Source organism: Mus caroli, unplaced genomic scaffold (assembly GCF_978045245.1).
Source record: "Mus caroli unplaced genomic scaffold, Mus_caroli_1 scaffold_6, whole genome shotgun sequence".
Taxonomy (NCBI): Eukaryota; Metazoa; Chordata; class Mammalia; order Rodentia; family Muridae; genus Mus; species Mus caroli.
Genome location: NW_028227261.1, coordinates 11,497,581 through 11,610,759, shown reverse-complemented (window position 1 = coordinate 11,610,759; position 113,179 = coordinate 11,497,581). Strand labels below are relative to the sequence as shown.

Here is a 113,179-nt window from a genome sequence, read left to right as displayed (position 1 = left end):
ATTTCAGAGGCTGAAAACACACTAGGCCTAGATAATACTGTATGGAGACTAGAAGCTTACATGACTGGGCCTAGGTTAATACATATAGGCAGGAATCCTCCCAAATTACAGTGACAGTAGGAGAATGAAACTTACTTATACAGCCCTGTGGTAAAAAGTAGACACTGCTCAGTATGAAAGCTCTCAAGGATAGAAGAGAAGAAACATACCTCAGAAATAAGGGAAGCAGACTCAAAACTAAAGCAATCAGTACAGAGAAGGTCAAAAATAATTATTCCACTCTAATGGGGATTAATGCAACACAGAACATCAATAAGAACACAGGTCAAGGACAGAAAAACATTTAGAGTGGACAGAATAGGTGATTCAGAAAGCAAGTAGACCTTCTGGAGAAAACCACCTCATATCAGACCATTCACTCTCAGCAGACATCTTACACACCCTGGTGGTAATTTCCATAGTGACAAAAACTGCGAGGGAAATTGGGGCAGGAAGCAGAGTTATCAATGTCTTACTCAGGTTTGCAACCTGCTTGCTACAATCTGAATCTGCCAGACAAGGCATGGAATTTTTTTTTTTTTTTTTAAGATTTTTATTTATTTATTATATGTAAGTACACTGTAGCTGTCTTCAGACACTCCAGAAGAGGGCGCCAGATCTCGTTACGGATGGTTGTTAGCCACCATGTGGTTGCTGGGATTTGAACTCTGGACCTTTGGAAGAGCAGTCGGGTGCTCTTACCCACTCAGCCATCTCACCAGCCCCAGAAATTTTTATGATACTGGCAAGACTATCTGTGGGTAACAGGTTTTCTGTTTCAAGCTCCACAGGAAAAAAAATCCATAGATTACAGTGAAAATCTGCCTAAAAATCCGGTAAGGAAGGTCACAGGCCCTAGGAGGGAATCTACTGATGATATTTGCTTTGTGTATAAATTGCCCTTGTCACACCCATAGCCTGATGCTGCTTTCAATCTGGATAAAAGAAACTTTGATTCCAATGGGCAGCAGCAATTTCCCACGATCAAAATTAATTAAATATTGACATCAAGTGACAGCTGACAGCACTGCCTTCCATGGTAAATCCATATCATCACATCTAATATTATTCTTTTCCAGAATCATTAAGGAAATAGAATTTGGCAAAATCAAATTCATGTCCTCTTTGTACTGGCAGGTGAGCCCCACTCCACCCCTTGTTCAATACCTCTAACATACCTGGATCCTTTGTGAGAGTCTCCTTGACCTTAACTATCCAGTGCTCTTAGTGTTGATTTACAGTTATGGAGATTTGACTGAGCATATGGAGACCTGAAAATGAGAAAATATAGTTTAGAATGAACATGGAACTGTTCATGGAACAAAAATGAAAGACGTCAATGCCCGAGAAAAGGATAAATATGAAGGAAAGAGAAGATATCATGAGAATACCTATTTTTCTCCGAGTATTCCAGTTTACCCTAAAGATGTGAGAGTCAGCCACAGTTAACACACATACAGCATCTTTTTCCAAGCAATACAGAAGAGGAAGAGGGAAGACTGGAAGAAAATTATTCTGACCCAGAATCCAGACAGTAATCCAGTAAGTAAGTGATCAAAATTATTCAAAAGATGTTGTCTAATTTTGTCTTAATCCATAGTAAAAGCCTGGTGGTGGCACGCCTTTAATCCCAGCACTTGGGAGGCAGAGGCAGGCAGATTTCTGAGTTCGAGGCCAGCCTGGTCTACAAAGTGAGTTCCAGGACAGCCAGGGCTACACAGAGAAATCCTGTCTCGAAAAAAACAAAAACCAAAAAAAAAAAAAAAAAAGAAAAGAAAAGAAAAAAATCCATAGTAAATTTTCCACTTATTAAAATATCTACTCCTGAAATCATCACCGCACAGCACAATGGGCAGAACCTTGGAAAAATGAAAGGAATTCAGGAAGAATGGCTACCTGGGGTATCTGTTAACATATCAATTAAGTCATAGTTTGATAGGTGCTTTCTTGGCTGCTGGTTATCTCTAGTCCTGCCCCTCTATCCTCCAACACATCCTCAATTCCCCTTCCCACACCTGATGGCCTGGTTCAGTCTGGACCCAACCAGATATCTCTGAATGCTTTCTCCCTCACACTGAAACCTCAAAAATAACCTCACCACCAGCACAAGAACCAGGTATCTTCTTGAAGTGCTGCGGGTTGCATGTCTTAGGAAAATAATAAAGCCTCATAGGAAACTACAGTTGCCTATAAAATGCCTGTAGCATGTGACCAAAGTCTATCTCTTGGTCACGATGTATTATTTGATAAAGCTGGCCCACATGGTGGAATTGGATTTTCTCTGGTGACACTCAGGGTTAACAGAACCTACTATATATCTTCAAGTCTGATAATCTGTCTAACACACATTCTCTATGAATGATTATTATTCACCTTACTGCATTTTCTTTTCAGGGTCTTCTTTCTTTTCTTTTCTTTTGTATTTATAACCACCTATTGAATTCAATTTTCATATCCTATGTTCTCCTCATTTCCTTAAGGAAATTTCTCATCACAAGTACCTTGCTGCAATCCTGTCTTCATGTTTTATTCAAACCTAAGGTATGACATTAATAACAAAGCATATGTAGACACATTTCTCAATGATGTATTTACATCAAACTATGCGTATACCTCTGTGTTCAGCTAACGGAGACTATAACTTTGCTTCGTTAATGTTAATATTTACAGCCATATGATGGTGCTTTATAAGGTATATTTTCTAATTCAATCAAATCTGTACTGGTCCCCATATGACAAATATCTACAAAGCTCTCTCGGGATGCCTACTAAGTTCCTTGGAGAAAGGGAAATTAAATGGCAAATGGAGGAACAGGGGAGTTAAGAAAGCATGAACGAATTTGAATCCGAGGAGCTTTATTAAGGCCTTTACAAAGACAACCCTCCCAGTATACAAAGTACAGAAAGGGCCAAGGATCTACAGGGTTGTTTTAGAAAAATATTCTGGCAACCATAAAATTAATTAAAACATCACCATAAACTCAATTCACAGTAACTCAAACTTCCTGATAATGGTAAGATATCCACAACAGAATTGTAAGGGGGGCAACAGAAAATGCACCCCTGATCCACAGGCCTGTCCCGCTCCTACCCATTTCCCAGCCCAACAGCACCTCTGATCTGGCAGGTGACAGGACCAGCTGCTGAATATCCTAGGAGGCCAGCACAGCAACTGCAGATTAAGGAAGTTTTCAGGTTCCGCACACACTAGGCACTAGTCTCCCTCCATGACTTCCTGACCACGAGGCAGCCAAGATACATTGAGAATGCTGGAATGGCGGAAATTCCAGTCACTTCCTCTGGGTTCCTCAGAGCCACTCCTTCTGGACCCGCCCAATACTCAGCAGCTTCCTGCTGTTCTTCTAAGCCCACCTCCTTCAGGACTTTTTAATTAATTAGCTTCCCAGTTCTTCAGAGCAATTTTTGTTGGTTTAGATTTTTGCCTCCTTGCTTGCTTATTTAATTCATTGACTGATTTTTTGATTGATTGATTCTTTGTTTTTATTTTGTCTTTTTCTAAAACTTATCTATTCATGCAGGAGGCCCACCCTCCCCAGCAGGAACCACTCCTCCAACTCTGTTGCAGGCTGCCTTTCACACAACTTCTCTGGACCTACTCTGCACAGCTTCCCCACAATGTTGCTGCCAGACTAGACCAGAGCTGGATGTACTAGGACACTGCACGTGAGTTCTGAGAGTTTTACAGAATCAGGCTGAAGAGAGAACATGCTAGGAACAGGTAAAGACAGAATGAGCAGGAGAAAGAGAAGGAGCCAGAAGATGAGAAAGATTTCTACAGTTCATTTAAGGCCAAGTGGAACAATCCAGTGTCTGAGAGAAGAACTCAGCTTGGAGAGGAGTTTGAGCTGGAAAAACCGAGTTGAATCAGCTAGTTAAGCATTGAGAAGGAATAAGAAAGGGGGAGCTTGCCAGGCTTGGTGGCGCACGCCTTTAATCCCAGCACTTGGGAGGCAGAGGCAGATAGATTTCTGAGTTCGAGGCCAGCCTGGTCTACAGAGTGAGTTCCAGGACAGCCAGGGCTACACTGAGAAACCCTGTCTCGAAAAACCAAAAAAAAAAAACCAAAAAAAAAAAGAAAGAAAGAAAGAGAGAGAGAGAAAGGGGGAGCTTATTCAGCAGCAAATTTCAGAGGCTGAAAACACACTAGGCCTCGATAATACTGTATGGAGACTAGAAGCTTACATGACTAGGCCTAGGTTAATAGATGTAGGCAGGAATCCTCCCAAATTACACTGACAATAGGAGAATGAAACTTACTTATACAGCCCTGTGGTAAAAAGTAGACACTGCTCAGTATGAAAGCTCTCAAGGATAGAAGAGAAGAAACATACCTCAGAAATAAGGGAAGCAGACTCAAAACTAAAGCAACCAGTACAGAGAAGGTCAAAAATAATTATTCCACTCTAATGGGGATTAATGCAACACAGAACATCAATAAGAACACAAGTCAAGGACAGGAAAACATTTAGAGTGGACAGAATAGGTGATTCAGAAAGCAAGTAGGAGCCGGGCGTGGTGGCGCACGCCTTTAATCCCAGCACTCGGGAGGCAGAGGCAGGCGGATTTCTGAGTTCGAGGCCAGCCTGGTCTACAAAGTGAGTGCCAGGACAGCCAGGGCTACACAGAGAAACCCTGTCTCGAAAAACCAAAAAAAAAAAAAAAAAAAAAACCAAAAAAAAAAAAAGAAAGCAAGTAGACCTTCTGGAGAAAACCACCTCATATCAGACACTGTCAACAGACATCTTAGACACCCTGGTGGTATCAAAGAATCAATCAATCAAAAAATCAGTCGGGCTGGTGAGATGGCTGAGTGGGTAAGAGCACCCGACTGCTCTTCCAAAGGTCCAGAGTTCAAATCCCAGCAACCACATGGTGGCTAACAACCATCCGTAACGAGATCTGGCGCCCTCTTCTGGAGTGTCTGAAGACAGCTACAGTGTAATTACATATAATAAATAAATAAATCTTTTAAAAAAAAAAATCAGTCAATGAATTAAATAAGCAAACAAGGAGGCAAAAATCCAAACCAACAAAAATTGCTCTGAAGAACTGGGAAGCTAATTAATTAAAAAGTCCTGAAGGAGGTGGGCTTAGAACAGCAGGAAACTGCTGACTATTGGGCTGGTCCAGAAGGAGTAGCTCTGAGGAACCCAGAGGAAGTGACTGGAATTTCTGCCATTCCAGCATTCTCAATGTATCTTGGCTGCCTCGTGGTCAGGAAGTCATGGAGGGAGACTAGTGCCTAGTGTGTGAGGAACCTGAAATTGCACTAAAAAGAAAAAAATGAGACTTTGACAATTAGTTGGAATGGACCCACCTGAAATAGTGGTACCTTTTACTATTGCAGTGATTGCCTCCTTAGGGGTACAAGGTGAATCTTGGTAAGGAACATGCAGTAACTTCTTGGAGAGATTAACAACAGATACCATAAAAGCAAATGATTTCATTTCATAAAAAGAACTACTTGGATTCTCCCTCATAAAATAAAGGAAATTCCATTATCTGGAGCCCCTACAAGTTACGTTGAGGCTAATAAATCAGGAAAGGCAGGATATAAATCAGAAGATGTAGGTCACTGAATGTCCTTATAAATCCGCTCAAATATCTGAATTATGTGCAATAGTCATGGTGTTGTCAGATTCTCAAGAGTCTCTTAATATAGTAACTGATTCTCAATATGCAGAAAGGGTTGTTTTTCCAATATAGACTGTTGATCTTATTCAGGATGAATCTGAATTGACTTCACTATTTCTTCAGCTACCACAATTGATAAGAAATAGGAGTCATTCACTATATAAAACACACATAAGATTGCATACGGGGCTGGCGAGATGGCTCAACGGGTAAGAGCACTGAATGCTCTTCTTAAGGTCCAGAGTTCAAATCCCAGAAACCACATGGTGGCTCACAACCAACCGTAATGAGATCTGATGCCCTCTTCTGGTGTGTCTGAAGACAGCTACAGTGAACTTACATATAATAAATAAATAAATCTTTAAAAAAAAAAAAAAGATTGCATACAGGTTTGCCAGGCCCTCTGGCACAAGGTAATAATGAAATTGACCAGCTATTGATAGAAAGAATAAAAGAGGCTTTAGAATTCCATAAAAAAATCATGTTAACAGCAAAGTCCTAAAGAAAGAGCCAAGGGAAATGTCCTACTTGCTCATTATACAATCAAATTCAATTACCTTCAGGAACTAAGCGTAAGGGTACGAAAAGAAATGTCATTTGCCAAATGGATGTATTCCATTTTACAAAGTTTGGTAAACTGAAATGTGTGCATCATACTATAGACACTTATTAAGGATTTCAATGGGAAACTTCCTAAGCATCAGAAAAGGCTGATTCTGTAACTACCCATTTGTTAGATGTTATGGCCATTCTGGGAATACCCATACAAATCAAAACACACAATGGTCCAGCACATATCTCTAGTATGATGAAGCAGCTCTTTAAAATGTTATTATATATAAAATACATAACAAGAATATTGTATAACCCTACATGACAATCGATTGTGGAGATGTCTAAAAAAACTCTAAAGGGGATACTTAACAGGGAAAAGGGGGCAACAAAAATCCCCAAAATTGATTGTACAATGCTTTATTAACTTTAAAATTTTTAAATGCTAATGAAGAAACAGATGCTGAAAGATATTCGATTGTGGAAAGAACTACTAAGCTAAACCAGCCTGTTTATATTAAGGATATTATGAAATCAGAATGGAAAATAACAAATGTGTTATACTAGTGGAGGGGTTATGCTTATATTTCCACAGGAAAAGAAAAGCTATGGGTTCCTTACAAGTTGATAAAAATGAGACATGACAAAGGAAGACCTCCTGAATACCTCGGCTATGGAGAAAGAAAGGGAGACTAACACAATCAACAAGCTAGATGCTATATACATGGTGATGTTTATGTCTCTGTATATAGAGACAGCTCTGGAACTGGCTTTGACTAAAATGTCTATACACACCCAATAACCCTTATTGGGTACAAAATTCTCATGACTTTTTACATACCATCCTTTGAGATGGCATGAATGGAAATGTATATTGTAGTTTTACTATGTGATCAAACTAATCTCTGAAGAAAGGCAGTTGTCTTCCTTTATTGATCTTAACTAATCAGTCTGTGCACCCTGCATGCTCCATATGAACGTCTTTCCAGAATTATATGTTGCTTGTAAGTTTTGTATAGTGCAGGATGAAAAAAGAGAAAGACAGCACTGATAAGATTCACACTCCAGGATGTTGAGATTAGGCGACCTTCCATTCTGTCTCCTTGTTTGATTCTACCTCAAGTACATTGAAGCTGTTTCTTCTAAATAGTTGTTTCCAAAACTTTTCAAGAATATCTAGATCACCTATTCAGCCTTTCAGAATGCCATAGTCAAGATTTCATCTAAGCAATGAACTTTCTCAGCACATAATGCCTGGAAGGCAAATGACACTAGCTAGTCCTCCTTTGACCATACCAATTTTCCTGTTTTGTCCCTTCAGCCCACAGAAGGGATTTTTTCACCTCAATTCAGCTATAAGCAGACAAAAGAAAATCATCGTATCAGTATCTTATGTTGTGGTTGATGGTTCTGGTTATTTTATGAATCATAGATATGTTATCATTTTAAGGAATATTTTACAAATATTGTAGATTTAGACAGGGAGGGAGCTAGAGAGCTTAGACTCAGGGACTTCTACCTTTCCTTTCCCCTTCTCTATCTTTCCTTCTTTGTAAATAAAAGTGGTAGGGAAGATAAAGATGGGATATAGTAATATAGAAATTAGATTACTAGACAAATAAGAATAGGTTGTCAACTTTACTCTTAAAAAATTGCATGGCCATATCTTACAGTGATAGAAATCTTTATAATTGATGTAGTATTGAATTTATAATTTCTACAGAATTTATTTCAATACAGTTAAGTTTTCAATGGTATGAAATTCATAGATTAATGTAAAAATTGGGAGTAATATTATTGTTATTAGATAGGATTTGTACCCATGCAACACGTTTAAGAATACAAAGCTTAGACTGGGTCCTTCTATGTCTGCTATTACTAAACATTTTTAGATGATTGAGAATACAAGTTAAGGGTCAGGTAACAGAATCATAGTCCTGAGTTAATTATAAAGGGATTTTTTTTGAGATAGTTCAATCAGAAATGGTTGAGAGTAGTCAAGCTAAACAGTTCAGATATACTTTGCATAGATAAATAGTTTTCAAGTCATCAGAATCCCACAGAATACGACAATAAGGCAATTTCATTTTAAAATATCATTTGACTAGAGACATGTCTGCTCCTGACAACATCCCATTCTTTGTATAAACATGAAATGCACAACTGTGGAGTTGCTCCAGTTGTGGTGAGATAGCCACCAGAGAAGAATTGCCTCACTTCATCTACAGACAGAAGTCCCATCCGGGAAAAGGACATACTATGTTGAAGAGCAACTAATAAATCTGCCAAGACAGGATAAGCAGTCCTTCAAAATTCTGCTTTACAAAGTTCTGACAGATGATCCTGGCCAGAAGGCTGAAGACTGATGCTCCACCATTTTGAGGAATGAGGGACTGTCCAGGTTGTCAACTGTGTCCACAGTTTGGTTGGGTTTTGGAAGCTATGTTTTATGCTTCCTATATTTTCAGGTAATATTTAGGACATGCTTGGATTTCTTTCTTACAGGTGCTGAAGACTTGTTGTACACTCATAGCTAACTCAAGATGTTTAGCATTGACTGACATGATATATATTTGAGAGGATGGTTTTCAGATACAAGTTAAAACCAGGAAATAATTCAGGTATAGAATTGTAAGCCTTTTAAGTTAGGATAGATGGTAGAGCTTTATCTAAATGGAGAAGATGGATGGTCTGGGTGTTTAGGGTACTTTTACTTTTAAAATTTCATAATTAAAGAGTTGTGCTCAATTTATATGTGAGAGAAAAGATCCTTTTAGTTGAACAAAAGGGATTGAACACAATGTGGATTGCCCTGGTGCTATTTTTACTTTAATGCTTATTCTGCTTCCTCAAGAGGGGCTGCCCCAATGAACAGTAGAATATACTCATGTAATTTCATGTGAACCTTCACTCCATTTGAATTGATTGCATAAAGGCCAGAGTTTGTGATTGGGCAATAGAAGGGGAATGTGGGGCTGGAGATTTTAGAGAGGGAAAGACAGAAAAAGAAGGGGCAGACAAGGAGATGAAGGAGGCAGGGGAAGTTAGAGGAAGAAAGGGTGGAAGAAAGATGGAGAAGAACACATGGACCTGAGAAGCCACAGATAGCAAGGGGTCTAAAAGCTGGAGAATACAATAGTGTAGTGGAATATCTGCCCAAGTCATGCAGGTTTTAAATATTGTAACTGAGTTCTGTGTTATTTGCTGGGCTATTGGTGTTGGAGTTTTACTGAAACAAGTCCTTAGTACCATCTCCGGAATGGTCAGTCCTAATGGGGAGATGCCAGGAGGAATGAAAATAAAACAGAATGTATGAGACAAATGACATTAAGAAATAAGAAGGAGGGTTCCATACTTGATGCCCCAGTGATGTAGCATGCTAGTAGTATGAGGTAGGAGTGGGTGGATCGGTGGGTGAGCACTCTCAGATGCAAAGGCTAGGGTTTATGTAGTGTAGAATTCATGGAATGGGGTCTAAGAAGAGGGGCCAATATTTGGAATGTAAATACATGAAATAGTTAATTAATAAAATGAATGAAAGCAAAAAAAAAAAAAACAGTAGCGAAAAAGAAACAAAGAACAACAGAAAGAATCAAGGAAACCACGAGCTGGTTCTTTGGAAAAAAAAAAAAAATCAACAACTTACACAAACCCTTAGCCAAACTAACTAAAAGTCAGAGAGACAGTATCCAATTTAAGACAATTGGAAATTGAAAAACAGACATAACTATGGACAGTGAGGAAGTTCAAAAAATAATTATGTCTTTCTTGAAAAACCTATATTCCACAAAATTGGGAAGGAAATGGATGACTTTCTAGACATATAACAATTACCAAAGCTTAATCAAGAAAAGGTAAAATACCTGAATTAACTTATAACCCCTAATGCAATAGAAGAAGTCATAAATAGTCTCCGAACCAAAAGAGAAATGTCCTGGGCTAGATGATTTTAGTGCACAATTATAACCGACTGTCAAAGAAGAACTAATACCAATATTTCCAGGAATGCAGGGGTGGATCAATATATAAAAATCCACAGGGCTCGAGAGATAGCTCAGAGGGTTAAGAGAACTGACTGCTCTCCCAGAGATCCTCAGTTCAATTCCCAGGAAACAATGGGTCATAACCATCTATAATGTGATCTGGCACCCTCTTGTGGTATGCAGGCATATATGCAGACAGAAAACTATACACAATAAATAAGTTAATCTTTTTAGAAAATATACCAACATAATTGTATTACTCATGGTTTTCTGTAGTCACAGAACTTATGGAATATCTCTATATATCAAGAGAGTTTATACTAATAACTTGCAGTCTACAGTCCAACAAGCCCTACAATGGAAATCAGTGAACAAGAAGTACAAGAATTTAGCAGAGTCCCATGATGCTATATGTCTTGCCTGGTCTTCTGAATAACCAGGATTCCTGAAGAAGTAAGTTCCAACAGATGTGCTGGCAAGTAAGTGCAAGCAGGTGAAGAAGAGTGAGACATCCTTCTTTCATCAGCTTTATGCAGGCCTCCAGCAGAAGGTATGCTCTACATTAATGGTGTATACAACCATGACTTGCTTTGTAATTTAATCTGTGCCAGGTTGGCCTTGATCTCAGAGTTCTCCTTGCCTTAATCTCCTGAAATTAAAGACATATAAAATGTTATCTAAGCCTAACCATCTCATGGCCTCTATGGCCTCAAAGTCCAAATAAAAGTGTTTTCATCCCATTTCACGATGGAAGGCAGAAGCCTGTTTTTTAAAGCCACAGATCTTGATCACAGGTATTCCCTCTATTTATCGATGGTAGTGCATTCCAGGTTGAGTCAAGTTGACAACCAGGATAAGCAATCACAATAATGCATCATAGGAAAAAAAAAAGTGAAAGAAAAACACCACATAAATATCTCACCAGACGCCAAAAATGTGTCTGGAAAATTCAACACCCCTTTATGATAAGTTTGGAGGGACAGAACGCAACAGGTATACCTAGACAAAATATAGGCAATGTTTAGCAATCTAATACCCAAAATCAAACTAAATAGAGAGAAATTTCAAGCATTTCTATTAAAATCAGGGACAAGAAAAGGCTGTCCACTCTCCCCTCATCTCTTCAGTAGAGTACTAGAAATATTAGCTCAAGCAATAAAGCAGCTTAAGAGATCAAGGGGATACAATTTGGAAAAGAAGAAATTCAGATGATATGATAGCGTATATAAGTGAGCCAAAAAATTCTACCAGAAAATTACAGTTGATAAACATTTTAGCGAAGTGTCTGCATACACAATTAACTTAAAGAAAGCCTTAGCCCTCCTATTCACAATTGATGAAAAGGGTTGAAAAAGAAGTTATGGAAACAGAACCCTCCACTTTAGCCACAAACAAAAGAAAATATCTTCAGTTACCTCTAAACAAGCAAGTGAAAACCTGTATGAGAAGAACTTAAAGTATCTTAAGAAAGAAACAGGAGCCGGGCGTGGTGGCGCACACCTTTAATCCCAGCACTCGGGAGGCAGAGGCAGAGGCAGGCGGATTTCTGAGTTCAAGGCCAGCCTGGTCTACAAAGTGAGTGCCAGGACAGCCAAGGCTACAACAGAGAAACCCTGTCTCGAAAAACCAAAAAAAAAAAGAAACAGGAAGATATCAGAACGTGGAAAGATCTCCTTGTTCATGTATCAATAGGATTAACATAATGAATATGTCCATCTTACCAAAAAGCAATCTAGACATTCAGTACAATTCTCATCAAAATTTTAGCACAAATCTTCACATATCTTGAAAGAAATATTCTCAAAGTTGTATGGCACAACAAAGAAAACAAAAACAAAAACAAAACAAAACAAAAAAACCCCACAGGATAGATAAAATATTCTTGAAGAACAAAAAAGAAATTCTGGAGCTTTCAATTTCTGTAACTTAAAGCTGTATGGCAGAAAAATAGTAATAAAATTTGTATGGTACTGGTATAGAAATAAGTAGGTGGATTAGTGGAATTCAATAGGAGACCCAAAAATAGATCCACACACCTACGGACACTTAAATTTTGGCAAAGAAGCTAAAACTATACAACGGAAAAGGGAGAACATCTTCTATGAATGATGCTGGTCTACCTGGATGTCAGCAAGTAGAAAAAAGCATATAGATCCGTATTTATCACTCTGCATAATACTCAAGTCCAAGTGAAGCAAAGACCTCATTATAAATCCAGAAATACTTAATCTAATGGAACAAAAAGGGGAGAATAGCTTTGAACTTGTTGGATCAGGAAACAACTTCCTAAACTGAATGGTTGAGAAGCACCTGAAAAAATGTTCAACATCCTTAATCCTCAGGCAAATGCAAATCAAAACAACCCTGAGACTCCACCTCACACCAGTCAGAATGGCTAAGATCAAAAATTCAGGTGAAAGCAGATGCTGGCAAGAATGTAGAGAAAGAGGAACACTCCTCCATTGACGGTGAAATTGCAAGTTTGTACAACCACTCTGGAAATTAGTCTGGTGGTTCCTCAGAAAATTGTACACAGTACTACCAGAAGATCCAGCAATACCTCTCCTGGGCATATACCCACAAGATAGTCCAACTGGTAAAGAGGACCCATGTTCCACTATGTTCATAGCAGCCTATGACATGTTCCACTATGTTTAATAGCCATAAGCTGAAAGGACCCAGATGTCCCTCAACAGAGGAATGGATACAGAAAATGTGGTACATTTACAAGATGGAGTGCTACTCACCTATTAAAAACAATGAATTTATGAAATTCTTAGGTAAATGGATGTATCAGAAAGATATCATCCTGGGTGAGGTAACCCCATCACAAAAGAACTCACTTGAGGTGCTGGTGAGATGGCTTAGTGGGTAAGAGCACTGACTGCTCTTCGGAAGGTCCTGAGTTCAAATCCCAGCAACCACATGGTGGCTCACAACCATTTGTAATGAGATCTGACGCCCTCTTCTGGTATGTCTGAAGACAACAACAGTGTACTTAATTATAATAATTAAATCTCTTTTTTAAAAAGTTATTGCCGGACGTGGTGGCGCACACCTTTAATCCCAGCACTCGGGAGGCAGAGGCAGGTGGATTTCTGAGTTCGAGGCCAGCCTGGTCTACAAAGTGAGTGCCAGGACAGCCAGGGCTACACAGAGAAACCCTGTCTCAACCCCCCACCCCCCAAAAAAAAGTTATTAAACTATCTCAAGATGATTTTTTTTTTTTTTTTGGTTTTTCGAGACAGGGTTTCTCTGTATAGCCCTGGCTGTCCTGGAGCTCACTTTGTAGACCAGGCTGGCCTCGAACTCAGAAATCCGCCTGCCTCTGCCTCCCAAGTGCTGGGATTAAAGGCGTGCGCCACCACGCCCGGCTCAAGATGATTTAAAAAAAAAACAACAACTCACTTGATATGCACTCACTGATAAGTCAATATTAGCCCAGAAACTTAGAATACCCAAGATACAATTTGCAAAACACAAGAAAATCAAGAAAAAGAAAGACTAACACGTGGATACTTCATTCCTTCTTAGAATAAGAAAGAAAATACCCGTGGAAGGAGTTAAAGAGAAAGAGTTTGGAGCTGAGACAAAAGGATGGACCATTCAGAGATTGCCCCATCTGGGGATCCATCCCATAATCAGCCACCAAACAAAGACACTATTGCATATGCCAGCAAGATTTTGCTGAAAGAACCCTGATATAGCTGTCTCTTGTGAGGCTATGGCAGTGCCTGGCAAATACAGAAGTGCTTGCTCACAGTCATCTATTGGATGGAACACAGGGCCCCCCATGGAGGAGGTAGAGAAAGTACCCAAGGAGCTGAAGGGGTCTGCAACCCTATAGGTGGAACAACAACATGAACTAACCAGTAACCCCAGAGCTTGTGCCTCTAGCTGCATATGTAGCAGAAGATGGCCTAGTCGGCCATCATTGGCAATCGAGGCACCTTGATTGGTCTTGCAAACTTTATATGCCCCAGTACAGGGAAATACCAGGGCCAAGAACACCAGGGAATGGGTGAGTAGGGGAGAAGGGGGGCGGGAGGGTATAAGGGACTTTCGGGATTGCATTTGAAATGTAAATGAAGAAAATATCTAATAAAAATTGAAAAAGAAAAGAATGCAGACAGTTGATCTTCTCCAACAAGAGGTCTCTGAAAAAGACCCTGAGTGCAGGGTCTAAGCATTCCCACATCTGCAAGAAGTCCACATTGCAGAACTCAACAAAACATGAATGTGCATAGGCAGAGTGCTTTTCATGAACTAAGGAGCCATTTTTCTCATGTAACTGAGCAATCAAAATTATTTTAAAATGCTATCTAATTCTGTCTTAACCTACAGGAAGTTGTCTACATGTAAAAATATTTTAGCCTGATATCATTCTCTCAAAGCATGCTGGGCTGAACTTTGGAAGTATTCAAAGAAATTCAGGAAGAAAAGCTATCTGGGGTGCCTGTTCACATATCAATGCAGACATTGTTGCCGAGGTGCTTTCTTGGCTCCTGATTCTCCTTTGGCCAGCCCCTCTATCCTCCTTTCTTATTGTCAATACCCCTCACTCACATACCATGGCCTGGTTCAGTCTGGATCCAACCAGAGAACTTAGACTGCTTTCTCCCTCAGACTGAAATGCCAAAAATTAACCTCTAAGCACCACCAGCCTAAGAAACAGGAAAGTTCTTGGAATGCTGCATATTGCAAGTCTTAGGAAAATAATAAAGCCTTGAAAAAGTAAAACGGAAAAACAAAATTCTAGGCCTTTAGGCCCAGGCTTGGGAATGTGACCTTTGTGACTCAATGCTCCAAGGTATGCTAATCATAAAACAGATAGCGACATTCCTCCACCCACCCACTTCCTGGGTTCAAAGAGTGTTCATTCGAAGAATGTGCTATTGTTAGGGGCTCTTAGAAACTGTCTTAAAAGTTAACCTGAACAATTACCAGGTATTCCTTGTGACACTTGTGACTTTGCACTTCCTTTTGACTCTTAACTAGTATCTTTGGTATCTTCCAACAACGGCCCTCCCCACTTCCTTGAGTTGTGGTTTCTTCCTTTAAATACCCCCTTATCCAGCTACTCGGGGTGCCACAGTCCTCTACCCCTGCGTGGCGTATGACTGTGAACCCGAGAGAGCTCTTGAATAAAAATCCTCTTGCAGTTTGCAGCAAGACCATTTCTTGTGGGTGATTTTGGGGTGTCGCCTCTCCTGAGTCAGAACGTGGGGGAGTCCTCACGTTGTGGGCCTTTCAGCCTCATAGGAAATTACAACGCCCTATACAACCCCCTGTAGCCTGTGATGAAAGTCCATATCTTAGTCACAATATAAATATTAATGAAGTTTGTCACATGGTGGAATTGGTTTTGCTCTGGTGATACTCTGGGTTAACAGAATATACAATATATGTTCTTCTCAGTCATAATTTGCAGCAATCTTGTTTTCATTTTCATTCAAACCTAAGATGTAACATTAATATCTAAATCTGTGAAGACATATTCTGAATGGTGTATTTACATCAAGGCCTGCGTATACCTCAGTGTAAAATTAATGGAGAGTGTAACTTTATTCAGTAAATGTTAATATTTACAGTCATATGATGGTACTTTATAACCTACATGTTCTAATTCAATCAAATCTGCAATGGTCCCTCATATGACTAATATCTAAAAAGCTCTCTTGGGATGCCTATTCAGTCCCCTGGAGAAAAGGAAATGAAATAGCAAAAGGAGAAACAGGGGAGTTAAGAAAGATGGGAGAATTTGAGTTCAAGGAGCTTTATTAAGGCTTTAGCAAAGAGAACTCCTGTGTACAAAATACAGATACTGCCAAGGATCTAAGAGGTTATTTTAGAAAAATATTCTGGAAATTATAAAATTAATTAAAACATCACCCAAAACCCCAGGTTCATAGTATCTCAAACTTCCCAAAAATGGTAAGATATCCTCAACAGAATTGTGAGAGTAGTAGCAGAAAATGCACCCCTGACCACACCCCTGTTCTGCTTCTGCCCATTTCCCAGCCCAACAGCTGCTCTGACCTTGAAGTTGAAAGGACCAGCTGCTGAATGTTCTGTGAGTAAGGCACAGCAACTGCAGCTTAAGGAGGTACCACAAATACTCCAGACTACTCTTCCACTACCACTTCCTGACCATGATGCAGCTGAGATACATTGTCTTTTATATATGAAGGACAAACCCCCTTTAAAAAAACTGTATAAGGGGCTGGTGAGATGGCTCAGTGGGTAAGAGCACCCAACTGCTCTTCCGAAGGTCCAGAGTTCAAATCCCAGCAACCACATGGTGGCTCACAACCATCCGTAACGAGATCTGGTGCCCTCTTCTGGAGTGTCTGAAGACAGCTACAGTGTACTTACATATAATAAATAAATAAACCTTTAAAAAAAAAAACAAAAAAATTTATAACAGGTATTTTACAACTTTAGCCCCACCTTTCAGAATTACAAGCCTTGCTTCAATTTAGAAATTGCCTTTCCTCTAATGGACATGTTCAAGTTCATTCTATGCTTCTTGGTCACATACATGAAGGTAAGGATTAGTTTAATTTTTTAACAACAGCTTGTTGCTTTTCCTATGAAGGTAACTTAGCAAGATCTTACATTACAAATCACCATTGCACTCAGAAAACTGCTCCTGCATTCCTGCAAAGCTGTTAGCTCAGCTTGGGTAGTTAACCCCTGATGAGCCTATATCCCTGTGATTTAAAACAGACAAATGTTACACATGTCCTGTCTTTGGAAAGTTTGCTTTTATTCCTGTATGGATGTACACTGAATTCTCATTGTTATTTATGTCTTTGCCTAACCTGGGGAAACTTTCAAAGATATGATACAGTATTTGTTTCATTAGTTTATAATGCCAAGGGCTCAAATCACAAAATACCATTGTTTAAACTTAAAAGGTGTATTAAAATTGGTGTTCGACTCTTAGTTTCTCATATTCCACTGACATCCCCTATAATTCACAGGAACAGACTATTGTAGAATGAGCTCATCAAACCTTAACAGATATAGACATCAAATTACAAAATAAAATTATAATTATTGATCTCCTTATAATACTTCATATAACAATAAATGAGTACATTTTTTAAACTATTCAAGCCCCTAATATAATAAAGACCTGGATAATAAAAATGACTAGATATTTTTCTGGGAGAAGCTCTGTTCATATACTTACAGGACTCTGCAAAGAATTTGTGTGTACATGAGGAAAAACCAGTCCCCAAGGAGATTAAAAAAATCACAACTTAATATGCAGCGATAATCTATACATCAAAATTATGATAAAGTACAGTTTAAAGTATTAAATAGAAATACAGGCTGGGCAGTGGTGACACACGCCTTTAATCCCAGCACTTGGGAGGCAGAGGTAGGCAGATTTCTGAGTTCGAGGCCAGCCTGGTCTACAGAGTGAATTCCACGACAGCCAGGGCTATACAGAGAAACCTTGTCTTGAAAAATCAAAAACCAAAAAATGGAAAATAGAAATAAAAATATGAGGAGGAAAAACGTCTCACATGCTTGCCCAATCTTATATCCATCCATATAGGATGCACTCGCCTTGCAGAGCCATGGCTGAGATACTGTGTGTTAGAGCTCCATCCAGTCGGATGAGCTCATTTTTCCCTCCCACCCTCAGTGTGGCAAAGAGGTACAGGCTCCAGACTGAGTACCTACTGGCTTCATCTCTCTCCTGATTTGAGTCTGGCCCAAGTAGAACTCACAGAGAGTCCAACCTGTGCAACAAAGCAGGTTCTGAGTGTCCTCTCTAACCTCTGGGCTAATTGTCCCCCTTTTTTTGTGTCTACACAGCTTCCTTCCTCTGTGGTGGCTAGCAGGTAGCCATAGGCTCCTGGTCCAATTGCTCATGCAATGGCTGACACCACAGATCGCCTGCAAAGGCGTCTGCTGTGTGATTGATGGGGTTGCTCTGATTCTCGGTCTCAGAGAGCACCTCTGAATAATAAGTTGGCAACATCATTCTCTTTCTGCTTCCTTATTTCTGACTCATTGGCTCCTTGTCAGTCATCCATCTCTTTTGAGTTGAAAGGAGAACAGAGAAACATGAGGAAGAGGAGGAAGAGGAGGAGGAGGAGAAGGCTGTAACCCAGGAGCAGGGACCCTGAGTACCACCTTCTCATTTTCCAGAGAGGGAGTTAGAGTAGCTGTCACCAGCATTTCCAGTCTGGGGACACTAAGGTGGAGAGCACCTCTACAAGCAGGTCAGATTTGCAAATGGAACCAGAACTCTTGCTCTGGAACCAAAGTGACTGTAGGAGGTCACCGAGGTGTGGGAGGTGAAGGTGTGCGTGGTAGAAACATGGGATATACAGGAGTGGAAGTTGTGGGAGGTTTTGATGTTGGAGGTGTAGGTATGGGAGCTGTGGGAAGTAGAGGTGTGTTCTTTCTGGGGTAGCTGAAATTGCATCTTAAAGGGCAGCTACCTACTCTGTCATGTAATACTGTCTTGTCTGGATAAAGAAACTTTGATTACAATGGGCAACAGCAATTTCCCAGCATCAAAATTAATTAAATATTGACATCAAGTGACGACTGACAGCACTGCCAACCATGGGAAATCCATATCATCACATCTAACTTTATTCTTTTCCAGAATCAATAAGGAAATAGAATCTGGAAAAATCAAATTCATATCCTCTTTCTACTAACAGGTGAGCCCCACTCCACCCCATTCAATACCTCTAACATACCTGGATCCTTTGTGAGAGTCTCCTTGACCTTAACCATCCGGTGCTCTTAGTGTTGATTTACAGTTATGCACATTTGGATGACCATATGAATACCTGAAAATGGGAAAATATTATTCAGAATGAACCTGCAACGTTTCTTGGAACACAAAAGAGAGATGTCAATACCAGATAAAAGGATAAACGTGAGGGAAAGAGGAGAAATTATGAAAATGTCTCTTTTTCTCTGAGTATTTCAGTTTACCCTAGAGATGTGCAAGTCAGTCACACAGTTAACACACATGCAGAGTCCTTTTCCAAGCAACAAGGAAGAAGAGCAGGGAAGACTGGAAGAAAATTATTCTGATCCACACAATCCAGACAGTTGGACTTCACCAACAAGAGGTCTGTGAAAAAAAGCCCTGAGTGCAGGGTCTAAGCATTCCCATACCTGCAAGAAGCCCACAGTGCAGAACTCAACAGACCAAGAATGTGCATGGGCTTTTCATGAAGCAAGGAGTCATTTTTCTTATATAAGTGAGCAACCATAATTACTCAAAAGGTGCTGTCTAATTTTGTTTTACACCATAGTAAGTTTTCTACTTATTAAAATATCTTTACCTGAAATCATTTTCTCACAGCATGCTGGTCTGAACCTTGAAAGGATTCAAAGAAATTCAGGAGGAATGGCTGACTGGGGTGCCTGTTAACATATCAATGAAGTCAGAGTTGGGTAGGTGTTTTCTTTTTTTTTTTTTTTTTTTTTTTGGTTTTTCGAGACAGGGTTTCTCTGTGTAGCCCTGGCTGTCCTGGAACTCAGGAACTCACTCTGTAGACCAGGCTGGCCTCGAACTCAGAAATCTGCCTGCCTCTGCCTCCCGAGTGCTGGGATTAAAGGCATGCGCCACCACGCCCGGCGGGTAGGTGTTTTCTTGGCTCCTGGTTATCTCTTGGCCTGCCCCTCTATCCTCCATCTCACCCTCAATTCCCCTCCCCCACCTGATGGCCTTGTTCAGTTTGGAACCAGCCAGATATCTCTGAATGCTTTCTCCCTTAGACTGAAATGCCAAAAATTAACCCAACCACCAGCACAAGAACCAGGTATCTTCTTGCATTACTGCAGGTTGCATGTCTTAGGAAAATAATAAAGCCTCATAGGAAACTACAGTGGCCTATAAAACTGCCTGTAGCATGTGACCAAATCCATCTCTTGGTCAGGATGTATTATTTTATAAAACTTGCCCACATGGTACAAATTAGTTTTTCTCTGCGGACACTCAGGGTTGACAGAACCTACTATGTATCTTCTCCTCAGCTGTACCTTGCTGCAATCCTGTCTTCATGTTTTATTCAAACCTAAGGTGTAACATTAATAACTAAGCCTATGAAGACACATTTCTCAATGCTGTATTTACATCAAAGACTACATATACCTCAGTGTTAAAAACTAACGGAGATTATAACTTTCCTATGTTAATATTAATATTTACAGCCACATGATGGTTAAAAAGTGAAACATAAAAACAAAAACTAGGCCTTTAGGCCCAGGCTTAAGAATAAGGCCTTTGTGACTCAATGCCCCCAAGGTATGCTAATCATTAAACAGATAGTGACATTCCTCTACCCACCTGCTTCCTGGGTGTTCATACAAAGAAAGTCACAGTGACCCACCCTGACCACTCCTGGAACCCACTATGCAAACGTGCTATTGTTACTGATGCTCATAGACAGCAGTCTTGACTTTCCCCTTAACTGGTACTTTTGGTATTTTCCAACAATACCCTCCCCACACCCTTGACTTGTGGTTTCTTCCTTTAAATACCCCCTTACCCAGCTACTCTGCACACCACAGTCCTCTAGCCCTGCATGGTGTATGAATGTGGGCCTGAGAGCTCTCTTGAAATAAAAGTCCTCCTGCAATTTGCATCAATACCGTTTCTCACGAGTGATTTGGGGTGTTGCCTCTCCTGAGTCAGAACGTGGGAGAGTCCTCACGTTTTGGGTCTTTCAACGGTACTTTATAGCGAATATTTTCTAATTCAATCAAATCTGCACTGTTCCCCATATGACCAATATCTACAATGGTCTCTCAGGATGCCTACTCAATTCCCTGGAGAAAGGGAAATGAAATGGCAAATGGAGGAACAGGGGAGTTAAGAAATCATGAATGAATTTGAATTCGAGGAGCTTTATTAAGGCTTTTGCAAAGACAACCATCCCGGTAGACAAACTCCAGAGACGGCCAAGGATCTACGGGGTTATTTTTAAAAAAAAGAAAAAGAAAAAGAAAAAAAAAGAGAAAAAAAGATTCTGACAACCATAAAATTAATTTAAACATCACCATGAAACCAAGTCACAGAATCTCAAACTTCCTGATAACGGTAAGATACCACAACAAAATTTTGAGAGTGGAGTCTGAAAATGCACCCCTGCTCCACACGCCTGCCCTACTCTTGCTCATTTCCCAGTACAGCAGCTCCTCTGACCTGGAAGGTGACAGGACCAGCAGATAAATGTCCTAGGAGGCCAGTACAGCAACTGCAGCTTAAGGAAGTTTTCAGGTTCCACAAACACTGAATTGTGAGAATGTCGACAGAAAATGCACCCCTGCTCCACACGCCTGCCCATTAACCAGTACAACAGCTCCTCTGACCTGGAAGGTGAAAGGACCAGCTGCTCAATGTTCTAGGAGGCCAACATAACCACTGCTGCATAAGAACGTTTTCAGGTGCCGGGCGTGGTGGCGCATGCCTTTAATCCCAGCACTCGGGAGGCAGAGGCAGGCGGATTTCTGAGTTCGAGGCCAGCCTGGTCTACAGAGTGAGTTCCAGGACAGCCAGAGCTATACAGAGAAACCCCGTCTCGAAAAACCAAAAAAAAAAAAAGAAAGTTTTCAGGTTCCGCAAATACTAGGCACTAGTTTCCTCCATGACTTCCTGACCACAAGGCAGCCTAGATCCAAGGAGAATGATGAAACCGCGGAATTTCCCTTCACTTCTGCCTAGCCCCGCCTTCTGGACCCGCCCAATATTCAGCAGCTTCCTGCAGTTCTTCTAAGCCCGCCTACTTCGGCACCTTTTAATTAGTTAGCTTCCCAATTCTTCACAGCAATGTGAAGGTTTGGATTTTTGCTTGCTTGCTTGCCTCCTTGCTTGCTTGCTTGCTTGCTTGCTTGCTTGCTTGCTTGCTTGCTTGCTTGCTTGTTCCTCTGCTTTTAATTTGTCTTTTTCTGAAACTCATCTAATCATGCAGGAATCACACATTTCCCATCAGAAACCACTCCTCCAACTCTGTTGCAAGCTGCCTTCCACAAAACTTCCCAGGACCTACTCTGCACAGTTTCCCCACTAGGTTGCTGCCAGACTAGACCAGAACTGGATGTAGTAAGACACTGCACCTGGGTTATTAACCCTTCAGATACAATGGATCCTGTCTAACTTCTCATATTGTGAGTCCAGTCCTCTGGGCTAAAAATGCACACAATTAAGCAATCCCTCTGAATTCTGATGCTCAGAACAGATACCGAAAACAAACAGAAACTTAGATAAAATGTCCTTGGCTCAAACCGCAAACCATATAGGTATCCTATAAGGAGCACAATTTATGTGATATCCAAGACAAAGAATTGAAAACCCACAGTCATGATCAAGGACATTAAAGTTTGTAAACTATGTAAATCCACTCAGACAGGAACAAAATAAATCATGGGCAAGAAAATAATACCAGATGCCTAAGGAAATAAGGACAATATAAAATATTAAAATTGAGTTCAATAGGTGCTTAGAAATGCAAAAAAAAAAAATCCTGAAGAGAAAAATAAAGTAAGAATGAAAGAGGAAAATTACTGACCACCAGAACTCTCACCCCAGAGTACATTCTGAACTCTCACACCAGAGTCAGACCCCCTCTCAAATGAAAACTGTTCCGGGGACATTTCTGAGATAAGGGTTTCCTGGAACGAACCCAGTCCTACCCCTCCCAACTAAGGACTGTGCCAGGGACATTTTTGAGATAAGGGTGTGAGTAAAAACCTCAGTTCTAATGAATCAAGTACATGGCCAAAGTGTGGGACGCGGTTGCAAAAGCACTTTGGAAAAACCCTTGGTTGAATCACTTAGTGACGTAAAAACTGTATTTTCCCTGCCCTGCTCCCCCCCTTGCCTCCTATAAAAGCTTGTGAAAATTTGGGCTAGGGGCCGGATCTCCTCTGCACCTTGCAGGCTGCATGAGGTCCGACCCCAGATATCTGGTATATGTGTTTTTTGTTTGTTTTGTTTGCTTTCTTGTCGTTGCTGTATTAAATCTTGCTCTATACATCTTAAGTACCGGTCTCAGTGTCTTCTTGGGTGCGCGGCTGACCCGAGGCTTGAGTAAGTGCCTCCCTTTGGGAGTTCTGGAGTCTTTCAAGGCAAATAAAAATGATACATAGAGAACCTGTGGGAGACAGATTATCAGACATAAAGAAAAAGTAGAGGAGGTGGATGCCTCAATCAAAGAAAATGATGAATTAAAATGATGTTAGGTCAAGACACAATATTATTTACTGCTTGAAGGGTGAGGCAATAAAGAGAAACTCCTTTGGAAAACTGTCTTGATCTTTGTCAAAAAAAAAAAAAAAGGAAGGAAAGGAAGTAAGAAGGAGAGAAAGAAAGAAAGAAAGAAAGAAAGAAAGAAAGAAAGAAAGAAAGAAAGAAAGAAAGAAAAAAAGAAAGAAAGAAAGAAAGAAAGGAAGGAAGGAAGGAAGGAAGGAAGAAAGGATGAAAGAAAGGATGAAAGAAAGAAAACTAGAATAAAATTACAATACATACTGCACTGTTTGTTCATAAATGGTTTCCTGATTGTTCACTGTAACACTCTATGTACACCCATGCATATCAGCATAAGCTGGGGAAAGGAGACCCAATATGTACCCAAGTCTCATTAGACTATTGCTAGGACTAAGTCAACTCTTTTCATGATTGTAATGAGTTCCAGGATTCTCATGTGACCTCTGAGGTTCAAAACCAGTTGTGATGATTATGAGAGGTTAAAATGGATTCTAGCTCAGCGTGGAGGTCAGAGCTTAGAAGCACAAGCCCAGACCTGGGGGTCTCTCTTTAAAGAACAGGGTTCAGTGCCTATTGGACATCTTTCAGATGGCAGGGCTACTTGTTTCCCATTGTAGTAAGTTTTAGTTTTCCCCATATTGTACTTATGCAAAAAAAAAAAAAAAAAAAAAAAAAAAAAAAAAAAAAAAAAAACTACGTCACAAGTTAATTGAATCTACATATGTGAATAGATTAAGCATACTCGTGATTAATAATGCATCTGAGCTGAGTTAAGGAAAGAAATGCAAGCCTTTCCCTCAGAGCATTTAATTCAGTGTGAGTCCAAAGTTGAATTCTCTACTTCATGTTCCCTGTGCCTTCCATCCTCTGTGTGTCTGTTCAGTTAGTTTAAATCTGTAACTTCCTGAAGGCTGCTTGTATAGCTCTCCCTTTCTGTCTGCCTTTTGTTTCCATGTTTGTGTTTATCTGTGTAATCTGTTGTCTATTTGTATCTCTCTGACTGGCCTTAAGAGAGAGCTTTGGAGTGTTTCTAAATCATCAAGGGAAACATCACATGGCGAAAGAATGGGATAGTGAAAGGATTAGGTAACTGGCTTCAAGGGGCCAAGTGGTCAAGACAACAAACATTTTTTTTTGTTTGTTTGTTTTTGTTTTTTTGGTTTTTCGAGACAGGGTTTCTCTGTGTAGCCTTGGCTGTCCTGGAACTCACTTTGTAGACCAGGCTGGCCTCGAACTCAGAAATCCGCCTGCCTCTGCCTCCCGAGTGCTGGGACTAAAGGCATGCGCCACCACCCCCGGCACATTTATAATCATGACTTTTATCAACCAATACCCATAACTGTATATGCATTTTTGAACTATGCTTTAAACCCCTGCATTTCATGCTTTCATCAAATGACACTCATGCACTTTCTGGGCAGGACTTGAAAAAGTACATAAATTACCATTGTATCTATGCATCAAGTTAGGTTTTAAAAGTTGATATCATGAGAAGTCCCAGGAAAATAATCTAAGTTTTTATACTGTTCTTTGAAAAGTGTGCTAAACCCTCAATTGAGTAAACAGGATCACAGCGCTAAATCTTAAATTTCTTCAAGTCACATTAATTCTGGTTGTGAGGTCCAGGAAAATTCCCCATCTATTAGAAGGTAAGATTTTTTTATATAATACATTGTCACACGTATGGTTTTGCCAATGCATAGGAAAGCACCATGGAGCAAGACTCCATGGAGTTATGCTGGATGTAGTCTTAGTAATATATCCCCCCCAAATTTTTTTTAATGTACCAGCTTATAAGTGTATGAAGGTTTTTCAAATGAAATCTCTGAATTCTGAAAGAGATGGAGTTCCAGTTGATCTTGTCTTTTCCACTGTGTTACATCAAGAAAGTTGCTAGCCAAAGTGGTTTCATAAAAATACCCAAAGAATGCTGGCCACTGACAACAAAAGGGGTTGCTTTTCACAAACTGACATTAAGTCTTCATTGCTAAAGACAGGGCTGACACAAAACACCGTATATGAAAAGGTCAAACTGGTGCCTGCAAGAACATTGACTCTTATGTTCCAGTGTCCTCCTTATGGAAGGTGCTTTGAAAGGTACACAAAATGAAATATATACACAGAACCAACCAAAAAGATGTTGATCTATAATTTTTTTCTTCCCCCAAAATATGCTAAGGGCAGTGATGTCATGAATTTACTGGGAATAACCAATATATGTCTAATTTGACTTAAATACCAAAAGCACTCTGGTTAAATGTTATATATCTATATACACAAGTGTGTGTGGACATGAGTATACTGGGAGTGTTTGTGGACACACCAGTGTTATAAATAATGAAAAGGAGGTTTCTATATAGTGTAAAGCATAAAACTTTCATTGTAGCAGTCTCCCAGCTATCATTTAGATTTAAGACAATTCAAGCCTATGACCTCATACATAGATACCCCTTAACCTCTCTCCTGCTCCGTTCTCATCTATCTGTTCTCTTCTCTGTCTCCCACTAAATCTCCTACATCTGCATTCTCCTCTCTACATATCTTTTAATATCCAGAAATTCCACCCTCCTATTCTTGTCCCAGGAATTGGTTGTCAGGTTTTTTCTTACAAGCAATCAGGTGTGAGACATCAGGAGAACTTCTCTAGATTGCCTTTAGGCATAGAGAGCTGCTTGCCATTCAAGCATCTCAGCAGGGGTGAGAGGAGTATTTACAAATGTAAAGCTCATGATGGGCCATAGAAATGTCAATATCAATATTCTGCTAGCAGCCAGGCTTGGTGGTGCACGCCTTTAATCCCAGCCTTTAATCCCAGGCTGGCCTCGAACTCAGAGATCCGACTGCCTCTGCCTCCCAAGTGCTGGGATTAAAGACATGTGCCACCAGTGCACGGCACTACCTGAGTTTTATTGAATTGAGTTGTTGGCTAAGTGTGTCCCTTGGATCCCTAAGCAACCTAGGCACTTGCTAAAATAACTCTTTGTTCTGTTAAAATTGAGAGCAGCTAGCCGGGTGTGGTGGCGAACGCCTTTAATCCCAGCACTTGGGAGGCAGAGGCTGGCGGATTTCTGAGTTCGAGGCCAGCCTGGTCTAAAAAGTGAGTTCCAGGACAGCCAGGGCTACACAGAAAAACCCTGTCTCTAAAAACCAAAAAAAAAAAAAAAAAAAAAAAAATGAGAGCAGTTCTCCATTACCAAGCATATCATCCAGAGAACTCAGTGGAAATGGAGAAGTTGAACCTTCCTCCCTATATAATATTGTCTTTGTTATGTGAAGTTACCAAACAGGCTAACAAAGAGAAACGTGAAAAGCAACCTAGCCTCAAAACCTTTGGCTAAAATCTTGTCTGCCTACCAGATATGCTAGGGGAATGATGGCACAAACCACATAAGAAAAGCTAACCAATGTCTCTTTTGACTTAAATCCTACTCTGCAAGCTGAAACTCATACCCAATTCTGTATGAGTAGCTAGGAACCACACAGTAGATAAAATAAAGACCCAGGGGAAAAACACACATTACCACTCAAGGAAAAATATCAATAATGTGATCGCTGATGATATTATGTTATACTCAAGACCAGTGTCTTAATCTGTCACCATCCAAGACGCTTCCTCCTGCGTCAGGCAGGAAGAGATGCAGACACCTACCCACAGATGTTAAGTAAAGACAAGAGTCATTAGAACACAGACCTTTAAATCAGACATCCCCAAAAATAGGTCAGGCAACTGCATGTGAGAAAGAATGAAATAGCCACATGGCATAAGAGACCCAAGGAGAAAAGGCTATCTGAATCAAATGAACCAGGTTCATGTGAACTTACAGAGAATAAAGCAATAAGCATAGGGTCTGTATAGGTTTGAGCCTTGTCCTCTGGCATATATTATAACTTTTACCTTAGTTTTTTGGAGCAGATTTGTCAATGAGTGGGTCTCTGAGGTTTTCCTCCTGAGAGACAGAAAGGGCTTTGATGCAGAAAGGATGGAAAGTGGGGAGGAGCTGAGAGGAGTGGAGGGAATGGAAACTCTCTAAGATATATGGGATGAGAAAAAAGAATCATTATTTTGGATGGGTTTTTAGTGATTTTTTTGGACTCAGTACTTAGGTAATTTATTGATTATGTTTGTATCAATGTCCATAAGGGAAATTTTTCTGAAAGTGTCCACAATGACATGAACATACTTCAGCCTCTCAAAATAGGGTCATGAGTATTATCAATGCATCAAACATGATTTTGCAGCAATACTGCATGAATCACAATGGTCACAAATATTAAATTTTACACATGAAGGGCATTCCTCAGCTGCTAATCGAGTCTGTTTGTTATTATCAATGTTGTTGTTGTTACTGAAAAACATTTTATCAATACTGCATTTTAATTAAAGCTTACATGAAATTATTGTGGTTCCTTTAGGTTGATATTTTCTGGTAAAAGAGACTGTGTTAAACTGTATCTGCCTTTGCATCTCTCTCAGACAATTGTCCTAGAAGATTAGATTGTGACACAATATGGAAAAAATAAACTGGTCTCTAGAGTCTTCAAAAAGAAAACAATTCATGGGCTGGTGAGATGGCTCAGTGGGTAAGAGCACCCGACTGCTCTTCCGAAGGTCCAGAGTTCAAATCCCAGCAACCACATGGTGGCTCACAACCATCCGCAACGAGATCTGGCGCCCTCTTCTGGAGTGTCTGAAGACAGCTACAGTGTACTTACATATAATAAATAAATCTTTAAAAAAAAAAAAAAAGAAAACAATTCATACTGAAGACACACCCTATAAAAGTAATCAATGCAGTAAAACCTTTGCATGTCACTATGATCTAAATGTCAAAAAAGAATTTATACTGAAGAGAAATCCTACAAATGTAAACAATGTTGTTAGCACCAGGTGCATCTGTGGACATCTAGAAGTGTCTTTACATTCAGGTTTCTGACCCAGTGAAGAGGGTCCTCATCTGAATGCAACAGCATTGCTCCTGCATCTGTTGCCATGGCACCACTCCCCTTTCACATGCTTCCCATCCTCATGGACTGAATAAAAGAGTCTTCCCCTGTCCCAAAGCCCCTTCTCTTCTTCTCACCTCTCACCCCCTCTCAGAGGCTGCTTCTGCTAATAAAACCTCCCACATGAGACCTGAGGCTTGGTGTGATTTGTCTGGGATTTTGCCTGCCTGTTCTAACAAATACGAAGAAGCCTCTGCACAAAAATAACATCTCAGCATATATAAAAATGCATATTGGAGAGAAACCCTATGAATCAGCAATGTGATAAACCCTTCAAATGTTGTTAGAAATCATGAGAAAAGCAATACTGCAGAGAAATCCTGTTAATGTATTCAGTTTGGTAATGTATTGCACTTCCTGGTACCTTTATTCAAGAGTACAAACTTTAATGTGTAATGAATCTGTTAGAGATTTTGCATATCGCTGAAGTATGGAGGATCTGAAAAAATTCACACTGTAGCAAAGAAATGTCTATAAAAGATTTGGTAATATCTTAAGGTAACATAGTTACATCCAGTCACACAAAATTATTGATTCTGGAGAAAAAAATGTCTGATAAGTGTCAACAATCTATTCAAATATTATGATGTCACTCTAGATTTTGTTTGCACTTGCAAACTCATAGAAAAAAACACCCTAGGAATTTAAACAAGAAGGTAACACTTTTAGGTTTTACAATAGTCTTCAATTACATGAAATAACTCATCCACGTGTGAAGCTTTATGCATTTAGAGTATTTTCTGTTGCAGTGATAAGACTCAATGTCTAACGCAACATATAATAGTGTATGTCTTCTTGCTGAAATTCCTAGGGCGTTTTTCCAAATGAGTTTGCAGGTGCAAACAAAATCAAGAGTGAGATCATAATATTTGAATAGATTGCTGTCTCTTATAAACTTTTTTTTCTCCAGAATCAATAATTTTGTGTGACTGGATTTAACTATGTTACCTTAAGATATTACCAAATCCTTGGCTTAGTGTTGAGAGGAATATATAGTCACCAAGAAGGTCACATCACAACAAGTGTCATATAGCAGCTAATAGGATCGTCAGAGATGATATGCAAACCTAAAAAATGAAGCAGAGAGTGGGACCTAGAAATGGTGTATGGATATAAAACCTCAAGCCCACTCCAAGTGATATATTGCATCCAGCAAGACAGTATTTCCTAAATCTTACCAAATGATACTACCAACAATGAAGGATTGACTTTTCTGACTTGAAGCCCACTTGCTTGGTTTCTGTTACATGAACAAATTCATGATAAAGAAAAATTCTATAGGTAGACCCCTTGATGTCTTAACAAGAAAGAATGTATTCACCACAAGTAAATGTAGGAAAGAGCTCACACAAGAGAAAAACACTATTCATGTGACCTTTTGATACAGACTTTAAACATCACAGTTGTCTTTAATTTCCAGAAAAATATCTTGCTCCTTGTCTTTGTCAACATGGCTTTGAAGGAAGAATATGGTTTACCATGTTCACTCAGTGTAGTGATCACCATTTGTTGTGGGAGTTTGAACTTTGAAATATTTGAAGTAGATATTAAAGTTTAATGTATAGAAGATAATCTATTCACAAATCTTTATTAGTCCATTATATGCATTCTATGAATTTTGGTTATCTTCTTTTGTATTTTCACTTGGAGATCTGTATTTTTTGCTGCAATGTATAGCATGGATGCTGATCATCTATGTAGTCCATTGTTTATTTAAATATCAGACTGTATAAACTCATACTTTTCAAGTAAGGGTTTTTGTGAAGTCTGTTGTGTAGTTGTTCTTGAAAGTAAATTCTTTCTGTGGCTAGAGTTGGTTGCTGCTGAACCTGATGTCCTTAGCTCAGAATCGTTGAGACCCACATTACTCCTTCAAACTTTTCTCTTTTATTGACACTTGGGCTGTGGCATGTGGATACTCACACACCAGCACATAAAAAAAAAAAAAATTAACCCAAATATGGCCAAATGATTTCACTTGAAACAAAACATGCCATGGTTTTCATCTCTAGAACTCACATAGTATAGGCAGACAATAGACACCAATGAGTTTTTCCTCTCACTGCCACATACACAACATGGAACAGGTATATAAATAAACAGTTCAAACACTTTTAATTTTTGTTTTTTAATTATTTCATACATTTTTCATGTATACAACGTTCTGACTGCAGCAGGTACGAGTGCATGGACAGAAAAGGGCAGCAGAACTCAGTACAGATGATTATGAGCCATCATGTGGATAACTGTTTATCTTAGCTTCTATTAGAGAATGCTTGCTTCTGTGAGGACCCCACTTCAGCTGCCTGATGGGAAAAAGTGGTCCTCTGGACACCCATGGAGCCTGGCAGCTCAAGTCAGTTCTCCAGTATTTGGCTTGAAGAGCAAATTTAGGGTAGAGATACCGCGGTAAGGGTGTCTATATGTCAATCCTGATTTTTACCAGAAAACCAACTGACCAATTTGGGCCATATATAAAGTAATCATTTGTTATATATTAAATACAGACCAAGAGATGGAACTTCATCAGGAAAATTCCCGAGAATTTCCAGTTGGAAGGGGCCAGTCACATATGCAGGGGCATATATAAAAAATGAATTATGTCACCATATTTACCCATTAGGCTTTCTTATTTCCACAGAACTACAAATCTCAACATTCCCACCAGTAACCTGGTTCCCGGGGATCTGAACTATATAAGGTAATTTGGGGAATTACATATACAACTTCTCTGTTTTGATTTCAGGAGGAAGAAGCAGAAGTGCCTACTGAGTGCTGTCAGTAGAGCTCAGGCAATCTCAGAAGTAGCAAGCAACATGTTGAGCCCAGGGTGACTGCCCACAATAGGGAGGAGCAGGCAGCTTAAGAGCTGGAGGTTGTGTATTGGGTCCACCCTGGGTGTAGGTGGTAAGTGGAAGCCAGATGTGGTCTCCTAAGAGATATTTTGTTTTGTTTTGTTTTGATCATTCCCTGGAATCAAAGGTAGGCTCTGCAGGGCGGCATAGGCACAGAACATTTGGAGCAGGTGGTTTTATAGAAAATTCCTTGGTAGGATGCAAAATTTAGAGAACCGTGGTATTTCTAACTATCTTCTACAAGTTGTGCCCATAGTATTTTACATTTAGGAGTAAGATCCTTTTGTAGTTAATTTGGTGGAGGTTGCAAAAAGGTATCTCATGAGTTGGATAACACTCAAATAATAAGTGTGATGTCCAAGAGTACAATTGATTTGTAAAGGTTTTACAAATGCTTAGATAATAGTTGCTGGCTCCTTGTCAGCAGTTCCAGGGAGAGGAGAGAGGTCCTGCTTCTGCAGGGGCTGAAACCAGGGCCAAAATGGAATCCAACAGTGACAACACGTAGAATGTAGTAGAGGGAGGACTACCTATAAAACATCACACAGATAAGTAGTATGCTAATCAGGCCTGGTAGATATTAGAATGCTGAAATACACAGTGGTTCACCAGAATTCTCACAAAATTTGACTCCAACCAATAACAAATGAAACAGCCCTGATTTATATCCAGACACTAGAGCCATCACCATATCAAAAACCAGGCCTCTAAATAGCTGCTCAAGGGGGCAAAACAGGGTCACACCCAACATTAGGCCTGCTATGCCATAATGGTCCAATTTTCCTCTTAAGAAAATCATAGTCTGCCACAAGAGCGACTATATGCTGTTGTCAAGTATTTGCAAAGGAAAAGCACCATTCAGGTGAGGTCTAGCCTGATCAAACAAGGCTTTCCATGAGGCTCTCACACATGGAGCATGACTTAGCTCATTTTCAACCCAAGAATATGCTTGGCTGAGCCAGTAGCAGCATGGGGCCTAAGCCTTATGGGCACTCACTAAGGACCCAATGTATTGACAATAAAATAGAACTCAGTTGCAGGATATTTGATCACATAGGGAAACTAGCGATTATGATCTAGTGTGGCTCAGCCCTTAGCACATGCCTTCAATCCTGCCTGGATTATAGATTTGCCCTTTGTACACAAGGAATGTCAAGTTAGATTGGAAAAAGAAGCACCCAAGTTTGAAAGTGATGCTTAATTTAGTGGCAGATATAGTGACAAATCAGAGAGAGATTTTACAGAATTGGATATGCTCAACTGTCCAGAAAAGACAGAGGAAAGGAAAATTACTTCATGGAGAACAGTACAGAGAAAGGGGCAGTTTTCCCAGGAGAGTTTTACAGAGACAGGTAGAAGAGGGGACAAGCTAGACACAGGTGAAGACAGAACAAGCCAGAGAATGATAAGTCAATAGAAGATTGGAACATATTGCCAGAGTTCTTATGAGGCCAAGCAGAGTGATGGAAATCAAAGCTGAGAGAAGCCAATTTGAATTCCATCATTAGAGAGGAGTTTGAGCCTGAACAGCTGGGTTGAACCCTGGAAGGATTCAAAGAAATTCAGGAGGAATGGATAACTGGTGTGCCTATTAACATATCAATGTAGACATTGTTGTCTAGGTGCTTTCTTGGATCTTGATTCTCCTTTGGCCAGTCCTTCTATCCTCCCTTTTCATCCTCAATACCCCTCACCCACATCTCATGGCCTGGTTCAGTCTGGCCCCAACCAGAGAACTCTGACTGCTTTCTCCCTCAGACTGAAATGCCAAAAATTAACCTCTAGCACCACCAGCCCAAGAAACAGGTGTCTTCTTGGAATGCTGCATGTTGCAAGTCTTAGGAAAATGATAAATCCTCATAGCCTATACAACCCTCTGTAGCATGTGACCCAAGTCCATCTCTTAGTCAGAATGTAATATCTAATAAAGCTTGCCCACATGGTGGAATTCGTTTTTCTATGGCAATTCTCTGGTTAAACAGAACCGACAATATATCTTCTCCTCAGCCATACTGTGCAGCAATCTTGTCTTTGTTTTCCATTCAAACCTAAGGTGTAACATTAATACCTAAACCTACATTTTCTAATTCGGTGAAATCTGCAATGGTCCCTCATATAACTAATATCTACAAAGCTCTTTTGGAATGTCTATTCAGTCCCCTGTTAAAAGGGAAATGAAGTAGCAAACAGAGAAACAGGGGAGTTAAGAAACATGGGAGAATTTGAGTTCAAGGAGCTTTATTGAGGCTTTAGCAAAGAGAACTCCTGTGTACAAACTACAGATACTGCCAAGAATCTAAGAGGTTATTTAGAAAAATATTCTGGCAAGTATAAAATTAATTCAAGCATCAGCAAAGCCCCCAGGTTCATAGAATCTCAAACTTCCTAAAAATGGTAAGATACCCATAACAGAATTGTGAGTGTGGCAGGAGAAACTGCACCCCTGCTCCACACCCCTGCTCTGCTCCTGCCCATTTCCCATCCCAACAGCTCTACTGACCTTGAAAGTGAAAGGACCAGCTGCTGAATGCTCTGGGAGTAAGGCACAGCAGCTGCAGCTTAAGGAGGTACCTCAAATACTCTCCGAATACAACTTCCTGAACACTAGGCATCTGAGATACATTGTGTTTTAAATATGAAGGACAAGCCCCCTTTTAAAAACTGTGGAACAGATATTTTACAATTTTCAGAACCCCAACTTACAGAATTGCAAGTCTCACTTCAGATTAGAAATTGTCTTTTCTCTACTGGATATGTGCAAGGTCATTCTATGCTTCCTGATCAGATACATGAAGGTAAGGATTAGTTTAATTTCTTAACAAAAGCTTGTTGCTTTTCCTATGAAGGTAACTTAGCAAGATCTTACATTACAAATCACCATTGCACTCAGAAAACTGCTCCTGCATTCCTGCAAAGCTGTTAGCTCAGCTTGGGTAGTTAACCCCTGATGAGCCTATATCCCTGTGATTTAAAACAGACAAATGTTACACATGTCCTGTCTTTGGAAAGTTTGCTTTTATTCCTGTATGGATGTACACTGAATTCTCATTGTTATTTATGTCTTTGCCTAACCTGGGGAAACTTTCAAAGATATGATACAGTATTTGTTTTATTAGTTTATAATGCCAAGACCTCAAAATCAAAAAATACCATTGTTTAAACTTAAAAGGCATATTAATATTGGTGTTTGACTCTTAGTTTCCCAAATTCCACTGACATCCCGTATAATTCATAGGGACTGGCTATTGTAGAATGAGCTCATCAAACCTTAAAAGACATAGACATCTAAATTACAAAGTAAAATTATAATTATTGATCTCCCTATAATACTTTATATAACAATAAATAAGTCAATTTTTTAAACTTTTCTAGCCCCTAATAAAATAAAGACCTATTAACTATTAATAAAAATGACTGATGTTTTTCTGGCAGAAGCTCTGTTTATATATTTACAGGACTCTGCAAAGAATTTGTATGTACATGAAGAACAACTTGTCCTCAAGAAGATTAAAATCGGGCTGGTGAGATGGCTCAGTGGGTAAGAGCACCCGACTGCTCTTCCAAAGGTCCAGAGTTCAAATCCCAGCAACCACATGGTGGCTCACAACCATCCGCAACGAGATCTGGCGCCCTCTTCTGGAATGTCTGAAGACAGCTACAGTGTGCTTACATATAATAAATAAATAAATCTTTTTAAAAAAAAAAAGAAGATTAAAATCACAACTTAATATTCAGTGATAACCTATACATCAATATTAGGATAAAGTAAAGTTTAAAGTATGAAATAAAAATATAAGCAGAAAAAAAATCTCACATGCTCTCTCAATTTATATCTAACCATCTAGGATGCACTCGCCTTGCAGAGCCACAGCTGGGATACAGAGTGTTAGGGCTCCATCTTCTCAGATGAAGTCATGCTTCCATCCCACCTCAGTGTCCTCTCTGACCATTGGGCTAAATGTCCCTTTTTTTGTGTGTACACAGCAGTCTCCTTCCTCTGTGGTAGCTAGCTGGTAGCCTGAGGCTCCTGGACTACTTGCTTACACAATGGCTGTTGGCTGACACCACAGATCTCCTGCCCAGGTATCTGTTGTGTGAATGATAGGGTTGCTCTTATTCTCTGTCTCAGAAAGCACCTTTGAATAATAACTTAGTAAAATCGTTCTCTTTTTCTGCTTCCATATCTCTGACTCATTTGCCCTTTGTAAGTCATCCATCTCTTTTGGGTTAAAAGGAGGATGGAGAAACATGGGAGGAGGAGGGAGGAGGAGGAGGGAGGAGGAGGAGGTTGTACGCAAGGAGGGACCCTGTGTACCACCTTCTCTTATTCGAGAGAGTGAGTTAGAGTAGCTGTCCCCAACATTTACAGTCTGGGGACAGAAAGGTGGAGACCACCTCTGCAAGCAGGTCAGATTTGCAAATGGAACCAGACCTCTTGCTCTGGAACCAAAGTGACTATGGGAGGTTACCAAGGTGTGGGAGGTAGAGGTGTGGATGGTAGAGACATGGGAGATACAGGAATGGAAGTTGTGGGAGGTTTTGGAGTGGGAGGCATAGGTATGAGAGCTGTGGGAGGTAGAGGTGTGTTACTTCTGGGGAGGCTGAATTTGCATCTTAAAGGGCAGCTGCCTACTCTGTCATGTCATACTTTCTTGTCTGATTCAAGGATAGTGGCATTTGTTTCTCTGGAAGAGAGCATCAGAGAAGTTCAGAGATGGAGGTTCCAGCCAGTCATACCAGCTGCCTACATGGGAGACAGAGACAGGAACACCTGCCCTCCAGGATTTCACACAATAACACATGTGTTAGTCAGGGTTCTTTAGGAGAGGATCTGAGACAGAATACATATGATAAGGAAGACAGGTTGCATTGACTTCCATGATATGGACCCAGTGGTTCCTCTATCCATGATGCTGGATGCCTTAGCAGTTCCAATCTGGTGTGGAAGGCCTTGGGCATTCCTGGAGAGTATCTGACTTCAGCCCATTCTGAAAGGCTGAAAAACTGGGCTTCTCAAAGAAATGGGATAGGCACACTCACCAGGAAGGAATGAAGGTAGGCAAACAAATAGCAGTATATTTGCCTTGAACTTCTGTTTGCTCTAGGAATCTTCATCCACCCTAGAAACACCTCTATAGACCCACACAGAGGTGTGTCTCATAGTTAATTCCAGATCCAACCAACTAGAAAATCAGAATTAGCCTTTATGCTGTGCTGAGCCCCCTCCAAGCCCAGAAAAGAGCTCCAGGCACATAGCCTTTAGGGATCCTCACTGACCCTGGGGTGGGGTTTTCTATGGTGAAGCAGCTTTTGAGTCACCGTGCTCCCATGAGTAACCCCAAAAACTCCCTGGTCCACTGAGTCTTACCTGGGTGGGAGGGTGTCTTTGTTCTGTTGGTGGTACTCTTTATGGGCTGTCTAGACATTGTTCATCTCTCCCCAGGAGTCACCCAGTAGCAGAGATGACTTCATCCCACTCGAGAGGGAAATAAGCCAATCATTTCCCGTGAACGGCCTTCAAGTGTGTTTAGACAAACTTATCTGTGTGTTAAAACTCAGATCCAGGCAAATTTGGATGTTTTTTGGGGGGAACTTTTTCTTTTACCAAGCAGAGTGGTGAAAGTTGGGAATCTGGAAGCTTCCCTGAGAGACAGGTCTCCTTCCCACCACCTCCTGCTGTGAACTTGCCTCCTCTGCCTTAATGAATGGATTCCATCATAAAGTAAATGTCTCGTATGTCTCCTTGAAATTAACCTTATTTTTAAAGGAGAGCAAGATCACTATAAATGTGGGTCATGAAAAGTTACATCAACCTGTCTGAGACTGGTGATGTGTTTGTATGGCACAGACCATGCCCCAGGCGTCTGGACTCCAGACTGGGCTTATGCTAAGCTTAGTCAGTATGAGGTCTCTAAGCCCTCTCATGATCTATGCAGGCTTTTTAGGCGAGCCTTAGACTTCTATGAGCTTCTCATGTTAATACTTAGATCATGTAGGCCTGGGCCTAGAGATAATGAATAATGCCCATGTCTGGCATTATTCCCAATGCACTGGGTGATCAACCCCATCGCCATTATCTGCAATACACTCACTTGAGCACTTGAGATCTCCCACCTCTGTGTGTAGCATGTGCACACGGGCAGCTATGTGTGGCTGAGGGAGGCCAGATGCTGATGTCAGATGCCTTTCCCTATCACTCTCCTCCTTATGTGACAGGGTCCTTCTCTGAATCTGGAGACAGTTCAGTTAGTTGGTCAATAAGCTCCATGGATTCCCAGTGTACTGGGGGAGGGGGGGGGAGGTGCACCCCACCATACATAGCTATTTTCCTCAGATCCTTGTGCTTGTGAAAGATCCTGAGAGAGAGTGAAATATTATTTAAGCCTCTAGACCTGTGTCCAAAATAGGCCTCACTAATGGCAGGGATTAGAACTTGCCCCATTGTTCCAGGATGTGTTGCGGTTTTTGCCTTTCTAATAAACCTCTTGCAGTTTGCATCAAGACCATTTCTAATGAGTGATTTGGGGTGTCACCTATCCTGAGTCAGAACGTGGGGAGTCTTCACATTGTTGGTCTTTCACTTGTACAGCAGTGGCATTACCTATTGAGCTATCTCCCTCCTTCCAGTATTAGAGATCTCAGGTGACATTACCAACAATCTCTACATTTGTTTATTTAAAAAGTATTACATGAGCCATGTATAAATACATGGATTTAAAATATCATCATGAGAAACACTTGGCTTAAGTCTTTTTTTTTTTAAAGATTTATTTATTTTATGTATATGAATACACTGTAGCTGTTATCAAACACACCAGAAGAGGGCACCAGACCCCATTACAGATGGTTGTGAGCCACCATGTGGTTGCTGGGAATTGAACTTAGGACCTCTGGAAGTGCAGTCGGTGCTCTTAACCACTGAGCCATCTTTCCAGCCCGGCTTAAGTCTTCTTAATGTTTTGTTTTGTTTTTGTTTTTGTTTTTGTTTTATTCATGTGTGTCTTAGGACTGCCAGCCCTCAGGTCTGTGGTGGTTACCGAGGTAACCACCGCATCACTCACTCCCAGCACTGCTTAGCATCCATGAGACCCCGGGTACCAAACCACCTCTGCAGAAAGAAAAAGAAGGAAAAAAGCTGGCACCCTTCCCTCTTTACCCCACTCCATTGCAGTTCCACCAGGCTGAGCAGAATTCGGCCATTACCCCATCCATTCCTACCCCAGGGCTCCTGCTTCTTCTGACCTCCTGCTCTTTCTAGTTTTAGTTCTGGCGTGGCAGTATTTGCCTTTAATCCCAGCATTCACTGTGTTGTGCCATTCTGACTGGCCTGGAGCTCATGATCAGATCAGGCTAGCCACAAACCCACAGTAAGTGCTTCTCAGGAGGGAGAGATCTTGCTTTGCTCTGCTTGACCTTGGTATTGGAGTGGTCACGTTTGTGTTGGCAGCTGCCTGTGTGTGTTGGTCCTCACTGTGAAGTAACACTCACTGGGTGCAGGCTCACTACCACACTGGTGGCAGAGACACTGATAAGCAGAGCTCACGTGGATTGGAGTGCATTTGGAGTTGATGTTTGGGTTCTACCCAGGTGTTCTGAGAGCCCAGCACCTAGTAGCTTTCCTTCTGCACAGGAGGTAGAAGATTGCCTGCAGCACACAGCTATGAGAAATTAAGGATCTTTGACACTCAGCTGGCTAGGGGCCCACAAGGTCTGAACTGGACAGAATTTATACATGGAGACAATACTAAGTCTGAGAGTCTTTTAATTTTTCCTTACTTTATATTTTTAAAAAAGAATTATTTATATATTTTTATGTATATGAGTACACTGTTGCTGTCTTCAGACACTCCAGAAGAGGGCATCGCATCCCATTACAGATGGTGGAATTGACATCAGGACCTCTCGAAGAGCAGTCAGTGTTCTTACCTGCTGAGCTATCTCTCCAGCCCATTGTCTTTTTTATTTTATTTTATTTTATTTTATTTTATTTTATTTTTTGGTTTTTCGAGACAGGGTTTCTCTGTATAGCCCTGGCTGTCCTGGAGTTCACTTTGTAGACCAGGCTGGCCTTGAACTCAGAAATCTGCCTGCCTCTGCCTCCCAAGTGCTGGGATTAAAGGCGTGCGCCATCTTTTTTATTTTTACATTTTATAGTTAAGGTTATTATTGGTGTGTGTGTGTGCAAGTGCATGTGAGTACCCACCCCATTGTGCATATGGAGGTCAAAGGATAGCTTGCTGGGATTTGTCCCCTCCTCCACTGTGGGTTCCTGGGCTGAGACTCAGGCTGTCAGGCTTGGCAGCAAGTGCTTCTATCTGCTAAACTATGTTGGTGGCCTGAGAATGTCTCTTCATTTTAAAGGTTTGTTTTTTATTATTTTAAACTATGTCTCTGTGTGTTTTTGTATGTGGGTCTGTGTTGGGACAGAAAATGCTTCAAACCAAATTTCGGTCCTCTGCAAAAGCAATACTTGAACCTTATGGCTGAGCCATCTCCAGCCCCAAGAGTGGGCCTTTCCAGTTTGGATCTCTGCAGACATCCTTCTGCTTTCCTTTTTTTAAAATTTTTTTTAAAGATTTATTTATTCATTATATGTAAGTACACTATAGTTGTCTTCAGACACTTGAGAAGAGAGAGGCAGATTTCGTTATGGATGGTTGTGAGCCATGATGTGGTTGCTGGGATTTGAACTCAGTATCTTTGGAGGAGCAGTCAGTGCTCTTAACCACTAAAGCATCTCTCCAGCCCCCTTCTGTCAGGTTTCTGTTGCTGTGAAAAGTGTGTGAGAATATCACCCTAAATGAGGAAAGGTGCACTGGCATATAGGTTCAGAGTTGCGGTCTGCCGTCCATTGGCTCTTCTTTCTGAGCCTTGCTGACTATATCACTGCCTAGGGCCTGTCCTGGAGGCTGTTGACCTTCTAGGGCTGTGGTTTTCAATCTTCTTAATGCTGTCACCCTTTAATACAGTTCCTCATGGTTTGGTAACTTACAGCCATAAAACTTCAGTTGCTCCCTCATAACTGTAACTTTACTGTTTGTTATGAACCGTACTGTAAATAACTGATACATCAGCAGCATATCTGAAGTGACCCCCCCCCCCTCACACACGGGTTGGAAAACAGAGAGGAAACAGTGAGGACACAGAGGGAGTGGGGCCACCATTCTGTTTGAGAACACACCCCCAAATTACCATCCAGTCCCAACTCCTGAAGGTTTTGCCACCTCCCAATGATACCACAGGCTGATGAGCAAGTTAGAGCATCCAGACCTTAAGGGGATACTCGCTCTCCAAACAGTACCAACCTGTTTTAGTGTTCAGCTTTGTTTTTGGATTTATATATTTGTGTGTTTGTGTGTGTGCTGCCTGCATGCATTCTGCACACCATGTGTGTGCCTGGTGCCCACGCAGAGGATGAGCCACCATGTGGGTGCTGAGAACTAACTAAACCTAGGTCCTCTGCAAGAACAGCAAATGCTCCTAACCACTGAGCTGACTCTCCAGCCCCTGCCCTGTTCCAGTGTATTTTGGGCAATAAAGAGTCAGCTAGAGACCTTACATGTACTCACTTGTTTTTGACTAGACTTGCTTCAAAGCCCTTGCTGCCCTGAAACTTGTGATCCTCTTGCCTCTGCCTCCTGAGATTGCAGAAGATTGTGGGCATGTGACGCTATGCCTAAATAGGAATTTAGAACATATTTACTGGTACTTTTCCACCCTTAGCATCTCAACTGGGGCTGCTGATACTCCTTTAGGAGCCAGGGGGTGGGCTAGAGGTTATTTTTTAATCAAAGCATAATATCAAGCATGCACACACAAGCACCTGCTGCCCCCTGGTGGCAGTATCCCAGGATCGCAGAGCCTTTTGATGGACCAAGATTCAGTTTGTCTTGGATTTTATAGGTTCACTTATAGTCGAAATGCATTAAAGATGGTTGAAACTTACAGTATGGTCAGCATAGGTATTCTGATACAGGAAGCATTGTCAATGTCTTTATTTCAGCCGATGGATTCCTACACATAAAAGGTATAAAGGGGAAGAAGAAGGAAGACATGTCGTGAGTGATTGGTGTCAGGCTCTGTGGCACATTGTGGATCTGAAAATAACCTGGCAGAATCTCTTGCTTGTGTGACTTGGGCAGAAGAACAGCCTTCTTCAGCCCACAAAACTAGGATGTGCTGGGATAAACTTTCCTATTTGAAGGTAACCCTGATGTTCACTGTTCTTGCTGATTGTTTTTTGTTTTTCTGAGACAAGGTTTTCTTGAGTGACCCTGGCTATATTAGAACTTGTTCTGTAGACCAGGCTACAAGTATTGAGATTAAGGCATGCACCACTGCCGCCTGGCATTCATAGATTCTAAAATCAAGTTTCTAATCATTATTCACAAAGATCATTTTTGCCTGAGAGTAAACCCAGAAAACCCACACCCTAACAGGTGTGATCGCTAGGTGTGCTGTTAGGAATGCAGCTGGCTTTGATGTTCTGGCATGCAGTGGAGTGAGGCCCTAGGGCTTTGAGATGGCCAATGTGGTCCTTGACTTTCAGCCCATAATCTTCTGGTGGTTGGAGAGAGGATGATTACAGAAATATCAGTCACTTGTTTCTATAAATTTTCATAATGTAAATTGAATGTGATGAGATATTAAAATATACTCCATTAATTATTGAAAAGTTCAGCCTCTGGAAATGGCAATATCTCTCCTTATACTGCCAGCTTAAAGGAAAAATTGAGAAATTGTGAATTACAAAATTGGAATCCCAGAATGGTGGTGAAATGAATTGCCATAAAGTTATTTTCTGCTCTGAAATTTGTTAACCATTTTCAGCTGTAGCCTTTCTGTTACTGTGAGCCTGCCCATTCTGTTTTAGGACAGTGCAGGTGCCCCACAATTCACTATGCTTACTATTTTTATATCCTTGTGATTCTGGAAAAAACAAGGTGACTTAATGTTAAACTAAGAGTCTTATGGACTCAAATGTTGGACTAAAATTCAGTTTTATTTTATTATGCTTGTAATTTTATTAGCAAAACAAAGCATCAATACAAGTTTGAATCAAATGTTGATATTAGTTACAAGATGAATTAATAGTTTGCCTTGTAAAATGAAAGACTGGAGTGGGTTTCCGTGGTGTGCAGCTGAGATCCCAGCAGTTTGGAAGGCAGAAGCAGGAAGGTTAAATTTGAAGCCAGCCTAGAGTTTTTACCTTGGAGAGAGAGAGAGAGAGAAAGAGAGAGAGAGACAAAGAGACAGAGACAAAGACAGAGACACAGAGAGAGACACAGAGAGAGACAGAGACACAGAGAGAGACAGAGAGAGACAGAGACAGACAGAGACAGACAGACAGACAGACAGAGACACAGACAGAGACAGAGAGACAGAGAGAGAGACAGAGACAGAAAGAGAGACACACACAGAGAGACAGAGATAGAGACAAACAGACAGAGAGAGACAGAGAGAACCCTAAAACTAGAGCATGGTGAGATGTGTCTGAGTCTTCATTGTTTGTGAGCAGTTTGCCTCGGGTTAATCCCCTGAGTTGTCCCAGCTTCCTTCCTAGTGTGGTTCATATAAAATATACTGGGGTCTCAGCAGTGAGTGAGTTGCCCATCTCCCATTGCATATTTGAGGTGCCTTCTGTTCCATGAACCCTTTGATGAAGACGGGCCCTTGCTGCTGTGAGATTTACCAGATTCTGTCAATGCCCTCAGGCATCCCTGCTACTGTGCCATCCCATTCTGCCTCCATGGGGACAGAGGGTAGGAATGATGACCCTCCTGAGGTCGCTCTGTCAGAGCTCATGTCATAGGAGTCTCTTGTGGAGGGAAGGAGTCAATTTCTGTATTCATGATCTGGGTTAGATTTTACATGATTCACTCCCATAATCAAACCACAGTTTGCCCTTTTCAGATGATCAGTCTCTTTGCTCTCCTCGATTTATGTGCCTGGCTTTGCTTTCCTCTGTGCATGTGCACTTGTGCAGAAGCCAGATAACACATGATCATCTTCAAAGGCAGCAGAACACTGAAGCAGCGATTTGAATCTTACTGTTTTTTCCCTTTTTCTCCCAATAGAGTTAACAAGCACAAGCCATGGCTCGAGCCCACCTACCACGGGAGAGTCACAGAGAAGGATAACATGGTGCTGGTGGACCTCCCACCACCACCACCACACACACACCATCGCACTGGATAAAGTTTCACAGCTGTGGTTTGCAGGTTCGCAGGCCAAGCTGTGCACTGTCCACAAGCCTGGCCTGGAGAGGGAACAACTTAAGTCTGGATGGATGACAGGACCTCTCAGGAAGTGTTCTGGTAGCCTAGAGCTGTTGTGGCTCCAGGCACCACATGTTCTTCTTGTAGTAGTTGAGGTAGCTGACAGTAAGCCATGTTGTTGGTCAAAGGGAGAAATGCTTTAGCTAATTGCATCATTATGTGCTCTGCCTTGTGTGGATAGGCAGATACTGTCTAGACACACACAGCACAGACTGAGCACACATAGACTACATGAACACTGCTCAGGACAGAGTGGTGTGGTGAGCTTGGGGACCCGGGATCTGCCTGTTCACTTACGTCCGGGTATTCAAATGCCTGTTTCACATCACTCCGACAACTCTTAATTCCTTCCATTCACCTGAACAGACTTTAGAAACATTGAGCAGTCTTTGTGGGGTAATAACTTTTGGCCTAGATTTACTTTTTTTTTTTCAATTTTTAAATTTTATTTAGCTAAATCTTTTTCTATAGTTTTATTTTGCATATGTGCACCGTGTGAATGTCTGATGTCCACAGAGGTCAGAAGAGAGCATCATATCCCTTGGAGCCAGAGCTGTGTGGATACTGGGAGTCAAACCCAGGTCCTTTGCAAAGGCAGCAAATGCTCTTAAACATTGAGCGGTCTCTCCAGTCTCTCATTTTGTGGTTTAAAATCAGGTATGGTGTTGCGTTATGTAAGAAGTATACATTGCATGCTGAACACATTGTCAGTTTGTATTTGTTTATATTTTACAGACATGTACCACCATGCCCAATTTAATGAATTTACTTTTATTTTCCTTTTTGTGTGTATGGGTGTTTTGCCTGCATGTGCCTGTACACCATGTGCATGCAGTACTCACAGAGACCAGAAGAGGGCACCAGATTCCGTGGAACTGTGCATGACCTTGTAGGTGCTAGTAACCAAACCCAGGTCTTCTGGTAAATCAGCCAGTGCTCTAACCAGAGTCATATCCTCAGATCCTTGTTTTTTAAGTGAAAGTTTTTGCTATGTTAATGCTAGCTGGCATCAAACTTGTCATCCTCTTGCCTCAGCCTTCTTAATAAAGTTATTAAAAGTTTAATATGAGTTATTTTATAAAATTACATCCTACATCTTTGCAGAGAAAACCCCTTTAGAACAGTGTCATAGATTTTGATCATATGGTGATTTTCCTACATCACTGAAATTTAGTGGTGTTTGCCATACAGATCTACCCTGACTGCTGGAGGGCTGTGCTTTCTCAGTCCCAGAGTGAGAGTAAACACTGGGATAAAACACACACATGCGTGTGGCTGTGTCCAGGTTTTAAATTTTTCTTTAATTTTTTTCTTTTGTTTTTTTAAAGTTTATGAATGTGTTTTACCTGTACGTGTACAGGTGTGTAAGGAGGTCAGAAGAGACCATCAGATCCCCTGTTCTGAAGTCATGTGAGTGCAGAGAGTCCACCCAGGTTCTCTGCAGGAGCAACAGGTACTCTTAACCCGTGGGCCATCTCTCCAGCCTGGGTCCAGCCTTTTATGTAGGTTCTGGGAATCTGAACCTCAGGCAGTTAGGTTTTGCCAGGCTCTTTACCAATAGAACCATTCCCCAGCCCAAAAGAAAACTTTTTAGTTTTGAGATAGGATTTATTTTCACTTAGTTTTTTAAAGATTACTTTATTTTATGTATGTGTGTATACTGTCACTCTCTTCAGATACACCATAAGAAGATATCAGGTCCCATTACAGATGGTTATGAGCCACCATACGGTTGCTGGGACTTGAATTCAGAATCTCTTGAAGAACTGTCAGAGGTCCCACCCACTGAGCCATATCTCCAGCCCAACTCATTGTTTAAAAAGATTTATTTTTGTTACCTTTGTTATACACACAGGGATACATACACGTGTGAATGCATACAGACACACAAGCTGCACATAATATACATACACACACAAACATACATGCACACATGCACACCACACTGCTAATACACATGCAAACATACACTGTACACACTGCACATACACATGTAAGTGCACACACATATGCCACACACATACGAACATGCATACACAGTACGAATGCCACACACACACACACACACACACAAACACACACAAGTGCAGGTAGCTGCAGAAGCCAGAAGAGGACCTTGTGCTTTGAAGCTAGCTCTAAGTGTCCCACTCCAGTCTTTTTTTTTTTTTTTTTGTAAGTATTTATCATTGCTCCTCCTGTGTGACATTTAGAGCTACATCACAGTTTTAGTGAGGTTGCCGAGGATATGTTGCCAGTGGGTTTATATACATTTCTGCATTTTAAGAAGTGATTTAGAGGCTTGGGGAGACAGCTCAGTAATTAAAAACACACCGCTGCCCTTGTGGAGGACCAGGGTTCAACTCCCAGGACACATAGGGTAGATCAGAATTGAAACTCTAGTTCTAGGAAGTACAATGCCCTCTTCTGACCTCTGTGGGCACCAGGCATGCATGTGGTGGGGCACAAACACACATGTAGGCAAAAACACCCGTATACATAAAAATAAAATGTTTTGAATAAATTAAGAATAAACCCTTAAAAGGAGAGTAGTAACTCAGGCTGGGAATGTGCTAGTCTGTCACCACAAACCTTATGTTCAGAGCTCAGAGCCATGTCACGCTTTTAGTTCCTTCAGCATTTGTGAGGTGGAAGCAGAGGGATTAAACAGTCAGGCTCATCCTCTGTAACATAGTCAGTTTGAGGAAAACCAGCCTGAGCTACATGAGACCCTCTCTTAAAACACGAGGAGGCCAAAAATGACTGGTCCAGGATTCTGGGATCACTGCCCCCAGCCTTGATTTACAAAGCACTAGGTGTGTGCAGTCTGTGGTGCTCAGAACCCACCTCACAGCTAATAATGCATTTGCTCCTGAGCATCAAGAAGAGACGCCAGGTACTTTTCCAAATGCTTTAGAAATAAAAATTTGTATTTAATTCCCCACCACTCAAAGTAAGGAAGCTTTCTGCTAGCCCCATTTTAAAGAGAGGAACCAGGAACTGGAGTGATGCCTTGGTGGTTAAGAGCACTGGCTGGTGTATGCAATGGTGTCAGCATTTGGAAGCTGATTATGGTATGGATACACTAGCAAGATTTTGCTGAAAGAACCCAGATATAGCTGTCTCTTGTGAGACTATGCCGGGACCTAGCAAACACAGAAGTGGTTGCTCACAGTCAGCTATTGGATGGATCACAGGGCCCCCAATGGAGGAGCTAGAGAAAGTACCCAAGGAGCTAAAGGGATCTGCAATCCTGTAAGTGGAACAACAATATGAACTAACCAGTACCCCCTTGGAGCTCGTGTCTCTAGCTGCATATGAATCAGAAGATGGCCTAGTCGGCCATCAGTGGAAAGAGAGGCCCATTAGTCGTGCAAACTTTATTTGCCTCAGTACAGGGGAACGCCAGGGCCAAGAAGTGGGAGTGGGTGGGTGGGGGAGTGGGTAGGGGAGCGTGTGGGGGACTTTTGGGATAGCATTGGAAATGTAAATGAAATAAATACCAAAAAAATTATTACAATTAAAATACGACCTCTTTTGAAAAAAAAGAAAAAAAGAGCACTGGCTGCTCTTCAGGGGACAAAAGTTTGTTCTCAGGTACACACATACATAGTGTCTCATGACCACCAACTATAACTGCAGTTTCCAGGGATCTGATGCTCTCTTTCAGCCTGTTTGAGTACCAGGCACGCATAAGGTACACTGATATATGTGCAAAGAAACATCACACATAAATAAAAATAAAGAAGTTTTTTCATTTTGTTTTTTGAGACAGGGTTTCAAAAACCCTGTGTAGCCCTGACTGTCCCGGCACTCACTCTGTAGACCAGGCTTGCCTTGAACTCAGAGATTCACCTGCCACATGAGCACTAGGATTAAAGGCGTGCACTCCCACGGCCAGATTTACTCCTCAGTGTCATCATCTGTAAACACAAGAATTTCAATGCCCTTCCTAAGGCTTGGGCATATTTGTTTGTCTATGAGTTGAAGAGCTTAAGTTCACTCCTGAAGACTGGGGATGTTGCTCAGTGGTAGAGCACCTGTCTACCATGCATAAGGCTGTGGGTTGCAAGCTACACCCCAAGCCCCACCCTCAGTAATAATAATTAAAATAAACACAAAATAAAAACATCATCCAAAGGAGTAAAGCAGTGCTTGGTTCAGAGTCTTGTATGGAATGTCTGCTGTTTCCATGTAAACAGTGGAATCATATGTAGCATGTTTAAAAATATGTTTTCCTGACCCAGCAAGATGGTTTGGTGGGTAAAGGTACCTACTCCCCAGCTGGATCCCTGATCCCTGGAGGAAGGAAAAATGGCCTCCTGTAAGCTTTGTCCCCCCTCCACAAATAGATTTTTAAAAATTCAGTTTAGGTTTGTTTCGTTTTGATTTTTTTTTTTTTTTCAAGTCAGGGTCTTACGACTTAGCCCTGGTTGTCCTAGAACTCTATAGACCAGACCGGCCTCAAACTCAGAAATCCACCTGCCTCTGCCTCTTGCAGGCTGGCATTAAAGACATGAGCCACTATACCCAACAATAAATGTAATTTTTAAAAATGTTAATGTATGTCCTTAAATTTAATATTCTGTGGGAAATATGTGTCTACTTACATAAGTTGTTATTCAATTCCCTCACACTTCAGATTATTTTTTGTTGAGCAAGGCTTATTCTGGAGACATATTCTGAGGTTGTTTTTGCAATGGTACTGAGTCTGCTGTGGTGACAAGATTGGAGATGGCTTGTGAGGTGGCAGTAGCTCACTCTCAGTGAACTGACAGTGTCCCAACTTGTCCTGGGCTCTTTATGGCCACCTGTCCTTGGCTTCTTGTCTCACTATAACATCCCTGGTGGGGAAACTATTTCAGAGAGCATGTCAGCTGTGTGCCATCGGGAACGGTGATCTTGTCCACTTCTCTCCCTAGTGCCCTGGCTAATTCAGTGCTTGGGACACACCAGTACTACATACATGGATGCAGAAGGACAGATGAGTTTGTCTAAGACCACAAGCTTTACTAAGTATGTTGCGTTTGAACCAGGCTCTCTGGCTACAGCTCTCCAAGAGGTGAGATTTCAAAGTTGAGAACAGTCTGGTTTGTGTTCCCATCCCTCATGGGATGTGTATGTAGGTAAGCGCTGACTGAGCTCACTTGACAGAGCTCTGAAGCAGACACATTTGTGGTATTGAGCATTTTGTCCCTGATGCCAAATGTCAGACTCTTAGGGGACACATGGCCAAGTCTGGATTGTTTTCTTGGTGTGATGTAAGAAAATGTGCCAGGGAGTTTGTTGAGGGTATCTGCTGCAGGTATCCCCCTTCATAGATGAGCCTGAAGCGGTGACTCCCCTCTCAGCGTTTATTCTTATATATTTCAAGATTTATTATTATTAGTGTTATTATTATGTTTCTGGCCACTTTCAAATCTCTTTCTCTGGTCTATTTTCAAGTGTGAACATTTTGCCTACCTGCATATATGAACACCATTTGGTGTCTGGTGCCCTCAGTGGTTACGAGAGGGTATCAGGTACCTGCAGATGCTTGGGAGCCACCATGATGATGCTTGGAATCAATTTTGAGTCTTTTGCAAGAGCCGGCCAGTGCTCTTAACTTTTTTTTTTTAATTTTGTATATATGTATATGAGTACATTGTAGCTCTCTTCAGACACACCAGAAGAGGGCATCGGATCCCATTTACAGATGGTTGTGAGCCACCATGTAGTTGCTGGGAATTGAACTCCGGATCTCTGGAAGAGCAGTCAACACTCTTAACTGCTGAGCTATCTCCCCAGCACCCCACACCCCACCCCTGCTCTTAACTTCCGAGTCATTGCCAGCCCACATTCTTCTGTTCAATTAAACATCTTTTACTTCACAAGTAGCTTATGGTCAAATTTATAAGTTCAGAAGTCATGGCTGGTGAGGCAGAAGAGGGAATGTGGAAAGCCTTTCTTTCAGAGCCTTACAAACCTAGGTGCTGGTGTGCCATAGCCACTCCAGTAAAGTCTCTGTGGCAAGCCCAAAAGCTTGGGAAAAGTCCTAAGGCAAAAAGTTTCATGGAAACTTAGTCTCCTGGAGCCTTGGCATCCCATAGCATGAATGTTCTAAACTTGTCCTTGTGTTGATAGGTGAATGGATCTATGTGCTTTCTTTCAGTATTGTTTTATTATCAGTGCCTCCAAGGAATGATTTGTCAAATACCTAAATTAGCTTGAACTTTGCTTCCTAGCCTTCACCAATGTCCTAGCCAGCCCTTGAGCAGGCCCTGGGCTTGGAATTTCATAAGAATGTTACCGATTAAGAGGAATTGCCTCCAGTATTGAAAAAGAGATAGTGAAAGAAATCAAGCATTACTATCTACTATATAGAGTTAGAAATCTCAGGGCAAACTTAGCAAAGTAATTTAGAATTCTTATTATAATTATATATGGCAGACTACATTACTTAATAGAAGAAAGTCCCTGACAAAATCACTTAGAATAACAGCCCAGTCACTCACATATACAAGAATTTACAATGGTTTAGGAAGTAGGTAGGGATGAGGTTTAAGGAGGAAGTAGAATATTGCATTATTCATGAGAAGGTTAGCTAGAGCAGAACTCCCTAGCACATACTTTCACTAACCCAGAAGCATAGCATAGTTAGGTATTTACTAAGAGCTGGCTGGTGGTGGGCTAAACAATAAATCAAAATTAGAACTATGGCTTGGGCAAGAAAGTACTTGCCCTGGGAACATAACGACCTCACGCCTGGCTTTTAGGAATATAGCTGACCTTAGATAGAGATGACTTTGTCTCAGTTGTTACATTACTTAGTTCCTCTCAGTCTTTATGTATGTATGCATTCTTCTGTTTTGTGTAAAGAGTCATTAAGCATCGGGTAACCTCAACGTACCTTGGGTGATGTGTCACCTAACTTCCTTATTTTCTTCTGTATCATAAGTCTGATGTTTCCTTTGAGAAATTACATTCAGATCAACACTCTTTTATGTTTGCATCTGTTTGTCACCCGGCTGACTCCTTCATGCCTGTGTACCAGGACCCTGATTCTCCAGACAGTTAAGGGGCCCCTGAGAGTTGAGGGTCTGACTGAATCTAGTCCACAGCACTGGTGATTTAACACAGCCAGGAAGGCACTGTATGGAAGAAGCATACATGGGCATGGGGCAGAACAGGTCCCTATAGGTCACTGTCACCTTACTAAGATAGCCATTGGGATGTCTACAGAGAAACCCTGCTAATGTGTTCAGTTTGCTAATGCTGCATTGGGGTGAGGCCCTCACTTCATCCGGTGACTGGCACCGTGCCAGCAGTCCACAACATGGTGTCCATCTCCGAGCTTGCCTGCATCTACTCTGCCCTCACCCTGCAAGACAACAACGTGATGGTCATGGAAGTTAAGATCAATACCCTCATTAAAGCAGCGGTTGTCAGCATTGAACCTTTCTGGCCTGGCTCGTCTGCAAAGGCTCTGGCCAATGTCAACATTGGTAGCCTCATCTGCAATGTTGAGGCTGATGGGCCTGCTCCAGCTCCTGGAGCTGCACCTTCTGGTGGTCCTGCTCCATCCACTGCTGCCGCCCCAGCTGAAGAGAGGAAAGTGAAAGCAAAGAAGGAAGAATCCGAGGAGTCCGAAGACGACAGGGGCTTTGGTCTTTTTGACTAAACTGCTTTTGTTAACTTATCCAATAAAGAGCTGAACCTGTACCTGAATTGTACCTCCTGATACCTTTACACAAGAGTACAAACTTTAGTGCATAATGAACTGTTAGATATTTTGCATATTACTGTAGTATTGAGCATCTGAAAAAAATGCATACTGAGTGGAATACATGTCTATAAAGGATTTGCTAATATTCTTATGTAACACACTTATATCCAGTCACACAAGATTATTGATTCTGAAGAAAGGAGTCTGATAAGGGTCAACAATCTATTCAAAAATTATGATGCCACTCGTGAGGAAGGATTGACTTTTCTGACTTGAAGCCTTGTTGCTTGGTATCTGTTATATGAATAAATTCATGCTGAAGAGAAATTTTGTAGATAGGCTTTAAGAAACCTTAATAGGAATGAATGTATTCATGAGTAAGTGTGTGTGTGTGTGTGTGTGTGTGTGTGTGTGTGTGTGTGTGTGTATTTTCACAAGGATTTAGGCCAGGAGAGATATGTGCAAATTGGAACACAACTTTGTGGAATCTACTTTGGACATTTTTTTATGCTTCAATTATATTTTTATGCATCAAATATATTTTTCAAGTGTATTAGTTCATACTTAAGTCTAAATAGTTGTTTCATTCTCAGAACCACAAATGAATGCCAGAGAATTTTCACAGTGGCTAAAGTTGTTTGACGCTGATATTTTATTAATTTATATTTCATGTAATCCCCTTTCCTGGTTTGTCCCTCTGGAAGCCCTGTATTCCATCCTCCCTCCCTGTGCTTCTGTACAGGTGCTCCCACACACACCTACTCCTGCCTCCCAACCCTGACATTCCCCTGCACTGGGGTATGGAGCCTTCCCATGACCAAGGGCCTCTCCTCTCATTGATATCTGATAAGGACATCCTCTGCTACGTAGGCAGATGTAGCCTTGGATCCTTCAGTTCCTTGAGTCTTTTCTCCAGCTCCTCCATTGGGAACACAAGCTCATTCCAACTCCAGTGGAGTCTGTGTAGCAATGAAAGAAAAATTCATTGAATGGCTACCAGACCCGAGGTTTGTGCTCTGTGGAGCTAGGCCTCCTGGAAGTCCCTGGCAGTCTGCCTGTCCCTCCCATGTCCCCTTCTGGGATGACAAAGAATGTCCTTGGCATGCTTGCCTGGATGGCAGTTGCTGATACAAAGAACTTTGTGATTTGGAAAGATGTATCTTTAGATGTTTTAGGAATTGAAAATACTAGCCAGGAAACTGTGCTGGGTGCTTCGACCACAGTGTCCACAACCATGGCGCCAGTGTCTGTAGCAAAAATAGATGAGAGCCTGACTCAATTTGCCCGCAATGTCATCCCACCAGAGACTTTGTCTGAAGCAGCACAATTGATTTTGCAGATCTTGCAAAGAGAAAATATGATTTTGGGCACTGACATTAATTTAATACAACAATTAGAATTAGGCATTAATAAACTTGTCAGAAGTAAAAGAGAAACTACACAGGACGAAGAAATCCAGAATTTACAGGAATTAGGATTAACAGTGAAGAGGGGGAATTAAGTCAGTTCTAGGGAAGCTGAGTAGAGGATGGTGGGAAGAACCTAGATATCGTGGCCCTTATAAGTTTAACCCAACAGATACTCCACTTCTCTGGACTGGAAGTTAAGATAAGAACGTAATCAGATGGATTGTGAAAAAGGGGAAGAAAATGACATATTCAGAATTAAGTCTATGGGAAAGAATAAGAAGAAGTAGGGCTCCTTGGTGTGCCTAACAGATGAGCAACAGTGGACCTTGAGATGGCAGGTGTATGTTTTCCTATCATTTGGAGATACTTCTAGATGGTCAGGAGTAGACATATTTGGGAATAAAAGAAATAAGCAAGAAATATTACAAAGTTTAGATTGACAATGCATGTGTTGTTGAATGAGATTATTAGAGTAGTAAATAAAAGGTTATGAGAGCCTTGAGTCAATATGAAAGTTCAGTCTGGCAGCAAAACCACAGGCGAGTGCCGAGGGGTGATTTAATTTCCTAGTAAGCTATATTTGTGTTAGGTTTAAAGAAGAACTACGGGGGCTGGTGAGATGGCTCAGTGGGTAAGAGCACCCGACTGCTCTTCTGAAGGTCCAGAGTTCAAATCCCAGCAACCACATGGTGGCTCACAACCATCCGCAACGAGATCTGGCACCCTCTTCTGGAGTGTCTGAAGACAGCTACAGTGTACTTGCATATAATAAATAAATAAATCTTTAAAAAAAAAAAAAAAAAGAAGAAGAAGAAGAACTACGATGTGTGATTTGCCAAGAGAAAATTGTTTCTTCTTGATTGTGTATATAATCTGAACCCTGAAGTAAAGATTTTGTAGCAGCAGCAGCAGCTTCACCACTGAGTGCCTGTCTGTCTGTCATGCCGATCCTATTCACAACCTGGTTCCAGTCACCTTGGGTTCCTGACCACTTAGGTGGAATTCCTACTGTGCTGTCCAAGGCAGGCCTGGAAGCAGGAGTGGGTGGGTTGGGGAGTAGGATGAAGGGTGAGGGTATAGTGGATTTCCATGGGGGAAACTAGGAAAGGGGATAGCATTTGAAATGTAAGTGAAGAAAATATCTAATAAAAAAAAGAAGAGAAAGAGTTGAGAAGGAACAAGAAAGGGGGAGCTTATTCAACAGCAAATTTCAGAGGCTGAAAACACTCTAGGTCTAGATAAGATTGTAGGGAGGGAGATGAGAGGCTTCCAGGACTAGGCCTAGCTTAACAGGCAAAGGCAGTAATCCTCCCAGACAACAATTGCATTATGAGAATAAAAGGTACATTTATAGCTCTGTGGAAAAATTAGACATTGCTCAGTATAAAACCTCTCAAGAATGTAAGAAAAGCAGAAACAGACCTCGGAAAAATGAAGATCTACAGACACAAAAAACCCCTCAGATCACACAGTTCGCTCTGCCATCAAATATCTTGGACTGCCTGGTGGTAGCATTCATAGTGTCTGGGGCAGGAGGCAGAGTTATCAACGGCCATATGGAGATTTGCATCCTGTGTGCTACAATCTCAATCTGCCAGGCAAGGCATGGCCACTAGTATCATAGTGGCAAGACTATCTGTGGATAACAAAAGGCTTTCCTCTTCAAGCTGAGGCCCGCTCCTCAGGAAAAATTGCTTAGACTAAACTGAGAATCTGGCTAAAATCCAATAAGGAAGGACACAGGCCCTGGGAGGGAAACTACCACTGACATTTGCTACCTGTATAAACCTGAGCCTTGTCACACATATATCCTGAGGCTGCATTCAGTATGGGTAAAAGAAACTATTGTCAATGGGCAACAGTTATTTCAGAAACTCAATACTAATCAAAAATTGCAATCAACTCATTGGTGTCTGTACTGCCTCTAACAGGAAATTGAAATTACCACATTTAATATTATTCAAAGTGAAATTTTCTAGAATCATTATTGAAATAGAATCTGTCTAAACCAAATTCATGTCCTCTTTCTACTGACAGTGGAGAACTGTTAGTAGTCTGTCTAAACTCCACCCTCACATTTATCTGGCAACAGTCAGGTAGGCCTGGCCCGCTGCAAAAGGGGCTGCTTGCACCATCCTTGCTCTCTTGATCTCTTGCTTTTCTCTTGCCCTCTTGGGCTCTTCCTTCCCCCGTCCCTTCCCCATTCCCTTCCCCTCTCTTCACATGTTCATGGCTGGCCTCTACTTCTCTACTTTCTCCCTTTCTCTGTATTTCTCTACCTCTACTACCTTCTTAACTCCCCTCCCCATGCCCTGAATAAACTCTGTTCTATACTATACCATCATGTGGCTGGTCCCTCAGGGGAAAGGGATGTCTAGGCATAGGCCCACTGAGACACCCCCTTCCCCCATACCTCACACACACCCATAGAACCTATTCTTTCTCTCTTTATCTTTTTATAAACACATCATGTGGTACCAGGACTGGGATTTAGAAACTCTGTAGGTTTGCATCTAGACCAACACTCCCTAGCCCCGTCCTGGGAAACCCCATCCCCCATTGGTCAGAGTAAATGACCTCATGGACCTACCAAAGAGTTCTTGAACTTGGAGCTAACCCTGTGCTACCATGATCCTCATTCTAGGACTTATTCCCTTGCGTGAGACTTTCCTCTTAACTTCTGAGACACTTACTTTCCTTTGGCTGTAAATTCCAAGTCAGGCCTGGACAACTTATCTCAGTGGCTCAGGAGCACTGGCTCCAAGCATTAATCCCCAGTCCCCATGTGTCTCACCCATGGGTCTGTCTTTTGCTGACTGCCAGTGACCCAGAGCATAGACTTTCCCCTCCCCCTCCCTTATTTGGGGCCTGCTGCAGCCACTCTTCAGCTGGTTCTCCTGAAAGCAGGTCTGGCAAAGCCCCTTGCATCCTTCCAGAGATCCTGCCTGAGATTTGCTTTCCCACATGCTCTCTCCCACACAGGTCTTGGCTGCCTGCACCTGTGCATGTGAGAAAGCCCCTCCCTCCCTCTTTCTCTCATACCCTCTCTGCCTAGGATATATAAAGTGAAGGCTAGTGACTCCACAAGAATAGCATGCATGTTGCTAGGATACAAAACATGCTACTTCAGGTGTTTCACTTTCCACTCCCACTACAGGTGTGTGCCAGCCAGTCCCTCACTCTACAGACAAGCCATTCCCACGGTTTGCCTGGCAGCACAATTCAATCTCAACCCACTGCTGTCAGCTCTTATTCTGTTCCTAGACACGTGTTTCGTTACTAATACAAAAGGTACTTTTCTCTCCTTACACAGCCTGTCAAAGTGACTTAAGAGTCTCCTTCCCAGCCTGTCTTGGAAGATGATGATTTTTCCTACTGCCATTAAATTCTATTTGGTTATAACCAATTGATAGAGCCCTCAATCATGTCAGAAGCCTGCTAATCATTAAGTTTATGACAGAATTCTTAAGGCCTCTAACAGTTTCTCCCACGAGGTCACAGAAGTTGGTGACACAGCTACAAGATACTGCACGGATATGATAATCACTGAAAAACACAGTGGACAAAACTGGATACCCTGAGTCACATGACTTACATTGTCTAAATCAAGAAAAGCCATTTCTCATGTGACATTTATCCATTCCAGAGAGAAGAAAAGCCCTGTGTCTTCTGTGCTTGAAAGACAGACTGCCCAAGTTGCCATGGAGACCACAGGAAACTATTGGCTAGTGTATGACTGCTAGAGTATTGTTTATTCTTCCCCAGACTTCTGACTACATTGACAGCTAAGATAACTATACCTTGACAGCTAGAAAAAGCTTTCACAGATGTCATCTGTTACTACCTTACCTACCTCTTCTTGACAGGACACTGTCCTAATATTATTCTTGTTCTAACTCTAATGAAACATTCCACTATATGACCCAACTTTTTCATCACAAATTATTGTTTCTTCTGCCCCGAAAATGCTCATCTTAAAAACTGTCCGTGTTGTTAACTCATATTGTTATCTCTTTTGCAAACTTATAAACTACAGGAAACCCATTCAGATCTACCTCTCATGGACCAAATAGACACTACCCAGATAAGAAAATCTGACCAATTTTCCCACTTACTACCTATTTCAAAGGGTGGGATTCCTCTGGGTTTCAAATATACATCTTAAGAGAAAATTTTTCTTTCTCTGAAAAGCACTTAATCTTATTCTCTACTTACAATAATGTGTTTCAACATTTTCTCAAGTCCAGGCACTTACCATGTCCAGGACAGCTCCTGAGAAGCAACCTCCAGATGCTCCAGTCTCCTGTCACAGACACAGATGGATCTACTGGATATTTTCCTTCTGACCTATGCTTACATAGCTTCACAAGCTCTGGACAGCAGGAAACATCCAACTCTCCTAAGACTGGACAAATACTCCACATACCCACTTGTCTAGGTTCCCTAGAGATCTGCCGTCCCCAAACCAGCCGGAAGTAGTCAGATATTACGATGACCCTATTGCTGCTTTACCATCACCTCTTTCTAATTTCTTCTTCTTTAATTAAACCAAAATGGGGGAATGTGAGCATTCTGTCTAAATTCCACCCCCACAGTTACCTGGCAACAGGCAGGTGTGGGGCTGTGGAAGGCAGCCTATTTTGGTTTATTGAGGCTTGCTCAGGTGACCCAGTAAATAAACTCTACAAGGGATGGAACAGTGAGCCACTTTCCCAGAGAAAGGTGCCTGACACCACAGTGCCCCCAACTCCATAATTCTGAGACTATAAGTCACACAGACAATGTCCCAAGCTCCTGGCATTCTGGCTAGACTCCACCCCGACAGTTTCCTGGCTATGGTCAGGTATGTTCCTCCCCACAGTTACCTGACAACAACATATAGCCTAGCTCACTGTAAAAGGGACTACTTAGCCCCTCCTCTCTCTCTTTAAGCGCTTACCTTTCTTAATCTCATCTCTAGCTGTCCTACTCTCTTTTTGTGCCCCGCTCTCTCCACATGACCATGGCCAGCCTCTCTCTCTCTCTTTCTACCTTCCTACAATAAAGCTCTAAAACTAGAGACTGTCTCTGTTCATCAAGGCCCTCCATGCTTAAAAAATAGGATAGGCTTTCTTAATCCCAGCACTCGGGAGGCAGAGGCAGGCGGATTTCTGAGTTCGAGGCCAGCCTGGTCTACAAAGTGAGTTCCAGGACAGCCAGGGCTATACAGAGAAACCCTGTCTCAAAAAACCAAAAAAAAAAAATAGGCTTTCCTCTAAATAGCCCTGTCTAACCTCCAGCTGGAAGGCCTTCCTCTGCTGCCATGGACCAGACCAAAGTCTCTTGCCAGCATGGGAACCACCCAGTGACCTCTCCCCCTGCCCTCCTCTCCCTTCTGCCCAAGGGCTGTCCAAGCCGACGGGGGCTGGGGGGGGGGGATTTTGTGCTCAGCTCTTCTATGATCTCCAATGGTGTCTGGGTTGTTGGAGACTGAGAACCTGGCCTCCATGAGGCCCAGAGACTTAGGACTGCCCCTTGTACTACCTCCACCTTCCCTGCCACCGCCACACCCCGGGGCGAGCTGACATCCAGTGGCTTCCCACAGCCAGACTCTTGCCCAGAGAAACAGAACTCTGGTGAGATGAAGTTTTTTTTTCTCCCACCCCCCCCCCCCTTTTCCCCATGCCCAGTGCCCAAAATCCAGGTAGCTCCTCCCCATAGTTACCTGGCAACAGTGGTATGCCTGACCCACTATAAAAAGGGCTGCTTGCCTCATCCTTGCTCTCTTGATCTCTTGCTCTCTTGCTTCCCTCTGCTACTCTATTGCCCTGTTGGGCTCTTTCCTTAAACCTTCCCTTCACCAATCCCTTCCCTCTCTCTCCATGTGTTGATGGCCAGCCTCTAGTGGCTGGTCCTTCAGGGGAAAGGGGTAGGAAGCCGTGATAATACGTGCCTTCACTTGATGCCAATAAAGCTCCATTGTGCGCATGTGCCGGAGCAAATGCCCACCAAGTCACTAGTCCGTCCCCGGGGACATTTGAGACTGTGGGTGGAACCGCCAGTAGTATTAACACGTCACACCTGTGGGTATATATAGCAACACGTTTCTATCCTTCTTTGTTTTACCTCACGATTATGAATAAAGTGTAACCACGAAAGGTCTTGACTTGTGTCCTGTGTGCGTTCCTGCGGGACGGGAATAACCCAGGACAGAAAGGGATGCCTTGGCATGGGCCCTCTGAGGCACCCCCTTCCTCCATACTTCACCACAGCCTCATAGAACATATTCTTTCTCTCTTTATCTTTTCATAAACACATCAGGACCCACCCCACCCCTTGTTAAATCCCTCTATCACATCTGAATCGTTTGTTCTTTACCATCCAGGGCTCGCTCTTAAATTTAAGTGTGAGCAGATTAAGCTAAGCAGAGGGAGACCTGAATGTGGGAAAACTATGGTCGCAAAGAATGTGGAACTTTTCATAAGTCAAAATCAAAATGCCAACACCTGGCAAAAGGATATAAATGAAGGAAAGGGAAGATACCACAGAAAATGTCTCTTTTTCTCTGAAAATTTCAGTTTCTCTATGAAATGTGAGACTCATTCACACAGTTCACACACATTCAGAGTCCTTTGCCCAGGAACCCTGAAGAGGAGCAAGGAAGACTGCAAAAAATCTATTCTGACCCACAGAATCTAAGCACATGAACTCCAACAAGACCTCTTTGCAACCAGGGCAGGTCAGGACCTTGTTAGGTCTCAGAGAAACTCAGAACAAAAGGACAACTGGTGTGCCTATTAACATAGCCATGTGGACATTGTTGGCTAAGTGGTTTCTTGGCTCCTGGTTCCTCTTTTGCCCAGGCCTCTATCCTCTCTTCACTTCCTCCATACCCCTTCCCCTCTGCTCATGGGCTGGTTATGTCTACACCCAGCCAGATAGCTCTGGCTCTTTTCTCCCTCAGAATGTAAAGCCTCAAATTAACCAATAAGCAACACTTGCCCACGAACCAGGTACTTTACTGGAATGCTGCCATGTGCAAGACAAAGGAAAATCATAAAGACTCATGGGAAACTACAATAAACTATGTGATTATCTTTAAAACTCCCTGTAGCATGTGTCCAAAGTCTGTCTTTTCTCAGGATGTAATATTTAATAAATCTTGCCCACATGCTGTAGTTGGTTTTTCTCTGGTGATGTTCAGGGTTAACAGAACCTACAATAGATCTTCTCCTCAGCGATACCTTACTGCTATCCTATCTTCATGTTCAATGGAGAATTTAACTTCACACAGTACATTTTAATAGCCACAATCCATATGATGGTGCTTTATAATGTAAACTTTCTAATCCAATCAAACCTGCACTGTATCTTCATATGATTAATATCTACAAAGCTCTCTGAGGAGGCATATAAATTCATTGTCCTGGCAAATAGGTACTCTCTTAAAATGGCAAATGGAGGAATACAGGTGTTAAGAAAGAATGGATGAATTTGAATTCGGAGAGCTCTTTAAGGCTATACCAAAGAGAATCTCCATGTACAAACTACAGATACTGCATAGGATCTACAATGTTGTTTTAGAAGAATGTTCTGGAATCCATAAAAGTCATTAAAACATTACAATGAAACCCAGTTCATAGTGTTATGCCCAGATATTGAAACCACAAAGACCACCAGGACTCAACTCTGAAGCATTTCACACCAGTGTATATTCCAGCTTGGTATGCAAACCTTCCCTGATGCAGCACGTTAGGTGACTGACCAGGAATTTTATCTCTTCACGGGAAAGAAGGCAGAAGAAAAATGTAGTAGTGCTAGTAACTCCCAGCAGCTGCACCTGGCTGGATATGTCTAACCTTGAGACCCGATTTTTTTTTCTTGTTTTGGTTGTTTCTTGTTCTTGTTTTTCGCTTGTTTTGGTTGTTTTCCTAAATGCACCTAATCAGGCAAGTAGGCCCTCCCTCCCCTCAAATACCACTCCACCAACTCTGTTGCAGGGTGCCTTCCACACAACTGCAGCTGTCAGGATGCCCAGGGCCTACACTACACAGCTTCCCCACAAGATTGCTGCCATTCCAGACCAGAACTGGATGTAGTAGGACACTGCACCTGGGTTCTGGGCCATTCAAACCAAATTATGTTGACTAACTTCTCATGTTGCAATATCGGACTCCTGGGCCAAAAACTTAAAATTATGATGTTAAAATGTCCTACTCTCAAAGTATAGTATATATCCCCTAAGGAGAGCAATTTATATGATATCCAAGATACAGAACTGAAAACTCAGAGTGAGGATCAGGAGATGCATGTCAATCAACTCAGAGAGGACAGGAACAAAATGATTCATGGACAAGAAATAATAGCAGATGCCTGAAGGAAATGAAGACAACTCAGGATATGAAAATTGAGTTCAATAAGTAGCTAGAAATACCCACAAAAATGAAATGAAAAAAGAAATGAAAAATGCTGTGAGTCAAAGAAAAATAATACCAAGAGTTCCTGTGGAAAACAAAATATCAGGCTTGAACACATTGTAGAGTTGCTGGAACACCTCAGTCAAAGAAAATAATGAACTGAAATAATGTTGGATATGGCACAATATCATATCCTGCTTGTAATGTGTGGGGAGTAAAATAGAGAAACACCTTGGGAACACTGTCCAGATTTTATTAAAAACAAACAAGGAGACAACAACTAGACTTAGGACTATAATAGATACTGTTTAAAAAATTGCTCATAAATATATTCCTGATTGTGCTCTATAATTCTCAATGTACATGCATGCTCATCTGCATAAGCAGAGGAAGAAGTCTCCAGAATTACCCAAGTCTCTTTAGAGATTCTAGCTAGGAAATCAACTCTTTTCACGATTATAATGAGGCACAGGTGTCTCAGAAGACTTCTGAGGATCAAAAACTGTTGTCATGATTTTGACAGGTTGAAATAGATTCCAGCTCATTATGGAGGTGAGAGCTCAGAAACACAAGCCCAGACCTGGGGGTCTGTCCTTAAAGTACATGATTCTGAGCCCTTGGACAACGTTCACATGGCAGGACTCCTTGCTTTCCATCATGGTGAATTATATACTTCCCCACATTAAGCTTATGCAAAAAAAAAAAATGATGGCACCAGCTAATAGATACTGCCTATGAGAATAGATTAAACACATTGATGATTAATAATGAATCTGAGATGAGTTAAGGAAAGAAATGAAAGCCTTTCCCTCAGAGGTATTGAACAAAGAGTACATCTAAATTGGAAACTTCTACTTCCTGTTCCCTGTACATTCTACGCTGTCTGTTTGTTGTATGAGTTTGAATGTGTGACTACCTCAAGGCTGCTTTCTGAATCTCTCTCTGTGTATATGTCTTCTCTCTCTCTCTCTCTCTCTCTCTCTCTCTCTCTCTCTCTCTGTGTGTGTGTGTGTGTGTGTGTGTGTGTGTCTATGTATATACTCTGTATGTGTCTCTCTCATACCTATTTCTGTCTTTCTAGCTGACTTTAAGAAAAATCAGTCTTTATGGAACAGCAAGGAAAGTATCACGTGGGAAAGGAATGGGATACTGTACAGAGAAATCTCTAAAGGGTTATGTGACTGCCTTCAACTGATCAAGATAGCAGACACTTACAAACATCACTGTTTATCAACCAATATCCATAACAGCATATTATTTTAGAAGGATGATTTAAGCATCTAGATTTGACGCTTTCAGCAAATGATATACATGCAAATCCTGGTTAGCCCACTTAGAAAATTATATAAATTAAGGTTATAGCTATGCATTAATTTAGGTTTTAAAAGATGATAATATGAGATGTCCAGATAAATAATTTTGCCTTTGTAATTGTTCTTTGAAAATTATTTTAAACAATCAAGTTGAGTACTACACTGTAGGATAGCATGTTTAAAGCTTAAAATTTCTCACGCTATATTAAATATGGCTGTAAGCTTAAGCAAAAGCACCAGTTTATTACAATGCAAGATCTACTTGTGTATATATGGACTACAGAAGGCAATTCCAACCACTTAGGCAGATGGGAGATTCCCACAGCAAAGATATTTCCAGAATCACTTCATAAGTACAACAATGTTCTAAACATCAGATAATTCTTCAGTGACAGGCTCCTAAGCAGAAAGTCCCAGAAGATGAGAAAATTAGCAAAAGTCGAAGATGGAAAATATAAAAGCTGCAGTTGAGATGTTGTTTTTAATAAATTGTAAATCATTCGATTTGGTCAAGGAAGTGTCAGGAGCCAGATGCTGGGTGGAAGCCGGGTAGCGCAGAGAGGCAGAGAAAGTACCTGATCACCTTTCTCTTCATGTGAAATCCCAGAAGGAATCTCTTTCTGCCACACCTTCTCAAATGACATCCTCCAAACTGAATGTACCTAAATGCTGCTTCCTGTGCATCTCTCTGTCTTTGCTCCCAATTCCCTTTTACTCTCTGTGACTTTTACTTAATAATCCTAGGTTCCCTTCAAGTCAGCTGGTTGCTTCTGGCACTTCTTGACCCATGGTTTATTTAATCTTGTTACACACAGAGTTCAGAGCATGATCAGATATCTTGCAACATGAGTCTTGCACAAGCTACATATCATGCAGTAAGCTTCATAAGAATAGCATCTTGTATACTACTTACAGAGGAAACAGGTAAAGAGAGGGGACACTTCTGTGAAGTCAGAGAAACTGTCATACAATGGAACAAACTCCGGAGGGTCTATCAAAACCATGCTGTTCGCAGGGAACACAGGATATGTCAGGAACATTACGGAACAAGCCAACAGTGGACTTGGGACTAATAACCACAGCCCCACGTGGTGGCAAGAGTTGGCTTCTCAAGATTGGACACAACCTTTCCCCGAAGGTCCTGGCTCCAGACCATAACCACCTTTCCCAAGCATATTCATTGCTTTAGAGAAGGAGCTCTGTCTACGTAATTTTATTAACCTGAGGTATTTGTCTTCTCTGAAGCATATGGCCACAGTCTGTTTACCTAGCATAATCATGGACGTTTCTAGTCTCTGTACAATTTTATGTAGGCTTAGAATATCACCTTTTCTAATTCTTCCTGAACTCTTGCAGGCTAGCCATATCTGCTGTTCTGGCTTAATATTCCTCTGCACACTGATTGAATAAATCTTCTCTGTCAGTCTCTCCATCTTTGTCTCTCTTTGTGTCTCTGTGAGGCTGTATCTCTTGCCCTCTTTCTCCCTTCTCTCTCTGTACATGCCTGATTCTTCTCTTTCTCTTCCCCCTTTCTGTGCCCCCTCACACATTGGGACTTCCCTTAACTCGGTGCTTGGGGCCAGTGAACTCATCCAAGAGCAGCTTCCAAATGAACTGGCACTTAATATAATCTAATCTTTCTTGAATTGGTTCATTTCACCAGCAGAGTACACAGAAACTATCAATGGGGATTGGCCTACTGGCTTGTTGTAAATCGGGGTTGTCTGGTCCAGGGAATAAGTACAACTAAATAAGACTGCACAGGGTGCCAGATCGGTCTACTCCTTACCACCCAGATCCACACCACACCAGCCCCAGAGACTTAGCAGCCGGCTCCACCCAGATGTGGGCAATGACCCTGTACTCACCATCTAGCAGTCTGGAAGCTTACCTAAGGGAGTCTCAGAACACCAAGTTTGCACTTCCCCTTCTTCCACCTGAAATCAAGATACATAGTTTGCATCTGTAATACTCAAAATTAATCTGGAAGCCTCCTCAGCCCAGGAAGCACATAAGTTCTTCAAATGCTGGGAAGTGTAGTCCTTTAGGAATAAAATAGGCTCCTGTGAACATGTGGTCGCCTAATTGATTTTAACACTTAAAACAAAACAAAACAAAACAAAAAAACGGCTATAACATGAGACTGAGTCCATTCTTCCTTGAAAATTGGAGAGATTTTCCTAACATCGGTCCACCTCTTGATCAGTATTTAATATTTAATGCATGCTTGGATTAAATTAGGTCCAAAATGGTAGAGGTAGATTATTATAGCAAATATCAGGGTTAACATACAGACCTCTCTTCCCAATGATGGCCAATTTGGTCTTCCAAACTTTATATGCCCCAGTACAGGGGAACGCCAGGGCCAAAAACTGGAAGTGGGTGGGTAGGGGACCAGGATTGGAGGAGAGTATAGGGGACTTTCAGGATAGCATTTGAGATGTAAATGAAGAAAACATCTAATAAAAAATTGAAAAAACCATACAGACCTCTATAGGGAGACAACTGTACACAATAATTGCTTCTTAAACATTATCCTAGGTAAGGGGGCTAAGCTAGCAAGGGCACTGAGTTTCCTGAGCACCAGATTTTCACAAGAGGCAGCTGAAGTGGGAGCCTCACAGAAGCAAGTAGTGTCTGATACAATCTAAGATAAGCAGTTAGCCAGAGGGGATTCCAGCACAAACAGGCTGAGATAAGTCATCTAGGATATCTTGAACTTGGGTGTCTAGAAATGAAGTTTAGTAATTTCCATAGGATTCATCAAGAAGATCAAATTCAAATTAAACCTGAAATGGCCTTAGCAACAACACAAGATGGAGGACTGAAGGCATTGTCTTGCTTGCTCTGTCATAATACAGCATTGGATGCCTTATAGTTATTGGTCATCAAACACAGGTTCTCTACAAAAATATCCACAGCTCTAAGTGATTGAGTCATCTCTCCTCAGGCCTTTGTATAAATTAACATTCCTCTTCACCTGGGCTTCAAGAACAACACTGAGAACAGAATGGGAGAACAGGCCACTCATCTACTCTGTTTGAGAGTGGTTGGTAGCACATTACTCCACCAACAACCCTTGATAAGGCAAACCTAATAAGATCCTGTTTAAAAAATAAAATAAAATTAAAGGTACAGAGTAGGCGGCCACTCACACTTGGTATCTTGGCTGAGTCATGGGGGTCTTCATTTCCTAGCTAGCACAGAATATTTAGGGAGACCTATGTAAAATAAGACGGAAACCTGTGGTGGGTACACTTGCGTTTGGTCCCAGCACTACTAGTAGCACACGTAGGTAGATGACTCTTAGTTGAAGACCAGCCCGGTCTATATAACAAGTGTCTGTCCAGACATACTTCTTAGTGAGACCCTATCTAAAATGACAATAAAAGCACAACAAAGAAACCCAAGAATTATATGAACTACAGTGAAAACTCACACTAGAGTTCATTTTATCACATATGTCTTCCAATTAATTACATGTGATATGTAAGCCCTCTTAGGATCAGACCTCACAACCCCAAAGATTAAATTTGTTTTACCCCACTCTCCTGTCTAAGGGAAATATGGAAACAAAGTGTGGAGCAGATGCTGAAGGCCATCCAGAGACTGCTCTGCCTGGGGATTCATCCCATATACAAACACCAATCCCAGACACTATTGTGGATGACAATTAGTGCTTGCTGACAGGAGCCTGATATAGATGTCTCCTGAGAGGCTCTGCCAGTGCCTAAAAAGTACAAAGGCAGATGCTTGCAGCCAATCAATGGACTGAGCACAGGGTCCATATGGGAGAAGTTAGAGAAAGGACTGAAGGAGCTGAAAAGGTTTGCAACCCTATAGGGAGAACAAAAATATCAAACAACCAGACACACCAGAGCTCCCAAGGACTAAATCACCAACCAAAGAGTACAAATGGAGCAACCCATGTCCCCAGCTACATATGTAACAGAGGATGGTCATGTTGGGCATGGCTGGGAGGAGAGGTCCTAGGTCCTGTGTAGACTTGATGGCCCAGTGTACATTAATGCCAGAGAAGGGAGACAGGAGTAGGTGGGGGCATGTGGGAGCACGCTCATAGAAGCAGGAGGGAAGTGATAGGGGGTTTCTGGAGGGGAACCGGGAAAGGGGATAACATTTGAAATATAAATAAAATATACAAAAAATTAGTCACCAAGATAAATAAGTAAAATGGAATATTGAAAGTGTCTTAATCATACACCAATAGCCTAGGTCCTCATTTGTAACCCCCATCCTCAGTGTAGCCCCTCTTCCTATCTTTGTAAATGGGAGCCTCATGAACCTAATAAGTCAAGCTATGCCTTGAATTTGCCCCTTTTTACATCTAAAATTTCTACATCTACATTTTTTACATCTAATTTCTACATTTTTTACATCTAAAATTTCCTGAGTACAAGTATAAAATTTACAACTTCTCTCTTGCTGTCCATTCTTCCTCTCACTTATTAGCATCAAGGATGAATCCTATAAAAATATGTCCTACCTTTCCCTGAATCCTCTCAGACTCTGAGCTGCACTGTTCAACCCACACCCTGCACTGTACTCTGGTCATGGTCTCATCCTGACCTCACACCACAAGTTTCTGACTGATCAGCGCTTTCGAAACTTCACCTACTGATGTATCATTTTGAGTTTTCTATGTGACTTCCTAGATCTCTGCTCTGCTCATCTTCTCAGACCTCCCTTGGATTCTCCACGCTGTGGCAGGCAAGCACATGGCAGGCAGCCTCGCTATGACCTTCAAATTCCAAGTACGTGTCGCTATTCAGTATTACACCTCTTACTTAAGAAGCATTTTCTTCTGACTTGGGTTTAGAGAGGTGCTGATGTGGGAAGAGTGCTAACTGTTTCTCCAGGGCCAGAATTCTGTTCAAAGTACCAAGGTGGTGGCTCACAATCATTCACAATCCAGGTTATGCAAAATCCAGCACTGTCTAGCCACATCTATACTTCATTCATAGGCTTAGCTCACTGTATGTACTGTCGATAACTTTCATCCATAGTATAATATGTGAGAATTTCCTTACTAATTATATTTCCTAAAAGAAAATAAGTTTATTAAACATAGAGGCAGGGAGGGAGACTAGATAATAATGAGACTGGAATACACATTATTTACTCACAACTTCTTGCATATTTGGAAGTTGGATAATATTCCATTGTAGGACAGGTTAGTTGATATTTTGTTTCACCAACATTTATTTCATTTCATTTATTTTATTTTCTATTCTTTTATTTGTAGAAGCCACTGTTGAACTTGACATCCAGATCCTCCTGCCTTACCCTCTCAAGTGCTGGGATTAAAGTTGTGCTGTGTGCTACATCACCAGATTATTTCTATATGTTTTCTTTGAAGGTTTGCTTCGTGTATCTTCCGAGTTCATTATGTAGCATGGACTGCAACATCATGTACGTCTTCTGCAACAAGTGATCTGGGATACTGTGATGTTCTAGGAATTCACATTTTAGGTCAATCATCTAATATCCTCATCTGCCTGGCTGTTATCTTGCTCTGAGCATTTCAGCCTAAACAGAGAGACCTCAGAGTGGTTTCAGATTGTGACCTTGAGTATATTGTGTGATATCTGGAGCTGGCTTTCATTATCTATGTCAATGCCAGTGAGAGGTGAAGTGGATATTACAGTCACTGTTTAGAATTACAAGAGGGCCACTAACTGAAGAGCAGTAATTCACTTCAAGTCTATGGCCACGGCGACACTGGGTGCTGCAGATTTTATTCCTGGAGTGTCTAAAGGGTTTGTCTTCTTGATATCCTTGCTGGGGCCTGACCTGTGCTCTCTGTCCAGAATTAACAATGAGGAATCAAGCCAGAATTGGTGTCGCTTCTCGGCCTTTTGGCTAAGATCAAGTGTAACATCTCATGGCTGGTTGTTCACTTTAAAGCATGGTGAATCTGCTTTCCTCCTCTTGCATCTCTTAGCCTGCCTATGGAAACCTAGAATTCCCACCTCTTCTTAGCCATTAGCAGTTAGCATCCTCATTGATTGATTAAAAACTAACTAGGTAACACGAACTGTGCTTACAACCAGATTCCCAAACAACGAATGCATCAGAACCACACCCTGCAGAGAAGAGAGAGCAGCACAGCTTGAACTGTATATAACCCCCATTACCTCCAACCTGTGTGTCCAGGTCTAAACTCCACAGCACATGGCTGTGTCTGGAGGCCAAGACTTTTAGGAAGGTAAGCAGATAAAAGTCTGGCCCTACTCCAGTAACATTGCTGTTCTTCTAAATAGGGGACTCCATCAAAGTACAAGCAGACAGCAATTGTGAGAGGGTGGCTATCTAGAAGAGAAGGAAGAGACCTTCAGAAGCCAGACCAACAGTGCCTGACAGTGGACATCAGCCTACAGAACTAGGAGCAGTTAAGATTTCTGTTGGGTAATCATTGCACTTTTTGGTGTTGTGGCATAGCATACATAGACCAATGGAAGCTACTTCAGGACCACTGTCGCTGGTCTGAACTGCTTGAGACTAGATCTACTTTAGTGTTTAGTATTTTCAAACATTTACATATATAATGAGACATCTATGCATGAGGAACAAATTCAAACACATGATTCTTATGTGTTTGTACACATGCATACATGGGGTAGAGAGTCTAACACAAGAGCCAATAAAATGGCTCTTCAGCTAAAAGTGCTTGCTGCACAATCCTGGTGACCTGAGTTCTATTGCACGGACCCTCTCAGTGGAAGCAAAGAGGCACATCCTGCAAGTTATTCTCTGACCTCCAATCTCATGCCCATATTCTCATTCAACTAGAATGATAGATAAATAACATACAGACAGACAGCAGACAGACAGAATAGAGTCCTGACAAAAACAACTTAAACGAGGATTTCTTTAAGAGGACAGGCTCTTGGATCCAGAGAAATACAAGCCTGACTTAAGGAAAGTATGGCATGAATGTGAATGGTCACATGGTGTCTGCACTACAGCAGCAGGAGAGATGCATGGTGGTGCTCAGCTTACTTTCTACGTGTTACGTGGCCCAGGTCCACAGTCCACTATTTGGTGCTGTACACATCCAGGTTGTGTATTCCATTCTCAGCTGAAGCTCTGAGGAAATGTGCTTATAGACATGTCTAGAATCATGTTCCCTAGGTGACTCTAAATTTAGTTAAGGTGACAATAAAAACTGAGATCACATAAGACCACAGACCTTTTTTGCTGATGGCATCACTGTGGTAATGTAAGAATTTTAAATTTGAGGATGTATTGGAATCTGAATTTTCAGATAAGGAGTGATCAGCCTTTACTGTGATGGTTGTCATGGATATAATGTCTGCTCAATAAGGTAAAAAATATCATTGAGTGTTCATGAAAAGTGATGAAACCTATTAATGCATTACTCTCTGTGTACTACCTGGCACAGGAAGGCATCCTCTTGTTGGGTAGATGACACTCTGGAGTGTTTTCTCACAAGCTAGATTAGAATGGTTTTCCAGTTTTCCATTGTAAGATTGGGAACTCCTATCTTGTGGGTTTAGCATCCCCAGAGTTAAGAACCTTTTTAGCATCCTAGAGGCCTAAAGAGCTAAGAGAGTAAGCTAGGCAGAGTGTTGCATTCTTATAAATCAGAATGGAATTAGAGAGGGGATATCTGTAAATTCAAGGCAAGTCTTATCTGCACAGAAAGTTCTAGGACAACCTCTCTCTTCTGCCTCAGAACTGAGATTGAAGCTATGTGACATAACTTGGCTTATTAATTCTTTTTTTTTTTTTTTTTTTTTTTCAATTTAGAGACAGAGTCTCACTGTGGAGTCTTGTCTGGAACTCCCTATGTAAACCAGGTTGATCTTGAATTCACAGAGATCTACCTTTCTCTAGCTCCCCAGAACTGGATAAAGTTGTATATCACCATGCCTGCCTAGTTCCATTTTTGATACGATTTCTTAAGCAGCCCTGGTTGAATTTAGACTCAGCGTCTCACTGAGGTTAATTTCTGATCCTGCTGCCTCACTTCCCTAAGTGCTAGGTTATAGCCTTCTGCTGCCACACAGGGTTTTATGAGTGCAGCAGATTGAACTCATGGCTTCCTTCAGGCTACACAAGTATTACAGAGAACTCCTTCCTTAGTCTGGACCTTACGCTGAATCATTTTCTCTTTTACATGTCTGGATACCTGCAGTTACATGGTGATTTTGTGAAAGAAATTGAGCATCTGCATGCTTTCTTATATAAATCCGAGCCTTGGAGAAGGACACAAGGGTCAGCTGAGGCTAGGAAAAGCTGTCCCACAACCTGAGCCTGTGCGATGGGCCACGCCACAGGTAGGGACCCAAAGGTCTGCTCTGGTCATTTGGATATGAGGGCCTCTTGGGAGGCTCCCAGTCTGGAGTGTTTGAAATGAGACACAGACCAGAGAATTCAGCTGTGACTTCAAAGAATGATGGCTCCCAGAAACTCTAACTTTCTAACTATACTGAATCCTGATGATAATTTCTAAAAAGGCATAATTTTTTTTTTTTATTCTGAGAGTAAAAAAACTACTGGCTTAGGCAATTACCACCTGTAGCCTAACAGCAGGATAGTAAGTCACTCAGCCTCTGTGCTGTCTCCCATGAATTGCAAAGCACAAACTTACAGCCTGCTGCTTGATTTGGAGGAAAGAAAGGGGACACTTTGAAAAGTGATTTTAATGTTTATTTCTAATTTGTAAATATTTTCTATGAAAGCTCTCTAAGAAAAGGGGGGAAAGCCTTATGATCTTGAGCTGAACAAGAGAAATGTGTGCTCCTCACTTTATCCTCAGCCCTTATACATCTTCCAGAATACATGACCACATGGTAAAAAATGATCACAAGTTTACACATAAATTCAAATCATAAATCGAATAAGAAGTTTCAAACACTGAATGTTAACATGCATATTCATTAAGAGTAATTACACGGTTATACATTCCTCACCTATCACAGGTCCACAGTTTCACAGAGGGTTAAAAATAGTAAGTTATTAGTAAAGTTTTGCAAATATCAATCTAGCCAATCTTATTTCTTCTGTTCTTGTACCTATAATAAATCATTCATTCCCTTTTTATGACCTTTAACTAATGCTTTTACAACCTCTGAGCTGAAGAATGTCTGGTTTCTATCTCCGAAGTGAGACTAAAGGATAGCAGAGTTTTCACTGCAGTTCTGACTATCAGAACGGTATTAATTTTATTATTAAAAGAGCTTAGTAATTAACATCAACTTAGGAATTCTTTTGGATCATTGTTGTATAGGATAAAGAAACCATCTACATATCTTTAGTGTATCACTACAAGTTAGTTCATCTTGTAGTTCTGCAGAGATCTGCTCAACCTTGTGAACTGATTCCTAGTGGTTTTTATATATGTTTAATAGTGACAGGAAAAGCACATTAAGAGCAGAAATCTTTCCTAAAGTGATTTTCTCCAGTACCTTGCCTACTGAAGCTCTTTCATAATTTTGCTAGCCTAAAGTGAAGTAATCTCAGGAAAATCACCAGTTTGTCCTCTGATAGTAGGACATATTAACTTGTCCTTTGATGGCTCCTGACACCAAAGCTTCTCAAGGCCACCATGCCTCAAGACCTAGATCAAAAGCATGCGTCATTCCATGCCAAGTTCTAGGTCAGATGCCTGTGCCTTACAGACTCAGATCTGGATCATGGGTATTCCCTCTATTTCTGGATTGTAGTCATTTTATATGTAGTCAAGTTGACAGCCAGGAATAGCCAAAACAATAATACACCATTTAAAACACGGAAAGTAAAACCTCACATAAGTATCTCACTTTATGCCAAAATTATGTTTGACAAAATGCAACGCCCCTTTTTCTAAGTCTTGTACCAAATTAGACATAAAGAAAATTAAAGCATTTCCACTAAAATTTGGGACAAGGCTGCCCACTTTTCCCATATCTCTTCAATATGCTATGTAAAGTTCTAGCTAGAGCAATAATACAGCTAAAGGAAGGCATCTTGGAACTGGAAGAGAAGAGGGAATCTAGGCGGGGAGAGAAATAATGGAGTCAAGACAGTATTCTGATCAAGATTCAACTTTAATGTCTGCACACATGCTTTATAAAGAAGAGGGGATGCCCATTCCCAGCCATGCAAAGTTCCTTTGAAGTTGTCAGATCAGCCTTTTAGTAGGAACCCTTGAAAATCACAGTTTGTAGCTAACTCTGGGAGATCTCAGAGAACCTGTTCAGCCTCAGGCAGGTAGCAGGTAGTCAATGGAGAGTGATGAGAAGCAGCACAGCAGGTGGCTCTGCCTAAGTGGCAGATGGTCACAGCCAGCCTTGCTAGTGATGCAGCTAAGACTGATATCTAGGTACCATTTTACCTTGGATAAAGCAAGACACCTTTCTAATCAAAGATCACTCAAAACTCAAGAGCATAGAGAAACTTTAAGTTCATGGTGACAATACTGTACTTTACTCAGTTTCTGAATTAATTATGGAATAAGGAAAGGAGCCTAATAACTTCTGAAAGAACACACATGAAGGAAAAAAAAGAAGATAGCTTCCTTGAAATGTTCTTTATACTTTCAGAATCTCATTGTAATCTACCTAAAATGAAATTCATTCGCACACAGCCTACACATATGCATAGGGTTTGATAAGGAATCCTGGTGATGAATACAAAAGCTGGACATAGAGAATCAGGGCTTTAATCTGTGCACTCTGGAAGCAGAAGCAGATCATGAGGGTACTGGAGGTTCTCCAGAGAGGTTCTTTTTAACTCCCTCAAGCCTTTGAGAGGATGGGGACTCCACAGCCCAACCTAAAGTGTCTGTGCTTGAGGGGATGCTTCATCTCTAACTCTACACAAGATAGGAAATTTCCCTAACCAAATTTACACTTCACATACTGACCAAACCTTCAAATTAGTACAACGAAGACATACACATAGCTGTCAGGATGCTCTGGATCTGTTCTAGACCACACCACTTGAGTGCTACCTGCCCAGAACTTAGATGAATCTAGTAGGAAGCTGCAAACTACCCTCCATCCTAGATTATCAAAGCTTAAGCATAACATCTCATGGAAATCCACCTGACCAAATGCCACACAGAATAAAAAAATACAGGCTGGAACTCAAGCAATTTGATAATGTTGATAGAATTTCCCTACCCCAAATCACTAATGTGATACCAATGCTCATCATGGCAAAATGAATTATGAAACAAACTCAAGAGACAGAACTCAAAATACAATTCAAACACCATTCAATGAGGTCAAAGTACATAAAGAGGAAACAAGCACAGGAACTCAAAGAGGACAGGAACAAACTGAATGATAGAAAACAGAACTCCTGCAATTGACTAAGGAAATAATTATGATAATGCAGGCTGTGGACAGTGAACCAAGAGATATAAAATTCTAAGGAATCCTCAATCTGAAATGAAATAAACATCATATTACAGTCAACAAATATTGAGACATAATAAAGTATACATTTGCGGTCTGGATGCAGGAATGTATCTTTAAGAATACTTTGTTGATCCCAGTATCACATCTCAGATGGTAACTGATGGTAAGTGAAACTGTGCTAACAAATTCTAAAACCTGTCAGCTTTGCTCAAATGGAGACCCTGTTCCTATCCTGTATGCAGTTGGGTGTCAACAGCCAGACTTTAGTCTAAAATGCTCACTTGAGATCCTAAGGCCTATATACAATGCTGCATCCTTTCTAGAACAAGAAGAGTATGGAATGTAATACACAAGAATAACTTAAAAGAAAATCTTTTCATGAAGAATTAAAATATGTACTATAGATTTAGTTTGAGAATATTTAGTGAAACAAAAAATTAGCATTAGGTAGCCTTATTGTCATGTACCATTTTCTTATTCATGACAAAACCAATACAGATAATAATTTCATAAATTCCACAGTGGTTTCCCTTCAGAATAGTTAAGAGAACCAGATTAAATAAATGTTACATGTAACAACAAAATGAAAACGTAAAATAATTTTTTACAATGGAAAGGAATGTTTTAAGTTGCATAAGAATTATAGTAATTCTTCATTAATTGTGGATACATTACTGCACATAAATCTATTACTGTCCAACTTAAAGTCTGAATCTTTTGACTTCAGCAATATTCTTTGCTTTATTATTTGAGATCACTCATCTAACATGATTATAGACTGCAAGGACCAAATGCTTTTATGATTCTTTAACTTCATTACTATTCTTATCTTTTTTTTTTGTGTTCATTCATCTACCATGATTATGGGTGGCAAAGATTACTATCATTTATGATTCTTCCTTTATTTTTCCAAAAATAGAACTCAGGGTTATATTCAGACTCTATCATGAAACTGTAGCAGAAATGTAAACCTCTGGGCTAGAGAAATGACTCAGGGGTAAAGGGCACTTGCTGTTCATGAAAAAAAACACAGACTAATTCTTTCTTTCTACACACAAAATAAGGTATGATTTTTACCTGAATCTTGTGTGATGCATTTTGTGATTACTTCATGGTTCCATTGGTTTCATATAGGCATTCAGTGAAAATAAAAACATAGAGAATAACATGCTTATAGTTAAATAAAACTTTAAAGAAAAAAGTCTGTCTTCCAGGTCTGGGATAGCAATAGAAGGGAGCAGGGTCAATACTATATGTGACTTATCCAGCGCTGATGGCTGCTGTAGGCATAAGGCTTGCTCAAATGGTAACATAGACACTGTATTATAAGTTACTCCTAAGTGGAATGTTCTCCCTGCCAAGGTTTATGTCTACATGACCAGAAACAGTAAGATTCCATGAAGCAACAATGTGTCAGATATTCCTCAGGAAAATGGTAATGTTATGACCTTCAGGACAGACTTTAAGGCTGTGGGAAAGAACTATGAAAACATGAGTTGAAGAATATATAATTTAATGTAAGAACCATTCTTTAGAGGATTTCTCTGTGGGACTGTGAAAGGCAGCCTTTGTTTTAGTTGAGCAAAGCTTACTTTGGAGACCCAGTAGAAAACACTACAAGGGACAGAACAGTGAGCTACAACTCTACAAGGGACAGAACAGAGCCCCACAACTAAATAATCATGTGACTATCTGTCACGTTGACAATGTCCCAAGCTCCTGGCATTCTGGCTAGACTCCAACCTCACAGTTACCAGCTCCTCCCTGCAGTAATGCTGCAAGGGCTAGGTAACCCAGCCCACTATAAAAGGGGATGTTTGGCCCCTCCTCTCTCTCTTAAGCTCTTAAATCTCTTATTCTCATCTCTAGCTCTCCTCCTCCCTATCCTTTCCTCCCTCTCTCCACATGGCCATGGCTGGCTTCTACTTCCCTATGCCTCTCCCTCTCTCTGACTTTCTACAATAAACACCTTAAAACCAGGAACTATCTCTCCACTCATCAAAGCCCGCTGTTCTTCAATGATGGAATAAACCTGACCCTAAAGAGCCACATGTCACCTCCAGCACCAAAGACTCTCAGCATTTCTAGTCACCAGAGTAGACCAAAGACTCTCACATCCTGGGAGCCACAGAGTGCCTTATCCCCCTGCTCCCTTCTCCCTTCAGCTCCAGGACTGACCGAGTTGCTCCCAGGGCCCTCACTTTGTTCTCAGCTCTTCCACAACATACAGTGACATCTGGGATGTCCATGACTGAGAACCTGTGTTCTGTGGCCTCTGTGAGGCCCAGAGACCACAAACTGCTCCCTCTCTACCCCTGTGGACTGGAGATCCATAGCTTCCCACAGCGAGACACCCACCTGGGCCTCAAGGAGATTGCTGTCCACTTGCCCACAGCACTGGAGCTCTGGTGGGACGTGGGATCCCCTTTAATTCCCCGCACCCACTGCACAAAAATTCTCAACTATGCAAACTATAAGCATGCAATATGATTTGTATAAGGGGTCCAAGTACCTAAAATTACAGAGGTAGCTACACAAATGAGTCAGTAAACGGAAAGGGATGGTTTAAAAGAACAAGGCTCATGGTGTGAGGAATAAAGGAGTACCAGGAAGTGAAAGAGTGATGATCTCAGACAAAATTTCACCCAGTTAAGTTTCTGGTTTGAGTTTGAAAATGCAGGCAGGTTTCAAAGTCCAAGAACAGCCTGGAACAGATCAAGTTCTAGTGAAGAAAACGTTAGGTCCAGGTATCATGGGACACATCTTCAACTCCAGGATCCAGGAGACAGAGCAATACACACTTATGTGTATAAGATCTACCCACAAAGATATTTCCAAGACAGCCAAACTTAGTCTGTGAAGGAGCTGAAAAACAGAAAGCTAATTTCTCACTTAAAACTAGCCTCTATATCTAGATTTAGCAACCAGAAAGCACACACAAGCAAACTACATAGGAGCTGCTATGTTTAAAAATCAGTGTACTTCATTTCTTTTTATAAAAGTTACAAAAAATGGAGAAAATGGAGAGATATCCCATGGTGAAGGACTGGTACAACTAGCATAGTAAAAATGGCCATCCTACCAAAAGCCATCTACAGATTTAATGAAATCTCCATCCAAATTCCAACACAATTGTTCAAAGTTATAGAAAAATTCTCAAATTCATCTAGAAAAGCAAAAAACCCTGAATAGCTAAAACTATTCTCGACAAGGAATCACCATCCCTGACCTCAAGTGTTACTACAGAGCAATAGTGATAAAAACTGCATGGTATTGGAATAGAGACAGACAGATTGATCAATGGAATAGAACTGAAGGCCCAGAAATTAAACCACACACTTACAGACAATTGATCTTTGACAAAGAAGCCAAAAATATATAATGGAAAAAAGAAAACATCTTCAATCACCAGTGCTGGTCTAACTGGCAGTCTGTATGTAGAAAAATGAAAATAGATCCACATTTGTCACCTTGCACAAAGCTCAAGTTCAAGTGGATCAAGGAACTCAACATAAAACAAGATACAATCAAGGAAACAGAAGATAAAGTGGGAAACAGCCCTAAACTGACTTTCACAGGGGGAAATGTCCTAAAAAGAACTCAAATGGCTCAGGCTCTAAGTTCACAAATTGACAAATGGGACCTCATGAAACTAGAAAGCTTTTGTCAGGCAAAGGACATAGCAAATAGGACAAAGTGGCAACCTACAGATTGGGGGGGAAAAAAAAACTTCTCTATCCCCACACTTGATAGAAGGCTAATATCCAATATATATAAAGGATGCAAGAAGCTAACCACCAAGAAACCAAACATCCCAATCAAAAAATGGGGTAGATACCTATACAGACAATTCACAATGAAGCAACTGTGGAAGGTTGAGAAACTTCAAAAGAAATGTTTAAAGTGTTTAGTGATCAGAAACATATACATCAAAGCAACACTGAGATTCCACCTTCCACCAATCAAAATGGCTAATATAAAAAGCTCAGGTGACAGCACATGCTGGCCAGGATGTAGAGAAAGAGGACCACTCCTGGAGGAATTGAAAACTGATCAACTATTCTGGAAATCAATCTGGAGATTCCTCAGAAAAATTAGAAATAGATATACCTTAAAACCCAGCTATACCACTCTTGGGCATATACACAAAAGATGCCCCACCATGACACAGGGGCTCTTGCGTGCGCCCTGACTGGCCAGCAATAACGATGCTACAACAGGATCCTTCCACACACATTTATTGGGAGAGCTTGATTACAGAGGCGAAGTGACCCCAAGCCCAGAACTGGTGCTGCTTATATAGCCCTAGGAGAGGCGTGTCTCACACCCTGATTGGTTATGCATGGGTTATGCTTACCACCTCATTTGCATGTCTACATCTGATTGGTTAACTTGTCTCTCATCTGATTGGTTAACTTGTCTCTCACCTGATTGGTTAATTCTCAAAACCTCATCATGGCAAAAAAACTTTACTGCCTATGTATGCATGGTGGCTAGCGGTAGCCAACACCACCCTGCCTGCAACTGCACATGTGGTTTCCCACAAGGGGCTTGTGTTCCATTATGTTCAGAGTGGCCTTACTTGTGATAGCCAGGATCTGGAAACAACCCAGATGCCCCACAATGGAAGAATCGATACTGAAATATAGTTCATTTACACAATGGAGTATTATTCATCTATTAAGAACAACGACATCAGGAGCTTTGGAGGAAAATGGATTGAACTAGAAAATTCCATCCTGAGTGAGGTAACTCACACCCAAAAAGGATATGGATAGTATGTACACACTAATAAATGGATATCAGCCAAAAAAGTATATAATAAAACATAAATGACTAAAGAGGGTTGAAAAGCTCAAGGTTCCAAGTGAGGATGTCTCAATCCCACTTGGGAGACAGAAGAAAGCAGTTATGGGGGAAGAAGGGAGAGAGAACTGAGTGGAAGCAGGGACAGAGAGGGGAAGGGGAAACATGATCAGGCATTGTGAGGGACAGGGGAGGACTGAAGCCCTGAGAACCAGTAGAAAAAATGGAAATAGACAGCCTCAGGAGGTAGGCTATGGAGGTTCATTTTGCATGTTCCAAAGACCTAGGCGGTGAGAGACTTCCAGGACTAAAAGGGAGAGATCTTGGATAAAGTGGTCTACTGTGGAGAGGGGGAACTTGTAGAGTCCACCTCCAGTGGAGGGACAGGCATCAAGTGGAGTGATGGAGTTGCAATCTTATACACAAAATCTCTGATCCAGAATTGTTCCTGTTTGAAGGATCTCCAGGGACAAAACTGAAGAAGAACAAGAGACAAAGGAAGCCCATGGACAGGCCCAAATTAGGATCCATATCAAGGGGAGGCAAAGGGCAGTGACACTGTTACTCATACTGTGGTGTGCTTATAGACAGGAGCCTGGCATGGCTGCCCTCTAAGAGGTCCAACAAGCAGCTGAGTCAGACGCAGATTCTAGCATCCAACCAATGGAAGGAAACCAATGACCCCGGTGGTTGAATTGGGGAAAGTCAGAAGGAGCTGAGGAGGAAGGTGGCCCCATCCATATGCCAGCAGTCTCAACTGAACTGGACCCCCCCCCCCAAGATCTCTCAGAAAAGGGGCCAACAACCAGGCAGCAAACAGCAGCTAACATGATGACCATGACAAATAAACAGTGGATGACTGCCTGGTCTGACCTCAGTGAAAGAAGATGCACCTAACCCTCCAGAGACTAGAAGTGCCAGGGATTGGGGAGGCCTGGTGGAATGGTGAGGTGTGGGGACATCCTCTTGGAGGAGTGGAGAGGAGGGATGGGATGGGGTGCAGAGAAAATTTTAGAAACTTTATTTAAAAACTCAAGGTAAGTGTCTTTAGTGTAAAAATGACACTTGACTTGTATACAACTTCTATATGCAATTTTATGAATAGTGTTACTATGAATACATTTTATGCTGAGAGCATATTGCATAAAATATATTGACATACAAAATCAAGAAGGAGAAATGGTAGAAACTCACTGGTGGCTACCAGGGCAAATATATATATATATATACACACATGCACAAAATGAGTCATTTGAGGGTAATGCCCTTGGAATGATTCCCTCATTATATCAAATCTGTTAAAATACTATCAAAGTTGGAACATCTGTCTGAACAACCATGTATCTGCATTGAGGCATTGTTCCAGGCAGTTCTCAGGTTGCCAATCAGTAATAAATGTGAATGCAATGACACTCTTCGGAGCCTAGCTGTTACAGATTTCATCTTTGGCCACCACTCTGATAGGTTAACGTGAAAGAAAGAATGCATGATAATGGTCTCCTAGCATACATTCCAATACACATACAAACACATATATGCACACATACATACATATGTTTATGCATAAATACAAACATAAGAATTCATTTGAACATGTAGATACTATTACTGAAGAAAGTTGTCATGACCATGATATCAGCAAATATTAAGTGCTTTTTATGTATTTCATTGACCTTATATTTCTCTCATGTCAAATATTTCTCTTGGCATTTAACAGGCATATGAATAATCTCTTTTAATGCCCCAGCCTCAGAAATATAGATTGACAATGGGAAAAAAAGCAGATGATCGAGTGCCATAGAAAGTGATAGAAAATTAATGAGAATTGGCAAGGAAAATATTGATTTCCTAGGAACAATAAACACTAGGCCAGGGAATAATCAAGAGCAGAAACCCAGGCTCTCAGTGTTCCTTCTAGCACTTTCTCAGGAACAATCAAATGCTGCACCAAATTCACAAATTTCTTCTGAAAAATCCCACAAAAAATTTACAGTAAAAAACAGTGCAGAATACAGAAAGAAGGGGAATATGGTACAGTCATCACACAAAGCTGACCTTACCTGGATCCAAAAGCAAATGACCATGAAAACATGCACACAGAAAATAATAACAGTATGGGTGCACCAGTGCAACATTTAAAAAGTTTCTCTCTAGCCGGGCGTGGTGGCGAACGCCTTTAATCCCAGCACTCAGGAGGCAGAGGCAGGCGGATTTCTGAGTTCGAGGCCAGCCTGATCTACAGAGTGAGTTCCAGAACAGCCAAGGCAACACAGAGAAACCCTGTCTCGGAAAAAAAAAAAAAAAAAAGTTTCTCTCTAATAGATTCAGAAAGTAAACTCAACTTGATTTCATGCCAGAGACTCAAAACTGTTTCAACAAGCACAAACCAAACAACTCAAGGCATAAATTATGTACAATCAGTGGGAGAAAGCTCACTGATAGATATATGTCAATATATCTATGAAAGGCCTACAGCAAAATTTCACAGTGGATCACTATGAAAGCTCTGAAGAATGTGGAACAGAAGGAACATTACTGGGTCTAATGAGGATAATAGCCAACATCCTAAGCCTATCCCTACACAAACTGAAGACAGCTGTCATCATTCTACTCTACTCAAAAGACAGAAAAGGATGTACAAAGCTTCCACACTAAGGTATCACAGTACAGCAGTGCTTCCAAAGAGCAAGTAAGTCTTAGAATATTTCCAATGATCAAATAAGGATATGAGGAAGGCAAGTTTTCTCGAAATACAAGAAAGATAATTCTTTAAATCAAGACCTGCAACTATCCCAAGAAAATAATCCAATCTGATAAAATGCTTAACACGCTATAGAATACGAGAAAAATATAAAAAGATATATCATTTGGTTTTATACATTCCTAAAGAATAATCTGATAACTGAGAAGACCACTCAGTGTCTAAAAGGATCTTGGATATGCTGGTTTAGCATACAAACTGCTAAAAGGGGCTCTGTAGGCTGATGGGTGTAAGCTGTCATTAATGGTTCTCCATAGATGCTGACCCTTGTGCTGTAATACCAACCTGTCTAACAATGCATATGGTGGCGTATGCCTTTAATCCCAGCATATTTCTGAGTTTGAGGCCTGCCTGGTCTGCAGAGTGAGTTGCAGGGCACCCAGGACTCTACATAGAGAAACCCTGTCTCGAAAACAAAAAAAAAAAAAAAAAGAGTTGAAATGAACAAAGGGGGAGCTTATTCAGCAGGACATTTCTGAGGGTGAAAACACTCTAGGATTCTTTAGGGGCTAGAGGCTTCCAGGACTAGGCCAAGGTAAATAGACAGAGGCAGTGAGCCTCCCAGACAACAATTATAATAGGAGAATACAAGTTACTTTTAGAATCCTGTGGAAAATCTAATACCACTGACAATAAAAGCTTTCTAGAATGTAAGAAGAGAAGAAACACACCTCAGAAAACAAATGGAAATAGACCTGAAACTAAACCAAACAGTCCAGAAAAGGCAGAAAGTCATTATTCCATCCTTTCTTTTTTCCATTTTATATTAGATATTTTCTTTATTTACATTTCAAATGTTAACCCCTTTCCTGGTTTCCTCTTCAAAAATCCCCTATCTTCTCCCCCCTTCCCCTGCCAAACAACCCACCCTCTCCTGCTTCCTGGCCCTTGTGTTCCCCTATACTCTGCACTGGACCAAGGGCCTCTCCTACCATTGATGACCAACTAGGCCATCATCAGCTACATATGCAGCTAGAGCCATGAGTCCCACCATATGTTTTGTTTTCGTTTGTTTTTTGATTTTTTTTTTGTTTGTTTGTTTGTTTTCAGTTGGTGGTTTAGTTTCACGGAGCTCTAGGGATACTGGTTAGTTCCTATTGTTGTTCCTACTATGGGGCTGTGAACCCCATCAGGTCTTTGGGTACTTTCTCTAGCTCTTTCATTGGGGACCGTGTACACTGTCCAAAGGATGACTGTGAGCACCCACTTCTGTATTTGTCAGGCACTAATAGAGCCTCTCAGGACACAGCTATATCAGCCTCCTGTCAGCAAGCCAAATTCAACAAACTACATCACTGTGAACACAATTCAAGGACTTAAAATCGTGCAGACTGGACCGAAGATGTGATTCAGAAAGCAAGTGCATCTTCTAAAGAACAACTCAGATCAGACCATTCACTCTGTCAACAAATATTGTGATTGACTCTCTGGTGGTAGCATTCAGTGTCCAGAAACTGCTATGCAAACTGGGGCAGGAGGCAGAGTTATCAAAGGCCATACCCAGATTTTGTATCCTGTGTGTTACAATCTCAATCTACCAGACAAGGTTTGGCCTCTAATATCATAGTGGCAAGACTATCTGTGGGTAACAAAAGGCTTTCCTGTTCAAGCTGAGGCCAGCCCCTCAGGAAAAACATACATAGACTAAACTGAGAATCTGGCTAAAATCCAATATGGAAGGTCACAGGCCCTGGGAGGGAATCCAGGACTGACATCTGCTTCATGTGTAAATGGCCCTTTTCAAACATATTAACTGATGCTGATTTCAGTCTGGGTAAAAGAAACTTTGTTTTCAATGGGCAACAGCAATTTCCCAGCATCAAAATTAATTAAATATTGACATGAAGTGACAGCTGACAGCACTGCCTATCATGCAAAATCCATATCATCACATCTAATATTCTTAGTGAAATTTCCCAGAATCATTAATGAAATAGAATCTGGCAAAATCAAATTCATGTCCTCTTTGTACTGGCAGGTGAGCCCCACCCCACTCCTTGTTCAAAGCCTCTAACACACCTGGATGCTTCAATAGTGTCTCCTTGGCCTTTACCATCTTAGGGCTCTTAGATTTGATTTATATTTATGCAGATTTGGCTGAGAAATGGAGACCTGAAAATGGGAAAATATCGTTCAAAAAGAACCTGGAACTTTTCATGTGAAAAAAATGAAAGAAGACAATACCAGGCAAAAGGATAAACATGAAGGAAAGAGAAGATGTCATGAGAATGTCTCTTTTTCCCTGAGGATTTCAGTTTACCCTAGAGATGTGAGAGTCAGTCACACAGTTAGCACACATACAGATTCCTTTTCCCAAAAACACTGCGGAACACGGAAGAATGTAAGAAAACCACTGTGACATGCAGGATCCAAACTGTTGAACTTCTCCAACAAGAGATCTCTGAAAAAACTCCTGAGTGCAGGGTCTAAGCCTTACCACACCCATAAGAAGTCCACAGTGCAGAACTCAACAAACCATGAATGTGCATGGGCAGACTGCTTTTCATGAAGCAGGGAGTCATTTTTCTTAGGTAAGTGAGCATTCATAATTATTCCAAAGTTACTGTCTAATTTTGTCTTAATCCACAGTAAGCTTCCCACTTATTAAAGCATCTTGGCTTGAAATTATCCTCTCACAGCATGGTGTGCTGAACCTTGGAAGGATTCAAAGAAATTCAGAAGGAATGGCTAACTGGGCTGCCTGTTAACATATCAATGAAGACAGGGATTTTGGTAGGTGTTTTCTTGGCTCCTGCTTATCTCTTGGCCTGCCCCTCTATCCTCCATCTCATCCTCAATTCCCCTCCCCCCACCTGATGGCCTGGTGCAGTTTGGAACCAACCAGATATCTCTGAATGCTTTCTCCCTCAGACTGAAAAGCCAAAAATTAACTGCAGCACCATCACAAAAACCAGGTATCTTCGTGCATTGCTGCAGGTTTATGTCTTAGAAAAATGATAAAGCCTCATAGGAAACTACAATGGCCTATAAAATGCCTGTAGCATGTGACCAAATCCATCTCTTGGTCACGATATATTATTTTATAAAACTTGCCTACATGGTACAATTAGTTTTTCTTTGGTGAAACTCAGGGTTGATAAAACCTACTATATATCTTCTCCTCAGCTGTACCTTGCTGTAATCCTGTCTTCATGTTTTATTCAAACCTAAGGTGTGACATTAATAACTAAGACTATGAAGACACATTTCTCAATGCTGTATTTACATCAAAGACTGCATATACCTCAGTGTTAAACTAACGGAGACTATAACTTTGCTAGTTAATGTTAATATTTACAGCCACATGATGGTACTTTATAAAGAATATTTTCTAATTCGAACAAATCTGCACTGGTCCCCCATATGACCAATATCTACAAAGCTCTCTCAGGATGCATATTTAGTTCCCTGGAGAAAGGGAAATGAAATGGCAAATGGAGGAACAGGCGAGTTAAGAAAGAATGAATGAATTTGAATTCGAGCTCTATTAAGGCTTTTGCAAAGACAACCATCCCGGTACACAAACTCCAGAGACAGCCAAGGATCTACGGAGTTATTTAAATAAATAATAATATTTTATATATATATATATACACACACACACACACAAACACACACACATATATACTGGCAACCATAAAATTAATTAAAACATCACCATGGGCGCGCGGGACCTGAGACTGCATTAGTTAGGGAAGCAGAAACCGGCCTGAGTAGGGCCACAGGCCTCATCCGGCCGGACCAGCACCAGGGTAGCTAGATCACAGGGTCGGCTGACACCCGCCAGCTACCCACGACCCCCGCCACAGGATTTTGAGACTGCTGGTGAGTGGAACACAGCTTCTGCTCCAGTCCAATCAGCGGGACCTGAGACTGCTCTGGTTGGGGAGGCAGAAATCCGGCCTACGTAGGGCCACAAGCCTCTTCCGGTCAGAAAAGCACAGGGGTAGCTAGGGCGCAGGGTCGGCTGACACCCGCCAGCTACCCACGACCCCCGCCACAGGATTTTGAGACTGCTGGTGAGTGGAACACAGCTTCTGCTCCAATCTTTAAACAGTGACAACGACAACAACTAACCCCAGAGATTACCAGATGGCAAAAGGTAAACGTAAGAATCTTACTAACAGAAACCAAGACCACTCACCATCATCAGAACCCAGCACTCCCACTTCGCCCAGTCCAGGGCACCCCAACACACCGGAAAAGCTAGACACGGATCTAAAAGCATATCTCCTGATGATGGTAGAGGACTTCAAGAAGGACTTTAATAACACACTTAAAGAAATACAGGAGAACAATGCTAAACAGGCAGAAGACACTAAAGAGGAAGCACAAAAATCCCTTAAAGAATTGCAGGAGAACACTGCTAAAGAGTTACAAATCCTTAAAGAAAAACAGGATAACATAATCAAACAGGTAGAAGTCCTTACAGAAAAACAGGAAAACACATCCAAACAGATGACGGAAATGAACAAAACCATACTAGACCTAAAAAGGGAAGTAGACACAATAAAGAAAACCCAAAATGAGGCAACACTGGAGATAGAAACCCTAGGAAAGAAATCTGGAACCATAGATACGAGCATCAGCAACAGAATACAAGAGATGGAAGAGAGAATCTCAGGTGCAGAAGATTCCATAGAGAACATCGGCACAACAATCAAGGAAAATGTAAAATGCAAAAAGATCCTAACTCAAAACATCCAAGAAATACAGGACACAATGAGAAGACCAAACCTACGGATAATAGGAGTGGATGAGAATGAAGATTTTCAACTCAAAGGACCAGCAAACATCTTCAACAAAATTATAGAAGAAAACTTCCCAAATCTAAAGAAAGAGATGCCCATGAACATACAAGAAGCCTACAGAACTCCAAATAGACTGGACCAGAAAAGAAATATCTCCCGACACATAATAATCAGAACAACAAATGCTCTAAATAAAGATAGAATACTAAAAGCAGTAAGAGAAAAAGGCCAAGTAACATATAAAGGCAAGCCTATCAGAATTACACCAGATTTTTCACCAGAGACTATGAAAGCCAGAAGATCCTGGACGGATGTTATACAGACACTAAAAGAACACAAATTCCAGCCCAGGCTACTATACCCAGCCAAACTCTCAATTAACATAGATGGAGAAACCAAAGTATTCCACGACAAAACCAAATTCACACATTATCTCTCCACGAATCCAGCCCTTCAAAGGATAATAACAGAAAAAAACCAATACAAGGACAGGAACCACGCCCTAGAAACAACAAGAAGGTAATCCCTCAACAAACCTAAAAGAAAACAGCCACAAGAACAGAATGCCAACTTTAACAACAAAAATAACAGGAAACAACAATTACTTTTCCTTAATAACTCTTAATATCAATGGACTCAACTCACCGATAAAAAGACATAGACTAACAAACTGGCTACACAAACAAGACCCAACATTTTGCTGCTTACAGGAAACTCATCTCAGAGAAAAAGATAGACACTACCTCAGAATGAAAGGCTGGAAAACAATTTTCCAAGCAAATGGTATGAAGAAACAAGCTGGAGTAGCCATTCTAATATCTGATAAGATTGACTTCCAACCCAAAGCCATTAAAAAAGACAGGGAGGGACACTTCATACCCATCAAAGGTAAAATCCTCCAAGAGGAACTATCAATCCTGAATATCTATGCTCCAAATACAAAGGCAGCCACATTCATTAAAGAAACTTTAGTAAATCTCAAAGCACACATTGCACCTCATACAATAATAGTGGGAGACTTCAACACACCACTTTCACCAATGGACAGATCATGGAAACAGAAACTAAACAGGGACACAGAGAAACTAAGAGAAATTATGAATCAAATGGATCTGGCAGATATCTACAGAACATTCTATCCTAAAACAAAAGGATATACCTTCTTCTCAGCACCTCATGGCACCTTCTCCAAAATTGACCACATAATTGGTCACAAAACAGGCCTCAACAGATACAAAAATATTGAAATTGTCCCATGCATCCTATCACATCACCATGGACTAAAGCTGATCTTCAATAACAAAATAAATAATAGAAAGCCAACCTTCACGTGGAAACTGAACAACACTCTTCTCAATGATACTTTGGTCAAGGAAGGAATAAAGAAAGAAATTAAGGACTTTTTAGAGTTCAACGAAAATGAAGCCACAACATACCCAAACTTATGGGATGCAATGAAAGCATTCCTAAGAAGAAAACTCATAGCTCTGAGTGCCTCCAAAAGGAAACTAGAGAGAGCACACATTAGCAGCTTGACAACATACCTAAAAGCACTAGAACAAAAGGAAGCAAATTCACCCAAGAGGAGTAGACGGCAGGAAATAATCAAACTCAGGGGTGAAATCAACCAAGTGGAAACAAGAAAAACTATTCAAAGAATCAACCAATCAAGGAGCTGGTTCTTTGAGAAAATCAACAAGATAGATAAACCCTTAGCCAGACTCACTAGAGGGCACAGGGAAAGCATCCTAATTAACAAAATCAGAAATGAAAAAGGAGACATAACAACAGATCCTGAAGACATCCAAAACACCATCAGATTCTTCTACCAAAGGCTATACTCAACAAAACTGGAGAACCTGGATGAAATGGAGAAGTTTCTAGACAGATACCAGGTACCAAAGTTGAATCAAGATCAGGTTAATGATCTAAACAGCCCTATATCCCCCAAAGAAATAGAAGCAGTCATTAATAGTCTCCCAACTAAAAAAAGCCCAGGACCAGATGGGTTTAGTGCAGAGTTCTATCAGACCTTCAAAGAAGATCTAATCCCAGTTCTTCACGAACTATTCCACAAAATAGAAACAGAAGGTACTCTACCCAGCTCATTCTATGAAGCCACAATTACTCTGATACCTAAACCACAAAAAGACCCAACAAAGATAGAAAACTTCAGACCAATATCCCTTATGAATATTGATGCAAAAATCCTCAATAAAGTTCTTGCTAACCGAATCCAAGAACACATCAAAACAATCATCCATCCTGACCAAGTAGGTTTCATCCCAGGGATGTAGAGATGGTTCAATATACGGAAATCCATCAACGTAATCCAGTATATAAACAAACTCAAAGACAAAAACCACATGGTCATCTCGTTAGATGCGGAAAAAGCATTTGACAAGATCCAACACCCATTCATGATAAAAGTCTTGGAAAGATCAGGAATTCAAGGCCCATACCTAAACATGATAAAAGCAATCTACAGCAAAACAGTAGCCAACATCAAAGTAAATGGTGAGAAGCTTGAAGCAATCCCTCTAAAATCAGGGACTAGACAAGGCTGTCCACTTTCTCCATACCTATTCAACATTGTACTTGAAGTCCTAGCCAGAGCAATTCGACAACAAAAGGAGATCAAAGGGATACAATTTGGAAAAGATGAAGTCAAAATATCACTTTTTGCAGATGATATGATAGTATATATAAGTGACCCTAAAAATTCCACCAGAGAACTCCTAAACCTGATAAACAGCTTCGGTGAAGTAGCTGGATATAAAATTAACTCAAACAAATCAATGGCCTTTCTCTACACAAAGAATAAACAGGCTGAGAAAGAAATTAGGGAAACAACACCCTTCTCAATAGTCACAAATAATATAAAATATCTTGGCGTGACTCTAACTAAGGAAGTGAAAGATCTGTATAATAAAAACTTCAAGTCTCTGAAGAAAGAAATTATAGAAGATCTCAGAAGATGGAAAGATCTCCCATGCTCATGGATTGGCAGGATCAACATTGTAAAAATGGCTATCTTGCCAAAAGCAATCTACAGATTCAATGCAATCCCCATCAAAATTCCAAATCAATTCTTCAACGAATTAGAAAGTGCAATCTGCAAATTCATCTGGAATAACAAAAAACCTAGGATAGCAAAAACTCTTCTCAAGGATAAAAGAACCTCTGGTGAAATCACCATGCCGGACCTAAAGCTCTACTACAGAGCAATTGTGATAAAAACTGCATGGTACTGGTATAGTGACAGACAAATAGACCAATGGAATAGAATTGAAGACCCAGAAATGAACCCACACACCTACGGTCACTTGATCTTCGACAAGGGAGCTAAAAACATCCAGTGGAAGAAAGACAGCATTTTCAACAAATGGTGCTGGCACAACTGGTTGTTAACATGTAGAAGAATGCGAATCGATCCATTCCTATCTCCTTGTACTAAGGTCAAGTCTAAGTGGATCAAGGAATTTCACATAAAACCAGAGACACTGAAACTTATAGAGGAGAAAGTGGGGAAAAGCCTTGAAGATATGGGCACAGGGGAAAAATTCCTGAATAGAACAGTAATGGCTTGTGCTGTAAGATCGAGAATTGACAAGTGGGACCTCATGAAACTGCAAAGCTTCTGCAAGGCTAAAGACACCATCAATAAGACAAAAAAACCACCAACAGATTGGGAAAGGATCTTCGCCTATCCTAAATCAGATAAGGGACTAATATCCAATATATATAAAGAACTCAAGAAGGTGGACTCCAGAAAGTCAAATAACCCCATTAAAAAATGGGGCTCAGAACTGAACAAAGAATTCTCACCTGAGGAATACCGAATGGCAGAGAAGCACCTGAAAAAATGTTCAACATCCTTAATCATCAGGGAAATGCAAATCAAAACAACCCTGAGATTCCACCTCACACCAGTCAGAATGGCTAAGATCAAAAATTCAGGTGACAGCAGATGCTGCCGAGGATGTGGAGAAAGAGGAACACTCCTCCATTGTTGGTGGGATTGCAAGCTTGTACAACCACTCTGGAAATCAGTCTGGCGGTTCCTCAGAAAATTGGACATAGTACTAACGGAGGATCCATGAATACCTCTCCTGGGCATATGTCCAGAAGATGTCCCAACCGGTAAAAAGGACACATGCTCCACTATGTTCATAGCAGCCCTATTTATAATAGTCAGAAGCTGGAAAGAACCCAGATGTCCCTCAACAGAGGAATGGATACAGAAATTATGGTACATTTACACAATGGAGTACTACTCAGCTATTAAAAAGAATGAATTTATGAAATTCCTAGCCAAATGGATGGACCTGGAGGGCATCATCTTGAGTGAAGTAATACAATCACAAAAGAACTCACACAATATGTATTCACTGATAAGTGGATATTAGCCCAAAACTTAGGATACCCAAGATATAAGATACAATTTGCTAAACGCATGAAACTCAAGAAGAATGAAGACCAAAGTGTGGACACTGTGCCCCTTCTTAGAATTGGGAACAAAACACCCAGGGAAGGAGTTACAGAGACAAAGTTCGTAGCTGTGATGAAAGGATGGACCATTTAGAGACTGCCGTATCCAGGGATCCATCCCATAAGCAGCTTCTAAACGCTGACACCATTGCATACACTAGCAAGATTTTGCTGAAAGGACCCTGATATAGCTGTCTCTTGTGAGACCATGCCGGGGCCTAGCAAACACAGGAGTGGATGTTCACAGTCAGCTATTGGATGTATCACAGGGCTCCCAATGGAGAAGCTAGAGAAAGTACCCAAGGAGCTAAAGGGATCTGCAACCCTATTGTTGGAACAACATGATGTACTAACCAGAACCCCGGAGCTCTTGTCTCTAGCTGCATATGTATCGAAAGATGGCCTAGTCGGCCATCACTGGAAAGAGAGGTCCATTGGACTTGCAAACTTTATATGCCCCAATATAGGGGAATGCCAGGGCCAAAACAATGGGAATGGGTGGGTTGGGAAGTGGGGGGCGCTATGGGGGACTTTTGGGATAGCATTGGAAATGTAATTGAGGAAAATATGTAATAAAAATATTAAAAATTTAAAAAAAAACTACAAAAATAATCAGTTTAACAAATATTCAGCAATGAACTACTGTTCTTAAGGTTTCTGATAGGCAAAAAAAAAAAAAAAAAAAAAAAAAAAAAAAAAAAACCATCACCATGAACCCAATTCACAGGATCTCAAACTTTCTGATAATGGTAAGATATCCACAACAGAATTGAGATAGTGGAGGCAGAAAATGCAACCATGCTCCACACGCCTGCCCTGCTCCTGCCCATTAATCAGTACAACAGCTCCTCTGACCTGGACGGTGACAGGACCAGCTACTCAATGTCCCAGGAGGCCAGCACAGCAACTGCTGCTTAAGGAAGGTTTCATGTTCCACTGATACTAGGCACGAGTCTCCCTCCAGGACTTCCTGACCACAAGGCAACCAAGATGCAAAGAGAAAGATGAAACCTCAGAACTTCCCTCACTTCTGCCTAGCCCCGCCTTCTGGACCCGCCCAGTATTCAACAGCTTCCTGCAATTCTTCTAAGACCGCCTACTTTGGGAACTTTTAAGGCATTAGCTTCCCACTTCTTCACACTAATTTTTGTTGTTTTGGATTTTTGTTTGCTTGCTTACTTGCTTGCTTTTTCCTTTGCTTTTAAGGTGTCTTTTCCTTAAACTCATCAATTTAGGCAGGAATCTCACACTCTCAATCAGGAACCCCTCCCCCAAATCTGTTGCAGGCTGCCTCTCACACAACTTCCCATGACCTACTCTGCACAGCTTCCCCACAAGGTTGCTGCCAGACTAGACCAGAGCTGGATGTACTAGGACACTGAACCTGGGTTCTGAACCCTTCAGATACAACTAATCCTGTCTAACTTCTCATATTGTGAGTCTAGCAACCTAGGCTAAAAATGCACACAATTAAGCAATACCTCTGAATTCTGACGCTAAGAACAGACATCCAAAACAAACAGAAACTATGATAAAATGTCCTTGGCTCAAACTGCAAACCATATATGTATCCTATAAGGAGCACAATTTACGTGATATCCAAGATAAAGAATAGAAAACACACAGTCATGATCAGGGAGATTATAGTTTGTAAACCATGTAAATCCACTCAGACAGGAACAAAATGAACCATGAACAAGAAAATAATACCAGATGCCTGAAGGAAATGAGGACAATATGAAATATTAAAATTGAGTTCAATAGGTGCTCAGGAATGCCAAAAAAAAAAAAAAAAAAACCACACACACAAAAACCTGAAAAGAAAATGCAGTGAGGTAAAAAAAAACAAAAACAACAACAACAAAAAACATAGAGAACCTGTGGGAAACAGATTATCAGACTTGAAGAAAAGGTAGAGGAGGTGGGTGCCTCAGTCAAAGAAAATGGTGAATTAAAATGATGTGAAGTCAAGGCACAATATTATTTACTGCTTGAAGGGTGAGGCAATTAAGAGAAACTCCTTTGGAAAACTGTCTAGTTTTTTGTCAAAAAATTTAAAAAAAAAAGAATAAAAGAAAGTAAGAAGGAAAGAAAGAAAAACTAGAACAAAATTACAATACATACTGCACTTTTTGTTGATGAATGGTTTCCTGATTGTTCACTGTAACACTCTATGACACCCACGCATATCAGCATAAGCTGGGGAAAGAAGACTCGAGTTTTACCCAAGTCTCATTAGACTATTGCTAGGAAGTCAACTCTTTTCATGATTGTAATGAGTTCCAGGATTCTCATGTAACCTCCAGGGTTCAAAACCTGTTGTGATGATCCTGAGAGGTTAAAATGGATTCTAGCTCAGCATGGAGGTGAGAGCTCAGAAGCACAAGCCCAGACCTGGGGTTCTGTCTTTAAAGAACAGGGTTCTGTGCCCATTGGACACCTTTCAGATGGCAGAGCTACTAGTTTCCCATTGTGGTGACTTTTAGTTTTTCCCATATTGTACTTATGCAAAAAAATATGTCACAAGTTAATTGAATCTTCATATATGAATAGATTAAATAAACATACTGGTGATTAATAATGCATCTGAGTTGAGTTAAGGAAGAAATTAAAGCCTTTCCCTCAGAGCATTTAATTCAGTGTGAGTCCAAAGTTGAATTCTCTACTTCATGTTCCCTGTGCCTTCCATCCTCTGTGTGTCTGTAAATCTGTAACTTCCTGAAGGCTGCCTTGTGTATATCTCCCTTTCTGTCTGCCTTTTGCATCCATGTTTGTGTCTATCTGTGTAATCTGTTGTCTGTTTGTATCTCTCTGGCTGGCCATAAGAAAGAGCTTTGGAATGTTTCTAGAACATTAAGGGAACCATCACATGGGTAAAGAATGGGATAGTGAACAGTAATCTTTAACAGAGTTTTATAAAGGATTCGGTAACTGGCTGTGAGGTCCAGGAAAATTCTCCATCTATTAGAAGGTAAGATCTTTTATATAATATATTGTCACACTCACGGTTCTGCCAATGCATAGGAAAGGACCATGGAGCAAGACTCCACTGAGTTCTGAGGGATACATTCTTAGTAAGATGTTTGCAAAAAAAAAATTTTTTTTGAAAAGTACCACTTTATAAGTGTATGAAGATGGTTTAAATGAAGTCTTTGAATACTGAAAGAGATGGAGTTCTAGTTGATCTTGTCTTTTCCACTGTGTTACATCAAGAAAGTTGCTAGCCAAAGTGGTTTCATAAAAATACCCAAAGAATGCAGACCACTGACAACAAAAGGGGTTGCTTTTTACAAACTGACAATAAGTCTTCATTGTTAAAGACAGGGCTGACACAAACACTGTATATGAAAAGGTCAAACTGGTGCCTGTAAGAACATTGACTCTTATATTCCACTGTCCTCATTATGGAAGGTGCTTTGAAAGGTACACAAACTAAAATTTATACCAAAACCAACCAAAAAGACGTTTATCTATAATTTTTCCTTCCCAGAAAATATGCTTAAGGCAATGAGGTCATGAATTTACTGGGAATAAACAATCAATGTCTAATTTGACTTAAATACCAAAACCACTCTGGTTAAATGTTATATATCTATATACACAAGTGTGTGTGGACATGAGTTAGGGTTACAACTGCCACAGCTTTTTTATGGCTGGAATTATGCCAGCAGCACTTGCATGTTTTATGTCTATAAAGTCAAACAATGTAATCACACTTTGTATATCTCAACAACACAATTGATATTCTAGAAAACATGTTTTGATTGTCTTTCCATTTACACTAATACAACATTAACATCCTAAGACCTAGATACATCCATAAAATGTTTTTCTTCTGTAGAGAACAAAAGGAAATTATGGTCAAAAATAAGTTCTAGGCCGGGCTTGGTGGCAGACACCTTTAATCCCAGCACTTGGGAGGCAGAGGCAGGCGGGTTTCTCAGTTCGAGGCCAGCCTGGTCTACAAAGTGAGTTCCAGGACAACCAGGGCTATACAGAGAAACCCTATCTCGAAAAAACTAAATAAATAAATGAATAAATAAATAAATAAAAATAAGCTCTAGGGTAACCAGGAATGTAAAACCACAGAGTTTGCTCTTCAGTGCAAGAGAAGTACACTTGGTTTTTTGTTTGTTTGTTTGTTTGTTTGTTTACCAGAAGTGAAGGAATGGATGTAGTAAGCAGCTTGGTGACCTGTGGTAGTTGAAGTGCAGGACCACACCTGAAAGTCCCAGACTATGAAATTGTCCCAGACAACAATCCTAGGTCATTGTTTCTCCATCAGTACAAACCATCCTTGGGGGACATGGGACATGTACCTTACAGCTTGGTGTCATCCTTGGGGGACATGGCACATGTACCTTACAGCTTGGTGTCATCCTTGGGGGACATGGGACATGTGCCTTACAGCTTGGTGTCCTCTACACTGCATACTTGATCCTCCTCCAGGCCCTTATTTTTAGAATCCAACTTTAAGAAAGAAACACATGTACTTTGCAATAGACTTTTGAGGTAGTCACACCTTCATCTTCATTGTGCACAGAGGACTAAGACAATTATTACCAAGAAATTTCTTTCCAAAATTATACTTAAGTAATCCTAAAATAAAGAACCCTGGGATCAGAATCTTAAAGTCTCACTCAGCCTCAACCACTGAGTCTACAGGGAAAATTTAGAGTTTACTTGCCAGTTTTAATAACTCAAAAATTCCTTAGTTTACTCAAACTCAGAACAGGAGCTGATTCTTTGAAAAAAAATCAACAAGATAAATAAACCCTTAGTGAGACTAACAAGACACCACAGAGACAGTAACCAAATTAACAAAATCAGAAACGAAAAGGGAGACATAACAACAGAAACCAAAGAAATCCAAAAAATCATCCTACTACAAAATCCTATAGTCAACAAAATGGGAAAACCTGGATGAAATGGACAATTTTCTTGACAGATACCAGGTACCAAAGTTAAATCAGGATCATATAAGCAATCCCATAACCCCTAAAGAAATAAAAGCAGTCATTAAAAGTCTCCCAACCAAACCGGGCGTGGTGGCGCACGCCTTTAATCCCAGCACTCGGGAGGCAGAGGCAGGCGGATTTCTGAGTTCGAGGCCAGCCTGGTCTACAAAGTGAGCTCCAGGACAGCCAGAGCTATAAAGAGAAACCCTGTCTCGAAAAACCAAAAAAAAAAAAAAAAAAAAAAGTCTCCCAACCAAAAAAAGCCCAGGTCCAGATGCGCTTAGTGCAGAATTTCTAACAGACCTTCAAAGAAGACCTAATTCCAGTTCTCCTCAAACTATTCAACTAAATAGAAACAGAAGATACTTTACTCAATTCATTCTAGGAGGCCACAATTACTCTGATACCTAAACCACATAAAGACCCAACAAAGACAGAGAACTTCAGACCAATTTCCCTTATGAATATCGACTCAAAATACTCAATAAAATTCTCACTAAAAGAATCCAAGAACACATCAAAACAATCATCAATCATGATCAAGTAGGCTTGATTCCAGGGATGCAGGGATGGTTTAATATACGGAAATCCATCAACATAGTCCACTTCATAAACAAACTCAAAGACAAAAACCACATGATCATCTTGTTAGATGCTGAGAAAGCATTTGACAAAATCCAACACCTATTCATGATAAAAGGCTTGGAAAGATCAGGAATTCAAGGCCCATACCTAAACATAATAAAAGCAATATACGGCAAACCAGTAGCCAACATCAAAGTAAATGGAGAGAAGCTGGAACCAATCCCACTAAAATCAGGGACTAGACAAAGCTGCCCACTTTCTCCCTACCCATTCAATGTATTACTAGGAGTCCTAGCCAGAGCAATTAGACAACAAAAGGAGGTCAAGGGGATACAAATTGGAAAGGAAGTAGTCAAAATATCACTATTTGCAGATGATATGATGGTATATATAAGTGATCCTAAAAATTCCACCAGAGAACTCCTAAACCTGATAAACAGCTTCAGTGCAGTAGCTGCATATAAAATTAACTCAAACAAATCAATGGCCTTTCTCTACACAAAGGCTAAACAGGCTGAGAAAGAAATTAGGAAAACAACACCTTTCACAATAGTCACAAATAATATAAAATACCTTGGTGTGACTCTAACTAAGGAAGCAAAAGATCTGTATGATAAGAACTTCAAATCTTTGAGGAAAAAAATCAAAGAAGATCTAAGAAGATGGAAAGATCTCCCATGTTCATGGATTGGCAGGATCAATATAGTAAAAATGGCTATCTTGCCAAAAGCAATCTACAGATTCAATGCAATCCCCATCAAAATTCCAACTCAGTTCTTCAACTAATTAGAAAGGGCAATTTGCAAATTCATCTGGAATAACAAAAAAAAAAAAAAAAAAAAAAAAAACAAGGATAGCAGAAATTCTTCTCAATGGTAAAAGAACCTCTGGTGGAATCACCATGCCTGATGTAAAGTTATACTACAGTGCACTTGTGATAAAAACTGGATGGTCCTGGTACAGCGACAGATAGGGAGATCAATGGAATAGAATTGAAGACCCAGAAATGAACCCACACACCAATGGTCACTTGATCTTTGGCAAGGGAACTAAAACCATCCAGTGGGAAAAAGACAGCATTTTGAACAAATGGTGCCTGCACAACTGGTGGTTATCATGTAGAAGAATACGAATTAATCCATTCTTATCTCCTTGTACAAAGCTCAAGTCTAAGTGGATCAAAGACCTCCACATAAGACCAGAGATGCTGAAATTAAGAGGACAAAGTAGGGAAAAGCCTCGAAGATATGGGTACAGGGGGAAAATTCCTGAATAGAACAGCAATGGCTTGTGCTGTAAGATCGAGAATCGATAAATGGGACCTCATAAAATTGCAAAGCTTCTGCAAGGCAAAAGACACCGTCAATAAGACAAAAAGACCACCAACAGATTGGGAAAGGATCTTTACCTATCCTAAATCAGATAGGGGACTAATATCCAATATATATAAAGAACTCAAGAAGGTGGACTCCAGAAAATCAAATAACCCCATTAAAAAATGGGGCTCAGAGCTGAACAAAGAATTCTCACCTGAGGAATACCGAATGGCAGAGAAGCACCTGAAAAAATGTTCAACATCCTTAATCATCAGGGAAATGCAGATCAAAACAACCCTGAGATTCCACCTCACACCAGTCAGAATGGCTAAGATCAAAAATTCAGGTGACAGCAGATGCTGGCGAGGATGTGGAGAAAGAGGAACACTCCTCCATTGTTGGTGGGATTGCAAGCTTGTACAACCACTCTGGAAATCAGTCTGGCGGTTCCTCAGAAAATTGGACATAGTACTACCAGAGGATCCCGCAATACCTCTCCTGGGCATATATCCAGAAGATGTCCCAACCGGTAAAAAGGACACATGCTCCACTATGTTCATAGCAGCCTTATTTATAATAGCCAAAAGCTGGAAAGAACCCAGATGCCCCTCAACAGAGGAATGGATACAGAAAATGTGGTACAATTACACAATGGAGTACTACTCAGCTATTAAAAATAATGAATTTATGAAATTCCTAGGCAAATGGATGGACATCATCCTGAGTGAGGTAACCCAATCACAAAGGAACTCGCACAATATGTACTCACTGATAAGTGGCTATTAGCCCAGAAACTTAGGATACACATGATATAAGATACAATTTGCTAAACGCATCAAACTCAAGAAGAATGAAGACCAAAGTGTGGACATTTTGCCCCTTCCTAGAAATGGGAACAAAACACCCATGGAAGGAGTTACAGAGACAAAATTTGGAGCTGTGACGAAAGGATGGACCATCTAGTGATTGCCATATCCAGGGACCCATCCCATAATCAGCTGCCAAACGCTGACACCATTGCATACACTAGCAAAATTTTGCTGCAAGGACCCAGATATAGCTGTCTCTTGTGAGACTATGCCGGGGGCCTAGCAAACACAGAAGTGGATGTTCACAGTCAGCTATTGGATGGGTCACACAGCCCCCAATGGAGGAGCCAGAGAAAGTACCCAAGGGGCTAAAGGGAACTGCAACCCTATAGGTGGAACAACAATATGAACTAACCAGTACCCCGGAGCTCTCTTCTCTAGCTGCATATGTATCAAAAGATGGCCTAGTCAGCCATCACTGGAAAGAGAAGCCCTTTGGACTTGCAAACTTTATATGCCCCAGTACAGGGGAACGCTAGGGCCAAAAAGGGGGAGCGGGTGGGTAGGGGATTGGGGGGGTGGGTACGGGGGACTTTTGGGATAGCATTGGAAATGTAAACTAGGAAAATACCTAATTTAAAAAAAAAAAGACCAGAGACACTGAAATTAAAAGGAGAAAGTAGGGAAAAGCCTCGAAGATATGGGCACAGGGGAAAAATTCCTAAACAGAACAGCAATGGCTTGTGCTGTAAGGTCAAGAATTAACAAATGGGACCTCATAGAATTGCAAAGCTTCTATAAGGCAAAATACACTGTCCATAAGTCAAAAAGACCAGCAACATATTGGGAAAAGATCTGTAACAACCCTAAATCAGATAGGGGACTACTCAGCAATTAAAAAGAATGAATTTCCTGGCATAGTGGCACACGCCTTTAATCCCAGCACTTGGGAGGCAGAGGCAGGTAGATTTCTGAGTTTGAGGCCAGCCTGGCCTTCAGAATGAGTTCCAGGACAAGCCACGACTATACAGAGAAACCCTGTCTCGAAACACAAACAATCAAACAAAATCACCAAAAACAAAACAAAAAAAAAGAATGAGTTCATGGAATACTTAGGTACATAGATGCATCTGGAGCATATCATCCTGAGTGAGATAATCCAATCACAAAAAAGCACACCTGATATGCACTCACTGATAAGCAGATATTATCCCAGAAACTTAGAATATCCAAGATACAATCTGCAAAGCTCGTGAAACACAAAAAGAAGGAAGAAGCAAGTGTGGATACTTGGATCCTTCTTAGAAGGAGGTACAAAATATCCATGGAAGGAGTTACAGAGACAAAGTTTGGAGCTGAGACTGAAGGAAGGACCAACCAGAGACTGCCCCACCCGGGGATCCATCCCCAAAACAACCACCACACCCAGACACTATTGCAGATGTCAACAAGAGTTTGCTGGCAGGACCCTGATACAGCTGTCCTCTGTGAGGATATGCCAGTGCCTGGCAAATACAGAAGTGGATGTTCACAGTCATCAATTGGATGGAGCACAGTGTCCCCAATGAAGGAGCTAGAGAAAGCACCCAAGGAGCTGAAGGGGTCTGCAGCCCTATAGGAGGAACAACAATATGAACTAACCAGTACCCCCAGAGGGAGTGGGTGGCTTGCGGAGCAGGCGGAGGGGGAAGGGAATACGGGATTTTCAGAGAAGAAACTAGGAAAGGGGATAGCATTTGAAATGTAAATGAAGAAAATATCTAATAAAAATATATTTTTAAAAATGTAAAAAAAGAATAGGGTATATAGATAAACAAAGCTTTCTCAACTGAGGAATCTTGAATGGCTGAGAAGCACCTAAAGAAATGACATTCTTTGTCATCAGGGAAATGCAAATAGATAAAAAAAAAACTCAGGTAACAACAGATGCTGGTTAGGATGTGGAGAAAGGGGAAGATAACCCATTGCTGGTGGGATTGATTGCAAGCTGGTATGACGACTCAGGTGGTTCCTCAGAAAACTGGAAATAGTCTACTTGAGGACCCAGCTATACCATTCATGAGCAAATATCCAAAAGATGCTCCAACATATAACAAGTACACATGCTCTATTATGTTCATAGGAGACTTATTTATAAAAGCCAAGAGCTGGAAACAACCCAGATGTCCTTTAACATGGGAATTGATATAGATAATGTGGTACATTTACACAAAGGGGTACCACACAGCTATTAAAAACAATGACTTCATAAAATTTGCAGGCAAGTGGACGGAACTAAAAAATATCATCCTAAGAAGGATACACATTGTATGCAGTCACTGATAAGTGGATATTAGCCCCAAAGCTTGGAATACCCAAGATACAACTCACAGACCGTATGAAGGCTAACAAGAAGGACTGTGGAAGCTTCAGTCTTACTTAGGAGAAAAATTATGAAGGAAAGTAAAGGGAGGGAGGGACCTAAGAGGGAGGGGGGGGAGGAGGGAAGAGGCGAATCAGGAGTGGGAAGAGACAAGGGAGAAGTACTGAGATTTCAGAAAATTGAATGGAGGTCTGTAGCACTGCGGGGTGTGGAACTGGCTGTAGCCACTAGAAAGTCCCAGATGTCAAGAAAGCAAGAGTTCCCTGGATCCAACTGTGATGACATTAGCTGAAATACCCAACAAATTGGGGACTGAACCTGTAGAGACCATATCCAGTGCATAGGCAAGGACCACAGTTGAAGAATGGGGCCACACACCCATCTCAAGATTTTTAACCCAGAATGGTTCCTTTCTAAAGGAAATGCAGGGACAAAGAATGGATCAGAAACTGAAGAAATGGCCATCCAGAGACTGCCCCACCTAGGGATCCCATCTTCAGACACCAACCCCAGACACTATTGCAGATGCCAAGAAGCACTTGCTGACAGGAGCCTGGTATAGCTATCCCCTGAGGCTATGTCACAGTCTGACCAATACAAATGCATTTGTGGTGCTTGCAGATAACCATCAGACTGAGCACAGGGACTGCAATGCTAATTAAGTGACACATGAGAACTTCCTTCCATACTAATATAAAAGGACACAACTCCATCAAAGTAGAAATTAGCAATCAATAAATTTTTTGAGCATTATTTACAATAGATTATCTTTGAGACTTGTGGGTCTTCAAACTCAAAATGGTTTGAGTGAAAAAGGAATTTTCAAAGAAATGTGGACAGCACACTGACCTGGAGTTTTAACCAGAGTAGAACTCATTCTTTTTTTTTTTTTTTCCCAGTTTCAAATATTGGAACTCTTCTTGAAGTTTCACAACAGAGTTTGAAAAATACAAAAATGAAATTACTACAACTACGTAATAGACAATAATAAACCACATAAAAGGACATTAAAAGCAAAATGATACAAAGAATCTTGTCGACACTTCTACAGACATGAGAGCATGGAGTGACATATTTAGTGTAGTAAGGAATATAAGTATAATCTGAGGACTCTTTCTGACTTCAGTGGGCACCTGGCATAAACACAGAGCATATGCATCCAGGCTGTAAAACACTATTATCAGGGTTGTTACTGAGAACTTATCTTCCTGGGACTAGAGTCAAGGGCAAATGGCTAGTGCCTACCATGAATGATGCCTACAGTTGAATAGTGTTTCATTAGACATCTTACTAGAATACCACACCTAACCCTATGATGAGATTCCATTTCATTCTCGCAGGCATGTACTATATGTGCCCTGTTGTCTTGGAATACAGACAAAGATTCTATCTGGTAACTATGTTGTAGTTCCAAATGAAAGTAAGAATGTCTATCTCAAAAAACCAAGAAAAAGGAAAAAAAAAAAAGAAAGAAAGTAAGAATGTATGACAGGGTCTCCTGAAATAAATACTAATGCATATATATATATACACACACATATATACATATATACATACATACACACAAACATATTTATGCATGAATAAAAACATAAGAACTCATTCTGAACATCAAGATACTATTACTACACAAAGTTGTCATGACCATGGTATAAGCAAATATTCAGCATGTTTTTGTATTACATTGACCTTATAGTTCTCTCATGTCAAATATTTCTCTTAGCTTTTAACAGGTATACAGGTGGTCTCTTTTGATGCCCCTGCCTCATTAGTTTATATTGAAACTGGGAAATAGCAGATGATGGAGTACCATAGAAAGTCATGCACAATTAATGAGAACTAACCGGGGAAAAAATGATATCCTAGGAACAAGTGAACAAGAAAACTTTCTATGTCCTAACACTAGGCCAGGCATTAAGCACGTATGGAAATCAAGGCCTGCAGGGTGTCTTCTAACACTGTCTGAGACTAAATAGATGCAGAACCAAATTCACAAATTTTGTTAGAAAATCCCTCAACCGGGGGCTGGAGAGATGGCTCAGTGGGTAAGAGCACCCGACTGCTCTTCCGAAGGTCCGGAGTTCAAATCCCAGCAACCACATGGTGGCTCACAACCATCTGTAATAAGATCTGACTCCCTCTTCTGGAGTGTCTGAAGACAGCTACAGTGTACTTACATATAATAAATAAATAAAAATCTAAAAAAAAAAAAAAATCCCTCAATCATCTTGCACAGAGAATATTGCAGAATACAGAAAGAAAGGGAAAGTTGTGCAGTCATCAAACAAAGGTGTCTGTACCGGGATGCAAAAGCAAATGACCATAAAAATATGCATGAATAAAATAATAAAAAAATTCTCTCTAATGGATATAGAAAATGAACTCAACTTGATTTCATGCCATAGATGCAAGACTGTTTCAAGAAGCACAAACCAAATAACCCAAGGCACAATGTACATACAATCAGTGGGAGAAGGCTCTCAACCATGTCAATATATCTAAGAAAGGCCTAGGACAAAATATCACAGTGGATCACTCTGAAAGCTCTGAAGAATGTCGAAGACAAAGAACATCACTCAGAGGTCCTGAGTTCAATTCTCAGCAACCACGTGGTTCATAACCATCTTTAATGGGATCTGATGTCCTCTTCTGGTGTGTCTGAAGACAGAGACAGTGTACTCACATACATAAAAGAAACAAATCTTAAAAAAAAAAAAAAGAAAGAAAGACCATCACTGAGTCTAATAAACATAGTAGCCATCATCCTAAACCTATCACTACAAAAACTGAAGACATTTGTCATCCTTCTATCCTACTAAGCAGAGAGAGACAAGGATGTGCAAAGCCTCCACACTAATTTCCTACAAAGGCCATTCACCTGAAAATGCTAGCACCAGGAGATTTAAATAGCACAGATTAAAGAAAACTTTAGGAGCTTTGAAATACCTCCATTAGCAAAGAAAATGGATAGTACAAATACTCTACCAGAATGTTTCCCTGTAAAAATTCTAACAGCTGTAATATGCATGAAAGAAATGAGGATAATCCCTAACTCATGTGATGGAAAATTGAGTGGTAAAAGGACTTTCTGTAGAACAGAAATGTAGATATAGGGAAAAAATATAATGCTGTCATAAATTTATAATATGTAAATCTCTATGACCCAGGCATTTGAAGACAACATCAAATGGGCTAGGAAAACTGGGCATAGGAATATTCAGGGAATAATCAGGACATTTTTACAAAGCATGTCACTTTATGAATCTTGCCTGTGACATAAAGGGTAAGTAATGTCAACATTTCAGCAACAGATCTTAAATTCCTGCACAATTGATATATGTTAGGCTTTAGTTTCAATAACAGTAAATACATGGAATGAAGGTATTTCGTGGAATTATTTTTGTCTGTGTGTATAACAGGAAAAGTACAAATTTCATCTTATGGAGACTGAACAAGAGCTCATTCTAAAATGGAAAGAATAACCCATGGTATTACATCCACCAAGAAGTCAATAAGAACAGTAGGACTTTGACTTTAAAACTTGACACTGGCATTTCTTCAAGTACATATCTGACTCTAAAGAGACTCAATTCTGTCCTTATCAGCCTTGCAGTCAATTTTTACTATCACTTGTTTCATCCCAATATTTTGAAAGTGGACAAACTATAATAGTAATGGGTAGTGTGTTCAGACACTGGGATTCTTATGTAGAAGAAGATCATAGCATTCTAGCTTAGCATTCCCTAGGGAAGGCTATTACAGATTGGCTTCATCTACTCCTAGATGTATCTGGCTTTTGTCACATCTAAGTGCTATAACAATGTACATCTCTTTTCCTATTGTCTTGTCCTGTCCCTTACCATCAGTGTGGTGACATTACAGTAGCATACATTAGTAATAAATAGTTATACATAGGTTAAAAGCAGGAGTGAATGGAATAATATTTTTCAAGCCCTGAGAGAAAATAACTGGCAATCCAAAGTAAGTGGCTACTAGTATTGACAGTATATAAAGTAAATTTGAATGTAGTAATTCATTAGGACATGTTTTTTAGTCAAAAACCTGCTTAGAGCTGGGCAGTGGTGGAGCATGCCTTTAATTCCAGCACTTGGGAGGCAGAGGTAGGTGGATTTCTGAGTTTGAGGCCAGCCTGGTCTATAAGTGAGTTCCAGGATAGCAAGGACTGCACAAAGAAACCCTGTCTCGTAAACCAAACAACAACAACAAAAAGAAACCAACCAAACAAACAAAAAAACTACTTAGAAAATGAACTGATGAAAGTATGCACAAAATAACACATAATTTTTCATGAGGTCATAGGAAATAAGAAATTTTTGGCTAAGAATGAACAAACACAAGGGAACTAGTAAGTATTTCTCATATACAACACATTAAAGCTCTATCCCACACAAGGAATTGAGAACAAAGTAAACATACTTTGCCACCTAAACTGCCAGCAAAATCTCCCAGATTAAAAATCCTAAGGAATATAATCTCACAAGGAACAGAATGTCATCGACCGATCTTCAAAGAACATTATAATAAAACCCCAAGTAGAAGTCAGAAAAAATGAAACAGATATCAACATACTGAAGAGTAGTATATGTGGATCTTAGTTTTCATTTCAGAAGAAGAAATTATACAGAACTAAACTGACATCACACTGGGTAGGGATACTTGAACCTGTTGTGACTTTGGGTGCAGTTCTGCCCAAGGCACACAACATTAATCGCTCTGGTTTTAGTACGGGCAAGACCTTAGTATTCACTTTAATCCAAAATAACACAAGTACAGTTTATGTATAGAAGAACACACCCATGTTTGAAAACAATGTCTAATTGAACGACAGAAAATATGGAATATTAGAGAAAGATCTGACAGAATAGGATATGCCCAACTTTGCTATAATGAGAGAGGAAAGAGTAGCTACTTGAGACAGAGAAAGACATTACACAAAGAAGAGAATAATAAAGGAATACAGTAGAGTGCATGGGCTGCTGTACAGTACAGTTGAGAGAGTAAAACCACAGAGAGGGAGAAGGACACAGTTTTACTGGGAGAGTTTTACAGAGTCAGATTGAAGATAGAACATGCTAGGCATGGGCAAAGACAGAATGAGCAGGAGAAAGAGAAGGAGCCAGAGGATTACAAAAGATTTTGACAGTTAATTTAAGGCCTAGTGGAACAATTCAGTGTCTGAGAGAAGAACTCAGCTGGGAGAGGAGTGAACTGGAAAAACAGAATTGAATCAGCCAGGTAAGCATAAGGGGGAGCTTATTCAGCAGCAAATTTCAGAGGCTGAAAACACACCAGGCCTAGATAATACTGTATGGAGAGTAGAAGCTTACATGACTAGGCCTAGGTTAATAGATGTACGCAGGAATCCTCCCAAATTACAATGACAGTAGGAGAATGAAACTTACTTATACAGCCCTGTGGTAAAAAGTAGACACTGCTCAGTATAAAAGCTCTCAAGAATATAAGAAACGTACCTCAGAAATAAGGCAAGCAGACTCAAAACTAAAGCAAACAGGACAGAGAAGGTCAACAATAATTATTCCACTCTAACTGGGACTAATGCAACACAGAACATCAATAAGAACACAGGTCAAGGGCTGGTGAGATGGCTCAGTAGTTAAGAGCACCCGACTGCTCTTCTGAAGGTCCAGAGTTCAAATCCCAGCAACCACATGGTGGCTCACAACCATCCGCAATGAGATCTGGCGCCCTCTTCTGGAGTGTCTGAAGACAGCTACAGTGTACTTACATATAATAAATAAATAAATCTTAAAAAAAAAAAAAAAAAAAGAACACAGGTCAAGGACAGGAAAACATTTAGAGTGGACAGAATAGGTGATTCAAAAAGCAAGTAGACCTTCTGGAGAAAACCACCTCATATCAGACCATTCACTCTCAGCAGACATCTTACATACCGTGGTGGGAACTTTCATAGTGAGAAAAACTGCTACGCAAAGTGGGGCAGGAAACAGAGTTATCAATATCATAATCAGGTTTGCAACCTGCTTGCTGCAATCTGAATCTGTCAGACAAGGCATGGAAATTTTTATGACAGTGGCAAGACTATCTGCGGGTAACTGAAGGTTTTCTGGTTCAAGCTCCACAAGAAAAAAAATACGTACGTTACAGTAAAAATTAGCCTGAAAATTCATAAGGAAGGTCACAGGCCCTAGGAGAGAATCTACTGTTGACATCTGCTCTATGTATAAATTGCCCTTGTCACAACCATAGCCTAATGATGCTTTCAATCTGGGTAAAAGAAAAGGGATTACAATAGGCAACAGCAATTTTCCAGCATCAAAATTAATTAAATTAACATCAAATGACAACTGACTGCACTGCCTACCATGGGAAATCCATATCGTCACATCTAATATTATTCGTTTCCAGAATCATTAAGGATATAGAATCTGGTAAAATCAAATTCATGTCCTCTTTCTACTCACAGGTGAGCCCCACTCCACCCCATTCAATACCTCTAACATACCTGGATCCTTTGTGAGAGTCTCCTTGACCTTAACTATCCAGTGCTCTTAGTGTTGATTTACACTTATGCACATTTGGCTGAGCATATGAATACCTGAAAATGGGAAAATATTATTCAGAATGAACCTGGAACATTTCATGGAACACAAATGAGAGATGTCTATACCAGATAAAAGGATAAACATGAGGGAAAGAGAAGAAATTATGAAAATGTCTCTTTTTCTCTGAGTATTTCAGTTTACCCTAGAGATGTGCAAGTCAGTCACACAGTTAACACACATACAGAGTCATTTTCCAAGCAACACAGAAGAGGATCTGGGAAGACTGGAAGTAAACTATTCTAATCCACACAATCCAGACAGTTGGACTTCTCCAACAAGAGGTCTGTGAAAAAAAGCCCTGAGTGCAGGTTCTAAGCATTCCCACACCTGCAAGAAGTCCACAGTGTAGAACTCAACAAACCATGAGTGTGCGTGGGCTTTTCATGAAGCAAGGAGTCATTTTTCTTATGTAAGTGAGCAATTGAATTACTCAAAAGGTCTAATTTTGTCTTAATCCATAGTAAGTTTTCCACTTATAAAAATATCTTTGCCTGAAATCATTCTCTCACAGCATGCTGGGCAGAACCTTGGAAGGATTCAAAGAAATTCAGGAGGAATGGCTAACTGGGGTGTCTGTTAACATATCAATAAAGTCATAGTTAGGTAGGTGTTTTCTTGGCTCCTGGTTATTTCTTGGCCTGCCCCTCTATCCTCCATATCATCCTCAATTCCCCTCCCCCCACCTGATGGCCTGGTGCAGTTTGGAACCAGCCAGATATCTCTGAATGCTTTCTCCCTCAGACTGAAATGCCAAAAATTAACTGCACCACCAGCACAAGAACCAGGTATCTTTGTGCATTGTTGCAAGTTGCATGTCTTAGGAAAATAATAGAGCCTCATGGGAAACTACAGTGGCCTATTAAACAGCCTGTAGCATGTGACCAAATCCATCTCTTGGTCAGGATGTATTATTTTATAAAACTTGCCCACATGGTACAATTAGTTTTTCTCTGGCGACACTCAGGGTTGACAGAACCTACTATGTATCTTCTCCTCAGCTGTACCTTGCTGTAATCCTGTCTTCATGTTTTATTCAAACCTAAGGTGTAACATTAATAACTGAGCCTATGAAGACACATTTCTCAATGCTGTATTTACATCAAAGACTGCATATACCTCAGTGTTAAACTAACGGAGACTATAACTTTGCTAGGTTAATATTAATATGTACAGTGACATGACAGTTAAAAAGTGAAACATAAAAACAAAAAGTAGGCCTTTAGGGACAGGCTTAATAATAAGATCTTTGTGACTCAATGCCCCAAAGTTATGCTAACCATAAAACAGAAATTGAATTACAGGAGCTTTATAAAGGCTTTTGCAAAGGCAAACCTCCCGGTGTACAAACTCCAGATTCAGCCAAGGATCTGGGAGGATATTTTAGAAAAATATTCTGGCAACCATAAGATTGAGTAAAGCATGACCATGAACCCAATTCACAGGATCTCAAACTTCCTGACAATGGTAAGATATCCACAACAGAATTGTGAGAGTTGCAGCAGAAAATGAACCCTTGCTCCACACACCTGCCCTGCTCCTGCCCATTTCCCAGTCCAACAGCTCCTCCGACCTGGAAGGTGACAGGACCAGCTGCTGAATGTCCTAGGAGGGGCAACTGCAGCTTAAGGAAGTTTTCCGGTCCGCAAATACTGAATTGTGAGAATGGGGCAGAAAATGCACCCCTGCTCCACACCCCTGCCAAGCTCCTGCCCGTTTCCCAGTCCAACAGCTCCTCTGACCTGGAAGGTGACAGGACCAGCTCCCGAATGTCCTACGAGGCCAGCAAAACAACTGCTGCTTAAGAAAGTTTTCAGGTACCGCAAATACTAGGCACTAGTCTCCCGCCAGGACTTCCTGACCACGAGGCAGACAAGAGGATTAAACCGCGGAACTTCCCTTCTTTCTGCCTAGCCCCGCCTTTTGGACCCGCCCAAAATTCAACAGCTTCCTGGAATTCTTCTAAGCCCACCTACTTATGGACCCTTTAATTAATTAGCTTCCCACTTCTTCACGGCAATTTTTGTTGTTTTGGATTTTTGCTTGCTTGCTTCCTTGCTTGCTTGCTTGTTCCTTTGCTTTTAATTTTTCTTTTTCTTAAACTCATCTAATTGTGCAGGAATCACACACTCCCCATCAGGAACCACTCCTCCAACTCTGTTGCAGGCTGCCTGCCACACAACTTCCCAGGGCCTACTCTGCACAGCTTCTTCACAAAGTTGCTGCCAGACTAGACCAGAGCTGGATGTAGTAGGACACTGCACCTGGGTTCTGAGCCCTTCAGATACAATGGATCCTGTCTAACTTCTCATATTGTGAGTGTAGCCTTCTGGGCTAAAAATGCACAAAATTAAGCAGTCCCTTTGAATTCTGATGCTCAGAACAGATACCCAAAACAAACAAAAACGTAGATAAAATGTCCTTGGCTCAAACCACAAACCATAAAGATATCCAATAAGGAGCACAATTTATGTGATATCCAAGACAAATTGGAAATCCACAGTCATGATCAAGGACATTAAAGTTTGTAAACCATGTGAATCCACTCAGACAGGAACAAAATGAATCTTGGGCAAGAAAATAATACCAGATGCCTGAAGGAAATAAGGACAATATAAAATATTAAAATTGAGTTCAATAGGTGCTTAGAAATGCCAAAAAAAAAAAAAAATCCTGAAGAGAAAATGCAGTGAGGCAAATAAAAATGATACATAGAGAACCTGTGGGAGACAGATTATCAGACTTAAAGAAAAAGTAGAGGAGGTGGGTGCCTCAATCAAAGAAAATGGTGAATTAAAATGATGTTAGGTCAAGGCACAATATTATTTACTGCTTGAAGGATGAGGCAATAAAGGGAAACTCCTTCAGAAAACTGTCCTGATCGTTGTCAAAAAAAAAAGTAAGGAAAGGAAGTAAGAAAGAAGAAAGAGAGAGAGAGAGAGAGAAAGAGAGAGAGAGAGAGAGCAAGAGAGAGAGAGAGAGAGGGAGGGAGAAAGAGAAAGAAAGAAAGAAAACGGGAACAAAATTAAAATACATACTTCACTATTTATTCAAACATGGTTAGATTGTTCCCTGTAACACTCTATGACACCCATGCATGTCAGTATAAGTGGGGGAAAGGAGACTCGAGATTTACCCAAGTCTCATTAGACTATTGCTAGGAAGTCAACTCTTTTCATGATTATAATGAGTTCCAGAATTCTCATGTGACCTCATAGGTTCAAAACCTGTTGTGATGATTATGAGAGGTTAAAATGGATTCTAGCTCAGCATGGAGGAGAGCTCAGAAGCACAAGCCCAAACCTGGGGTCTGACTTTAAAGAACGGGGTTCTGTACCCATGGACACCTTTCAGATGACAGGGCTACTTGTTTCCCATTGGGGTGAATTTTAATTTTTCCCATATTGTACTTATACTAAAAAAAAGTCACAAGCTAATTGATTCCTCATATGTGAATAGATTAAACATACTGGTGATTAATAATGCATCTGAGTTGAGTTAAGGAAAGAAATGAAAGCCTTTTCCTCAGAGGCATTTAACTGAGTGTGAGTACAAAGTTGAATTCTCTACTTCATGTTCCCTGTGCTTCTATCCTCTGTGTGTCTGTTCAGTTAGTTTAAATCTGTAACTTCCTGAATGCTGCTTGTATAGCTCTCCCTTTCTGTCTGCCTTTTGTCTCCATGTTTGTGTCTATCTGTGTAATCTGTTGTCTGTTTGTATCTCTCTGACTGGCCTTGAGAGAAAGCTTTGGAGTGCTTCTAGAACATCAAGGGAACCATCACATGGGGAAAGAATGGGATAGTGAATAGTAATATTTTATAAAGGATTAGGTAACTGGCTCCAAGTGGTCAAGACAACAGACATTTATAAACATGACTTTTATCAGCCAAGACCCATAACTGTATATGCATTTTTGAACTATGTTTTAAGCCTCTGTATTTCATGCTTTCATCAAATGACACTCATGCAGTTTCTGAGCAGGACTTGAAAAAGTACATAAATTACCATTGTATCTATGCATCAAGTTAGGTTTTAAAAGTTGATATCAAGAGAAGTCCAAGGAGAATAATGTTAGTTTTTACGTTGTTCTTTGAAATGTGGGCTAAACCCTCAAGTTGAATAAACAGTAGGATCACAGCTTTAAATCTTAAATTTCTTCAAGTTGCCTTAATTCTGGTTGTGAGGTCCAGGAAAATTCCCCATCTATTAAAAGGTAAGATGTTTTATATAATACATTGTCACACGTATGGTTCTGCCAATGCATAGGAAAGCACCATGGAGCAAGACTCCATGGAGTCCTGCTGGTTGTAGTCTTAGTAAGATGTTCACAAAACAAAACAAAACAAAAAAAAATTTTTTTAAGTACCAGCTTATTATAAGTGTATGAAGGTGTTTCAAATGAAGTCTCTGAATTCTGAAAGAGATGGAGTTCCAGTTGATCTTGTCTTTTCCACTGTGTTACATCAAGAAAGTTGCTAGCCAAAGTGGTTTCATAAAAATATCCAAAGAATGCTGGCCACTGACAACAAAAGGGGTTGCTTTTCACAAACTGACAATAAGTCTTCATTGCTAAAGACAGGGCTGACACAAAACACTGTATATGAAAAGGTCAAACTGGTGTCAAGAACATTGACTTTTATGTTCCAGTGTCCTCCTTCTGGAAGGTGCTTTGAAATGTACAGAAGGTGAAATATATACACAGAACCAACCAAAAAGACGTTGATCTACAATTTTTCCTTCCAGCAAAATATGCTTAGGGCAATGATGTCATGAATTTACTGGGAATAACCAATCTATGTCTAATTTGACTTAAATACCAAAAGCACTCTGGTTAAATGTTATATATCTATATACACAAGTGTGTGTGGACATGAGTATATTGGGAGTGTTTGTGGACACACCAGTGTTATAAATAATTACAAGGTTTCTATATAGTGTGAAGCATAAAACTTTCATTGGAGCAGTCTCCCAGCTATCATTTAGATTTAAGACAATTCAAGCCTATGACCTCATACATAGATACCACTTAACCTCTCTCCTGCTCCATTCTCATCTAGCTGTTCTCTTCTCTGTCTCCCACTAAATCTCCTACATCTGCATTCTCCTCTCTACATCTCTTTTAATATCCAGAAATTCAGCCCTCCAATTCTTGTCCCAGGAATTGGATGTCAGGTTTTTTCTTAGAAGCAATCAGGTGTGAAACATCACCAGAACTTCTCTGTATTGCCTCAAGGCATAGAGAGCTGCTTGCCTTTCAAGTATCTCAGCAGGGGTGAGAAGAGTATTTACAAATGTAAAGCTCATGTTGGGCCATAGAAATGTCAATATCAATATCCTGCTAGCAGCCAGGCTTAGTGGTGCAGGCCTTTAATCCCAGCACTCCAGAGGCAGAGGCAGGCGGATTTCTGAGTTCCAGGCCAGCCTGGTCTACAGAGTGAGTTGCAGGACAGCCAGGGCTATACAGAGAAACCCTGTCTCAAAAAACCAAAAAAAAAAAAAAAAAAAAAAAGTCCTGCTAGCACTCAGTTCTCTACCAATAAAAATTTGAAAAGACAGACACACCCACTGAAAAGGTTAGGAAATTCACCTCAATACATGTGGAGCATCCAAGCAGGCCAGAAGAGGAAATTGGGGCCCACAGGTTGGAATGTCACTTTGATGTAGAGTAGTCTGACCTCAAATGAAGAGGAATACACCTGCCACAGTGTTCTGATTGCTGGAATTATGCCAGCAGCACTTGCAACTTTTATGTCTATAGAGTCAAGCAATGTAATCACACTTTGTATATCTCAACAACATAATTTATATTCTAGAAAACATCTTTTGACTGTCTTTCCATTTACACTAACACAACATTAACATCCTACGAACTAGAAACAACCATAAAATATATTTTTTCTGTAGAGG

At 40.8% G+C, this 113,179-nt stretch overlaps 1 protein-coding gene and 1 long non-coding RNA gene across 4 annotated transcripts; one reads left to right on the top strand and one right to left on the bottom strand.

Moving 5' to 3' along the window:
• Positions 1-38,218: 38,218 nt before the first annotated feature.
• Positions 38,219-109,130, bottom strand: LOC147004139 (uncharacterized). The gene is made up of 5 exons (XR_015047291.1): positions 109,015-109,130; positions 107,176-107,268; positions 64,333-64,378; positions 41,290-41,357; positions 38,219-38,451 (listed from the first exon to the last, which is right to left on the bottom strand). It is a non-coding gene; the product is annotated as an uncharacterized LOC147004139 (long non-coding RNA).
• On the top strand, positions 50,862-51,278 carry LOC110288051 (large ribosomal subunit protein P1-like). 3 transcript variants are annotated; one of them, XM_021154505.3, is made up of 2 exons: positions 50,862-51,008; positions 51,081-51,278. In XM_021154505.3, exons 1-2 carry the CDS (start codon positions 50,934-50,936, stop codon positions 51,276-51,278), a joined length of 273 nt encoding a protein of 90 aa, XP_021010164.2. In that variant the 5' UTR covers positions 50,862-50,933. The 3 variants fall into 3 exon arrangements, with proteins under 3 accessions (XP_021010164.2, XP_085694481.1, XP_021010163.2); XM_085838355.1 differs by having other exon boundaries at positions 50,862-51,108; positions 51,175-51,278; XM_021154504.3 differs by having other exon boundaries at positions 50,862-51,278.
• Positions 109,131-113,179: the final 4,049 nt, after the last annotated feature.

Bases quoted from the DNA above. Each gene is read 5' to 3' on its own strand.
- LOC110288051 (XM_021154504.3), top strand. From the start codon at position 50,934: ATGGTGTCCATCTCCGAGCTTGCCTGCATCTACTCTGCCCTCACCCTG.